At 26.6% G+C, this 144,179-nt stretch overlaps 4 protein-coding genes across 11 annotated transcripts; 2 read left to right on the top strand and 2 right to left on the bottom strand.

The window, feature by feature from the left end:
- Positions 1-15,618: 15,618 nt before the first annotated feature.
- On the bottom strand, positions 15,619-22,509 carry LOC135925567 (zinc finger MYM-type protein 1-like). 4 transcript variants are annotated; one of them, XM_065460959.1, is made up of 16 exons: positions 22,400-22,509; positions 22,273-22,357; positions 20,737-21,853; positions 20,436-20,693; positions 20,044-20,127; positions 19,855-19,938; positions 19,612-19,698; positions 19,419-19,502; positions 19,176-19,262; positions 18,980-19,066; positions 18,685-18,935; positions 17,523-18,623; positions 17,194-17,483; positions 17,000-17,150; positions 16,653-16,957; positions 15,619-16,610 (listed from the first exon to the last, which is right to left on the bottom strand). In XM_065460959.1, the coding sequence occupies exons 4-16, from the start codon at positions 20,691-20,693 to the stop codon at positions 16,246-16,248; spliced, it is 3,234 nt and encodes a 1,077-aa protein (XP_065317031.1). In that variant the 5' UTR covers positions 20,737-21,853; positions 22,273-22,357; positions 22,400-22,509; the 3' UTR covers positions 15,619-16,245. The 4 variants fall into 4 exon arrangements, with proteins under 4 accessions (XP_065317031.1, XP_065317032.1, XP_065317033.1 ...); XM_065460960.1 differs by having other exon boundaries at positions 20,737-20,821; XM_065460961.1 differs by lacking the exon at positions 20,737-21,853.
- Positions 22,510-27,218: 4,709 nt separating this feature from the next.
- Positions 27,219-39,358, top strand: LOC135923944 (GMP reductase 2-like). The gene is made up of 7 exons (XM_065458971.1): positions 27,219-27,326; positions 27,378-27,497; positions 27,537-27,620; positions 27,807-27,977; positions 28,016-28,204; positions 28,748-28,950; positions 39,011-39,358. Exons 1-7 carry the CDS (start codon positions 27,240-27,242, stop codon positions 39,249-39,251), a joined length of 1,095 nt encoding a protein of 364 aa, XP_065315043.1. The 5' UTR covers positions 27,219-27,239; the 3' UTR covers positions 39,252-39,358.
- A 99-nt stretch (positions 39,359-39,457) lies between these two features.
- LOC135923942 (piezo-type mechanosensitive ion channel component 2-like) lies at positions 39,458-115,202 on the bottom strand. 5 transcript variants are annotated; one of them, XM_065458965.1, is made up of 52 exons: positions 115,111-115,202; positions 106,459-106,576; positions 93,688-93,783; positions 86,827-86,946; positions 84,766-85,068; positions 81,548-81,874; positions 79,349-79,508; positions 78,645-78,795; positions 78,243-78,335; positions 76,793-76,956; positions 71,708-71,843; positions 70,051-70,317; positions 69,323-69,470; positions 68,987-69,159; positions 68,729-68,877; positions 68,200-68,343; positions 68,058-68,125; positions 66,193-66,353; positions 64,182-64,355; positions 64,015-64,098; positions 62,329-62,592; positions 61,923-62,124; positions 61,429-61,521; positions 60,312-60,630; positions 59,504-59,689; positions 59,040-59,097; positions 58,791-58,893; positions 58,529-58,691; positions 58,218-58,381; positions 57,790-57,822; positions 57,142-57,471; positions 54,023-54,162; positions 53,365-53,517; positions 52,545-52,758; positions 51,616-51,779; positions 51,406-51,488; positions 51,200-51,265; positions 50,681-50,936; positions 50,112-50,288; positions 49,792-49,939; positions 49,293-49,381; positions 47,596-47,819; positions 46,501-46,747; positions 45,981-46,126; positions 43,584-43,731; positions 43,237-43,422; positions 42,721-42,813; positions 42,462-42,631; positions 42,222-42,344; positions 41,752-41,831; positions 41,460-41,655; positions 39,458-40,273 (listed from the first exon to the last, which is right to left on the bottom strand). In XM_065458965.1, exons 2-52 carry the CDS (start codon positions 106,529-106,531, stop codon positions 40,021-40,023), a joined length of 8,262 nt encoding a protein of 2,753 aa, XP_065315037.1. In that variant the 5' UTR covers positions 106,532-106,576; positions 115,111-115,202; the 3' UTR covers positions 39,458-40,020. The 5 variants fall into 5 exon arrangements, with proteins under 5 accessions (XP_065315037.1, XP_065315036.1, XP_065315038.1 ...); XM_065458964.1 differs by lacking the exon at positions 115,111-115,202 and having other exon boundaries at positions 106,459-106,664; XM_065458966.1 differs by lacking the exons at positions 78,243-78,335; positions 115,111-115,202 and having other exon boundaries at positions 106,459-106,664.
- Positions 115,203-119,922: 4,720 nt separating this feature from the next.
- LOC135923472 (dihydroorotate dehydrogenase (quinone), mitochondrial-like) lies at positions 119,923-130,521 on the top strand. Its single transcript, XM_065458234.1, has 9 exons — positions 119,923-119,999; positions 120,045-120,251; positions 120,312-120,511; positions 126,349-126,452; positions 126,650-126,853; positions 128,099-128,202; positions 128,430-128,589; positions 129,379-129,538; positions 130,380-130,521. The coding sequence occupies exons 1-9, from the start codon at positions 119,985-119,987 to the stop codon at positions 130,429-130,431; spliced, it is 1,206 nt and encodes a 401-aa protein (XP_065314306.1). The 5' UTR covers positions 119,923-119,984; the 3' UTR covers positions 130,432-130,521.
- Positions 130,522-144,179: the final 13,658 nt, after the last annotated feature.

Below are 144,179 nucleotides of genomic sequence, written 5' to 3'. Positions count from 1 at the left end.
ATAATATTTAAACTCAAATTAAAAAAAGAAAAGATCTACCTAATATTCAAATTTAAAAAAAGAAAAGATCTACCTAATAGTGCCACCCCATTGCCAAATTCTAGCTATATCTAGGCAATCGCCACCAGGGGCATCGCTAGCCTTTACAATCTCAGGGGGCTCAACTAAAAAAAAATTGGGGCGAAGCCCCCATGGTTTCTTATTTGTGGGCTTTCGGTTTTATTAATATATACTTTTTTAAATTTGCTAACTCTGAACAATTATTCTGAATTTCATATTTTGTCATTTACTATATTATGCATACAAAATAAACTCGCATATAAATAATTAAACAATATAAGACATTTCTAAAAAAAATAATTTTTAATACAAAATCTATATTTTCGATTGCTGTTATAAAAAATTTTGCTTCTAAAAAATTATAAGTGATAAAAAAAAACATATGCATGCCTCAATTGATAATGGTTTTTAAAAACCACATAATATATAATTATTGGCAACTTATAATTACAAAAGGTCATGAAATAACTCCTATTTTAGACAAAGTTTTATAGAATAGACTAATAAGGAAAAATTTATAGGCTTAACCAAATCAACAATTCTTAAAAAAGAGAATATAAACGACCAATCCAAATCATAAAACTATATGATGGTTAGAGCTTCCACTTAGATGACATGATGGAAGCTAGATAAGTAATCGTGCAAATTATTGTGAGATATTAAATTTCCATAAGATTATCTTCCATTTTTAATGATATATAAACGATTACACAGTTGACCATTATTGCTTATCTAAAATATGCAATCATATGCTCTCAGCAGCTGTATTAATAACCTTAAATTACATAGCCACACACATAATATATGCTAGTTAATTTGCAGTCATATGACCAGGGTTTAACATTTGCTCAAAATTCAAAAATCTTCACAGATCGTTGCTCTTTTGAAGATCAAAAAATGCGAAGATTTTTTCGCTAAAAAAAATTTTGAGCTTGCTCAAAGAAGATTTTTGAGCAAAATAAAAAATATTTTTTGTAAAAAAATCTTCTAAAATTTTGAGAAAATATTTTGAGAATTTTATAATAAAATAAAATCTTTTGTAAGGAAATCTTTATTAAAATATTTTTGAAATTTTGATCTTAAAATTTTTTGGTAAATTCTTTAAAAATAAAATTTTTGATATATATTTTTTTTTATTTTATTATGTTAATGAAAATATTTTTTTTGAATAGGTTGTGAATGTGAGAATTGGTCATAATACCGACTGCATTTTTTTTAATATTTGGAATAAGTAATAATGATTATTTTAAAAATGTAATGTCATAATTTTAATGTTTTATATTTAATGTAAACTATAAAAGTGACAATTGTCATATTACTCATCTCAGAACCTTTAAAAATAATTATAATTAAAAAAGGCTAGTTGAGCATGTTTTGAGATGGTTTCAGTGATTGTAAAGCATATAAAGGTGACAATTGTCATAATACTTATTTCACATATGTTTTAATTGGAAATAGAGAAAAATGATTATTTCAACATGAATTAATATAATGTGTAAACTATAAAAGTGACAATTGTCATAATATTCATAACAGAACCTATAAAAATAATTTTATTTTTAGGTATTAAATAGGCGAGAAAAAATTTTTTGAGCATGTTTCGAGATGGTTTTAATGATTGTAAAAATTGTCACAATCGTTATTTTTGAACTTTTTTAAAGCAAGTAGATAAAAATTTATTAAATATAAAATTAAATGTGGATGTACCATAGAGCAGTGACAATTGTCATAATCGTTATTTTTGAACTTTTTTGAATTTTTTTGAAGCAACATAGTAAAATAATAAATTGTAAACATGTTAAATTGAAATTTAAATGTGGATGTACCATAGAAAAGTGACAATTGTCATAATCGTTATTTTTAATCTTTTTTGAATTTTTTTGAAGCAAAAGGGTAAAATTATATATTGTAAACATGTTATATAAAAATTTCAGTGAAGATGTACCATAGAAATGTGACAATTATCATAATTGTTATCTTTGAACTTTTTTGAATTTTTTTAAAGCAAATAGGTAAAAATATATATTGTAAACCTGTTAAATTAAAATTTCAGTGAATATGTACCATAGAAAAGTGACAATTGTCATAATCGTTATTTTTAATCTTTTTTGATTTTTTTTGAAGAAATTATATATTGTAAACTTATTAAATTAAAATTTCACTGAAGATCTACCATAGAAAAGTGAAAATTGTCTTAATTGTCATTTTTAATCCCTTTTAAATTTTTTTGAACTTACAGGGTAAAATAATAAATTGTAAACTTTTTAAATTTAAATGTGGATGTACTATAGATAAGTGACAATTGTCATAATGGCCATTTTTAATCTTTTTTGAATTTTTTTGAAGCAAAAGGGTAAAATAATAAATTATAAACATCATTAATTAAAATTTAAATGAGGATGTACCATAGAAATGTGACAATTGTCATAAACGTTTATTTTAATCTTTTTTGAATTTTTTTTAAGCAAAAGGGTAAAATTATATATTGTAAACATGTTAAATTAAAATTTCAGTGGAGATCTACCATAGAAGAGTGACAATTATCATTTTTAATTTTTTATTTAATTTTTTTGAACTTAAAGGGTAAAATAATAAATTGTACACATGTTAAATTAAAATTTCAGTGAATATGTACCATAGATAAGTGACATATCTAATTCTCAACTCCCTTTTGAAATTATTTTAATATATATATTTTGAAATTATCACATTACTCATAGTCATATCCATTATTTTTAAATTAGGTTAATATGATCTTGTTGGGAAACACTTAAACCTCTGGGCAGATGATAATAGTATCATATATGTTAAATTTTTAGAGCCAACCGGAACGGAGTTGAACTAGAAAGATGCATCAATATAAACATGATATTTTTGGGAACAACAAATTTAAAAATATTTTTTCTTTAATCTTTTAAATCAATTTTAGATCTTAGAAACTACTATTTGGATATATCTAGTAAAATACGCCCCCCTCTGATTATACTATTCATACAAAAAATCTAAATCAGTTATATATATGAATTTTTATTTATTAAAATTTCAATGTAAACAATAACTTTATAATGAAATAGGTTATATAAATAATTATTTAAAATATCACATTTTAACAATGTACGATTAAGCTTTATAATTAAAATATCATCAAGTATATCTTTGTCTAATCTTGTCCTTAGAGAGGTTACAGTTAGTGCCAATGCACTAAATGCTCTCTCAACTGAGACCTGGGTGCAAGGAGCAGCAAGAATTATTTGAGATAATTTAAATAATTCTGCATCTTGGTGTTTTCTTGAAACCCAATATTGCAAAATATCTTGTGAGGATGGCAATCTTTTGTTGTATAATAACGATTTTATTTTTAGCTTGATATCGCTATTACATAATTCATAAAATATAGGTCCCTTCTTGCAATCACGCTCAATGTAAAGGTCAAGTTTTGTTTTTTTATAATCACTAGTGGAAGGCATAACTAGAGTTGTATTTTCTTCATGAGGGTCAATAGCTTGCAATTGTTTCCAAGTTGCAAATATATGTTCCTAAAATAAAAAGATGTATATTATAAATTTATTAATTTACCCTGGCCAATATTTTATCTTCTTCCAAAGGATATTTTCCATTTTCATAATGGAATCTAGGATCCATATATATCGCACTACGAAATGCGTCATTTTGAAAAAGATAGCTTTCTCTAATGTTTAAACATTCCAACATACTTTTAGATAAATTATTATCCATTTCCTCCAGCTCCATTTTGCATTCTAGCCATGAAGCAAAAAAATCACCTATTACAATATTACTTTTTTGTAATTTCATTGTGAATTTGTATAATGGGAAAAGGACTGATGTACCTAATAGGATAATATCAGAAGAATCGATTAAAAAATGCTCCTTTAGAATATCTTTGAGATTTTTTTTATTTTGCATTATATATTAAAAAAAAATTTTGTAATTTTTAATTTTAACTTTCTTGTTTTTTCCTTTTATTTTTATTTTCACTTGTTTATTATATTTTGAAATAAAAAATCAGGAATTAATGTTATATAAAATAAAAAAAATGAATAAAATAATTGTTTTATTGAGGCCAAATAAAACCCCCATTTATAAATTTGGATGGGATACATTTATTTAATGTTTTTTTTATTTATATTTATAAAAAATCAAATGTTAAATGAAGATATAAAAAATGCATTTTCTTTTCTTTTCGTTTTTCCCATTGTCTCTCTCTCTCCTTCCTTTATTTATTTTTATTTAATGTTTTGCCTTATGAATTAAAGAAAATAAAAATCTCAAAAAAATGAAATTTGCTGGTGCCAGCGAGGCGGCACCAGATTGAAAAAAAGTATTATATAATTTTTTTTTATAAAATTGAATTCAAATTTTTTTTTAATTTTCATTGCTGTAATGGTACCCAAAACCGATACGTTTTCCCCCTTGAAGGAAGGAGTTTGACGGATGGCCTCTTATTCTGTTTATGGCTATTTATATTTTTTCCTGACTCCAATTGCTATATTTCTTTTGTGGTTTATGATAGGTATCAGAGTTTATTGTAGAAAAATTTATTTGATTGGGTTAAGAATTATTTGTTATACCAAATAAAACTGAATTTGAAATATTTTGAGAATAAGATGGTTCTTCCTGTGAGGAAAAATCTAAAAGATTATATATAATAAACAATATAATGTTAATTGGTACCAACATGTAGATGTAGAAAGATTTAAGAGACCTGGAGATAGTGACTATTTTACTAATTTTGTAATTTTTAATATCTTAAAAAATGGGAATTTTATTTCCTGGGAATTATATTCATAGATTCTTTTTAATGTTTACCTAATAGATTTTAAATAATAAACTAAAGTTAAAATTTTTTAGCCCGCTAATTGTTAAAATTTTGTAACCGATTCGCTCGCACTTTTTAAAATTATTAAGCTAGGCCGCCCATGGACGGGCTTCAGCTAAAAACCTGCTCGTTTCAGCAAATAAATTCTAAAATGATCATAATGATCAAGACAATTGTCATTTTTCTATGGTACATCCTCATTTAAATTTTAATTTAACATATTTACAATTAGTGTTGTTAAACGGCTCATTTTGAGCCGATTTTTTAAAACGGCTAACTCAATATTTTAGCCAGAAAAATTATGCCTAAACCTCGAGATTTCGTCAATATATGTCTAAACCTTTGTTCCTTCTATGAGCAAAATCTTCAGGTTTGCGTAATATTTTTCTGGATGGAATATTGAGTTAGCCGTCTTTAAAAATCGGCTCAAAACGAGCCGTTTAACAACACTATTTACAATATATAATTTTATATTTTTGCTTCAAAATAATTCAAAAAAGATTAAAAATAACGATTATGACAATTGTCACTTTTCTATGGTAGATCTCCACTGAAATTTTAATTTAACATGTTTACAATATATAGTTTTACCCTTTTGCTTAAAAAAAATTCAAAAAAGATTAAAATAAACGTTTATGACAATTGTCACATTTCTATAGTACATCCTCATTTAAATTTTAATTTTACATGTTTATAATTTATTATTTTACCCTTTTGCTTCAAAAAAATTCCAAAAAGATTAAAAATGGCCATTATGACAATTGTCACTTATCTATGGTACATCCACATTTAAATTTAACAAGTTTACAATTTATTATTTTACCCTGTAAGTTCAAAAAAATTTAAAAAAGATTAAAAATGACGATTAAGACAATTTTACTTTTCTATGGTAGATCTTCAGTGAAATTTTAATTTAATAAGTTTACAATATATAATTTCTTCAAAAAAAATCAAAAAAGATTAAAAATAACGATTATGACAATTGTCACTTTTCTATGGTACATCACTGAAATTTTAATTTAACAGGTTTACAATATATATTTTTACCTATTTGCTTATAAAAAAATTCAAAAAAGTTCAAAGATAACAATTATGATAATTGTCACATTTCTATGGTACATCTTCACTGAAATTTTTATTTAACATGTTTACAATATATAATTTTACCCTTTTGCTTCAAAAAAATTCAAAAAAGATTAAAAATAACGATTATGACAATTGTCACTTTTCTATGGTACATCCACATATAAATTTCAATTTAACATGTTTACAATTTATTATTTTACTCTGTTGCTTCAAAAAAATTCAAAAAAGTTCAAAAATAACGATTATGACAATTGTCACTGCTCTATGGTACATCCACATTTAATTTTATATTTAATAAATTTTTATCTACTTGCTTTAAAAAAGTTCAAAAATAACGATTGTGACAATTTTTACAATCATTAAAACCATCTCGAAACATGCTCAAAAAATTTTTTCTCGCCTATTTAATACCTAAAAATAAAATTATTTTTATAGGTTCTGTTATGAATATTATGACAATTGTCACTTTTATAGTTTACACATTATATTAATTCATGTTTGAAATAATCATTTTTCTCTATTTCCAATTAAAACATATGTGAAATAAGTATTATGACAATTGTCACCTTTATATGCTTTACAATCACTGAAACCATCTCAAAACATGCTCAACTAGCCTTTTTTAATTATAATTATTTTTAAAGGTTCTGAGATGAGTATTATGACAATTGTCACTTTTATAGTTTACATTCAATATAAAACATTAAAATTATGACATTACATTTTTAAAATAATCATTATTACTTATTCCAAATATTAAAAAAAATGCAGTCGGTATTATGACCAATTCTCACATTTACAACCTATTCAAAAAAAATATTTTCATTAACATAATAAAATAATATATATCAAAAATTTTATTTTTAAAGAATTTACCAAAAAATTTTAAGATCAAAATTTCAAAAATATTTTAATAAAGATTTCCTTACAAAAGATTTTATTTTATTATAAAATTCTCAAAATATTTTCTCAAAATTATAGAAGATTTTTTTACAAAAAATATTTTTTATTTTGCTCAAAAATCTTCTTTGAGCAAGCTCAAAATTTTTTTAGCTAAAAAATCTTCGCAAAAAATTGATCTTCAAAGATTTTTTCCTCAAAATTTTGGGCGAAAAAAATCTTCAAATTTTTATTTGAAGATTTTTGTAAAACCCTGCATATGACACTCACGATGTTAACTCATATCAGAATTTATTATGTTAGATAAATTAAAAATATCTAAAAATCTTTAGAAGAAATTATGCTGATATATTGAAGCCTTAAGTTATTTATTTTACACAGCAATTATGCCATATTAGAAATGAAACATTTTGTAACTAAAATAAAAACAAGAGTGATATAAAGCAAGATTTTATATATTATTGTCGCACCACCTCTAGTTGATATATTATTATAACTTAAAATAATAGTAGTTTTTAATAATATTTAAAAAAATGCTTGTATTAAAAATTTAACTCAAACTTGTTTTTCAAATAAAAAATAGCTTTTCTAAAAACACCTAAAAAAAGAGAAGAAAAGATAGCTAATTTATTACATTTATTGTGGGATGAATAATAAGATATTTAATTTTTAATAATATTTTTAAATATTAGATGGCGTTAAAGAATTGAACGTAATTTGATCAATGATATATATCATTGAAATTGATACTTATATTTATTATCAAAAGCATTTATTAGTAAAATTTATTAAAATATTAACTGTAATATATAATATAACTGTCAAATACGCTTGTAAAAGTGGTTAATTGGCAATTAATAAATTATTATATATATTTTATTAGGGTTATATAAGAATTTAAATAATATAAATTAAATAAGCTTCAACTGTTAATGCTAAATTAATATTTAGTGAGTGATATTGAAATTCTATTTATACAAAATTTGATTGCAAGCTGACATAGTGAAAATATAATTTATATGTATTAATATAATCTAAGTATTTATTTAATAAAAATTTAGATAGTCTCATTAATTTTTAAATTATAAAAATCTATATATTACTTAATAGAATTATAAAAGAAATCGTTCAGGGGGCAATAAAAACATTTATTTTTAAGTCTGCTAATATGATGTAATAGTTAAAACATTTTGACATAAAATTACTTTATTTTAAATTTATTTATTACAAAATATAACTAACTTACTATTAACCTAATAAATTCTATATACATACTTTTCAAAAGTAAATAACAATCAATGTAACTATTAGATTAATATTTTAAGTGAAAGAAATAATATAACTTTAGCTAAGGTAGAACCATTATTTACATTTATTTATTTCTATAATTCATTCACAATAAGTATCAGTTTTCATTGACATTTTATTCAGTATAATTTAACCATAAGGTGCAACTTAATTACAAATGGCGATATATAATTACACGTTAATGGATGGGTGTGTACATAATACATTAGGAAGTTAAACAACACCTATTATATTAATCGTAAATATATATATATATAATCATATCTAACTGGCAAATATAATATATAATATGATAAAATATTACAATAGATTACTTCTTTACTACATTTCCCCCTACGTTAATTGAGAGATGTCTATATCTCTTCAATCATTCGTTTCGGGGGCTTATGAATCCGCACTTGCCTTGGGGTCTCACCAATGATATATATAACATAGATTGGCGATTCATTCATTAAAAACGTCCTCACATTGCAATCAGCTGTAGCGCCATTTTGTAGCTTGAACGTTGATCAAATGCCTCATCATTATTATTATTATATATTTAAATTCTCTATATCAATACAAAATAAATTCTCACCTCAACTGATGATTTTAGCAAGTTCTTCAATTCTTTTTATTAGTAATCTAAAATATAAGACTCAAGATATACATATATAAAAAGCCACAATACCACCCCTCATTTCCAAGAATATTAGCTTTTATAGTTTTATCAAATTCACTTGATATTTCAATAAAAATCTTGTTACACACACATGTTGTTCATTAGAATCTTTTAATTAAAAATAATAAATATATTTTACATATATAATCTTTTTTGATTCCTGTCTTAATAATAAATATCATAGATGCACCTATATTTATTGTAGTAGCTGGTACTTTTATAATTTTATGTAATATAGTGGCTTTTAACTTAAAACAATAATCACTCATAAGTTTATGTAAAAAATAGACCTGTATAGATAAAATCTACAAATTTTGTTACTAATAAGAGAAATAGGTGCTGTTAATTTTTTTATTTTGTATTATTAATTTTATTATAAAGGAAGAACTAAAGATAACTCCAAAAGTATATACTATTAAGATTCGTAGTTGATCATTTGTTTTGTTTTGATTATTTCATCTTAATTATAAATGACAAATAAAAAAATATCTTTTATTTTTTTTCAATAAATACATAATGTAATAATATCATTTTTTGCTTGAGTATAAATTATATTATATAAATTATTTATTTAATAAAGAATATTTAATAAGTATATAATGATATAAATGTATAGGCCTTGAAAAGGAAAAGATATTGCAACAGTTCACTTTCATATTATTTTTGAGTACATTTTCGTCATTTTTGATTATATCATCACCTATAAAAAATTAATATAATTCATTAGCATAGATAATATATAAGATCATAATTTTTATAATATGCCTAATCTGGTCATTCCTTATACAATATAATTTTTAATATATATTTTTTCCGAGTCATGGCTTTCCTGCTCAATATATGGAATAATATTATCAGGATCCATACTAACGCCAAGCAATTTACCCATTTTTTTATTAACAGCACACCCGTCGCATACAATGGCTTTGCATATTACTCCAGTTTCATTTAAATTGAGCAATGCATCTATCACTAAATTAGCTAGGATATCTAAATTTATTTTTACAACTAGAAAATAGGCTATTGGCATTTTCCAGCTGCTATTAATACAGGTCGCCATAAGAAATAGGGCCTTTGTTGCTTCTGGACATGATTCATCTTCTTTTGTTGATTTTGTCCCATCACCTAAATCAACATAGCCATGATATTCTCCTTTGTGTTTTTCAAAATCTATTTGCGTTTTAGTAGAATATAAGAAAAATAATATATCATAAATGGAAACTTTTCAAAAAATTATCTTCGTAGACTAGTTTTGGCAATATTATATATGTATTAATATTTCATGCTGACAAATAATTGATATCCAAACTACAAAATGGCGCTACAGCTGATTGCAATGTGAGGACATTTTTATCATGCATTTAATGAATGAATCGCCAATCTATGTTATATATATCATTGGGTCTCACACTCTCTCTGATCGCTGTCAGCCATCACGCGCTTCGTCGTATCTGATATCAAACGGTCCCTTAGCTGGTCAGCAATTTTCGTATTACATGATCTGGGGTCTTGACTACATAGGAATATAATCCTTTTCTATCCTGAATCACCCCTTCTCTCCAACCCTTAGTGTTTTCATTCCTTACCCCCCTAACCCTGTCAAATTCCCTAAAATTGGAATGTGTATCACGTTCTTGATTTTGTTTATAATTGGCTTTATCAATCTCCTTTCCCACCTCTGGTCTAGCCCAGTCTAGATTAGTTCTTATTTGACGACCGAACATAATCTTCGCTGGTGACCTACACGTCGAACTATGTTCTCCCAGCTTATACGCTGCTACCGTCTGAGTCATCGCCTCTTACGGGTCATTAATTGATTCTCGACTGGCATAATACCTCCCTTTAAAGGTACGAATGGTTCGTTCCGCCTGCCCATTTGTCTTCGGGTGGTACAGCGTTGAGCGAATGTGGCAAATGTTGTTTTCTTCACAAAATCGCTTAAATTCTATTGAAATAAATTGAGTTCCGTTATCCGTTACAATGCTTTTTGGTACCCCAAAGGTAGCAAACCACTTCTTTAGTCTCGTTATCATCTCCTTCGCCGATGTGTTATTCATCAGATCTACCTCCGCCCATTTTGAGTATGAATCTACTCCCACTAGCCAATATAAAGAGTCAACCGGTCCCGCAAAATCTAAATGTATACGCTCTCATGGCTCTTTGGTACAATTCCATAAGTATCGTGGTAACTCCATTACTTTCGGTTGATTTTTCTGACATCCAACACACAGCTTTATATACCGTTCTATGTCCTCTTCGCATTTCGGCCACCAAAAATACAACATAGATTTCATCGCGTTCATTCCCGGATGTCCCCGACGTAGTGTTTCCAACACTGAATTCCTAAGTTTCGTAGGGATTATCAATCTACCACTTCGTTCAACTATTTCCCTGTCTACTGTTAATTCCTCTCGTTGGATGTGAAAGATTACTAGCTCCGGTTCTTCTTTCCGATTAAAGCCTCCCCACCTTTGCTCAATATGTTGTGCCACTCGCTTTAGTATTGGATCTTTAATTGAATTCTTGCGCAGGTTTCCCTTTGAGACCTGCATATCTTCTAAGTTTACGTTCCGAATCGCCTTGGTATCCCGGTGGTAGCTTAGATAAGGTGTCTGCTATAACATTCTCACTATCAGATCTATATTCCACGCTAAAGTCGTAAGAGGCCATCTTCCAGGCCCAACGTGTCAGACGATTGTTCGATATCTTTGGCAGATCCCTCTTTTCCCCGAACAACCGTTCCAAGAGTTTATGGTCTGTCCGAAGTATAAATTTTCGACCGTAGATAAAGTTGTGGAATTTTTCTATTCCAAATAACAATGCCCTCGCTTCTTTATCGATAAACGCATAATATTTCTCCGACTGTAACAACGTCCGAGACGCGAATGCTATGGATTTTTCCCCGTTTTGTGAAACCATATGAAGTAAAACAGCCCCCAGTCCTGTATCTGACGCGTCACACTCCATAATCAACGGTAATTTAGCATTATACGGCGTTAAGGTTTCTTCTGCTGATAACAATGTCTTAACTTTATCGAAAGCCTCCTGCTCTACATTAGTCCAACACCATGGTACTTTTACACTAGTCAATCGATGTAACACAGCTGCTTCACTATGAAGATTGGGAATGAACCGTTCATGATATGTGACAAGCCCAAGAAATGAACGTAACTGATGAACATTCTTGGGGTTAGGTGCGGTCTGGATTGCTTTTCTTTCTCTTCGCTTGTATGTACCCCATTTTGGTCGTTAACGATACCTAAAAACGAAACAGATTTCCGTAGAAATTGGACTTTTTCAAATTTAGCTTTGAGGCCTGCTTCTTGCAGCCTATCGGGTACTATTTTTAAATTAGCCAGATTTTCGGCGTCATTTTTGCCGGAGATAATTACACCGTCCAAATACAGTCCAGTCATCAAGCAATCTTTCAAAACATTGTCCATGTAACGCTGGAAAATAGTTGGTGCGCACGAAAGCCCAAACGGCATCCTTCGGTATCCAAAATATCCTTTATGTGTTGAGATGATCAAATATTCTTGGGACTCTTGCTCAACGGCCATTTGTAGATACGTGTCCTTTAAATCTATCACCGTAAAACGCCCCCCCCCCTGAATCTTAACCAATAAGTCATCCAGTGTAGGAATAACGTGATGATCATATAATAGATGGGCATTTAAACTCACCTTAAAATCTGCGCAAATACCAATCTCGCCATTGTTTTTCCTGACATTTACTGTTGGGGTTGCCCATGGCACCCTAGTTATAGAGGAATCGATGAGCTCCAATATCTCCGCAGCCACAAGGCGATCCAGTTCTAGTTCAATCGCTCTGTGTAACGGAAATGGCACTCGACGAGCTGGAAACGATTTTGGAACAGCCGTATCTTTTAATTGGAGTCGCACCGCGAAATTACGTATCAACCCCGGTTTGCCGTCAAAAACAGCTTTAAACTATTTAGCTAATGCCCCATTGAGTCATCCGTTAGTGACATCCTAGATCCGTGTGAGCATCGATTGTATTCGAACGGCCCATCGGGGCTTCGGCCCGCGGGGGCACCGATTGTATTCGAGCGGCCCATCGGGGCATCGTTGGTTTGGTGGAAACTTGATGTTATTGTTTTTCTATTCGTTTTGAGGACCTGTTGTATACTTACCTGACTCGGTAACTCAAACACAAATGCTAAAATCCATGGTAACCCAAACAGAGGTAGGTCATTTGACCAGGGATGCGAACCCGACAAAATTTTTGCCCGGGTTCGGTTCGGGTTCGGTTCAGGGAAATATTTTTGAACCCGGGTTTGGTTCGGGTTCGGTTCGTGTTCAAGAATTTTTGAGTTGATAAAAAAAATTCTATATTTAAATCATAATTAAAAACTAGACATAAATTTGATATAAAAAATAAATTTTTTATTTTATTTATAGGCAAATATAGTTAAAAATACAAAGCATATAGTCATGTATCAATTTTAAAAATTTTATTTAGACGTATTAGCATAATATCTTCCAAGAGTTGTTCACTCATCCTCGATCTATGTGGTGAAAGAATGAATTTCAAATGTGAATAAGATCTTTCAACGCTAACCTATGTTAAATGTATTTATATGTAAAAATATGAAAAATTAACTTGGGTTGCAGGAACAGCAAATAAGATTTTAGATAAAATATATAATTCAGGGTGTTCCAGCTTAGCAGACTCCCAAAAATGCAAAATATTTTCCTTCTTATCTAATCTTTTATAATCGCTAAATCCAGTAATTATTGTTCCAATACTTTTCTCAGCAATCGTTGGCCCTCTTTTAAGTATTTTCTCCTGCCTTTCTTTAAGTTGTATCAATTTCTCTAAATCATCTTCTTGTTCAATAACTTCATCGGAACTAATATCATCAGATAAAATCGGCGTTGTTAAGCTTTTAATTCGTCTCCATAAATTGACAAGATGTTTTTTCGCACAAATCTTATCATCATCACTAAGTAATACCTGTAATATTTAAGGATTTATATTGTTTATATTTAAATATTTCATAAAATAACAATTTTAATATAAATCTAAAATAATTAATTTACTAAGCTTTTAATTAACCCTGTATCTTGGGTCCAGGTATATGGCAGCTAAGAGAATTTCGTTCTTTATAAACCTTTCTTCTCTGTTCTTAAGACAAGAGTATAGTAATTGAGCAAAATGGTTTGGATTTTTTTCCAGTTCGATGCAGCATCTTAACCATGCTGCATAAAAATCTGTCAGCGTTAACTGTTCAGATTGGAATTGTTTGGTTGCGATTTTTAGCGGTTTTAAAATTTCAACAATCGTTATTATCTCTTTCCAATCTTCAGTCAATAAATAATCAGATTGCTCTGTAAAAAAATCTTCGATATTGGGTTTTAGTAAAATCAGCCTTTCTAACATATCATGGGTTGAATGCCATCTGTGGCAATCTAACACAGGCTTAGGGAGTTTCATATTTTTTAATAACTTTTGGTAAGTGGGATGTCTTAATTTTAAATTTAGGCTCCTAGCTTTTGCAATGGTTTCCACAATAGGTGATAATTTTATAGCATCTTGAAGTGCCAGCTGAAGTGTGTGAGCTGCACACCGTACACTATAAATCGGATAGGATATAATAGTTGATAAAAAAGTATTTTGTATATCATCAATATCATATTTATATACATTTACATCCATATTTTCCTCATCTGCTGATTCACTCCTTATATCATAATCAGTTTCAGGTTGCAGGAGCTTTATAGCTCTTAAAAAATTACAACCATTATCAAAAGTAATTGTGTATATTTGTTGAATATTAATTTTAAATTTTAGTAAAGTTTTTAATATATTCTTTTTTTATATATTCTCCTGTACATCTCTCTTTCAGCTCTACAATTCCAAGAGTCCTCAAATTTATAATGGACTTTGATATAAATTGAATATTTACACCAAGAATTGACCTATCTAGTCGTTGAACTGCATCAACTTTTAAACTTATTAATTTTCCTTCTACCTCTCTCGATATTTTGTCTCTAATTGATTGGGCTGTTTTATTAATAGTTCTGGATAAATTTTCTTTGTTTATAACTAAATTGAGCCCAGATAGGAGTGGATTTATAATTCTTTGAAATCCCGAATCTTCAATAATTGATAAAGGCCGGCCATTTACAGTAACAAGTTCTAGTATAGAACTCATCAAATCATTAGATGTTATATTTATACTTATATGCTTTTTTGGAAAAAAGGTTTCTATATTAATTTTAGGTTTTTTTGCCAATAACAATTCCTGATATTTGGTTTTTTCATTTAAATAATTTAAATATTCATTGTTGTGATTTCTTTCCAGGTGTCTTTCTAAATTTGACAAGTGATTACCAGACATTTTTACTTTGCAATATGAACATATTGATTTTTTTTCTATTGTATTAAGCAGCGTCTACATGGCAGAAAATTTGATGGAGGCAACCCCCATCCCAAATCTACCCCTACCCCCCTAAAAAAATTTCGCGGCCTTCGGCCGCGATATTTGCCTTAATCAAGAAAATCTTATATTAAGTCACTATTTATACCCTTACAAACATTCAGACCTGCTTTGGAAAAAAAAATTTACAAACTGATAACTATTGTTACTATCCGTTTTCAATTAACTTATATTTAAGTAGGTAGTGCAATCTTTTCATAATTTGATTGATAATCAATTTATTTTCATAAAAATTAATATAATAGTATTAAATGAGATAACATATTTACATTACTATAAAAAAATATCAAAAATTTAGTAAAAAAATATAAGATGAGTAATTTTAAAGAGGTATAGCTTGATTCTATAATTACTAATACCTTTATATTAAGTAAAAAAAACAAAATGAGTAATTTTAAAGAGGTATAGCTTGATTCTATAAATACTAATGCCTTTATATTAATTAAAAACATTCATATAGATATAACTATTATATAAAAAAAATTTTTATGTAAATATAACTTTTATATAAAATATTAGAATAAAGAATATAGTATATTTTGCACAAGAATTATAAAAACATTTATGTAAATATAACTATTATATAAAATATAAAATGAATAGAGTATATTTTGCACTGGAAATATAAATTTTTTTATGTAAATATAACTTTTATATAAAATATGAGAAAAAAATGAATATAGTTGCACTGGAATTATAAAAACATCTATGTAAATATAAGTTTTATATAAAATATTAAAATAAAATGAATATAATATATTTTGCACTGGAATTATAAAAACATTTATGTAAATATAACTATTATAAAATATTTAAATAAAATGAATATAGTATTATATTATGCACCGGACTAGAATGATATAAAAAACTATTAAATTAAATTTACATTATTAAAAAGGCGTATATAATTAGCTGTGAAAAAGATATAACTTATTTTATTAATAATTTAGTTAATCTTTTAGACGTAGATGCAAATCGCGTTATAATGTCGTCTATTTTAAATCTTTCAAAAACATCAATTTCGCTGGATATTAGAAGTAAATTTTCTAAAAAGGGGTCAGAAATTTTATTCCGCATTCTAGTTTTATTTATTTTGACTTTGCTCATCACTCTTTCGGCTGAACAAGAAGTAGTTGGTAGAGTCAATAAATATTTATATAATAAATATAAATTAGAATAAGAATTTAATTTATTTAAAAGACGATATGGTAGTATAAATGAATATTTTATCCATTTTTTTGTATTAATTATGTTATCGTTATTGATATCTTCCTCGGTTTCATCGTTTACAATACCTTTAATTATATATAATTTTAAATAAAATATCAATAAATTACTTTCATCAATATATAACCCATCATTCTTTTTTATTTTCAAAAGATCCTTGCAATAAATGATTGCTTGTGAATCCAAATATAAAGATCGAAAATCATTATATTCACGAGCAATATCTTGAGCATTTAATTGGTAAGTATGACAAATTTGAGATATTTGCCACCCTTCTATTCTATCATTGGCTATAATTCCAGCTGGTGTAAAAAGAGATATTTGAGATAAAAAATTTAAACAATCATAATTAAATCTTTCATTTAAATCATTAATGATTGTATCAAGCACAGGGAAAAATATTTCCCTTTTATATCTATAATGCTAAATAATAATTTTAAATCTTTTTTTATTCAACTTGTTTTTTTTTTGTTTAACATAATTATTGAATGCTGTTTGATCAAATTTGAATATTGATTTTATATTATGCAATTCCGTTGTAACATTATTCTTTTTCAAATAACTGTTAGATAAGGAATGCAATTTTAAAAAAATATTATCCCCATTAGCTACATTTTAAAATTATTTATAGAAATCGTAACTAATTTTAACCTCTTAGTCTTTGTAATTTATTTTTTGTGTGTTGTATTAATTTAGTTACCATAGCCAAATCATTACCAACTGCCTGCATTTCAATACAAGCCTCATGTGTGCATTTCAATATTTCTTTCAAAATAAATAGACTTAATATGAAATCTTCATCCTTAATTCTTGTTAATAATCCATCGGCAATAGAAGAGGTGCTTGGGTCATTAGAATCTTTTAATTCATTTAATGATGCTATAATATGTTCATAAACATCTAAAAAAATTTCTACAGCTTTATAAGATGATGACCAATTTCTAAAAAAAGATAAGTTACATTAAAAATATTATATTTACCTTGTTGTATTTTTTATTCTTTTAAGAGATTTTTTAGACTTTGTCATTTGATATTTAACAAACACTCCTTGACGTCTTACCCCATTCATGAAATTATATAACTCATCCAATATTCCCATTACCTTTTTCATTTCTATTTTGCATCCACAAACATGAGCAACTACTAAATTGAGCCTATGTGCATGGCACCAAATATATATGGCTTTTGGAGCCTCTTTCAATATTAAAGCCTGCATTCCTTTGTATACTCCTCTCATATTCCCTGCACCATCCATACTTTGCCCAACCATATAATCAAGAGGAAGACCAAGATCTTTGAACTTAGAAAAAACATGTTTCTTTATATTTTCCCCGGTGGTTTCTGATGTTGTAAAAACATGGATGATCCTTTCTACAGGATGTGGATGCGGATCATCTTCTATATATCTTACAAGTAAAGCAATGCATTCTTTTTTAGACACATCATATGTTCCATCTAATATGATGCTATAGGCACAATTCTCTTTAATTTTTTGAATAATACATTTTATTATTTTTATCTTAATGACTTCAATAATTTTTTTCACATGGCCATATGACAATAAATTTATATAAGGTCTTGAAATTTTATCTGATTTTTTTCTCCTCAATTTTTCGTTGTTATCAATGTATGCCCGTAAAGTTGGAACCGTTTTTGCCATTAATTTTATGAGGCACATAAAATTACCTTCATTCGAATTAGTGCCCCAAAAGGCTATGTTACATTTTATAAGGTATATAATGGCATCAATAATATTATGAACTATATTACGATTTTCCATTATTATATCAAGCCTATTTGATAGAAAATGATCTTGAATACGCTTATTTGCAAGCCAAGTCATGTTGGTGTATTCACAATCCTTATGAATAGAAGATGACTCATGTCTCTCTAAGTCACGCTTAAAATTTTTCCAATTATTTACTCCAAGTTGAGTCCAAAAAGTATTGGATTTAGGGCCACCAAACATAAGACAATAAAGACAAAAGACTTTGTCTAAAGTGGTGCTATAGGATAACCAATTTCTTGGTTTGAGGGAACCATCAATATTAACCTTTTTATAATAGGATATATTCATGCTCCTATTTAAAAGTAGAAATAATGGATGCGTAAAAATTAATAAAAATTAAATTTTTTAAAAACCTTTTGTGAGTAACAGGATATTGAAATATATTTGAACATGGCTGACATGGGCCTATGGAAATTATGAAATTAATCAAGATATTTGTCATTCTAAAGAATATGAAATGAAAAGGGTCATTAGGCTCCTTTTTTTTATATAATTGAATAATATTTGGGCCTTTAATGTTTGAAATATTTTGGCTTGCATTGGGATTGATAATTGGATGAAAAAAAGATATAATTGGGGAATTTTCAATAACTTTGTGTGTTTGCTAATTATTATTAAAGAGTGTATAGTTTTATTTAAATTAAATACCTCATCATTCAAAATCAGCAGATCACTGGAACTGGGCATTGTATGAGAAGATAATATAATTTGGGAATCTTCAGTAAAAGATTTGTGCTAATTATTAAATAAAGAATAATTAAAATTTGTTTATTCATGAAAATATCTGAATATCCTCATTTATTCCCTTCAAAATTATAAAAGAAATCTTATTTAAATTAAGTACCTCATTATTCAAAATCAGCAGATCACTGGAACTGGGCATTGTATGAGAAGATAATATAATTTGGGAATCTTCAATAAAAGATTCATGCTAATTATTAAATAAAGAGTGGTTAAAATTTGTTTACTTATGAAAATCTTAATTTTAATAAAAATTTTATTCTTAATTAAGATATAGAAAAGTGGAAAATATTTCATAATTTATTCACTTCAGAATTATCAAACAAATCTTATTTAAATTAAGTACCTCATCATTCAAAATCACCAGATCACTGGAACTGGGCATTGTATGAGATAATATAATTTGGGAATCTTCAGTAAAAGATTTGTGCTACTTATTAAATAAAGAATAATTAAAATTTGTTTATTCATGAAAATATCTGAATATCCTCATTTATTCCCTTCAAAATTATAAAAGAAATCTTATTTAAATTAAGTACCTCATTATTCAAAATCAGCAGATCACTGGAACTGGGCATTGTATGAGAAGATAATATAATTTGGGAATCTTCAATAAAAGATTCATGCTAATTATTAAATAAAGAGTGGTTAAAATTTGTTTACTTATGAAAATCTTAATTTTAATAAAAATTTTATTCTTAATTAAGATATAGAAAAGTGGAAAATATTTCATAATTTATTCACTTCAGAATTATCAAACAAATCTTATTTAAATTAAGTACCTCATCATTCAAAATCACCAGATCACTGGAACTGGGCATTGTATGAGATAATATAATTTGGGAATCTTCAGTAAAAGATTTGAGCTAATTATTAAATAAAGATTAATTAAAATTTGTTCATGAAAATATCTGAATATCCTCATTTATTCCCTTCAAAATTATAAAACAAATCTTATTTAAATTAAGTACCTCATTATTCAAAATCAGCAGATCACTGGAACTGGGCATTGTATGAGATAATATAATTTGGGAATCTTCAATAAAAGATTTGTGCTAATTATTAAATAAAGAGTAGTGAAAATTTTAGGCAAATGACTTATTTTATTCTTAATTATAATATATAAATTTTTTTTTAACAAAAGTTGAAATATTTAAATATTCTTATAATTTATTTCCTTCAAAATTGATAAAGGGCATAATAAAAATGTACCTATATATTAAAAATCTTATCTTTAATAAAAATTAAAAGTATTATGCTCAAATTATAGATGAAGAATTGGTTTCTACTAATTCACAAAATTTAAGGTTATTTTTACTTATATTTATTGTCATGAATTAAAATAATATATATAAAAAATTACTTTTTGGAAGTAAGATGTTATTGATTTTTTTTGTAACTTGGTTTCAACCCCATTTGTGATATTGAATGGAATATCTTTATTTAAGGATACCCAATTATTATCCTTTTTGATAGCTATCTTTGTAAATTTGATATCAGATAACTTGACATGAGGATGTTTATGTTTATAATGGTTATTTATTTTGTCACTTCTTATTTTAGAAGTTTTACAATTAATATAGTCACATTTGACTTTATATATTGTTTTGTTACTTGGCATCTAGAATAAAAATGAAATAAATATTTAGATAATATTTTTTTACTCACTGATGGCCATCAAGAATGATGGAGAATCATAATTTTATCCTTTATTTGACGGTGGATGGCTGAATCTTAAAATTCTCCTATCTTATGAGGTGTGATTCAGAAATTAAATTTATATTTGTTTAAATGAGGGTGTAATTTTAAAATTTTCCAGTGGTTTTACAAAATATATTAAAGAAATATATATTTAGATATTTTAATATATGTGCACAATAAATTTTTATTCATTTGTATTATATTTTTAATCTAAAAAATATATTAAAATCTTTTAAAATAAATTCTTATTCATTTGTATTTGTAATTTATAATCAAAAAAATATATTCTAGACCCTTATTGTTTTTAAATTAAAATTCATAAATATACACTCTATTAACATATTTTATAAAAATAATGAAAAATTTACTGATTCAATCATCATCATATAAAGGAAATTTATTATGCACCCATCATTGAATAAAGAAGAAAATTCTGATTACCAGTCATTCATAATGGACTATCAGCTATTAACTTATATTTTTGATAATGTTTTCTTAAAAGATTCCTATTATATTATATGTAAGCTTAATGCATGGTCACAAAAAATATAATATTTTTTGTTATTTATGCCAAAACAATCATGGATCAATATTTCCTCCATTATACACTTCACAATTGATTTCTTTATTTCTTAGTGTCCAACAATTTTTAGAAATGTATGATGCTTTGAAATCATAGTTTCTTTAAATTAACAATCCTAATAAATTTTGCAAATAATTGAAAACAGGCATATTTGTGATTTGCCCATTCATTTATCTTCAAATAAAGTCTGAGAAATGATATATTTTAATCATTGAAATTAGAGACCTTCACTGGCATTGATTTCTTCATCCAGCCTAGGTCATAAGTAAAAATAATTTTCAGGCCCAGTTCATGTTTAATGGAAATCCAAACCCAAACCACATCATAGGTTTCAAAGATTATTCCCAAGCCATATCCAAAAATTTAATTTATTGTTAACAAAAATAAACAATATTTCAGTATATGGAATCACTTTGTCAATTCATTTAATTGAAATCTTTTCTTAAATCAATAATCAAATGAGAGGAATAGATTATCTGTTCATTCTCCCAAGATTTCTATAAATATTTAGAAAAAAGGCCAAATATATTATGGAAAATTTGATGTTATATAAAATTTATCTAATAATGAAATAAAAAATTTATCAATTCTTTTAACAAATTTTTTATCACACAATGGTTTTCACCTCTCACTTATAATTTTGTATATAATTTACACTTACCTCAAAGAATCATTTATCATAAATAGAAATCAATTATGGGTCCAACCTGATTGCCTCACAAAAATGTGGTAATATTTACCCCATTGAAAATGATTATTTAAAAAATTATTAGCAAAAATAATTGCCATGGTTCAAAACCCAGATAACTTATTAAGTATACATATTAAGATTAAATAAAAATAGCTTCATTCTTTATTATATTTATTTATCTATCATCAAATTAAGGAAAATGCAATTATATGCTTAAAAAATTACCTTTTTAAAATCCAAAAATGTTTCTTTATATTGTTAATTGAGTAGGATTATCTTATCATAAAAGGGATTCTTTATTCAAAAGGTCCTTATTATAAAAAAATATATATTGATAATTTAAAATTGATACTGTGAAAATCTAAATCCCATTATGTAAATGAATTTTCTAAAAATTTAAAAAAATAAATATAGTGTATAATATTTATAAATTGACAGATATCTTTTCTTTAATTGACATTTTTCAGAAAATCAACGATAATCATATCGATTATTGGATTTAAAAATATCATAATACAAGTCAAAAATTACCCTCCAAAAATCAATACCTACCCCCCAAAAACAAATGCCTACCCCCCAAAAATCAATATCTACCCCCCAAAATTAATACCTACCCCCCAAAATGCCAATATTTTTTGGAGGCATTTGTCTCCTACCCCCCCGGCCATGTAGACACTGGTATTAAGGGTAAAATGCTTATCAAATATGACTTTATCTTTAATCTTAAATCTATAAAAAGAGAACAATTTTTTTAAATAGCAATGATTTCAGAATTAAAAAAGAGATATTTATAAATTTAATTTCATTTATAATATGCACTTCATTAATATCTTGTAAAAATTAAACTGAACCAAAAATAAATGATTAGCATATATAAATTTTAAAATCATTTTAATAAGTTCACAAAAACTGCCCTACATTTAACAATTTTTAAGTTAGATGTTTAGAATTTTTTAAATTAACAATATAATAATTTTTACTTTGATTTGTTAACCATTTTCTTCTAATTAATAATCTTTAAGAATAATAAGATAAAAATTTAAAAATAAATGGCGTAAATTAATTCAATTGTTTAAAATTTTTTAACACTCCAATAGGAATCGAGAATAAATTTAAAAATGGCATAAATGAATAAAGTTGTTTAACATTTATTAAGACTTCATTTAATTGGAAATTTGAAAATATAATATTTGTATTTACATATATTAATATATGATTTTAAATAATACACTGAACCCGATTGAACCCGGGTTCAAATAAAATTCTTGGGTTCGGTTCGGGGTTTGAAAATTTTATAAATGGGGTTCAGGTTCGGTTCGGGTTCAGAGTTTTTTTCTAAAAACCCGGGTTCACTTCTCCGAGGTTCGGGTTCGGTTCGAATCCCATTATAAAAACTGATAAATTGCGAATTTCCTTCCCCACTTGCACACGAACCATGGCTTCACCCATAAGATCCAAAGGCTTATCTCCATAGGCTGCTAATGGGTTTGTGGAGATGTTAGTGGTTTGCCAGTTTTCTCCCAAATATTCAATCCTATAATAGAAGCTTGTGCTTCTGTATCATAATCAAAAGTGACACTAAGTTCATTTATTTTGGCTGTGATCTTTGCCCTTTTATTTAATCCCCTTGTCCAGAGATTATTAATTGAATCACTTGAGTGAAAATATGGTTTCACTGAGTTTAAATTGCGATATACAGGCTTACTACGGCAACATGCTGCGAAATGTCCGGTTCTTTGGCACTTAAAAGATGTTTTGTCTTTAAATATCTTTCATGCCAGCCGGCACAATTCTTACATTTATTAACGTAAAACTTGTTATTAGGCTTCCTATATTTATTGTCTCTCTTAACACACTCTTGTGAATTAGGCATTTTATGTTTGCAATCTTGCGGTCTGACACTATTTATTAAGTCTTTCTTGATAGTCATTTCGTTTTGAGCATTTTCTGTTGCCGTGGCCATATCTAGCACAAACTGGAACGTCAGGGGCTTTTGTTCACATCCAATGTTAAAGGATATTTAGTCCTAAGTTCAACTTCGAGACCTGGTAGATCTATACCCGCAACTATTTGATCTCTTAACCGGCCGTCAACTTCTGACGGCGTAAAACAACACGCTTTCGCAGTTATTTTGATTCTATTAGCGAACTCTCCAATTGGTTCATTCTCATTCCTAATTAACCTTATGAAAATCTACTACCGAAAATTATTCTTCTCAAAAATATGTAGCGAGACACTCCTTATCTTATCAAATTTAGTCTTTAGAATGGTTTCAGAAAATAAATATTGTTTGAGAATGTCAATGCCCTCAGTGCCAAAACTCACCATGAACAGGTCCTTATTTTCTTGATCGGTCTGTGTCCAGTTCTTTAGTCTTAACGTTGCGTCCCAAAATTTGATATTTTTCTAACTTATCAATTATACTAGTATTTTTGGACTGAGGCATAATTTATAAAATTAATAACTATTTTCTTATTTGTTTTAATTAGAATATTCGAATCCTTGTCGTCGCCACTTTAGCGAAGGTAGAACCATGATTTATATTTATTTATTTCTATAATTCATTCACAATAAATATCAGTTTTCATTGACATTTTATTCAGTATATTTTAACCATAAGGTGCAACTTAATTACAAATAGCGATATATAATTACACGTTAATGGATGGGTGTGTACATAATACATTAGGAAGTTAAACAACACCTATTATATTAATCGTAAATATATATATATATATAATTATATCTAACTGGCAAATATAATATATAATATGATAAAATATTACAATAAATTACTTCTTTACTACAATAACAAGTCCGTAGGTTAATATAATTTAAAATATATTTCGAATGTATTAACAAGTTCAAAGGGATATTAAGGAGCCATTAAAAAAAAAATTTTGCTTCAGGAGGCTATTCAAATTTTTTCTTTAAAATTTCAGGGTGCTCAACTAAAATAAATTTATGGGGTGCGAAGCCCCCCATATTCCCCATTTGAAGGCCTACGGCCCGTTTTTGCCCGGCCTTCGGTTTATATTAATATATTATTACTTTTAAAAATTTACAAACTCGAATTATTCGGAATTTCATATTTTGTCATTTATTATATTATGCATACAAAATAAACTAGAATATAATAATTAAAACAATATAAGACATTTCTAAAAATATTATAATACAAAATCTATTTATTACAGTATAAAATATTTTCTATTGCTGATATAAATTTTGCGTCTAAAGAATTGCAAGTGATAAAAAAGGTTAATTAATTCATACATATACCTCAATTGATAATGGTTTTTAAAAACTAGATATTATAAAATTAGCAACTAACATTGACAAAAGGTCAAGAAACTAATATAACACTCTGTTACCATTTTTAGACAATGTTTTATAGAATGGACTAATAATTAAAAATTTATAGGCCTAACCAAATCAACAATTGTTGGAGAAGAGAATATAAATGACCAATCCAAATCATAAAACTATATAGTAGTTAGTGATTCCTCTTAAATGATATGATGGAAGCTAGATAAGTAATTGAGAAAAAAATTGTGAGATATTAAATTTCTAAAAGATTATCTTCCATTTTTAATGATATATAAACAACTACACAGTTGACCATTATTGCTTATAAAATATGCAAACATATGCTCTCAGCAGCTGTAATAATAATCTTAAATTACATAGCCACACAAATAATAGATGCTGATTAATTTGCAGTCATAGCCATGACAGCAACTATATTAACTTATATCAGAATTTATTATGCTAGATAAATTATAAAACAAAAATACTAAAAATCCTTAGAAGAAATCATGCAAATGTATAGAAACCTTAAGTTATTTACAAGGCAGGGATGCCATATTAGAAATGAAACATTTTGTAACTATAAAATAAAAACCAGAGTGATATGATATGATAAAAGAAATTAATTAAGATTTTATTATTGGCGCAGCACCTCTAGTTGGTATATTATATCTTAAAATAGTAGTAGTTTGTAAAAATATCAAAAATATACTAGTATTAAAAATTAAACTCAAAACTATTTTTCAAATAAGAAATAAATAGCTTTCCTAAAAACACATTAAAAAAGAAAAGAAAAGTTTTCTTATTTATTATATCCATTCTGGGATAAATAATAAGATGTTAAATTTTTAAAAATAATTAAAATAAATAGATAGCGTTAAATATTTAAATGCAATTTATTACTTATATTTATAATCAAAAGATTTATTAGTAAAATTTATTAAAATATTAATTGTAATATTTTATATAACTGTCAAATACGTCTGTAAAAGTGGTAGTTAACCTAATCTTTTATAACCAATTATATCTAATATAAGGATTATAAACTATATGTTTACTTACTTTTTATAAATAAATCTCTTATACTTATTTGGATTTGGTCCTTGAAAATTATTTTAAGAAGAGGTATGGTAATTATTTAAATATCATTAATATAGTTGATTAGTGATTTTGAACTCGGCTAATTACAAAATTAAATTTGTTAATTTTCAATTAATATTTATTTAATTAGGGTTATATAATAATTTAAATAATAAAAGTTAATAAAGCTCCAACTGTTAATGCTAAATTAATATTTAATGAGTGATATTAATATTCTATTTTAAACACAGAATTTGATTGCAAGCTGACATAATGAAAATATAATTTATATGTATAATCTAATCTAATAATTAAAATAGTATTCATTTAATAATAATTTAGATAGTTTTATTAATTTTTAAATAATAAAATTAAATCTATATATTACTCAATAGAATTATAAAAGAAATCGTTCAGGGGGCAATTAAAAAAATTTATTTTTAGTTCAAGGGGATATTAATGAGCCATTTAAAAAAAATTTTTTGCTTCAGGGGCTCGAGCCCTTTTGCGCCCTCTCCTAGCGACGCCACTGTTTGCAATTAACTTTTTGGTTTTAAAATGAAAATGATATACTCGAAATAATTTAAATTAAATTTGGGAATAACGTTAAATATTTTTAAAAATCTATGACGATCTGGTATAAAAAAATTTGGGGACTATTTATAAACCATCAATTTTTCTATACGTTCGGAAACTACCATATATGTTTCATTTTTTAAAATAAGTTTAATATTTGAACTATAGCCTGTCACTTGACAGGTGTATATCGATTTTAGAAAACTTGCACAGCTGAGAAAATTTCCATGCCTCGAATTGACAATGATATAAAATTGGACTATAAGGATGTTCTTATAAGACCTAAGAGAAGTACATTAAAGACTCGCATGGATGTAATTCTTAGTTTCTTTATTCATATATATATATTATTATTTTTTTGTTAGGTTGACTTAAAGAGAGAGTATTTTTTTAGAAATTCAAAGAGAAAGTACCTTGGAATACCAATAATGGCAGCAAATATGGATACTGTAGGAACTTTTGATATGGCCATAGCACTCTATAAAGTTTATTAACCATCATTTTTAACATTATATTAGAAATAGCATCAACTTTTTACTTGCATGCACAAATTTTATGATGCTGCTGATTGGGAAAAATTTGCTGAAGAAAATCCCGATATTTTAGAAGTTTGCAGTTATATATATATATATCTATAATTTTAAAAATCCAAATGTTTTAAAATCTTGATAAAGTTTTTTTTGCTTTGAATATATTACAAAGTTGTTCTTTCTATAAATTAATCACACTTACTATATTTAAAAGACACTTAAATAGTCAAATTATATTTTAGTATACATATATTATGAATTTAGAATGTTGCAGTAAGTTCAGGTATTCAAGATAATGATTGGCAAAACCTGAGCCAAATTATTAAAAAGGTTCCACTTATTAAATATATATGCTTGGATGTTGCAAATGGTTATTCTGAAAGTTTTGTCAATTTTGTCCGCAAAACTAGAGAGTCCTTTGATCAAACATTACTAGTAAATAAAAATATGTTAAAATAATTTTTTAAGTATAGGCAGGGAATGTTGTTACTGGTGAAATGGTGGAAGAATTAATTTTATCTGGTGCTGATATCATAAAGGTGGGAATTGGTCCTGGATCAGTTTGTACAACAAGAAGTAAAACTGGGGTTGGTTATCCTCAATTGAGTGCTGTAATTGAATGTGCAGATGCTGCTCATGGCTTAGGAGGACATATAGTTGCAGTATGAAATTATTGTATGCCATATTATTAATAGAAAGTTTTTTATGTACAAAAATTGAACTTATATGCTATAAATATTGAATTAACAACTATTAGAATCCTCTAATAACTTGAGCCTGGTCTGATCTTTGCCATAAATTTTATAATAATTTAGGCCAGGCTTAGGTTTCAATTTTTTTTAAAATACATATTAAATCACCTTATTTCTTTCCAGCTATAAGTCAATCAATTCTTATTTTCCATCTAATTTTATAAGAATATTTGATCATTCTATATTTTTATATGTGGTATTTTTCAAATAAAATCTTATAATTCAATTTTTTGTTCAAATATTAAATATTTTGCCCTATGGTGTTAAAAAATTTTTTTAACTGCCCTTCCAAAATTTTTGTCTGCCCCCTCCCCCCCCCCCAATGTGTTAAGCTAGAATCAGGCCTGGAATCTTATCATATTTAAATATATATTTACTATAATTATTTATAACTTTTATATCTATCATTCTTTTACAAACTGGCAACATTTTATTAATAAAATTCATATTAAGGATGGAGGTTGTACATGTCCTGGAGATGTAGTAAAAGCTTTTGGTGCTGGAGCCGATTTTGTGATGCTAGGTGGCATGCTAGCTGGTCATGATCAATCTGGAGGGGATAAAATTGAAAAAGATGGGAAAATTTATAAACAGTTTTATGGAATGTCATCATCAGTGGCTCAAAAAAAATTTTCTGGGAAGTTGTCAGAATATAGGTATATTCACTGCATATATTTTTAAGTCATTACCCATTTCAACATAATTAATTATACAATTTTCCATCTCCTAATTCATAAAACTATGATATAAAAGGAATGAGCAAAATGAATACATCTAATTTTTGATTTGGGCCCAATACATTGACACACGTATTTTTAAAAAGACATATATGGAAGAAATATGGAACTCAAAATATTTATTCTATAAAATGTTATGGAATAAATTTATTTTTTCAATTAAACCTTTCTTATTTTTTAAATTAAATTTATAATTGTGATATTCACATTGGCAAAAAAAAAGAAGGATAAGAGAAAAATTAATATTTTTCAGGTCACAGACTGTGTTTATATTTTATTGACCATCTTACTGTGAGCCTGACCCTTCAAGATTATAATCAATGGGGTTAGTAAACAAAACTTCGTTATTCAGTTTGCAGTCTATTCATATCTTTAATAGAACTTGATATAAAACTGAACGTGTAGGCAGTTTGGAATCCTGATTAAAAAGGGTTCTGGTTTTGAATATTTTTTTAAAAGCGTGTTCCTGTTTTTTTTTAATTTGACCTGATTCAAGAGTTTTAGATTCTGGTTCCAAACTCTCTTAAAGCTATCAAAAAATTAAAACAATATATAATAATCTCTTAAGTTAATAATTAAAACAATATATAAGTTAGCGTCAATGTGTTTTTTCAGGCAATGTGTTATTTTTACAACTGTAAATCATTTATAGAGCTCGTTTTAATAAATTTAAAAATCGGATTTTACCAGAAATATATTCTATCAATTGTATGAATTGTAGACAATTTTACTGTTAACCTTTGAGTCATTCATAAATTATATAAAAAATATATGGGAAATCGAATGAAAATTATATTAAGTTTAAAATTTTATCAAAAAATTGTCTGAAATTCATAGGGTAGGTATTCCAAACATGATTTTCCGGTAAAATCAGATTTTTAAATTTAAAAAACGTGCTCAAAAAAATTTAAAGTTTAAAAAATAACACATTGCCGGATTAAACACATTGACTTTAACATATATATATTACCTACACTTATGTTAGAACTAACTTTTTTAAATTTTATAAGAGGATTTCTTGAGTTAAAAGACTCACTATCAATTTTTTATATTATAATATCACCAACCAACAGTGTTGTATTGCGTAAAAATTTGACTGGGGGGGGGGGCTACATTTATTTAATACATTATTAAAAATATATATATATATATAAAGGGTTTTTTTAATTAATTTTTTATCAAGGTTGTAAACATGGTGATTTTGCTTAATCCAAACCCTGTTACTTTTTTGAAATTTTCTTACATATAAGATTTATGTAGACAAAATTATTTTAAGCTACACTGTCGAAAATTATTTAGCGAGTTCCTAAATGTTGGATATCAATTAAGATGTATTATCATATTTGTTGTATCTGTTTGTATTTGAGATTTATGGACTTGCCCATAATATGAATAAATTCTTTATTTATATTATAAAAAACAAATTTATTACCATCGATATCTAAAAATTAAAAAAAATTCTTTAAAGATTTTATTCGCTTGCTATAATTCTCTTTCCGTATTTTGATATATGGATCTGGAATCCATTCTGATATCGAAAATATTTATGAACATTAAATTAGACAAATTATTTACACTTAAACTCGTTCGATTATCTACCTTGAATAAATTCATAAGATGATTTTACACTCGGCAATATTGCGTGATAATGGATAATTTTTTAAATTTTTCATTAGGAATAATCAAAATATTGTTGAAACCCAGCAATCACTTTATATTTATTTAATTTGAATCTTTGTCAGATTCATTTTTTTCCTTCTCGTCAAATCGCGCTAGGTTCTAGCCAATTGTTTATGAACCAGAGATCTGCAAGGCCAGACCGTATTTTTTTAAATATACCCAAGCGGGCTTGGAATTTTTTTTAATCTCGGGCTGAACCTAAAAAATTTTTTAGAAAAATATTTGGGCCAGGCCATATATTTTAAAACCAAATATTTTAAATCGCCATTATTGGCTATAAAAATTATAAACAAATATAATATATTTTTAAAAAATCCAGGCTGGGCCCAAAAATTTATAAAAAAAATCCTGGCCGTGTTGTGCAAATGTTGCCTCTATAGGTATTTGTTATGAATAAAGAATATATTAGAAAGAATTTCTAAAATAAAAAAATATTTTTATTTAAGCTTATTCAAGTCATTTTACTCTAGTTTTTAAAGCTATCAATTAGACGGGACTATATGATGATTTCTAGAGGAATCATCTATTTTTAATCTTACTAGTTTTGGATTTTTTTTATTGGTATATTTTTAAATAAAAGTTTAATTTCTGAATCGAGCACTCACCTATAATGACATTTAAATATTATTGTCAACATGTTCATGATGATCTAATTTTTTTAAATATCAGTCAATCAATAAAAAATGATTCATTGACAAAGGGATACCAAAGAACTTGATAAAAAATATCGTGATTTATTATTTATATCTAGTGCTGTAGCGTCAAAAAAGTAAATCGTTACCTTAGAGGTAACGAGTAACTGCAACATTTTCCTTTTCCTTCTGTTTTATTTTAAAATTTTGTTGTTAAATTTTCAATCAAGATTCTTAATCTAATTAATATTGAATCAATCAATGTATATCAATTTTACATTTTCTTCAATTGAAGATGAGTAAAACCCACTTTGGCTTCAATATGAAACTTTTTTCTTACACTAATGAAGAAAACTAAGGGTACAATGTTTACATCTTGTAAATGTAAATTGTGTCCTAGCTCAAATATTTTAACCTTAATTGTGGAATGAATAAGCATCCAAACTGTGCAGCCATTTTTAAGGAAAAATGGGACATCTGATTATACTGGATATAACAAGATGGAACTTTTTCTATAACTCCGTGAAATTAATATATAGTTTTATTAAGGAGAATGGCCACAAATTTGACAAATCTTGTGATTAATCCATAGATAGAGATTTTTAGATAATGATAAATCGGTAATGGATTTTGTAAGCCATATATTAATGCAATTTTGCAAGACAAAGATAATGGATAAACAGTTGAAGTATTGTTCACAATTTATATTTTGATAATATTTTATTTCAATGAATATATATTATCAGCAATAATTCACTAGCTATTTAATCGGATCGGCCCACATAAAACTAGATGTCAGAGAAGGAAGGAAGTTTGAACAAATTTTTATGTGAGAAAAGATCTTGACAAAAAAGGGCAGACTTGATTCCTTTAAAAAACAACACATGCACAGATTATTTTCTAATAAAGATATTTTAAAAAATTGGATGAGGATCTAATGAAGATTCTTTTGAAGATGACCTAAGCTTTTTTCAAAATAAAGATTATTCTTTAATTTTTAATAAATTCCCCCAATTAAAATTTTTATTTATCCAATATAATACAACCTTCCCATCCTCTGCACCAGTTGAACGTGTGCTTAGCACACCGAAAGCTGTTTAGCGTAAGCCATATATTAATGCAATTTTGCAAGACAAAGATAATAGATAAACAGTTGTTGTTCACAATTTATATTTTGATAATATTTTATTTCAATGAATATATATTATCAGCAATAATTCACTAGCTATTTAATCGGATCGGCCCACATAAAACTAGATGTCAGAGAAAGAAGGAAGTTTGAACAAATTTTTATGTGAGAAAAGATCTTGACAAAAAAGGGCAGACTTGATTCCTTTAAAAAACAACACATGCACAGATTATTTTCTAATAAAGATATTTTAAAAAACTGGATGAGGATCTAATGAAGATTCTTTTGAAGATGACCTAAGCTTTTTTCAAAATAAAGATTATTCTTTAATTTTTAATAAATTCCCCCAATTAAAATTTTTATTTATCCAATATAATACAACCTTCCCATCCTCTGCACCAGTTGAACGTGTGCTTAGCACACCGAAAGCTGTTTAGCACTAAGCACTCTTGTTTATCTGAACAACATTTTAAAAATCAGTTGTTAAAAATAAATAAAAAATTATTATTTTTGTATTATTTTTTTTATAAATTATATATAAAAAATAATTATTATAAAACGATATCTTATATACTATTTTTGGCGTAATTTCATCAACTGAAGTTTCTAACCGACCCTCTTCGAATTTTGTTAAAATTTGTAGATGGTAGTATATACATTAACTAGTAAAAATATAAAATTTTAATTCTCAACTCGCTTACTTCATGAGATATGGCCATCTTTAGAAACGCGAAAATTCCAAATATATTTAATTTTAAATATCTCAAAATGTAATTAAGCTATAAAGACATAATTTAAATTTTATTAAATAGCTCTAGAATAGCCCTTTAATATGATATAAAATTTATTTTATTGAAAATAAGTTTATTACCAAAAACCAGAAATAGATAACCGGAAATGGCTATAAAATAAAAATTGTTTTTTTTTCTTTCAAATTTTTTTTACAGAATGGGCATTATATTTCTTAATGTTTGTACAAAATCCTAGATTGGGACGAGTACTGGGCCTATAGTTATTACACTTTAAATATAAGTAGTATGGCTTAAATCCGATATTATACCAAATATAGAGTATTAATTTTAAAAAAAGTGGGCAAAATTAAAATCCTAAAAAATCTGATTATTTTAAATATAATGCAAAACCCCTTAATTTGGAAGCATTATAAGGAATAAATAATAAGATTTTGTAAAAAGTAATAAAGTAACAACTATGATAAAAAAAAGTTAGCTCAATAATCTCTTCAGCCCACCTAATCGTCTCCCCAAAAAAATTTCTTCTTAAATTCGAGATTTTTGACCTAGCAACTCTGTGAATGAATGATGTAGTTTATTTTTCATTGCCGGATAATTAATTTTGTGATCGTCAGAAATATATTTTCATTTTAAAGATTATTTTAATCTACTTATAATTAATTATCAAACAAAATAATTATATGTAGCATAAAGTTATATTCAAAATTAATTCCAACAGCAACAGTCGTCATTTTTATTGATTAAGGTTACTTAGCCATTTTTCTTAGAAAATTAATAAACATCTTTTATTTCTTACCAAAAGAATTTAAATTTCTACAAAAGTTATTTCTATTCCAGTAAAGTGCTGTAACCCTTTTCGAATAAAATCTCATTCAGTACACTACGATCTTAGAGGTGTTATACATTGGGATTGGATGATACAAGTGAATTCTAGCTTATCAATTAATCAAAAAACTTGTAGTTTTTGCAGGAAGAAATTAAAAAAATATTCAACAAATCCCATCTTACCTTTTACTTCTACGATCCCTATCACATTACTTTCTATTTCTAACTTATCTTCTACCTCAACTATTAATGAACTGAACTTGATCAACTATGCAATAATTACTAATCTTATACAGATTTTAATACTTTAAATGAAACTTTTCCATTTAGGGGAGACACCTATTAAAAAGAAAAGGTTAAATGAAAAAAAATATCCTGTAAATAAATTTTTGAAAATTCAGGGAAAAATTAAAAAGCTTTTAAAATTAATCTAAAGGATCAAGCAAAAAAAAAATGAAGCCGAAATCATAAATCAACTGAAAGAAAAATTTGCTACGCAATGAAAAAATACAAATTTTAACAGTTTTACCAAAATCTTGAATTCTAGATAAAATTGAAAAATAATTTTCAACTACAAATTTTATGGCCCGGACAACTAAACAATTAGTTGAAGAAAAAAGTGTTCTGTCAAACCCAAATATCATAAAACCAAGTAGAATAATTCCGGATGACGTTGCAAATAAAGTAATAGAATTTTATAATTCTGATGAAAACAGGTATGATAATTTTTTATCAATGAAAGTTAATGGGAAAAGGAACCAAGTGTAAAAGATATTAGTTTTATGTAATATAAGCAAATTATTTACCAATTTTAAAGAAATAAACAGAAATATTAGGTTTCAGCAAGTTTTCTATCATGAGACCAAAAAACTGTAATTTAGCAGGCGGGTCTGGAACACATACAATGTGCACCTGTTTATTTCATCAAAATTTTAAATTAATTATAATTGGTGGTAAATTATATCAGTTAACTGCAAACCAGCTTAACTATTCATTTCCTTCCTTAAAAGATATAAACACTACATTGCACAAAGTCTATGCAATCCAGTCCAGCCTTGCTGTTACTTAAGGAAATGCCAAATGTGTCCCGGCACTTTGGACTTAAATAAGGATTACATTTATTGTTTAATAATAATGCCATAGATTATATAATATTTGAACAATGGTTGGCGGCAGACCGTACTACCCTCGAAACGTTGACTAAGTCCGCCAGTGAATTTGTGGAGTTTTTGATTGAAAAATTAAATATTTTAATTCCTCATGCTTTATTTCTTCGGAACAATCTTCATTTTTTGTCATTAAAATCGAATTTGAAGAATGGGGAATATTTATTAATATCCGATTTTGCAGAGAACTACGCTTTGTACTTCAATATCACGCTCAAGATTTCCATTGGACTAATAATCAGGCAACATTTCATCCATTTATGATTTATTACCGCGAAAGCGATATCATCAAACATGTAAGTTACATGGTTATATCAGATTGTCTAAAACAGATTACTTGTTCTTTTTATTTATTTCAAATAAAATTAATTCCTTTCTTGAAAGAAAGATTTGATAATATTTTTTTATTTTTCTGATGGAGCTGTTACCCAGTATAAAAACAAAAAAACTGTAAACCTCTACAACCATTTACAATGATTTTGGATTAAGGCAGAATGACATTTTTTGAACTGCAATTGGCAAAACTCCTTGTGATAGTTTAGGGGAAATTACTAAGAGGTCAGCAACGTTGAATATTTAAGAATGGAAACCAATCTCGAAAATAGATTTTTAACGGCCAAACGAATTCCCGGGACACAAAAATAGCATTTATTTATTCCAATGGAAGGAAAAATAAAGGTCAAATTTTATTCTAATTCATTAGATTATTTAATGTATGATATTATTTAATTAATGTTTATTACAATATTAATTTCCCAATGATATTTATGTAATATAAATAATTAGTTAAATAAAGTTAGATATTTTTAAAATTATTTTCTTTCTAAAATAAAGTAGCTAAACTTATGGGTTAAATATGACACAATGTCTACTAGTGATCTGCATAGGGCTTAATTTTTCTAACATGACCCTAAAGTTTTATAAAAAAATATATCCGACCCGATCTCAAACGAGTTTTCTTTTTATTTGTTTCGTAAATTACTATACATTTGGTATAATATAGGATTTAAGCCATACTACTTACATTTAAAGTGTAATAATTATGGGCCCAGTACTCGTCCCAATCTAGGATTTTACAAATATTAAGAAGTATAATGTCTATCTGTAAAAAAAATTTGAAAGAAAAAAAGAGCAATTTTTATTTTATAGCCATTTCCGGTTTTCTATTTCCTGTTTTTGGTAATAGACTTATTTTCTAAAATAAATTTTATATCATATTAAAGGGCTATTCTAGACCTATTTAATCAGATTTAAATTGTATTTTTAGCTTGATTACTTTTTGAGATATTTAAAATTAAATATATTGTATTTTGGAATTTTCGCGTTTCTAAAGATTGCCATTTTAGTTAGTGTATATAGTACCAACATACAAATTTTTTTAAAAATCGAGGGGATCGGGTTGAGAATCGACTTTTTTTTGGTTGATTTAATATGGAATACAATATATAGGTTAAAAAAAATTTTCTAAAATATTTATTTTTTAAGTAACGAGTAACCCGTCAATTTATTGAATAGCCAGTAACGCGCGTTCTTTTTTTTCACAAGGTAACGCGTTCCTTTTTTTCAGGCAATACGAGTAACGCGTTTCTTTTTTGAAGTAACGTTGCAGCACTACCTAAAACAAACCAAGATAGGGTGTCCTCGTTTAAATTTTTTTAGCTTATTCTATAAAGCAATTAACTATCCAAATTATGCCGACCTAGAACTTAAAATTATTAAAAAAATATCTTATCTTATAATATATTATTTTATTTATAAATTATATATAAAAAGATATCTTCTTAATATTATTATTTGCAAAATTTTATTTATAATATATATAGGGGAATAATTTTTTTTTTATTTAACATCTAATTTTTTACGTAATGAATAACCCGTTACTTTTTGAATAGCCAGTAACACGCTTTCCTTTTTTTAGTAAGGTAACGAAACATTAACGCGTTCCTTTTTTCAGACGTAACGTGTAACACGTTTATTTTTTGAAGGAACGTTTACAACACTATTTCTGAGTAGATTGATTAATCTTAAAAGGTAGCAACCTACCTGTTGAAAATTTAAAATTTAGATTTTATGAAAAGCGATTATTTCTTGCCAATAGAAATATTCGTAGTGCTGTCAAATCAACTCAATAATGATAATCGAAAAAATCGAACCTTGAGCAAGAGTATATTTTTTTTCATGATTGAGGTATCTTAAGTTTAAACTTCTATTAGGGGGAAAAGGATAGTTAACACTTAAAAATTCAGTTTAGCCTTTCTAGAGTCGATTCAAAACCTGCTAAAAATGGAGCCATTTATCATCACTACTTGGAATAGCAGAAGAGGCAAATATTTATAAAATTTCAATTGGGGGGGGGGGGGGGTATAAATTTTTTAAAGAAAGAGAATGTATCTTGCAATTTATTTGGCCTAATAAAATTTTAATTGTTTTTACATTTAGATTTTAATTTTTAATGGCTAATTAAAATTTAATAAATTTGGGGCAAAATTTCTTTATAATAACTTTCCTAGTGGAGTATACCCTGAGGCACCGGGAGATGCTCAGGAAAACACCTTACATTACAATTATATATTTTCAACCATAATTTTTGAGTATAACATAAGTTATTCAATATTTCATTTTTGTCGTTGTACTTCCAATTGGTTAAAGAATGAATGAAAGACGAAAATAAAATTTAGTTTTAATGGCATATAAAAAAATAACTCAAAATTTATCTTTTGATTCATTTTGTTAAAATATAAAAATCTACCATATTAAAGCGTTATTGTATTTATATTTTTACAAATTTTCAAAAAAAATTTATGTGTAAAACTGTTTTACTTTAAAAAAAATATTGGCCCTCTCAATTAATAGTTAACTCCCCTACTGGAAGTTCCTGGCTACGGGCCTGTTCGTTATTAAGTAAGTCGAGGATTATTAGATAGTGTTTTTTCATAATTTTATATTGAGGGGTGGGGCTTAAAATGTCTAGGTCCATTAAAATAAAGATAAGAATGATAACGACATGCATTATGCTTATGCACTAATTGAAATATTACTATATACCAATACAATTCATATTTTAATATTTAAAAAAAAAATTAATTTAATATACAAATATAATCAAATCGCACCATAAAAATTTTAAACGCCACTCCGCCTCCATAAAGAAAAAATGGTTTTTTAAATTTAACACTTGAAAAATTATTAAAAAATTGAGGGGGCTCAGCTCTCATTCAAAATTTTGAAAGGGGGCTAAAAATAAAAAAAACAATAGGAGGCTTAACCCCCCTCGTAATACGCCATTTCCAACCAACCTTGGTGTGTATACAAATTTAATAAAAATGAAAGGGATCTGAATCATGATCGATCGTGGTATGTTAATCGAGTCTCTTAATATATTTGAACTTCTATGCATATGGAATAAATTAACTAACATTTATGATATGAATTCACCTAAAATCCAAGATTTAGCATATCAGATCGATTTTGATGGGGACATAGGATTAGCCAGGATTTTGCTGTGAGGGGGGGGGGGACATTATTGGATGGATTTTTTCATAAATTTTATTGGAGGTAGGTACACTTATTATATTCTTTGGTTATGTTACATTTTTATAAAAATATATTTGGTTTTCACTTTCCTCTTTCAAATTATTGTTTATTTTAATATATTATTAATATGTTTGTTAGGGTGGAAGGGATATAAGGGAAAACCCTTCACCCATGGAAAAGTGGATCGGTGCTACCCTATATCTTTAAAAATCTTAATTTATTTGTTTATATATATAAGTTTATAATTATAAATCGGCACAGAGCATCTGAAGGCAAAACGGTCGAAATTCCTTATAAAGGTGATGTAAATAACACAGTGTTGGATATCTTAGGCGGAATGAGATCAGCTTGCACTTACATAGGCGCCGCCAAATTAAAAGAATTAAGTAGAAGGACAACTTTTATCCGAGTATCTCAACAAACGAATCCAATATATATGACACAAGAAATCGCCACTCCCCATTATTATTCCAATATATCTAAAAATTTAGGCAATTTATAAAGAAAAGCATGATACTTGATTATTTACTGATTAATGTATGATATTTTTGAAGTTTTTTAAAATAATTAAATGAAATTGCCCTAATAATTATTTTTCTAAATTTATTTATTCTTATGATGATGACATTACAAATATTTAATAAAAATAATTCATCAAAATACATGAGATTAGGGAAAAAACTATAATTGCTGGATGGGAAACATTTGGTTTACTCATAAAAAGGTAGAGTAATTCCGATTTGAAATTTATTAAATTGTTTGTTATATGAAAATCACAAATTCTTTTGAAAATTAAATGTAATCAATCCATAAATCAATTTATACAAAAAAAAATTAAATTTAAAATCTAAATTAAATAATACAAAAAAAATTGTATTTAAATATAGCATTAAAAATTTAAATCTAAAAATAAAATTAAAAAAAAGGCGCATTGGTTAAAAAAAATTAATATAATATTTAAAACCATTCAAACATAATTTTTCGTGATTTTGTGTTTTATAATAAATATAAATAATTGTGAAAGGACTTTTTGGATTAGCTAATTGTAATTAAAAAAATTAAATATAAAAAATTTATTTTTTAATAAGTATCTCCAGTCAACCAAAAGTACAAATATTCAGACGATGTAAGAATATTAAATACTAAAAATTTAATTTCATATTTGATAAAATCATGATCTTAAATCTATAAGGGAGTTCTACCCAAATTTATACTATAGCAATAGTAAAAGAATAATATATTTTAGCTGAAGCGATACTTTCAAAAAATAATTATCCATTTTTTTGCTTGGTCCATTTGATGAGCGTCTCTGGTGAGCGGTACAAAAATATAAGTTTTGCAAATAGTTCTTCTTCTAATTGAAATTCTCCGCTCTCTCTTACCAAATATATGTCTAAGCAAAGTTGTAATACCCTGTCAACGTCCGGTAATTCGTCGAACATTATGCGACCATACAAGCCACTCACAAAAGATCGCACCAACCGGCCTATTACTAGTACCAAGGAAACGTACAATCCTATAATACTATCATTTAAATATAAAATATAATTAATTTGACTTGACAAATTCATTTATTAAATGAGGGGTTACATTTAGCCATTCAAGCTTGGCTCGGGCCTACAAATTTTAAAATATTTTGGGCCAGGCTTGGACTTGAAAATAAAATAATACTTTTTGTTGTTTTATCAAAATGATAATTAGAATTAACTTGTTATACGGAAAAAGTAAATATTGATTTTATTTTTTTAAATGAATGATAGGCTCATTTCTTATTTATTTTTCCAAATGATGTTTGAATAAATAAATTCGAGATATTATTAGGGAAGTTTATATGATGAAACCAGCTAAGGAGAAAAGACATTAAAAATTATTTTAAATTGGCTAAAAAAAGAGGTTTGAGCAAATTTGAGATGCACCGATAAAAATTTTTTTATTCATTTTTTTAGGCTGATAATATCTGCACATGATCTAACTGCTTATCCATCCATAGATTTCGGTAATTTATATTCGGTGAATAACATTTAATTTCTTCGTTATTTGATCATATTTTAAATAGTACCTTTTTAAAAAAATACTTTATAAATTAATTGATTTTCTAAAATTATTCTAAATCTTATTTTTTTATTAAATGATACTAGGTAAAATAAATTTTTTATTAAAATAATATATTTTGTAATATTTTTACAATAAGCACTGATACTTATTGACTTTTTTTAATAAATTTTGAATTACTAAAGCATAAACAAAATTTTAAAAATAATTTTATTAACAATTAAAATCTAAAATAATTTAAAAAAATGTAACAAATGATGAAATGAAATAAAATTATGATTGAAATTTTTTTCTTTTTGATTAGGTCGGATTAGCTGTTTTTTAGAACTGCATCAGCTATGGAAAAGAAATAATTTATTCAGGGAAGTACAAAAGTGGTAATTTTTTAAAAATAAAAATGGTTTAAAAACTATTTTTTAACGATAGGTTATAAAAAAGACAAACATATAGAAAGTTAAATGGACTGATACCAAAAATTACCGAGTATCGCCCCGATATCAATCTTTGGCATCGGTGCATTGTTCTTTACATATACAAACTTGTTTTAAGCCCCCCCCCCCCCAATTTACCATTTCCTATTATAAACTGACTTAATCATCAGCTTCTGAGTAATCAGTCCTCATTTATATAAAAATAATTATATTATATATATACTTACCCGTATTGAGCGAAAAAGGTGAAAGTGCCAGGGAAAACGAGATCGGAGAAGGCAATGATAGTGAGACAACATGGAAGATAGTATTCTTCGTGAGGATTTTTGGGAGCTTCCTTAACTTCCCACCACTGAACCCTGGTCCCTTCGATCCTCTGAGTTTGTAATTTTATCGTTACATCTTTAAAACCCATAGGTCCTTCTAAAAATTTTAATATATTAGATATTTATAATGGTTTAAACATTGCTAATAGCAACAATGGAGTTATATAATAAAAAAAATTGATAACAAAAATACTTGGTATCAAAGGCCTAACATAGCTTGGTTTTTCTTTGGCTGGTACCCTAACGTATCGAGGGAAGACGTGCTCTATCAAGCTTATATTTCAATAAATTATGTTAAAAAAAAATATTTTGTAATATATCTCAAGTAATTTAATATGGTCATTCCAAAATTTGAAAACTAATGAAAATAAAGGAATAAGTTTCTCTATCAAAACATTTTTATTTTTCTTTTATTGAAAAAAAAATCTAAGAGTTTATCTAAATTCTTTGTCGATTCTTTTCTTTTCAAGTTTTGAGCAGCTTAAAAAAAAGAAATTTGATCTACTAACCTTATAAATATCATTAGTATTTTTTTTAATATTTGGAAAGAATTTTATATTTACATCATAATCCTAAACCTGATATATTTTTTAAATTTAAACAAACAATTTATATTTTCTAGTTTTATTTAATAATTTTTGATTGAACTATCAATGAATATACATAGGTTTAGTAGAGTTTCCATAAAGCATATCAGCCAACTCTTGTCTCATAGTAGATCCTGGTTCGACTTGAAACGCATTCTCATCTGAAATAATGGGCTCAACCATTTTGCTCTGGGCAACTCTACGATCAAAAAATGTATTAAATTAATGTTTCGTTCGATATCAATTAAGCCTAAAAAATAATTTAAGAAGTTATAGAATATCTTAATAAACGTTTAAAAAAAATAAGATTAAAAACCTGGTAAAAGACCACCTGACTCTAATTTGCAAGGTTGAATTACTCATCATGATTGCTTGTAGGGATTGGAGACTGGGAGGACTTATCGTCCAAATGTCGGTCGAATTTCCCATTAAATTTATTTCTATTACATTGCCTGCTTCATAATTCGATAAAAACACTTGAACGGCCTAAGTTAATGTATGTAATATCGAATAAATGTTCGGGCTGGGTTTAAAAATAAATAAAACCGACTTTACATTATATTCACAAAAATTACCTTATCTTTAATGTGCTGATTCATAAGCGATCGGTATTCAACTTCCGTAAAGGGTTTTATATACTGATTGCGTGCGCTCATCTTAAACAAAGGCTATAAATATGAGAATAAAATAACAGTTTATAAATAAATCATATTAACAGTCATTATAAACTATCGCTTAACGCATAAATAAGCGGTCATCGCTAAGGAGGGGCAACCGCGTGATCAGTTTCAGAATAAATTTAATGTGTTTAAAATATTTTCTACTATAACAAAACGCTTTTTTAAACGAGCGTAAAAACAAATGATAAATTTATAAGCACGCCTAAATTATAAGAGCTAAAACGGCGATAGCTAGGGAGGGGCAAACGCGTGAACAAACACTAAATTTAAAAATCCTAAAATTATTTAATTGAACAAAACGCTTCTTTAAGCGAGCATTAAATTGAACATATTATAAACTTAAAAGACGCCTAAATTATAAGTACTATTTAAGCCACACTGCTGCTTGGCAACAAACTAAATTAAAATTACCGCATATCCACCTATACTAATTTGTAGGGAGCAGTCGTAAGGTAAATTTTTCGTACCGACGGCGTTTGTGAGAGCGAATAGTACCAAAGGAAACCATATTATGAAAATGAGTATGAAAAGCATCCCTCCCCCCATCAAATATTTTATAAGAGGTTGTCTTTTAACTCCGCGAGGAGTAGGATAATCCTTAAAAAATATTTTTCATCAAGATTTAGGCAATGTTTTATAGTTATAATATACATTATTTAGATTCATATCGATTATAATTTAAAAATTAACATTATTCAATAAAATTTTCCCTCATGCAACAGGAATCACTATTAAAGAATACAATATATCATGCATACCAATTCAGCCCTGCGATAACATTTCAATATAAATACGGAAGCATATATATCTTCCAATTTAATCCAGTAAAACAATGTCAACGTGGTGTCAGTCCACATCCAATCCATGATTGTTCTCAATTCCCAGAGAAAAGGGATTGCCGAAAATCTAAAATGATTATATACAATATGAACAAATTTACAAACACCATATTCTTTCTTATGATTTAAGCTCTATTATCACTAGGGTGGCGAGCCGAAATTTCTTATCCTGACAAATTACTTTTTATTTAATTATTATCATGAGCACTAAAATTAATTTAAAACAACTTTTGCTAAATAAAATTTATTATATATATATAACTATATTAGAAATTTACCAATTTTATTAAATTATGAATAAAAAAATTTTCTTTAAATTTTGAAAGGCACAATGAGGTTTTTTAAAATAAAAGTAATCCCAACAACTAAAAAAAACACGCTCAACGAGTATAAGCTTGGATCATATATTTTCTGGCTAGAACTAAAAGTCTAAGAAGTTCTAATTTTCTTTTCAATAGAAAAATTATTTACAGCCTAAAGAAAATAAAAAGTAACATCCCAGAATATCATGTTTAGCCGTTAGATTTTTGAATACAATTTGCTTCAGAATAACTATATCTTTCTCGCATTCTACTATTTGTTCCATATCTTTATGCAATAATTCATTCGCATAAATGACTTAAAAATTGAAATGAAAACATTTTTCTTCAAGATATTTAACTTTTAAAACCTAGGGTCTAACAAAGTAGCGAATACCTTATAAAAATATGTAAATAATAATACTAATACCTAAAGAGCAGTTGTTGAATGATCTAATTTGTTTCCCGTATTTTGTATAAGAAAGATAGAATGATAATAATTGGACCTTTGTTGGTTACATTCAGACTTTTTGCATTTTTAACATGTGGTCATATTTAGTCTTAAAAGAATCAATATCACATTGATCAAATTGAAACGTAAAAATTTTCATCCTCCAGATTTATTATATCGAAAGTGGTGTCTATTTATTCTGCACACTTATATTTTCAGAATCAATTACTTTTCCTAAATTGGAGTTTTAGAGCAGGAATAATTTCCCTAATTCTTAGCAATCTTTCTATTTTACTTACTTTCTTTGTATCGCTCACTATGACAAGATTATGTAATATATGCTCCAAACATAGGTGGTATTTATATTTATTTAACCAGACATTACTCCTGCATCTGTGACCATTGAATTGATTGGGGTTTTTAAGATTTATAAAGAAAAAAATCTAAATACATATGATTTTAAATCATTTGTGAAGGTCAATTTTAAATATACACAATTTTCACCATAGAATATTTGTATTTTTAATTTATATGGAAAATCCATATAAATTAAGAGTAGTTTTAAAGTATATGGAAATGGAAGAATTGTTTGAAAGCTGGAATACATTTCCTAAATTTATTTTTAATAAAAAAATCGCCCTTAGTAAATGATTCAAAACGATAAATTTAAGAATCCCTTTTAACTTGTTGTTTGTTGATATTTTCAAATTTATGGAAATATTTTATAAACCAATTATTTTATTGAATAATAGTATTTCCATAAATTTTGATCTTAATATTTTTAATTATATTAATTTAATTTATAATTTTATGACATATAACATATAAGTAATTTATAAAAATGTAATAGTAAAAGCAAATATATAATTTTCTTATGCCGCAGAGCCGATAACTTCTAAATGGGCGTCATAGTATTGCCACAAAAGTTCGACAGCGACGGGGTTGCGATGCATAGGTCAATTTATTGCACATTAATATAACTATTATAGCATGCAACATTTAAATTATATTAAAAATGTACAAAAAAAACATAGTCAAATATGAATGAGATGTGATAAAAATGCATTAAGAAACCAAAAGTTCATACAAACGATATAAATTGATTTCGATATTAATGCAACATTTGAGACCGTGTGTTTTAAAATACGGATTTGCGTATCGATTATAAAAAGAAAATACTGTTTCAATTCGGCGCCAGCACTTAAGTACAAAGATACTAGCATAAATATCTTCCATGATGAGCCAAGAGTTAATGGACATTGTGGTGTCTGTCCACATCCAATCCATAATAGCTCTTAATTCCCACAAAAAGGGAACAAGAGTGAAACTTTATTCAAAAAATTTTTTTTAAGTAGCAATTGTTATAAAAAAATTTGCATTTAGGATTAAAAAATTTAAATATGTAAACACTTATTTAAATTTTAGATACTATCTCAAAATTCTATTAAAATAATTTATCCTTAATATATATTTTATAAATATTACATTCTAAATAAAAATTTGAATTGGTAAAAATAAATTTAATTTATATATTTATTTTTAAGGTAAAAAATAATAATAACATACCCTTTGAACAAAAAAAGATTTGGATAATTGTATTTTTTAGTTAAAAAGTTCCCTAGTATCCTGGTAGGATAACCGCTTCTTATTTGAAATGAAGACAGAAGGAAGTAGCAGCACTTAGAAAAATACCATAGTCTCGCGGGCGTATTCTATTATAATTAAAAAAATAATATTTATTCAGTTTTATATTATTTTCGTTAAGTCATTAAGGGTTCTATTATCTAACTCCACTTCTAATCTAAATTGAATTAGGACACAAACCCTCTGCTTTGGAACCCCCCCCCCTCTTCGTATCTTTAGATTCATAAAATGCAATTTTTTTTAAGGTCGCGGGGGTGAAATAAAATCGTAATCAGCATGATAATATTAAATGGTAGCAGATCTGAAATCTATTTTATTTATGCAAAGCTTTTCTAAGAACGCCTGAATCATTTTTCATTTCTAAATGTTAGGAGCAAGCAACAATGTAAATAAGGTTTATAATATTTTTTTTAAATATTATAAGCGATAATAATAATATAACCTTGTAAAATTCGCGCTCCGTAAGGCTGGGAATGATGAAAAACATCCATATGTGGATGAGTATCACGAGTATAAATTGAAAAATAAGTTTTCCGACAATGCACTTTCGCAAAAAGAGAGCCCTATCGACGATAATAAGAGCGAACTGGGCCACCAACATAATAAGAAAAGGGATGGGTATTTTGTTTTCAGTAATGTAACTTGCCACGTCACCCTCTTCAGGAACACCAGAACCAAAAGCGGAATATCTAATTTAAAGATTAATTAATTTGGTTTCTTTTTAAATATTTAATTTAAGATACGATTTACAAGTTTATAAGGTTAAAAAACTTATATGAAAAATTTAGAATAATATTAAGGAACCGTTCTAGCTGACATTTAATTACGTTCCAAAGTAATAATGTAAAAAAACTGATTTTTTTAAGGTTCAGCAAAGTATGCATTTCTTAATATCAGCTGAATGAAATATGATCAAAATTTCGTAGCTCCTCTTATGTTTGAAAGAGTAAAAAGCGGCGAAAATTTTTTTAGGTAAGACGGTCACTAATTTAAAAATTTTTTTTATCATTTATATATATTTTAGTAAAATATTATCATATAAATTGTGATTTTATAAATAATTGATTGAAAAGATTAACAAAATATGATGTTACCAATAAAACATATAATCATAAATAAATATTTAAATCGATAAAATTTCCATAGTAGTTATTATTACCTTCTACAAGACCTATTTAAAAACAATTGAATATTAATGAATACGAATAGTAAATTTTTCGTTTTGTAAAAAGAATAATTCGTTTATTAGAATCGAATTATTCGAATTTCTTTCTTTCTGATTGTGAGGGGCTTCTTTGTTGAAATAAATTTACTTTAAAAAAATGGCATGTATTATAAAAAAATCAATTACACATTTTAATTTCATCAATAATTTGATGATATGTTCTTTTGTTATTTTAAAATTAGATGCGCAATAAATAAAAATTCTACCAAAATATTTTAATATTCATTATTTTATAATATTTTTTTTTAAAAAAAAATTATTCGATTACAGTAATCAAAAGAATTTTGATATATTGTTACTGAAAAAAATTACCCAAACAAGACGATTATAAAGGTTATGAAGTCGCAAAGGAACATTGGGGCGTAAACATCAGCAGTGACTCTGAATTTCGGATGTAGTAATTTATCAAAAAAGTTCCAAAAAGTTTTGAAATAATGAGAAAATTCGCACGTCATTAAAAGTAATTGCTTTTTACTGCCTGGTTTGGATTTATTCAAGTCTGAAAGGGAGCTAGGTGAACTCAAAGCTAGATCAGTCTAAAATGAAATATAGTATTAATTAATAAGGTAGTAAGTATAAAAAAATCTTTATAGGTGTATAGCTATATAACTTAATATGGTGGTCAGATCTTAGATTATTACACCACTCCTTGCCAACCAAACACCTCCTTTTATCTGTCATATTAACCTTTCAGAAATTTACGGATATTAATTTTTTAACTCCGGTTAAAATTTAAAAAAAATAGATTTAAATAATATTAATCAGTTGAAAATTATTTTATTTACTTCATATGTTCAATATTGAAGCAATTTATTTATAGCCGAAATAAATAATAAAATTTACCTGGCTAAATTTCTTTTTTTAATTTTCATCATTTGTCTGGGAAATAAGTTATTTTAAATTATTTTGTATATAGTTTCAAAGGGAAATGAAAATATGATTTAGTAAATGATCCATTATATAATTTTCCAACTGATTAATCGATATACTATTAAAATTTATATAAAAAAAAATTTGCGGCCTCCTGGATTTGTATTTTTAAAAAAAATATTTTTAGGCCCGGATATTATTCTAAAATCTATTTGTCTTTTCATATTACCGCTCTGGTGTAAAGAAATATTCATCATTTTTATGGAAAAGAGCATTTTCAAATTATAAGTCGAGTAACTAAAAAATATATTTCAACCATGATTTATCGATACTTCCTCTTCTTACTAATATGCCACTTAAAATCAGCAGCCATTATGATTATCTCATTTGATTTAGACATTCATAACCCTTCTAATTATTGCCTAAATTTTTCTTTATCACTTTGTAAAGATCTTCATTATCCTATAATTTACCCTTAAAACTATTAATCACAAATTTTCTAAATTCCTCATCTGGTAAGATACCAACACTATTTCTATGATTTTCAGTCTGCTATTATAATACAATTTATACCCATTCCCTATCAACCTTAACTTTGGGTCTTTCCATTTTATTTCTTGTTCACAATTTAAGATCAACATTCCGAGTCAGCGCTGACATATTTAATGCCTAATTCGACCGAATAGCATGAACTATGTTTGGGAGACTCTATCTAATTTTTGTTTTGTAACTTATTTAGTGATCGATTTTTAAAGTAGGATGCCCTTCCTGACACCAACTTACCATTTACAGGCGGTGGAGAAAAAGGTTATTTAAATCCAGAATGCAGGAAAATTGTTTCCATTGTCACCATGCAAGGCGGGAATTTAGGGGAGCTTACAATATAATTATGGGCAGGTGCAAACGGGACCCAAATTAGACTATTATAGGGGCAGCCAAATTTTTGTTCTTGTTTTTTATTTAAATTTAATTTTTTTTTGCTAATTTGATTTCCTTCCTTTTTGTTGATTTTGATTGGATTTCTTTTTTTGTAATAATTTTAATTTTCTTAAGTAAATTTGGGTTTTTAGGGTTTCCATTTTCACCCCGGGCCGCTAAAAGTCTAAGCACGGCCCTTTATAAATACAAAAATATATTACTTTTTCAGGGGAGCTAATAGGTTCACTTTCTAAGGAATTAATTTGCGGAATTTTTTGATCGTCGAATTTTTCAGATTTTGGCGATAAATCTTATTTACAAAGTTATATTATAAATATAATGAAATATTTTTGTTTATAACTAAATATCCTGAAAACAATTAACAATAATTGTTAAATTACAAAAGCTCTAATTTAAATGATGAAACTAAGTCCTAAAATTAAATGTTAACAATATTTACTTTTTGAGTTGGAGATTAAATGTAGGACTTGGACAAAAAAAATTTATTTTGAATGCCCAGAAAAAGACAAAAATATTTAAAAAAACAATATATATTCAAAAACAAATTATTTTTATATTTCAAAAACAAAATTTTTTTTGAAATGCTAAAGGTGGTTGCTTTTGTATTATAAATAAATTTTGCTTTATACTAAAAGGTTCGGGTTCCCTAAATAATATTGAAAAGGATATTACATATCCAATAATTTATTAAGTTAAAACCTTTAATATTTGTAAAAACTTCCTTGTTAGTGGGAGTAATATTCGATTTTTCTTGCGATTTTACCAGACCATTACTACCCGGCGTGTCAACGTCATTTGTAAGACTATTACTAACGCTCTTTACATTGTCTTTCCATAATCCTAATGACTAATGTTAATCGAGAGTGATAAATTTGACGGAATAAAACAATAATATGATCCAAAATCATAGAAATCAGCGCCGCAGAATTACATTTAATTATTAAGAAATTAAAAATTTGAGGTGTTTAAATATAACTATGAAATTTTATTAAATCATTATACAGTATTTAAATATAAACCTTCAAAATGGAACGATGAAAAAATAGTATAAGTAAGAGCACTAGATCGTATACAGCGTAATATTCTTTCTTCTCAATTCCAAGGATACGAGGAGGCCAAAATGGATCTTTTACTATTTCCTTACCGACCCAAGGGAAGAATCCGAATTGAAACAGGTATTTTATTATCACGACGGCCTTGTTAGTGCATATTTTTTTTCCAGTTTTATTTATAAATATTTTCTTTAAGAAAAATCAAATATTAACCCTCTATCTAAACTTTTGGATTATAATTTTTAATAGATAAATACACAAAAGAAATATTCAAATTTTGATTAAAATTTTTTAGTCGAATTTAAAAATTGCAAAATATAGATATAACTGTAGCCGATATGTATAATTAATGAGTCAGCCCGCCCCGGAAACGTGTCTTAAAATCAATTTTTTGAAAAATAGGCCTGGTAAAATGATAAATTCCATAAATTCCGACTGAGAAATGATCTTTTTACCAGACACATTCCTATAAATAGGTACCTCTGCAAATCTCTATACATATTTATTATATATAAAAGAACACAAATATATCATACCTCAACGTAAGTTATAAGTGAAACCCAAAAGGTCTTAGAAGGCCTGGGAATAGACAGGGTTCCCCAAAGGAAAACCATGAGTGGCGGAGGCATAGCCAAGATTGACGCCGTTTGAAGCATATTCAGCACAACCAAAAAATAACACACGAGTTCCGACCGAGATATTAAAACGTAATAGAGCGCTGTTATGAATTTTATTATTAAAGATCTGTCGGGTTGTAGGGCTTCTAGGTCGTGGAGAGTGAATGTTTCGTAACTACCCATCGTTACCATTTTTTAAAAAAATTTCATTGAATACATAACAAAAAATTATATTTTTCTTTCTTTCTTAATCTCAGCAACTTTTTATCTTAAACATAAAATTCGAAATCAATTTTTAAAATATAATTATTAATTATCCAAGTGCATGATATTAATCTATCCTGGTTTACGTCCTCCAAACTCTTTTTGAATTAAGTATATTTTATAATTCATTTTAATCTTTGAATTTTTTTAAAAATTTAATAAGTAAGAACTAACGTTTTATACGGGGTTGCCCAGCCGTTTTCATCAATCATGTTGAGTTTTGAATTTTCTAGATTATTACTAAAACAAAATTAGTATGTTACAAAATATAGCAAAACGATTTTAAAAAAGCATGAACATATAAAAAAATTTAAAAATTAAAGAATAAATATCTTATTTTTGTGTAAAGAACGATGGTGATACTAAATTATTAACTATACTTCACTTCCATAGTTTTAGGCAAATTTGGGCGATCCATAGGAATCGCAACAGCTTGAACATCGGGAATATAAACTTTTTTCATCTAAATACATGCATAAGAAAATTATCTAGTAGGACTTAACGTATCCATTTTATTTATAATCATACTGGATTATTTAAATTTAGTTTAATTAGGGGGAATAGAATTTATAATAAAATTTAATTTATACCTTTTCTTCTTGTTTCCTCTGCCCCTTTTCTTGAGCTAAAATCTGAGCAATGTATCTGTAATCTCGGGATATTTTGTTCAATTGTTGCGTCGCACTTTCAAGTATGCCATAAAAGAATAAGAGCAAGAAATGAAGGAAGTATTTGATCTTCAAAAATATGATGTCTTGACAAAATAATATCGATAATAAAGAAAAAACAAAATACAGGGGAGTTTATGAAAGATTTGACATAAAGACACCGAACAGAAAATATCCTAATTTAAGTAAAATATTTAAAATGCTTAAGGAATTTCAAATCTTCGGGCAGCGTTAATCTAATTTTAAAATAAATTAATTGGGAATTTTTGTCAGATGTCTTTTTATTTTTTTGTTCGTAAACCATTGCGAAATGTGTTAACAAATTTGACAGCCGGAAGTGCGAACCAAAAAAAATCATTCAGCTTAAAACCATAAACAATTTCTTTCTTTCTTTTCGATCTAAGAAAAATCGGCTTATCCACTAAGTATGACCCCCTACTTCCTTTACAAAATTTGGATTCATTTTGAAGATGCCAATCAAAAAGGCGGTTTAATTGAGCTGAAAAATCGAAAACAACTTTTGACTAAGCTGCTATGGAATTGATATTTGAATGAGGTATTTTAATCTTTACTACATATAATCAAGAAAGGTTTAAAACTTCAATTAATTATTTTTTTTTAATTAAAAAAAACGTTTTCAAAAGCAATGATATAATTTTAAAAAGTATAAATCCCCGAATCATTTTATTTAAATATCGAATTTCATCAAAATAAAAAAATTAGCGCAAAATAATATAATTTAAAAGATTTTGGATTATAATTATATTATAATCATCATACATGATAATAAACTTTTAACTCCTATTATGAAAAGGGTATTCTAAAAAAATATATAAATCGTATTATATTACATAGCATATTCTTGGATGCATCGTCGTCATTATCATCTTCGCATTCGTCATTCCTGTCTGGGTCTATTTCTTTATCTTTCGAGGAAGGCTCTTCCGATTTGGAGACTTGATCTAAAATTAAAGATCCCGGTATTGGTTCACCACTAGTAGACTTCATTCTTCCGGATGTCGTAGGGGCTAACTGGATAATCGCAGAAGGTTGACTCCGAGGTTCCTACGATGAGAAATTTTATTATATTTTATGTACGCTTTCTTAAAATGGACATAACTGATAAGGATGCAAGAGGCAGTTCAAGACCAAAAAATAAATAATTTGTTCGTAAGGAGCTGTCCAAAACTAAAAAATTAATTTGTTATCAATAATATAAAGCCAAACCTTGAAGGTGACCTACAACCTATTTACCCTTACCCAGTGTCTTCCTGCCTATATTCTAATAAAAATGTTTAACACTGGAGGTTAAAGTTTTTTTTAGTGAAATAAAAAATGAACTCAACCTAAATGATTTTTTTTCCAAACAGTATTTTATTTTTTCCAATTTAAAAAAAAACATTTGTAATAAATAAATCGAAAGTATATATATTAAAAAATATAATACAAAAATCATCAAATGGGATTGTATCCTTATTTAGAAATATTATTAGACCTGCAGAACTAATGTAGGTTATTAAATTGCCTAATTCTCCTGATCGGTCGGAAAATATTAATATATAAAAAATAATTAAAATTTGGTTCTAAAATAAAAGATGTAAATGCATCTGTTAAGAAGCTTTTTCGACAAGTCCTGATTGCACACTAGACTATTAAATAAATAATGAATACCTGTTGAGATAGTAAAGATAAGCGATCCGTTTTAGTAGTTCTCCTGCATTTAGAATCTGATGACGAATCTTCGTATATGCTACCCTCGTGAGTAAGCTTTCCTTCCTGAACAGCACCTTTAATACCGCCTTTTGTCAGTGCCACGTTAAGCAACTTTTTTTTCGTATAAAAAATATTATCTCTATTGTTAAATTTTTGCTAAAATTACAATATTTAAATTAATTAGTAAGTTGGAATTATAAAGTGTATAGGAAAGTTATATTTCGGATCCTATTTCTCATGACTTTTATAAGTTCTTTATTGTTTCCTTCAAAATTTATAAAATTCAGTTCTCGCAAAGATTTTAAGAACATCGGTGAGTTATTAACCGATTCATTAAATCTGAACAGCTAATTCCATTTTCTATCCGGGGTTAGCTAAAATCATATTTTATTTACAAAAATAAAAAAATATCATATTTATTTGAATAAATCCCGATTTTTTATTATTTAAATTAAAATTTATAATAAATTAATTTTTTTAAAATTTGCCCTTGAACTTTGTGTCAGTTAGTAATCGGAAATTCATTTATTTTATATTACATTAAACATATGATCCCCTGTGAAATTTAAACCATTGTTTCATTAGTAATAATGAATTGATTAAAAGTATTTCAAACTTGCATAGGTCCGATACCCGTCGCTTCTTCATCCCCTTCAAGGGGTCTAGGTTCTGGGTATTCTAAGTCAGCTAATGCATCATCCGCATGTTCGTCGTCGGAAATGTCTTCGAACATGTAGTAATCACCGGATCGGATAGCTTATAAATTGTACGAATAAAAACTACTTTACTATCATTAAAATTAATATACAGTACAATTTAAAATTTAGTAAGCAAAATTTGATATGATAATGTTGATATTAAACCAATAAACATGCTAATAATCATTATAAAATATGCTTCAGACGTTAGTTTATATATAAAACTATCAGTGGCGCAGTGCTGGTGAGTGGCAAAAGAATGTCCAAGGCGGGTGTCAAAAATATTATGTATCGCATAACATATTTGAGCACGCCTAAATTAGAAAATAATATAAGCATGCAAATGATAAGAAATAACGACTCCACTGTAGTTTATATATAATACTTCTATAATTTACAATTATATGAGATTTTGAAAAAAATTCCCATAAAAAATATGGGTAGGATTAGACTAAAATATAAAGATATAAGAATATCGACTTTTTGAATAGTATTTATATCTGTATTCAATTTCGAATAAAATTTTCGAAAAATTTGCCAAACCTTCCACCACATATTAATTATGTTATATTCGATTACGAGAATTTTATATGAAAAATATTTGTCAGAATATTGATATTCAACTAATGCTAACATGAATATTTAAACATTAATAGTAAAAGTGTAATATAATATTAATAATTTTTTTAATTTTAAAATCTTTATAGTATAAACATACAATTTTGAATTAAAACTATATAAAACATTTAAAAACATATAAAAATAACAAATATAATTAAAATAGTGAACGAATATAAAAATTACAGAAGCTTAGCATTATTACAAGCAATTTGTATAAAGGCAATATATGTGTAATATTTTGGAATTGTTTGAAAATATATTTCCGAAAAATTAGAATTTTTAAATTTTAAAAACGTGCTAAATAAATGATTTAAAGTTGTAAAAAATTTGCTGAGCGCGATTTAAATTTAAAGATCTAATTATGCCAAGGAGTTATATAAAAATTTCAGACAATTTGAACATAACTTTTGAAATATTTTTACTTTATATACTAAAATTATACGAATGAAATAGCAATAGACGTATTATCTGTTTGCGAATATTGCCCTTAACATGTATATATTATAATTAGGCTTATTCAAAAATGAATTCGAATCGAATAGTGAATTATTCATATTCGATTCGTTGTATTCGTACGAATAATAAAGTCTACTAAATGTATTCGATTCGAATTATTCGAATAATTGAAATTAATTTTCTTAAATCATACTCAAATATATTGACAAATATTTGATTGCAAACAGAAAAAATTATTTTAATTCTGATAATAAAGAATATGAAATCAATAATCTGATGATAAAAAATATGTAATCAAGTTATAAACAAAATTAAAATGTATATTATTAATTTAATTCATTATTCTATGATAATTTTTTAAGGCAAAGAGTTTTTCTTATATTTTCTTCCTGACTTGCGATTTTTTGCCAACAAATCAGTTCCAACTAAGAAAAATCTTTCACAAGCAGTTAATGTTCCTTGTATAGATAGGCAATCCCTAGGTGTGAATGAAACCTATAATAATTATTAATAAGAGGGTATGTTGTTTTGCCTTTACATTTTATAATGCTCTTGAAATGATTGCAAGCAGCTTTTTCACCGTCTTTATTGATTTGATATTGATCCCATATAATTTATGAGGAAATTTTGTCAACTTCAAGATTAAGCATAACTATTTCATCAGAAGCATTCTCCTCTAACATAATTAGGCTACTAACATTATTGTATTATATTTTTATATACCTTTGGTTTGTGTAATTTTTTAATATAATTTATTATGAGATTCAAAAAATAAACTACTCGTGAGATTCGAAAAATACGGCAAGTAAAAATTTAAATATTGCTTTCTTTCACTTCAGAGATGTTTTAATTTGTGCTAGTCTTTTTATAAACACATTACCTATCATGGAAGGTCATCAAATAGAAATGACAAATGTTAGATTTATTAAAAGCAATATTAAATATTCCGAATAATTCGTTTTAATCGAATCGAATAAATAATTATTCGTATTCGTAATTTAGATTCGAATAATTCGAACCGAATATTCAATTTTTTTATGAATAGGCCTAATTATAACATACAATTGCTTAAAATATACTTTATCTACAAGCGATTAGGTTAAACAGAACCAATATCAAAGAAACGAAATATATATTATCAATTTAATACATATTTTTTTTGATAGATTATGTATTATTACTATATTTATATACGCGATAGTTTGACCAAAAAGAAACCGCAAATTGCCAAAAGAATTATAAAGTGAGCTATGTCGTAAGTTTTTTTGGCATAACGACTTATTAGAATCCTCAAATGAGAATTTAGAGTCAATTTTAAAAAATGTAATTCTACCGCAACATGTGTAGAGTAACTAAATTTCAGAAAATTTTAATGTAAACTTGAACTACTCTTAATTTATATATATCTCTGATTTTTCATTTCATATATATACAAAAAATACACAAAAATTTATGGCAAATTTCCCAAAAATTTATAGGATAGTTACTCTATACATGTTAAAATACATTTCCGGTAAGATAGGATTTTTTATAAATTGAAAATTGTCCTCTAAAATAATTTAAATTTTAAAGATTCCAAAAACGTGAGGATTCCGGATAAATTGTTATTCTAGAAAAAAGTGCGACATATACATAAATTCCAAAATTTTCATTTATCAAAAAAATTGCCAAGTATTATAAAGTAATGTCAAAATTACGAGTAAAAATATAAAATATCGATTCGTAATATTGGCAATTCTACTTAAAAGAAAAATGGAATATCTTTAAATAAGTTACAAACTTTATTTTTAAGAAGTTAGTTATAATAATCATTTAGATTTGTAATACAACATTCCTTCGGGGACATAAGGATTTATGATCAACAGGCAATGTATACATATAGTTCATAGTTTTCTATCTCATTTATCGTCACACATTCGATGAAGATCAAATTTGCATTCCACAATTCTAAAAATTATACATTCGTGTTTGGCGAGTAATTTTTTTGATTTAGGTCCATCTTTTCCCCACTTTCTTTTAACGCTTTTAGGTGGACTCAATGTTACCAGTTTCTTGCATTTTGGCCGACAAGGACCAATCAGAAGTGAATCACTGCTGTTTAAATTGACAGGCCTATCATCTTTTGTTTTTACGAATGAGCTGGACCCCAAAATGCCCAAATCAATACTTTTACTGGTCGAGGTCGTTCGATATGAACTCAAGTATCTCAAAGTGGTCTCGGTTTGCTGACATAACTTTTGATAAAATTTCATGTTGTGAATCACAATTTCTTTTTGCCCCTTGGTGGATGCTGAATCGCAAAATGTTTCGTTCCGGTGATTTTTAATATTTTTTTTTTCCCATAAGTTACTTTTAGTTTTATAAGATCGTTATAATTGTTCTATATTATAATTATAATTATAAAAATCTTTGTTATCAATTTATGCGTCCTTTTTATTTTTTTAAATTTGGATATTTTATATCGAAAACAGTAAAAATTATATTTTTTGTTTATTTAATTATACGCTTTTCCTAAAAGAAAATATAGCATTAAAATTGTAAAAAAATATTTAAAAAAGTGAGCCAAAAATAAAATTAGACAGTACAACATCATTATCGAAAATCGAACCTGCTTCGTGATAGGATTGTCTAAATGGTAGCCCTTCGACATAAAATATTATAACATTATATTTATGCTATTCAAATTAATGGTTTGATAAAAAATGAATTTTCTTTATGCAAAATCTTAACCTAATTTTTTATCGAAATTTAATCGATTAAATAGATGATTTAAAAAAAAGTAGAAAATATCAACCAAACTGTAATATCGTCGACTAAGTATTAAAGTATTCTATATCCACTTTTATAGTGAAATATTCCCCTATTCATTAATTCAATTCGTTAGCTTTAAATGTTAGTTGTCTTCCCATATAGAAAATACAACAGATATTTTTTAATGGTCATCTAATTTTTTTTTATAAAACAAAATTGTATTAAGCCGACGATATATACAGTATTTATCAGTTCACTCGTATTTAAATTTGTTTAGTATATTACCTTGAAAATGCGTGCTAGGTTCTTGAGTGATCCTTCTTGCTAATTTTTTATTTTGATGTTTAATTTGTTCCATTTTTTTCTTAATTTTTTCCATTACTAGCCTTTCCTTGTCATCTTGTTCGCTGACTTCCTTCCATTTAATTTGATTAACTAGTTCAGCACCTCTATTTAGGTTCAAAAAAAATTTACACGATTATTCTTTCTACAATATATAAATGAAATAAATATTGATATTTGTAATTATTCTTCAATTACAAACATAAATAGTATTCAAACAAATAGGGTATATTTTTTAAAAAAGGTGTTTATACCTAGAAGCTAACAATTGCTGGGCATATATTTCGGAAATTATGTGCTTAAAATAAAAACTGCCAAAAATCCTTTTCTGTAGGATAAGAAAAACGAAGCAAATTCCATCCCACAGAATTCCCGCTTGCTCTACTGGCACCGAACACTCAGCCGAGAGATTGAGCTCTAAATTTCAAAATAAATTTTATTATCCCTTTTCTTGAAATATAAAATTAAGATTTAATTGTTTTTTTAAATTAATTGAATAATTTATTTATTAATAACCTCGACTAGCCCCAAAACCGGCCTTCAAACAAGCTATACTTAGCAATTGCACTAACCAGCATAAATTGGCTTCTAAAGCAGACATGTAAACACAACCCAAAACCTAAAAATATTTTTTTTAAAATTAATTAATTATATAAAAATAGAGGTTTAATTTATTTTTTTTTTAAAAAAAGGCTGAATTAAATGTTATACGAAAACAAAAATTTTTTATTTTAATATTAAAAAAAATTTATAATAAATGCAAACTTGTAATATTGCTTTAATAAAGATAACGGCAAAGTTGTAAGCTATCAACACAGTCCAACTGTATAAAATTATAAACAAAATTTTAGGATAACAATTAATAATACCTAAACCTAACCTTTAATAGTCTAGTCTAATTAAAATTCCGATTTTATAAAAAGGTTAATTTTATAATGATCTGAAATTTTGATTAGCTTTTTTAGCTTATCATCTACAATTTTATACAAAATTATAATAATTCATTTGAAATAATATTCCGTATATTCCGTTTGAAGGTGATAGATTTTGTAGCTTGGCCCTTAAAAAATTGGCAGGGAGAAGGTGGGGGATATCAATTTTAATTTTTTAAAAAATATCTACGAAATTGCAGATTTACTATAGATCCCCCCCCCCGCCTCCTCGTTACGATAATGAACTTTGTTATTAATAAATAAAGACATTATAATATTTTGATTGAACATACTTACAATTTGTAAATGGTTTTCAGTGGCTTCAAGAATAACTCGTTCCCATACCACAAAAAGAAGAAAGATGCGATAAGGTAGCCCATGCAAAAAAGGCTGACCCGATTGGTGGCAGTTATTAGCATGATTGTTAGGGTAACCCAGTAGGAATACGAAAAAAAAGCGAATTTTAATTTGTCCAATAGAGTTCTTTATTTTGTTGGATTTCAAAAAAATAAAATATAAAATAAAAATGCTAAAGAAAAGAGACTAACTCTTTTAAATAGATTTTCAAATCACTCCAATCGTATTGCATTAAACAAGATCGCTACATCGGACATATTTTTTCATGTCCGACCAGATCCAAAAAATATAAAAATAATATGCGGTCAATCCGTTTTTTTATTTTCGAGATATGAACCCGATCTGAACTTTTATTTTACAAGCAGATCCGAATTTGGCCCGATGTGGAAAAAAAATTAAAGAAAAATATTGCACTAAGGAATAAATACGATTTTCAATGAAAGCGGAAAATAGCATTAGTAAAACAAAATTTTTAGATTTTTTCGAAAACAAGTTAATTATATATTCATGTCTAATATAAATATTATCATTCTTTTCCCGTCTTTATTTCTTTTTAGGAAAGTTGATTAAATATGCTAAAATCTCTTGTGTTAATTACTGGATTTAATTTCTTATTTGGTTGGAATACTTTAAATAGCGTTGGCAATAATCGTTTAGTTAAGAGATTTTTTTCCAATGTAAAAAACAAAATGCTAATATAGAATAATAGAAATAATAATAAATAGAAGTGAAAAAAATGTAAATATACGTTGTATGGGTAACGAAATCCGGTATAGGGTTTTGAATGCTGTAAAGGCTATCAAGTTTCCAAATCTCTTTATTGCTCCCTCCTTCAAATTCTGCGGGGGCTGTGTAATGCGCGCCATAATCAAAAGTCTTGCTTCGAGCTTTTTTAATTCTTGCTCCCAATGATCCCAATATACTTGCTTGACTTTTACTACCCGAACATTTGGCCTGAGACAAGGATATATCGGGTGGATTGAAAGGTTGTGGCGCTGATGGGTCGTGGAATTCTATCCTGAACACGCAGAGTTGACAAGTCGCGAAAAGGAGTTGGAAAAAATCGGCTTTGAATTATAAAGTAACGAATGTAATCGATCAATCAATAAATATAGATACTTAACCTTATTTGGTTAAAAGGTAAAATTCTAATCCAATCTATGGGCCATTCTGAACCCGTAATAAAATATAATTATAATAATTTTAACAAAACAATGTTATTTATAAATCGCGCTACATTAAAATTGATTTAATTTAAGATTCATGTATCTAATTTTCCTTTAAATAGATTTATTTCAGATGCTATAAGTAATATAATAAAAGCATTCAACTTATTATATTAAACATCCATCTTCCATTATTTACAATCATTGATAAATAAGCTAGCTTGGACTTTAAAAGGGTACTTTTTAATTTTGACAAATATTGGCCCATATAATAATTTTAATATATTTCGAGTATATTATATAAAAATAGGGCAGCTTAACAAAATTGCCTTCATGCCCATAATTAGGATGACCAAAACCTCGATTCAGTTCCTTTAAAAAAAAAGCGAAATCAAGAATTTATAAAAAAAAAAATTACCCAAATCTCTAAATTTAGGCAAAAGAGGGCCAAGCCGTTCTGCCATCTCTATGCCAAATCTCAAGGCTTAGATAATATTCTGTGCTAAAATTTTCATTGGCCGTTTTTTTACTACCCATAATCAAACATTCTCAGAATATTTGGTACCGAGGCTCTTAAACTCATCACAATTTTTGGTAAGAAGAAAACCACATAGATACAAAATTAAATATGAAAGATGTAAAATAATTTCAAAATTTACAAAATAACATTTTTAATAATAAAAAAAATAATAATTTTACTTGATATTTTATAACTAGAAGGAGGAACTAAGAAATCCGGCAAATAAAGCCAATCCCTGAGACCTCCTTTGATTGTATTTGTCCATGGGTATTCTTCAAAATGTTAAAAATAAAGAGTAAAAATGATAAAATTACAACTTTATAAATAGCACCAAATTTCTAGTGTTGTTAAACGACTCGTTTTGAGCCGATTTTTAAAAACGGCTAACTCAATATTTTATCCAGATTAATTTTGACTAAGCCTCTAGATTGCGCTAGTAGATGTCCAAACCTTTGTTCCTTCTACAAGCAAAATCTTCAGGCTTGCGTAATATAATTCTGAATAAAATATTGAGTTAGCCGTTTTTAAAATTCGGCTCAAAACGAGTCGTTTAACAACACTACAAATTTCTATTTATAATCTTTCTAATTTTTTGAGATAAATTGAGTTCGTACTCATTTACAATTATAATGATAAAAACAAAATTATTGTCAAATAATCTTGGTTTATTTACCCATGCATAACCCAGGTGGCATCCCAATCCTAGCCATATATTGTAAAGGAATGACAACCACCAGAAACATCACATAAATGGGCCATATTAAAGAGAGAGCTTTTCGAGAAGGGAATAATAAAATCCCAAGCCAAACGCTGTAAATGACGGACCAGGCATCCCACCTGAGTCCCACAGTAGCTATAATACTGATCAGTGTTATCTGTTTTTAATAATATTTGATTTTTTTAAAAAGACAAATATTCTTGTAAAAATAAGTAAACACCAAATGAAGTAATGGAGGCACTATATAATCAATTATCTGCTCAAATTTGATAACATTTATCTTGATAAATTATGAAATAACTTGGTAAAATTAATAAGGAAAAAATATTCACTATTTCTATTCTTAGTATATAATGATAACCTCAACTCCAAATTTATAGAAGCAGAAATTAGCGAGGTATTTGATCAAGTTAACGAGTCCAAAATCGGCCCGATCCCGTGTTATGCTTGGAAAGAGGTAGGAGCGTTTAGGTTGTGTGGGCGGAGGAACTAAGTGAGCAGATACGCGGCGGGTTTCATTGTCATAATGCGCAATACTCGGGCCTGTGGGGGCCATGCTAAATTTTCGCTGGCGCAATTTGACAACCTTCTGGAAGCACAACAAGAATAGGATGCCTAAGTAACCCTAGTATTTTATAAATGATATTTAAATTTCTTTATTCTGATGACATAAATGAGGTAGTGGCTCGTTTTAAAATTAAATGCACTACCTGACGTTTTCAAAATTTGTGAGTTAGGAGTGGATTCAAATTGATTAATTTCCTAATAAATAATTCGATAAAAACTAGATTTAAAAATATTAATTTTTGGCGACGTTAGAGCACTATCAATTTTGGCTTATTTTCGTAATTTTTATGATATATAAATATATATATATTATCTATGATAATGTCATATTTTATAATTCACAAGTTGTGCAACATTTTAAAATTTTATAAAACAATTATGATAAAGTATGCATAGAAAAAATGATCAATAAAATATTGGTATAATTTTTTATTCAGCTAAATTATTGTTTCTATGACTAAATTAGAGTTAAATAAAGATTGCTATTGTTGTGTATTAATTGTTTACTATATTATTTTTGAAAAATGTTTATTTTTATTATTTTAGATTATCTTGTGAATTCGCATACACAAAAATAATGGGATTTTATGATAAAATACAATAAAAGAAATATATTATTTGGCTAAATTACTATTAATATATATGTTAACTGTAATACAAAAATATCTGTTGAAAATACTACAAATATGAACTAAATATAATTTAAAGATTTATAGTAGTTTCTTTTGCTTTTATTTAATAAATTCTCATAAATAAAATTGAATTAGAATTAACTCTCAATTTTTTACTTATTTTATATTTGAAACTAGAGGTCTGCAATAGGCAGGTTTTTAACCAAAAAGTCAGCCCACAAGTTGTTTGGAAATGTTTTTAACCCACGTGCCCCCCCCTTACTTATAGTTTTCTTTAAAAAATTTACCAGCCCACTCGTACATTTATCTATAAATCTAGTCTAACACGCCCGCCCGCCTAATGTTTAAAAAATTATTTTCATGATTGGTTATTTATTTTGATATATTTTTAATTAAACATATATAATATGCAATATTATAAAATAAAACTATTATTTTTAATAAATTGAAATCGGTTCTGCTCATTTCGCCCGAAAAATTTTAAAAATCACCTGTCCACGCCCGCAGCACATTACAAATTTTTTTTAACCTGCCCGTCACCAGCCAAATGTTTAAAATATTTTAGAAAATCCGACCAAGTTCGTCCGAAGTATGGGTGGGCGGGCAAAAAATCAATTCAATACAGTGAATCTAAACTTTATAATCGTTTTCCCCAATTTCAACAATTTTGCAAGTGCGGCACTCTAATTCTAGACCGATAATATATATTTTTTAATAGTTTTTCGGAGGTTTAATTTTATTTTTATAAAAAGTGGAGAATAAAAATAAAAATATTTATATAAAATCACCCTAATGGCTCAAATATAAAGAAGGATCTAGTGAAAATTATATTTAAAAAATTGACAAACTTTTATATAAGAAGCGATGTCCGGTACTTTCATAAATCCCAACCATTCAGCGTTATCAACTGTGGTGTTGAGAGACGATATTCCCTACATATATTTTACAGTTATGTTGAATTAATATATTAAAATGAAACATGACATATAATCAAGGTTCTGTTTTTATAACTCACCGAACAATTCGTTCGAAAATATTCAACTTTAAAATAGTCGATTTGGTAAGTCATTTTAACGATAATCAAGCATCCGATCCAAATCGATGATATGTAAGATAACAGGGTCTGGAGTGGCGGCACCGCTAAGCCGATTACTATCGCCAATACAAAGGGAACGTTTATAGCTTTGGCCTTGATTTTTAAGAAAATAATTAAGAAAATGATTAAATTTTTATTTAATAAAGTTGCAATGTTTCTTACCGCATACATTTTTATAAAATAGGAAAAACATGACATTTTTTAAAACAAATGGGATCTATTCGTGATTCCCGGAAAAAGTGATCTCAAGCCCGGCCCTAAATTTTAAAAAAATTTGTCTGGCCCGGCCCGATCATGAACAAATTATTTTTATTTGTCTTGGAAAGCCCGATCTGAAATAAAAATTATTTGTCCGCCCGGACCTAGATTATTTTTAAAAAAAAATAGACTCAGCCCGAGCTGCAGATCTCTTCCCCTTACCCTGATTATATTTTTTGATAAAAAAATTATAAAATTGATTGATATTGGTCAGACCTTTAGAACATTACTTTTAAATTAATCTCCTTGTTATAAAGTAAAATTAGAAAATTTAGCCTACATAAATGCATATTTCCAAATTAAACACATAAAATCATAAAGTGAGCGATTATATAAATCGGAAAACATTTTCACAAATTTTATATATTGACAATAAAATTTCGGCATTTATTTTATTTAAATTTTTCAGATTTTATAATGTTGTCTCATTACAAAAAGGCCACCTTCAATTTCTTATCACGTATAATTTTTGAAATATTAAAACCTATTTTTAAGGTGATAGTATTTCAATTCCTTTGAGTATATTAAAGACTTAAATATTTATTTTCCTCCAGCCCTATCATAAAATGAAATAAATTACATATTATTCATAATCTACTTTTATGCTTAAATTAGCCTTAGCCAGCATCAGGCCTTGCCATGAACAGCATAGCATACATTTAGCTAATATCTAAACATTTCCTAAGTTATATTATATATGTATATGGTTTTTTATAAAAATGCACAGCAGCATCGCATTATCGTTAGTTAATTTTTTTTAGCGAAGAATGATATGTGTGGAAGAAATTAATAATTTTAAAACTTTTCTCTTTATCTAAAAATTTTAAAAAAATGATTAAAATTTGGCTATCTTTATGATGTCTTTATGTCCGGTGTCCTTTTGTTCAGGGATTTTTGTCCGGAAATACTTTAATCCAGGACATTTTTGACCGATTACCCCCTCAGAGTTAGAGATTTATGGATTCCAGTATTGCATGCATTATTACCCTGATTCTCCTTGGACGATAAAGACTGCAAGTTTAGAGTGAATATAGCAGTTTAATAGGTAAAATCGTTGTCCCTACATTTCTTATATAACTAGAAATAGGTGGTATCAAATTATACAGTATGATTTTTACATCCTCTGGACCATTCCTTTTAATATATTCTATAAGTTAAAATGCTAATTCCATTCGTAATGGCGACAAAAATGATTTAAGGATTTTTCCTGTTGATATACTTACTCGGTGATATTTTTCTGCAGGTACTGTGTACTGTGCGTTAAATAATAGATACATCCTTATAATATATTATTACAAAGGTAACTGTATTGACATTAATAACGTTGTAATGAATAATTAAGTTAATATTCATTTCTTGAAGTTTTTTTTTCATTTGGGTTTCATTTCCCTATTTAGTCTCAGTGTCACAGACAGCTTCATCATTCATAAGTGTTCTCTAATGCCACAGCTGTGTCTAAAAATAATTTTAATTTTAAAATATATGAAAATTGTTTTAGAAATACAATTTTAAAAATTCTATTCTTCTAATAGACGATGAAACATAAAAAACATTTTATTAACATCCATTGCAATCTTGAAATTTATTTTTTAATTTAAGTTTTAAATCGCATTAAGTTTTTCATATTTATTTTTCTATGGAAAACGTGACTTATGTGGAAAAGTATACTTACTTCGTTAACGCAAAGAAACATCAAAGCCATGGCTACTAATTTGAAGACATGTAGTTCGGCCATCTTCCACGCGTATTTGGATATAACATTGCAAACGTAACTTAGTCTTCGCGAGAACCAGTAAAAATAATACACAAAATCCTTCTCAGTCGAAGTTGCATCTTTTTATTTTTGAGAAATGTATTTATTTCTAAATTTTCAAAATATGCTCCATTTATTTTGAAATATACCCCCCATCCCCCTTTAATATTAAATAAGTGTATAAAAAATTAACATTATTATGGATGGGCTAGGTTAATAATGAAGTGGTTTATAAATATACCCGTTATCGAATTCTGGCCTATTTAACTAAAAAAAATTAAAAAATTTTTTTTACATGAGATGAGGTGAAAAATAATTATATAAGAGATAAATTAAAATGATGTGTCTCAAGAATTTATACAAATAAAGCCTATCATTTTCAACATATTTGTAACAAATTAAGTCGCATGTCTTTTTATACAAATTTTGATATATTTAAATTTTACGTAACATTCTTATAAAAAATAAACATAAAAAATTACAAGTTTAATAGCAATTGAAAGGCATTTTTGTGATTTGAATTGTGATAAAAATATTATTTATTTTTTTATTCTGCGTCGTAATTGATATGATTGATCGTTTCTATGTAATGTTATAATCTCCACGAAAATTAATATTAAGATGCTAACAGACTCATTCACTACAATTAGGACATATCCTTAGATTGTGAGATACGAGGTTAAAAATTTACCAAATAATTGAATTTTTATAAAAATACTTAAGTATTTATTTGAATTGGCAGGTAAATTGGGAATCATATTCCTTTTAGTAAATTAATTTAGTTGATATAGTATACAGTATTTAAAATTGTAATTAAATAAATCTCTTATGAAAATGAATGATAACAAAAAATCCTGTTTGACCATTGACGAGGAAAGTATAATTTTTATTTCTTAAAAATAAGATATAATTTTTATTTCTTAAAAATAAGGTATTATTTTTAAATTCAAATATTAGTTACACTTTTTATTTTAAAATATCTTACATTTTAGTCAAATCTATTTTTAATTGAAGCAAAAATTAGAGTAATTTTAGCTGAAAGGGGCATTGTTTAAATAGTGTAAGTGATAGGGTTCCTAAAAATTCCCATTTGGGTCGATTTTTAAAAACGGCCCGTTGATATTTTACCCAAAAAATATAACGTAAGCCTCGAGATTTGGCAAATAGAGGTCCCAAACCTTTCTGCCATCTCTGAGCAAAATCTCCAGGCTTATATAACATTATTTCGGTTAAAATCTTAATTGGGTCATTTTAAAAATTCGACCCGAATAATAGTTTTAACACTAGTAAGTGGTAAAAAAAAAACTGACAGAGTAATGTTAGAAATGGCGACATTAATTACCGTATATAGAACTGCTAAAAAAACTGTAAAATTAGATATTATATTTGAATGGTAAGGTTGAATATGGGGCAAAAGATAATATAGATGATATGCTGATCAACAGATAACTTACGAATCTTCAATGCTTTTTATATCGATAAACAAATTAAAGCATGATTGAACTTATTTCTAAAAAGTGAGAAGATAAAGATTAAAAAAATATTTTTTTAAAAATACGAATCCTTATCTACCGTCTGTTAGGTAAATCACTAAGTAGTTTATCACATTTCTTAACCTTAAACCGAGAGACGATTATAAGGATCCTATCGAATAATAATGAAAAATGGTGATGAAGACTATTATATATTCCAAATAACTCTATTAACAAAATATGCGCTTCGTCTTAACCCTCCAATGACCAATCGAAATATAAGTATAAGTCTAGTTATTTTAAACAACATACCAATTCTACGTTCGATAGCTTTCATTCTGGCTAATTCATTTTTAGTATCTTGTGGTGGCATAGTTGAACTAGAAACAAAAAAATATATAATTTATTTTTAATTGATTACTAATTTTATATGATCAAAGTTAAATTTATATACGGTTTATCCATATCGATCAGCTCTAAAAATGGTTTGTGGAAATAATGAACTTGCAATATTATGATAACGATAAAAGCCGTAGGGGTAAATAATCTAACGAATAATGTTTTCGTATCGTATTGCTCCAAGCCAAAGTCATTCAAACTTTAACGGTTGAAAAGAAGGTAATTATATTGGCGCATTATTTATTGCATAACTACAAATTAAATTACATTTACTAATACAAGTTTTGGATCTAATTAGGCTATTATTTATGCTTAGCATGCTCATGAAGTCGGAATTTAATATGAGCTTGCGTAAGGAATTAATTTATTCTTTTAAAAGGGGATTCTAAAAAGTTATAAGAAGCTAACGACCTTCTGAGCATGCCAAAAATTATTTATATAGAGTAAAGGTTATTTACATATAAATTATAAGAGCTAGTGACTGTTTTCCAACTAAATATGCTAACAACAAGTTTTTACTTATAAGATTTATCAAAAAGGGTAGAAATATATTAATTGTGTAAAAATATTTGCTTATTTTTTACATCTCATAAGATAAATGAGTTTTATTGTGCCAATATTCGGGAAAATTTTCGAATTGGTAGGTGTAGATTAGTATGAGAATCACCATGGAATAGCAAATCAGGAAAACCCAAAAGATGTACATAGTTAACCTCCATACTTTAAAAACCATCTTAATAAATATTGTAAAATGTCTTTATCAAAAAGTATTATATAGATAAAATTTATCTTAAAATGTTTATATTTTTTTTATATAGTTTATAAAAAAAGGTGTTAAAAACTTGAAACATGATAAGGAAGACGACAAAAAACATAGTGTATCCAATACGATATAAGACAACGGGTGCAGTAGCGATACCCATAAATAGGAGGAATCCGCAGCATATCAAAATCCAATATTTGATGCAAAGCCAATACATTAAATGACCTAATTTCGATGTTATACGTGTTCCATCTTGTATGTGATATAAAAAATCTATGTATAAATGTTCTAAACTATAGTATGGGTCGGTAGACCGGTTCAAACCGCTTTAGTTCTTGCGTATAACTCATCGTTTTGCCTAGACCGTTATAAAAGAATAATATAAATGACCTCAAAAACGCATTTTTTTTAAAACCTTGAGATAGAATGTCAGAGGGCTTAAGTGCTCCTGTTATGAGTTGTTGTTGCTGGCCATCTATGGATATGACTCTGACCAGGTTTTCTTTTTTTTTCTCAATCACAAATTGTCTCATTGTTATCCAAAACAAGCAAGTAAATACCGACTAAAAAAATGAAATATTTATTTTGTTTTAAATCGTTAAATATCCTATGCAAATTAAAAAGTATGCCATAATTCAAATTTAATGAATAAAAGTTTTCCGTTGCTTAAATTTAAAAAAAAAAAGGTTATGATTTGAGTGATAATAAATATCGCTTGTTGCAACCCTTTTTTAAAATATATATTAGCCCTAATCCCGTATCTCTCTAACCCTCAGCTAACTGCTCATGCTTAAGAAAAAAGGGTTCAAAAAAAATTAGCTTTGTCGGAAATCTAACTACCAAAACATGGGATAGTTCAGATAGAACGCTGTTAAAATATTTATAAAAAATGAGTATTTATGCATATGTCATCATGCGCTAACGATATGTAAAACCTAAAAATGGCCGTTTGATTATTATAGGGAACTTAATATTTAGTCAAAATTGAGTTTGAATCAAAATCTTATCCTTAAAGACCCACTCCACAAAAAAAAATTCAAAAGTTAATTTTAATTCAATTTTATGTAATAATATTATATTACTCTCCTGTAAAAAAAATGATTATAAAATAATAAATAAATTGTTAATATTTTTTTAAAAAACCTTTAAAGCCAGCTGTAAACAAGGATACTTGTATTTGATCAAACCGAATTGAGCGAGAGGAAAATTTTTGTAGCTGTCAGCTGGCAATTCATCATCTGTTAGCTTTAACCCGTAAATGAACTGAAGAAATAAGAGTATGATGGCATAAGCTACGAAAAAGGGAGAAGAGTAGAGACAGTAACTTCTAGAATTAGGGCTCATCCAAACTACGCAAGCCCAAAGGAGAAATACGAAAGTGAGCCAAGAATGGTACGTTATGGCCCATACCTGGTGTCCGTTGCATTGTTTACATTTTAAAAAAATAATCGTTAATTAAAAATAAAAACGTTAACAATGAGTCGAGACTTACAATCGGAATTTCCAGTCAATTTCGGCTTAAGTCTACCAGTGGCCCGGTGACAATTTTTTTTTAGCTATAGACCCGACAAGTAACCCGAATTTTAAAAAAAAGCTTGGAATAAATCTTAAGCTCAACATTTATTGTATTCTCTATTTTAATCTTATGCATGATATAATATCACCAATTACTTATAAATAATTCATATAAATGAGATAAAATATGACATTATTTGAATTTTATAAACATGTACAAAATTTTTATGCATTATCATATAGAATTCTATAATATTAGCTAGTAATTCGATGTTATTATATAACGGTAAATATTCATCTACTATCAGAGCTAAATATATAAAAAAAAATGCTTATATAGTCTAATCCAATGACATAACTTACGATTCATTTATTAAGGTGTATTTTGAAGGTCGTTGAATACAAATCAGCTGGTGATATGCTACTTTGGATTTCCGTATATTTTTTTAATATTATAAATAAAACTAAATTTTTATATAAAAAAAAGTTGTGATAAAATTTTAAATGAAAATGTTTAAGCATAGGAAACCAAAATAGCGTGCTACCAGCTCATTTGTATTGATACACTACACATTTTAAATTAATGATTCGCCAGTCTAGGTAATATTATTTGTCATGGGTCTAATTGCTATAATAAATAAAATAGTATAAATCTAATCGAATGTCCATAATATAATATAATAAATTATAAATGCATATTTTGCAGTACCAGGTATATTTAAATATATTCAGTGATAACTTTTGTAATTTAATTATGTTTATCTATTTAAATTCTATTTATTACAAAATAGGATGTGAAAATGAATAGTCAAATATTTCCCGTTTTTATTAAAACTTTTATTCACTTTTTAAATTCAATTCTATAATTGTGATATTCAATCAGGCAAAAAATGAAGAATAGGAAGGATATATAACATTTATATTTTTAGATTAACGCGCTAGCCTATATTTTATTGATAATGTACTAGCCCTGTAGAACTCTGGTCGAAGTTAAATTATCATTTTGGAAATTTTATTTAGTAGAGACGGGCATAGATCAATTTTATCCCGATTATTATTTATAGGTTTGGCCCGGTTCGGGTTTGGATTTTTTGAGCTTTACGTAAGTTTTTAAAATGGTTTATTTTTAGGCCCGGATTGTTGAAAGCACCTAAGAGTCCATAAATTTATTTGGAGAGGCCTGGTATAAAAAATCTCTTTTGTAATTACTGATCTGAATAAAACTTTAAAAAAATATATATATATTCTCTTTATTTTAACATTATAACGGAATTTAAATCTATACCATCATTAGAATCAAGGATATGACATATGTCTGACGTATGATAACGTTAATCATGGCAGCGAAAATGTAATATAGAGGCGAAATTTTAGACGTCCAATGTTTTCTTTTGCGTCTTGCAATGCTCGTCGTCTGGCCACTAAATTTTAGGCAACATATAATTTATAAAAATAATATAGAATAGAAAGTATAACAAAGATATAAAAATGACTATGAAATAGTATATAGTTGAATTAATATGAGCATGCTAAACTTTGCTTTATAATTTTTAAAAAAGAGCAGATTACGTTCATATGAGGTTTTAAGATTTATAGGAAGAGCAGACAATTGGACAATGCTGCTCATTCCGTTCTCCGCAATTTTTAACCACCAGAGTTCGTTAAAAAAAATGTAAGGCTTCATATCCACAAAATATAATTAGAAAGATAATTTTTTTTTATAAAACCGATATTTTTTGGATAATTTAAACCCAAAAAATCACATCTCAGTGTACAAAATTTTTAAAATTTAAAACAACTAGTATAATTAATACTGTTTCGTTGTCATTCATTTGTCATTTATGATATCTTTTTAAATATAAATAAGAAATTCTATATTTCTTTCTCTTTTACGAATTTCGATAGTTTGGAAACTTAAAAAACCACATTAAATATAGAATCCCGAAAAAAACTGTACAAAAAAAACCGCAAGGAAAAAAAATTCGGGAAGATAATTAGGAATAAAAAAAAAATTGTAGGAAAAAAATCTGCAAGAATAGGTCATCGGAGAATAAATCTGTATATATTTAAAAATAAAACTACTAAGTTTAATTAGGACTGAAAACAATAGCAATATTTTCTTGGCTTTCAATACCAATATTTTGTTGGTTGTTTATTGTATTGTGTTTAAAACTAATACCCCTCTGTACCAATACCAATAGCTAATAAATCAATCCAATAATAATAGAATATTGGTTTAAGGGGCAATACCAATATATTATTCAAAAATGAATAAAGGAATTATCTAGTAAATTTTTGGTTTTATTTCGTGAATAATGCTAATATTTCATTTCTAATTTACCAAAATTTTTTGACCACTGAATATATTGATGCAGTAATGATTGATTTAGAAGGATTAAATAAAATATTGATCACTTATTTATATTATTAGTTTGGCATCTGTGAATAGTAGGAAATACATTCATTTCAATTTTATGATATAGTAACTGAAATCAAAGAACAGGGAACCAAAATCGGAATAATATTGACTCTACAAACATTTTTAACCATTATAAAAATGGTGATGTATATTTTAAAAGCAATCAAGAGTATTTATAATAATAAAAAATAAAGATGTTAATTCTTTTTTAATTTGTATGGATAATAAAACCAAACCAATATAAATCAATACCAATAGAATGAAATACAGGGAAAATATTATTTAAACAAATACAATAGTTTTGTATTCGTTTTAAGTTAGCCCTAAAAGTAATATTTAAGGGTAAGAATTAATTTAATTGTATACATGTATTTATATATTTTGACATGAGCAGGGTTCGACCTAGAGCAGTCATTGAAGAATTTTAAAAAAATGTTTGGCTCGGCAATTACAAGTATTTGCCGGGCCCGTATAAAAAATATGCACAAGCTTCCAGACTTGGCAAGTAATAATTTTCCATAAAGGGAAAATCATAAATTTGCATTATTCAAGCTATAAAATTGCGAAATTCCGGACCGGTTTAGAAAAATATTTTGCATAAATGGCCCGATTCGTTTTCAGGCCCAGCTGCTAGCCGAACTTTAGGGCGAGTCAAACCGTGCAGATTTCTAATGTTTATTTTCTTCACCGACATGACAATTCGTCGAAATTATTTGTAATCAGGGTTGGGCAGTAACGCGAATACTTGTATTTAAAATACTAAATACAATTACTTTTTTGTTGTGTATAGTATTTATCTGAATATTTTAGAAAGTATTTGTATTTTAAATACTAAAAAATAAAAAGTAATTTGTATTACTACGATTTTCCGACGAATACAAATACTTTTTCATTTTTTATTATATTATAATTCCATATTTACATATTTTTTTTAAATTTATTTTTTATAATACATAATAATTATATTAAAAATCATCATGATATAAAAATCTATAATATAGCATTTAAGAAAAAAATTAAAATGACATTTTAAAAAAAAAATTAATTAAAAAACAACATGGGAGGGAAGGGGGGGGGTAAAAAAAGGACTCTTATTGAGACCCGAGGAAACCAATATAGCTGCCTCGGAATACAGGATTTGAGTTAATTGTAACATTTTAAAAGCGGATCCATAATCACCATTAATTTGAGAAATTTCTTTTACCTAAAATATTAAAAAAATGATAGCCTAAGGACTAATTGATAGAAATAACTTTTGGGATAAAGTGAAAATCAGAAAAGTCGTAATACTTTCTAATTTTTGACCTTTCAGCTGTAATAATCGGATCAAGTTATGGTTAGAGGAAAAAAAGGTGTTTTCCTCCAAACCAAGAAATGTTTGTGAATTCATCTGGTCTTTTCCCATCCGACAGGGATAAGTGGAAGGGTTCCAGAAGGTTAGGATAGTTGGCAAACATTAATTTATTCGAGATTATAGAATTAATAGCCCTAAGTCGACTGAACCGGCCTTTAGAATATAAATAGTTTAGACCATGTCTGTTTATAAATATTAAATTTATAACCAAGTTAGCAAAAAAATTATCCAAATCAAAAGACCGAAAACAAGTTTTTTGAAGATGAGGAAGATATCATTAATGAGTTTCTATATTATAAGCTATTATGTTTTAAGATATTTTTACCGGAATTCTGTGACAAATCAACATATTCTAAATGTAATTTGACAATTTTGAATGGAAATTATTTCAATATATCATCAAAAATAAAAAATATAGTGATAGTCTACTCCACTAAAAATAAAACCAAAATCATAAATGGAACCATTTCACCCTCCATCAATTTATCATGCTTGGTAAAATGGTAATATCAATTATATTTGAAATTATTATATAATTTATGTGATATGCAACTGCTGTGACAATCAATATATTATTTATGTTTGTATATTACTGCAGATATTCGATAATTTTAGAAAATGATTAATAATAAAAATATTATTTAGGATGTGTCCAAAACATCAAAAAATTAAATTAACAAACTATCGATTAATGAAATAAAGAAGCTATTTTATATATAAAAACATGTCCAAAATATAATTCTTGAAAATTTTATAAATTTCAAAATATTTAGCATACGATTTTCTTCCAATTTTAAAATTTATGAAAGTTTTGTAACTTTTCGATTTTTTTAAAAGTAAAAAAAAATTGATAGTAGTAATAAAAAATCGACTTTCAAAAAAGTAAACGTATTTATTTATGTAAAAAGTTTTCATCAAAGTATTTGTATTTAAATACTTTTTTGAATTTTTTTTAGGTATTTAGTATTTAAAAATACATTTTTAAAAAAATATTGGTATTTATATTCGAATATATTTTTTCTGAAAATTTGCAAACCCTTGTTGTAATTCCCTTTGACAAAATTATAACATTTTTTTTTACCTTCCAAATATTATTATTTATTTTGATTGCTTTATCTTAATTCTAGTGAAACTCTAATTATCATTTTATCTTGAGAAAAGACGCGAAAGCATCATTTTCCATTTTATTAAGTATATTTTTTTAATGATCCGGCAGCCAGAATTCCTAGCCCTGTTTTATTTATTAAATTTGAAAGCCCGGACGAAACCCAACCGTTTAAGTCGGGCTTTGTAACAACTTGTTCGGCTCTACAGTGACAAATTCTCTACCCCCTTAATCCATCTGAGATAGTGGATATACATGAACAATACTTGATCCCCTTAGAACTACTTTCCCTTTCTCTATTTATATCAAATCGCCTATCGCTCAATTCTGCGATCTCTTCATTCATAATTCCCCATGATGGTCTTCTTTCAGCAGCAATAGAAAGATGGAATCTCCTAACCCCAGACGGTTATACATTTCCTACCGAAATCTCTAACAAATCTATCATCGACCCCCTAATAATACAAAATAGTCTTAACTCTACAGAAATCAGCGATATACAACTATTACAAAACAACGACAAATACGGCGGGCATGAATGGCTCGAAGCACTTCCAAACCAAACCTTAGATAATCTCTTAACCAATGACCAACTGGGAGTTACTATAGGCTTTAGACTAGGATGCTCGCTTACACATTCACACTCTTGCCACCAATGCAGCCTACCCGTTCAACCTAACGCCAGACACGGTCTAAACTGCACCCGCAGCCAAGGACGCCATCTCCGGCATAAAGCAATTAATAAAATCATACATAACGCTTTTAATAAGGCTAAAATACCCAACATCCTTGAACCTACCAACCTCTTATTACAAGACGGCCTTCGACCCGACGGCTTAACCTGCACCCCCTGGTCCAATGGGAAATCCCTTATTTGGGATACAACCTGCGTATCATCTTTTACTTCATCAATTAACACAAACCCTCTTACTTGTGGGGAAAATAAAAAAATTAATAAATACTCAAAATTAAATAACTATATTTCAGCCAATAGTCATTTCAACTAACGACAACTTTTCACAGTCTACATATATTTTTTTAAAAACTTTATCTCGAAAATTTTTTAGCATAACAAACGAAAACCGTGAATCTTTATTTCTTAAACAAAAACTTCAATTAGAAATTTTTAAACACAATTATACCTGCTTTTTAGGTACATTTTCATTATAAAATTAAGCTTTTTTTAGAGCTTTCGATACTTTTTTTAATATATATTTTTATTTAGTCATTTTATAAATTTTTACATATTTTTATATAGTTGTTTTAATATATTAGTGTTTTATCATTTCTTTTTAAAATTATATCAATATTTTACGAATTTGAATAAACAGAATTTAAAAAAAAAAAATATAGATTTCTAGACCTCAAAATAAAAATTTATTTTTTAAAAATTTTTATTCCTATAGATTTTTTTTCCCCCATAGTTTTTTTTTTAAGATTTTTTTTTTGAATAGTTTTTTAAATACCGATTTTTAATAATAAAATTTTGAACCTAATTGATACACTCTTTGTATCGATTTGACTTTCTGATCGTATATTTTTTGTAGCTAAGGTATCGGCTGAGCGAGGTTTCCCATCTAATTGAGTCGTCGTTGATAAGACCTTTGGAAGGTTTTGCGAACTGGCTAAGGCCTGACTAGATTTTTCGGTCAATAACTTTATGTATAGTAATAATGATTTTGTTAAAAATAGGCAATAGCGTAAATGGACTGGGTGGGCATTAACTATATAGTATTAAAGAATTAACAATTTTTTTTAATGAAATTAAAATAAAGATTTGTTTTTTTTGAATAAATTATATAAATTGTATAATTGCACCATTTTAGGGAGCTTGTATTCCCTCGCCCTTTTTTAAAAAAATATAGATTTTAATTTTCATATATTAAGTATGTGAGAAGATATGAAATGTTGTAAAAAAAATTTTTAACCAAATTTTTATTTATAGGAGGGGGGAAAATGCATTTTAAAAATATCGTTTATTAAATATTTTGAAATAAAATTTTATAGTAAAATGATGTATATAGAAATTCAAAAAAGTAAATCTTTTAAAAAATTGAAGATTCTAATTTAAGGGAGGGTGGGACAGAGATTCCGTTTACTGGCTTAATGATTGTAATAATATACATTTTTATAGTAAAAATTTACTAACATTGATGCAATTATTTATTATTAAGATCAAATTATATTATATGTATTTTAATTAAAATGCTATGTTTCTAAAATTGCATTTTCAAGTTTTTTTTATTGAAATGCTATGTTTTTATATCTGTTATGTCTTATAATTTTTCCTATTTTTTGTAATGTTCTGCCATGTAATGAATTATAATGACAATGTTGATTAGCCAGTTAATATAATTTATCTTATCTTTTATTTTAATATCCCTTTTTTAAACTACGATAATTTTTTTTTTCTACAGTCCTGGCAACTCGCACAAACATTTTACGGGCCATGTCAGACAAGGGCAAAAGATTTAATTCTTATAAAAAATATTGGAGGGCCGGTTTGAGCGGTGCCGCAACTTTCAAATCATATCTATTTAATCGATAAATAGATTTATGATTGTAGATCCTTTTTCATTTCAAGATATGTCAATCGTTCAAAGATTACTGAGATATTGTTCAACGATATTCGAAGAAAATTAAATTAAGGCCGGCATAAAATGTCGAGGATCAAACTGAAAAACTTTTTTTATCATCACAGGCCAGTCTGGGCTGGGTTGATCTCTATATATAATATTGTAAGTATTAAATATCTAATTAAAATTATTTTTACATTATCACTAATAACATAGCATAGCAAGCATTATTTTAAATAACCATTTTTATAGCATTTAAATCAAAAACTTAAAAACACAGCAATATTTAATATAAAACAATTAATATTTTTTATTGAAAAAACATAGCAAAAGCATTTAAATAGCTCCCTTTATTTTTTAGATTACTTTAGCTGTTTCTGTAATGGGAGTAGATTTTCTTTGAGATTGATCTCTGAGGTAAGTAGATAATCCCTGATTTTTTGATTCTAAATGCCTCATCTTTCATTATTAGAAAACATATAAATTAGTTATGTTTGAACTTTGGAGTGACTTTATAAAATAGGCTAAATCTTAAGGTGTGTGCCGAAAAAAATCGAAAAGCCTTGAGTCGCGTATTGATATTTCAAAATTCCCATACGGTTGATTGACTCATTATTTTAGACTAAAATCTCGATTCTGAGATTATAGTCTTTGATTAAAAACTCGGTTTCGCATTTTTTCCGAGTCAAAGGCTTAAAAGAGACGATTATAAATACTAAAGTGAATTAAAAAACATATTTATATTACAAATAAGTTTATAGAAATTACCGAGTAGCTAATTTTGATATTTATGCAGAGCAACCAATAGAGTGTCATGAGAAAAGCTGGATTTAGGTAAACGTCCCAACCGACAGGAAATAAATTCATTTCGTAAGGTGCTTCACAGTTGGTTTGAACTATGGCTGTCAATCCTAACAATCTAAAAATAAAATATATTCATTCCTTATGTATTTTTTATATATACTATCAGATCTTTCATGAAAAGAATTGATCAACTAGTCTAAAAGGGTGGCCATTAACATTTAATCTATTTTACCATAAATACCACTTGAACTAGCTTAATATATTATAACTTTTTTCCATTTTAAAAAGTATTGTAAACAATCATTCATGTTGCATTTTCTCACTCCAAGAATATTTTTAAATTCCACCTTCATCATTCCAATATAGCTAGCTAACCATTCATTACCTTAGGGCCTCAAATACTCCTTCGCCCACAACATCTCTTGCTAAAAAAAATTTCGCTATCTCAGTGCAAATCCTAAAAGAATATTTACACTTCAATAACTATCAAATAAAATTAAGATACCACTCTGTAATTACTAAAAAAAATATAATAGACATAGAAAATAACTTACTACTACTAGTTAGTCGCAAGCTTACATAATATATTATTTAATAATTATTATTTTTTTAAAAAATAATTAAATTAAAAAATAATTAAATTAAATTAATTATTATTTAGAGAAAACCTCGCAACCAGTTCCTCAGGTGGAAACAATATTTGTAAATTTTGAAATTGATACAAATACAGTGCTAATATATGGATAGCCACGTAAAAAAGCAAAAAAAATCGTAAACTCATCAGACAATTGAATGTGTGGTTGGTAGTTTTGTCGCTAACAGAACCATCTAAAAAATACAATTATTTTTTTAAGAGTTATCATTATAAAATACTAGGGCTATGCAACAAACAAAATAAATAACAATTATTTTGAATAATGCAAAACCAAAAAAAAAACTAACATTCAAAATTTAAAAAATACTTTAAAAATCGAGAAAAAATAGACAAAAAAGGAGTTCTTTTTTGCAGGCCTATGAAAATTTTAGTTTATATAAATAAATGCTTTTTATAAATTAGGCTGCGGCATATCTCGTCCTAATTTTTTATCTAAATTCTGAATTCTATGCATAAAAACAGCCAGCACACCCTTTGGGTTTTTTATATATAGGTATTGATACAAAGTCCTTTAAATAAGCTTAAACGTGTCAGATATTTAGAATTAAAAAATAAGACAAGCTAGTACGTTGTCTTAAGATTTTTATCAAAGAGTTTTTATACTAAGGCCTAAATGATCTCATTTCTTTTAGAAATTTGAATAGCATTTTTTTTAGGAATTTAGAATAGCATTTTTTTTAGGAATTCAGAATAGCATTCATTTCTTTTCCGAATAAAAAAATGAGACTTTTCAGAATTAAGAAAATATACTTTTTATAAGCGATTCGAGGATGAATAATTTGGTCTTTTTATCTTAATAAATAATAGATTGTTAAAATACAAAAATGTGGTATCTGTATCTAGATACATTTTTTTGTAAATAGTATCTGTATCTTGATACTATTTCAAAGTGTATCTCATTTTTAGACACTTTCTATATATATTTTAAAATAATTTTATTTACGTTTTTTATATTAAAAATAATGACATTTGAATTTGAATCAAATTCATAGAATATTATGTCCGAATTTATTTCATTATAAAAACTAATCAGGCAAATTTTATTTTACGCAATGGATATTAAGCAATGAACGACAAAATTTTTGAGAATGTTTTATATTTATTTAACAATTATTACTTGTAATTATATTTTTATATGTATTCTTAAAATGTAACAAATATTATTATATATATTTTTTTGAACTTATCAATTCTTTATTCAAATAAAATATTTGCATCTTGGATGAAAATATGACAGAAACATTCTATATTATAAAAGCTTACATTGTATTTAAAAAAAGGATGACTAAAAATACATTTCTAAAAAATTAGCTAAAAGAGGTGACTACAAAAAAAAAGAGTTAAAAAAAAAACTAAATAAATCATTCTTAAAAAAAAGTTTGAGGTCATCCAAGGGAGGAGTAGATGCTTAGGAAGTTATCTCGACAAATTTCTAAGGAGATCTTCTGTCATAGATAAAACCTCGTTGGGACCTCCGGTGTCTACATTTATTTCTTTTCCGAGGCTTTTGATTAATTGGAGCCTCGTCCCCAAAGATTCCCAGGGTGTTGGTAACTATGGATATAAAATATTATTTTGAAGATCCGTACATTTCTTTTTTTTAAGTTTCGGAGTAAGCCAAGGCAAAGTGTGAATTGTTTGATTTCACTGAGTAATCAATATAAGACCCAGGATAAGGGAAAACCATTAGAAGGTATCAAAGGTATACCATCAGGTCTTTTAGAACTGTATGTTGATTGTAGTAAATTAGTAGATAATAAGGTCAACTACTCAATACACTGCAAATATTTTCATAAGCGCTAGCCCGTAAGAAGAGGAATCAAAACCCGTTTTTTTTTAAATTTTAGGAACCGAAAACAACCTTTTTGAAAATAGTCAGAACCGGAAACCTTCCTCGTCCAAGTTTCAAACTCAGTATCTATCATATCAAATCAATTAATTTAATATTACATTCTAAATTATTTTATATATTTTCATTCTAAAGAGAAACGCTATTCAGAATTTAAAAAAAATAAATCTATGCTAGTCCTTCAGGGCCAGCCCAACAGTTCGACTCGCGGTAACATCAGCATCTATAAAGTATAGGCTGAGCCCCGAAAAATATTAATGTTATATTTTCTACCTATTCTTTCTTATTTTGTTGGATTTAAATATCACAATTATAGGCTTAGTTTTTAAAAATAATATATATCATTTTCTTTTATTCTCTCACGTAAGGAAGGCGATTTTTGATCTTGGCAAAATTGCGTGGTTCTAAAGAGGAATCGTTTGCAGCAAGCCCAGGCAGTAGCGCTCCCGATAAATATGAGGAAATAAAGGGCGCTAGGCAATGTCGGATAAATGACACCGCATCCGGCTAAGGCGGCGAATAAGCTGGCTTCACAAAGGGAGGCTATGAAGGGTGTCTTAGGTGACCCCGTTCCAGATTTAGATGGGCCACCGCCAGAGCCAAACAGGTTGAGACCACTCTCAACTACCAAATTCATGATGGAGGACCTGTGACCTTCGGCAGGTAGCGGATTGGTATTGTAGCCAGTTTCTATTAAAAAATAGCATAATATGAAGATGAGTATAAAAATTTGTTATAAGAAAGGAAGAATAATGGAATCCTTGTATTCTTTGTAGATATTAAGATAAATAAAACACCCACGAGACTTTCTTTTATGATGTGTTTTACAATCTCGAAAAATTTTTTTTAAATTTAATCAGGGTTCATTATTTTGAAATTAATTTTTTCCAATTTATCATTTGTTAAAATAATTTTAAAAAAATCTCAACTCATCATTTTCTCAATGTCATTTTTTTATTATCAATATTTATAATTGGATTTGGATATAATTTAACTCAATCTCAAATATAATAAAAATGACTACTTAAAGAAAGAAAATAAATCTCAAAAATAATGAATTCGAAAAAAACATAAAAAACTACAATTAAACAAAAATTTTATATAAAAAAAAATTAATCTTTAAATTAAATTTACTCTCCTCCTTTTTTTTTATTATCCCTAGCCATCTCATATAGACTAATCAGAGCCCACATTAGGTCTTAGCCCAGGGCATCCAAAGACTCGATGCTTGGCTCTAAATGTATTAAATATGGGGAGAAATGGAGCATGACTATTTTTTTTAAAAATTAGGGCAGTCCGGACTTTTTAGGGCTGGTTTTGAATCTAATTACAAATACACTACAAACTTGATCAAGTTTACTCTTAGTAAGAAATTCACCATCAGACGCATAGCTAGCTAGCAAATATTTTTGATAAATAAAAAAGGTTTTCACGAATTGTGAATTGCAAAGTATTCTATTTCAAGTAGGTTATATTCATTTATAAATTTTAGCAAAAATTTAAAATTTAATTAAATATTTCTTCTTTGTGTACAATATTTTATCCTGCGAAAAAATTAAAGTACATTTTCTGATCATTTTTTAAACCTTATATGCTGCTGTATAAGTATTGAATTTTCATTTATGAACGATATTTTGATTAATTTATAAATTAATATAATAGCAAGAATATTTTTTGACAATAATGTATTCGCTCTTAAATATTTTGTATTTTCCAATATTTTATTTTTTGTGTTGGAAGTTGTAATTTTTAAAATATGATTGGGTATAATATAATAAATTTTATACGATAATTAGTTTTATAAATTTTTAATGTTTATAAAAAAATCATTCCAATATTAAAAAAAAATTATAGACCCCTCCCCCTATATAAATTCCAGGTCATCCACTGTTCCACATTTCGCGTGGATAGGAGATCTAATAATGACAAATATATTTTATATATGGTATAAGGTAAGCAGGCATTTAAAAAATTAGGAGTTTTAAAATAGTAAATTAAGTATAGTATAAACAGTGAAAATTTTGGGGGTTGTAATTCACCACATATTTTTTTTAAAATGACTCCAATATTATGGGGGAAAATGAATTTATTTAAAGATCCCCTATTATTTTACCTTTTAATTCCAAATACACACACTTTTTAAATTTTAGAACGAGATTTTTGTTTAAAATTCTATTTTTTTAATGATTTCATATATAATTTCAAATGCCTAAAGATCCAGCCATGAACCGGCCTGTTGACCCGGAGAGGGCCGTAAAATGGTACCTTAAATATTAGGATCGAGCCTAAAATTACTATAGATTTTATGAGAGATTATTTTCAAAATTATATTAATATTTTCATATTATATGTTTTTTCCCAAGGGACCCGAAATAAAGGTATTTTTGCGTTCCTGCACCGTTTCGTTCCAGCCAAAAAAATATATTCCGTTTTTCGTGTCATGTTTTGGAAAGCGTTCCTAAAAATATCTAATTTTATTTTTACTTTATTAAATATTATATTAATCTTTAAAGTATTAATGATTAAGACATTTTCTAAATGATTATCATTTACATTTGCGCGATGGTGTTGATATAAATTTGAGTATCAAAAAACACCTCTCAACACTAACTTGGTAACAATATTATCCGTTAATTTTATTATACAATATTATTGGAAGAGATAGAAGGAAAATCCCCCATCTCACGAGCGATTCTACAGAATATTTCTATACTCGCCAGAACACTGGTTTAGAAATTAGCCGTTTAAATTTTTTATCAATTCACAGCCACATGTACCCTATTATCTATCATTAATATGTGGAAATTTTATTAGTATTTCATTTTAATCATTTTTTAGATATATATTTTCTTTTTTTTTGTTTTAACATTATATAAAATACATATATATTATATGTTCTTATAAATTTAAAAATATTACCATTTGAATATGAATCAAAATCATGTTTAAAATAAAAATAAGAAATTTTTTTTAATAATCTTGATTATTCTTAAAATCAATCCTATAATAAAAATACCAAATAATGGGTAATATTATTGTTATTTGAAGCAGCAAATTGAAATAAAATAAAAAAAGAATATTTAAGAATGAGCTTTGTATATAATTAAGCAATAAATTAAAGTTTTCATTATTTTAGGAACGTTCTAAAACTGTTTCGGGAACGTTCCCGTGTTCACCCCTCCAATTCCTTTCAAGCTTTATAATTCTGCAAGTCCGTTCCCTGAACGTGTCGGGAACGTTCGGCTATATCTCCCTGCTTTTTTCATATTTTATGTTTATAAATTTAATTATATATATTATATCTATATATAGTTTTACAAAAATTTGCCATTTTTATATTTTTTATTATTTCTTACAACTGTATAAACATTAAAATATTTGTGTATTTTAATTTATTTATTTTTGGTGGAAACAATTTTCAAATCCTTCTTTAAAGAAATCCCTGAATCCGTGTCTGCAAATATACCACATAATTTGTATAATATAGTCAGAATGATATTAAAAAATATAAAGACCTTGAATGGCAAGATCTAAATGAGTGTAAAAAATAAGATAAATTAGAATATAATGGTGAAAATAACCCTCAATATCCTCGAGTACTAGCTTTTTGCTTTCGGAGATAGTTGGCAATGGGGCAATAAGTGATTTGGATTCATGGATTGCGGGTGAAGAAGGCGGTGTTTGCGCAATTTTTGATTTAGCGGCTGCAAGAGCAAATTTATCGCTGTCATCATAAGGTTTCATTTTGTGGCACAAAATGAGGACGAGGGTACTCACCAACATAACCATAAGGTCGGGGGCGATTAAGCGAGTTATTTGCAAAGGGGAAGCTTGATGTAACTTCTGGTAACCTAGCTCCCTTACGACCCTTTCTATAAAAGTACCTATATGATAATAATATATTTGTAATTAAATTACCAAAAAAAAATTATTCTATCCCACACATATATAAAAAATAAACAAAAAACGTTTAATATTAAAATTGTGGTCAAATATTGTATAATTAAAAAGTGTATTGATACTTCTTATTTAATATCAAAACGGTCTGGCCCGTCGTGGAGATTTTTCGTGGTAATATTTATAGCCCAACCATTATAAATTTTTGTGGAAAAAAATTATAAATCCGGGCCAGCCCATTTTGCACAAGTTACCTGATTATTAATTGGCTCAGCTTGCAGGCCCTGATTTCGGGCCGATCTATAGTTTATATCTGTAAAAAGATATTTAAGTTTTTTTCTACGATTGGATTTTGAATATTTAGAAATTGTTATAAATGCAGTTAATCTATTAAAAAAGATTTTTTGGTTTTGGGTGGAAAAAAAAGATTTATAAAAAAACTCGATAAAATTATATATTTTGTTTTGGAGACATTTAATAAACTATTTTATTAAAAAACATTTTTTTTATAAAAGATCGTGCAAGCACTCCACCTTATTCCAAAAATATAACAAATTTAGAGGTGATCGTATTTTAATTTTCTATCGGTGAGGAGTAGGGGTCTAAAAAATTTTAACTTTTAGCCGTAAGAGCAAAATTTGACCTTCCCAAATTTTTTACCCTAAAATGGGACTTTATTTTAAAATACTAGGTGATTTACTTTTATGTCCCCGAGGGATTTCTACAACCGGGAGTATGACTCATGATATTCCTTGAAATTAGTGGGGGGGGGATATTATGAAGATTATAGTGAAGTAATAATGAAGACATTATTGTCATCTGAATATAAATGAAAGGGAGCGGTTTTGAATTGAATTTTTTTTGCTAATTTCGATTTGGTATCAGGTCAAATTTTAGAGGGGGGGGTAGGTGGTAAAATTTTTGAGAAGTGATAAATCATCGTTAACTGAGGAAGGAGGGGGAGGGGGGGGGGTAATAATTATGAATAAAGTGAAGTATTTGTTGAAAATTTTCCTTAAGCGAAAAATGTGAAACCTTGTTGCGTATTCTGCCTAAAAGAATAAAAACGATAAAACCAAGCATTAGATCTGAATGGAGATTAATGGAGTTCATTTTGATTCGAATACTACTATTTTAATATATAATCATATAATTGATCCATATTAATAGAAGTTATCTTTGGAGTATTTTTTAGTCCGGTGTTCTAATAATATTTAGAGTAGTATATCAATCAGATGCGCATCCAGAATTCTTAACTATTACAACATCAAGGTTCTTCAAAAAAATAATTTTTTTATATTTAAGCTTGTATATTTTAAAATTATATAAATTTATCAAGTTTTATTTTATAAAATGACTATTTTCAGACCTGGGGTAGGATTTATATGCTTATTATACATAATCCATCTAAAGTTAATTTTCTAAAATCGTTTTTTCCTGAGCTAAATTTAGTCATCTATCAAACAACTCATAATTCGAATAATAAAAAAAAGAAAAAAATATTATCAGAGCCAATCTTATTCCTATCATCCCAAATAATTTTTAATCCATTCTAAAATATATTTAATTTTTAAAAGCTATTAGCTGATTATGGTTTATGATACGAGCATGACAGGTTAATTTTATCTAAAAAATATATAATTATGATTGCAATTTTATAAATTATTTAATAAAATTAAATAATAGATAAAACCAATTTTATATATATTATTTCATATTGAGTATAAAATATAAGATTAATTTACAATTGGATAGCATGTGTCCGTAAGGCGGCATAGCTAGGAGAGATACGTGGAATATCAGATGTCCCAAACAAGCTAAAGCACTGAATACTATGATGAACTTTAAATATCTTCCTGTAGGCCCTATAAAATTTAAGATCAACATATAAAAATAATTATTTAATTCGTTAACATTTTATAGTTGTATCACTAGGGAGCAGACATTTAAAGCTTTGAAAATGACTTTAAAATCGAAGAGAATTGTAAATTATAAGAATAGAAAAAGAGGGAAAACCATATGGAGATGGGTATAAAGAAACTTGTACCGAACTTATTCTTAATTTTTTCAAAGAGGTCATGTCTAAAAAATTTAATCTGACCGTTGTCCAATTTGAAGCGGAAGAGAGATCAGTGCAAGACTCTTGTGAAGAGACATGGGAATATTTGGTCAAAGGGAACAATATGTCCAGTAATTTATTTAAAATTATTTAAGTATATGTCACAAATTTAAACAGATTGAATTATAATATACACCATCGATAAAAATAATTTCCCATACGTCAACTCATAATTTTATTAAAAAATATATTTTTATACGCTAAAATAACAATGCATTTTAGTAACCTAAATTTTTAATAATTAGTTTAAGTAGAGTAAATAATAAATCAATCAAAGCCTAAATTGTATTAGAATGTGCTGGTTTTATATCACAAATTAACGATTAAAATTTTTTATCATCCTTTAGTCGTTGATGAGGGCTCATAAGCAGGGTTGCCATGTCTCCCCCCATCAGTGGGAGTCTCCCACAATTTTTTAGTTTGCCCACATACATCTCACTCCCACAATTAGAAATCTCCCACAATATTGTAATTTCTCCCACAATTTTTTTTTTAGCATTTTAATGTTTTTTATATATAAATAATAATTTTGAGAGACAGTATTTGATTATTTTTATATTTTTAAAATAAATTTTAAATATTTATTCGAAAAATATGTCTAGTTCTTTTATTTTATTTTTCCGCTCTAAAATATATTTTTTATAAAATTCTCCAATTCTCCACTCGACATGTTCAAAATTTTTGTGTTAGAAAGAATAGAAGTTAGAACAGTATGTATAATTATTATAAATATATTTTAAATTACTTAATATATTTTATAACGTTATCTAGAATTGCAGTGCTCCACTCGACATTTTTCTATAAAACTATTGAAATTTTTTTCATCCGATAGTGAAAAATCTAACGATATAGCTAACGACATAATGGTAAATATAGCTGATTTAGGGTTATCAATGAGTTGCATGTCAGCTTTCTGCGCTGATAATGCCTCTGTTAATTTTGGCAAAAATCAAAGTGTATTTACCGAATTGAGGCAGCACAATAATGAATTAATACCAATTGGCTGTATATGCCATATACTGCATAATTCTTGCAAGAAGGCAATGAATGTACTATCTGTAGATATCGAAGTAATTGTGATGAAATGTTTTAACGAATTTAGTTCATCAACTAAAAGAGTCACTGAATTAAAAGAATTGGTGGAGTGGTCTGATTTGGAATGGTGTGAGTTGTTGCGATATGTACCTATCAGGTGGTTATCATTAATACCTGCCATCGAGAGAATTTTAAAATTTTACGAACCCTTAAAGAAATACTTCTTAAATAAAGATTTTAAAAGCTGTCCTAAAATTTTGAAAAATTTTTTCGAGGATGAAATGTCAGAAGCATATTTAGGATTAGTTTCACATGTAGGAAATCTACTTCATGTAGTTAATATTCTGCTGCAATCAGAAGATTCTTTATTGATAAAGATTCACAAAATCATGCTACAGCTCTATTCATCTCTACGGTTAAAAATAGATAATAAATTTTATGGCGCTATTGCTAAAAATATTATATTAAAATGTTCAAATAATACTCTAATTAATACATTTTTAAATAAAGCAGATATTTTTATTAAGACAATTTTAGAATATTTACAATCAAAATTTGATTTTAATAACTCTATTTACAAATGTTTAAATATTATGACCTTGGAACAAAAACCATCATTTGATGGTTTATGTAATTTAATAAATATATTAAAATTACCGATAGACATTGAAGCCTTGTTTGAAGAGATTGTAATTTTTTCCATTTTTTATGATTCGCCAGAATACTTAAAGTTAGATGGTCTAAAAGCAGAGGAGAAATGGGTGGAATTTTTTCGTAATAACGATAAATCCCCATGCTTGGAAAAAATTTGCGAGTATGTTTTCTCCTTACCTAATTCTAATGTCTCATCGGAGCGCATTTTTAGCCTGATGAGGACTGCCTGGAGAAAGGAGAGAAATCGAATTGCTTTAACAACATTAGAGGCCGAGTTAATGGTTAAACAAAATTATAAAATGTCATGCCAGGAATTTTATAAATATTTTAATAACGACGGTAAACGTTTAGTTCCATCATTTAAATCTCAAATAAAATATAATTAACTATAACTATTTGACTTTCTATATTTTATAAAATCTTATTTATACATTTGCAGAAAATCAAATAAATTTATTTTTTACATTGTAAAATTAATATTTTGAATATTTTGGCAAATCATAAAAATAAAGTAGCATTACAATCTCCTCAAACATGACATCATATTAAATCTTATTAATAATTATCCGATAATAGTAATAATATTCTTACTTTGGTATTTCTGCAGCATAATTTAGTGAACCTTTATTAAATTATATTCTTCTGATTGCAACTGCATATTAACAGCATATAGTAGATTTCCTATATGTAAAATTCCTAAATATACTTCTGCCATTTATTTTTGAAAATTATTTTCAAAATATTAGGACAGCTTTTATAATCTATTTATTTTTTAAAGGTTTGTAAAATTTTAAAATTCTACGATGGCGCGTATTAGGAGGAACCTGTCAACCAACATTATGCTGACTCAATTCTATAAATACACTCTGGTTTTTGCCAAATTCACCTGAGGAATTATCAGATGAGAAAGCTGCCATGCAATTCATTGGTAATGCCAAATCTGCCATATTTACCATTATGTATGGTTAGCTATGTCTTTGGATATTTCATATCTGGAGAAAATTTTTTTAATAGTTTTATTGAAATGACATTAATTTTGTTGAAATAGGGGAGGATCAAGGGAAATGTTTTGATATCTCCTTATTTGATGCATCTATTAGAATTGCATATGTTTTCACATCTTTCAAATCGTCAAGAATTGACCTTCTGGATTTATATCCTAAAACAATGATGATAGCCTTGCTCATTTGTGTTCTACAAAGTATACTTTTCATTTATATTATTCGTTAAATATTATGGGGAAATATTCTACCAACATTGTGATGTTAGCTCTCTGAATGTTGTACCGAATGATAGGTATTTACCAGTTCCGCAACTGTAGTTGCATCTGTATTATTTCTTATTTTTGAAGAATATTTTTGTTTTGCAATAGATGTTGATATACTGCCATGTACTGATTTATGCTTTGAAGATTTTTGATGCCTCAAAATATCATATTCCATTCCCCCATTGTATTAACTAAATACTGTAGAACAACTTCCCCGCACTGATTATAATTATTTTTTACATTGTAAATTTAAAATTGTTTGTTTTTTTATAAAATATTATTTATACATTAGCATAAAATATATTTTTTACATTGTAAAATTACAATTTTTTATAAAATTATATCTTTGTTTACATTCTTTTGTATTTAAAAAAGATCGTTGGTTATTATTTTTAACAAAATTAATATATTATAATAAATCAATATGTTATTTTAATAATAAAGATAGTATTTAAGAAATTTTGTGTCGTACGATAATTACCTATTTTGAAAAATAGTTGCGTATTATATTTTGGAAAATAGTTACCTATTTTATTTTGAAAAAGAGTTGGATATTTCATTTTGAAAAATAGTTGGCTATTTTATATTGAAAAATAGTTGGCTATTTTATTTTGAAAAATTGTTGGCTATTTTATTTTGAAAAATAGTTGGCTATTTTATTTTGAAAAATAGTTGGCTATTTTATTTTGAAAAATAATTAGCCTATTTTATTTTGAAAAATAATTACCTATTTTATTTTGGAAAATAGATTTGATTTTATATTTATAAAAAATAATAAGCGGATAACTAAGTCAATTCTAAATCCCGGCCGGCCCGCAAAAATTTTTTTTTTAATCAATTTTCATATTTCTCCCACAATTTTTATATTACTCCCACAAAATACCGAATTTCTCCCACAATTTGAAAATTTTGACCTGGCAACCCTGCTCATAAGACTGAAACATGTAGTGCCATTTATATCAATAAAATATAACTTTTTATACAATATTAAAAAAAATTACGATTTTTAAGTGTTTTTTTATCATTAATAAAAGGATATTTTATTATTAATATCTAATATTCTTTATATATTCTTATTTGTGGTCTTCTCTTATGTACCTTGTTATCATGTCTAACCTACAGAGGGATCACTAGACTACTAATTTTTGCTCAAATTTTTTTTATATTACGATATATAAATTTTTTCTCATATTTTGCTCGTAATCTTTTTATAATAAATTATTTGAAGATTGCATCCAAAACTTGTTTCAAATCTTTAAGCTTTAAGGAGACCTAATGCTATAGTTCAAAAGATTTCAAAAAATACCATATTTTATTTTCTATTGGCATCTTTTATATTTTAAAGTTTTCGAATTAAATTTTTAATTTTTTGAAAGCAGCCTAAACATATATGGATCTAAAAGTTAAACTGCAATATTCAAATATAAAAATATAGACTGAAAAAATGCTAAATTCGGAACAGTTTCTATTTTATTTTTGCAGTTAAAATAAGCTCATTGCATCTACAAGGCATAGGAGCATATTCATGAATAGAATTGATACAAATATTATTAATAAAAATAATTAAATAATCATAGCCTATTCACTTCCTGGCCAATCGCTGACATACATGTTTCTATATGTTTTATTGCGATCTTGTGCATGTACAGAAATTAAACGGTATATGGTCAACTTTATATTTGTAAACAAATATGTTTAAATTGTAATGTATGATAAAAGGTGTAATTATAATAGAACCTAAAAAACAATAGATGATAAAATACAATAACCGCTTTTAATTTATTACATATTTTTTTTGTAATTCATTTCTCATTAAAAATAAGAAATTTGTAAAAGATTTGTTCAAATGAAGGAGAACAAACAATATCATCCACTTAAAAAGGATATTTAATATCATTTTTTTTAAAGTAAAATATTTCGTTTCACCAAAAAGTAAAGAAAAAGAATAATCAAATTAATTTTGATAGTGATAAAATCAAAGCTTCAACAACAAATAATATCAATGAAATATCGCCATCTAATTTTTGTAGATGCTGTTAAAACACAAAATCTTTTTAAAAATAATTTCAAATTGTAATAATATGTATATAATATTCCTTTAGCCCTATACAAATTTTCTAAATAGGATATTATTACCAGAAATGTATTATTTACGGGCTCCATTGTTCTCAGGTGAAAACCCCATCTTGTAGAACTTAAGGCATCTATATATTAATTTTCAGTCGTGGTGAATAACAGATTTTGAAAACAACTGTGTATATTTTGAACATTAAAAAAGTGGCCTAATTTACTTACCAAATTTAGTTTATCGCATTGGCATTCCTTCAATTGAATTTTGTTACAAAATTTTAAGAGTATTACAATTAGTTAGTGATTTCGCATAGGTCAAAGTTTTAACTGGACTGTTCTTTTTAGTATATCGGATGAAAATACAAATTTGCTGATATAAACTGATATCAGATTGGTTAATTTGTGAGGTAAAATTTCAAAATTACATTCCCAAATGTGGCTATCATTAAATCTTGTGATTTTGGTGATAAATAATGAGCATTGACAAGTGGCTGATATGTCATTAAAATAAGATGTATAATCTCTTTTTTTAACATAAAAACATTTTACAATAATCACTTTTTTAGTTATAACTAGATATATCCGATATAATAAAGGATTCTATTATATATCAATTGAAAAAATATGATAAATTACGTTTAGAATAGGAATTACTCAGAGGATTTTGCTTTGCAATTGCAATAGGACCTGCTTACAATTTATATTATTTATTTGATCATTTTTGTATATAATCTAAAAATAATATTAATTTAAAATTTTTACAAATTAAAACTTGTTTTCGTATGTTAAATAATATGTTTTCAAACTCGGCTCACAAAATTATTTTTTAAATTTTTACGCAATTAAATTGTTTATTGGGTAATGCTAAAAATCTTAAAATTAAGTTTTGTATTTTCTAAAAATTTGAAGGGGTTTGCCCCCAATAGCAGTCCTCTCCTATTAATGCCACTGTCAATCTATCCTTTTTCAGCTTGAAAAAATAGAAATTTACTCAGCTACTTGAGATTTTAGACACATTTTCTTTAATATTCACAGCCTCTATAAGGGTCCATACAAAATCCGGTTCGTTATGTCACAGTCTTTCCTACCCTTAAACTTTTAATCAAAATCAATAATGACCATAATTGTCTTAAAAAAATGAATTTTTATTCAACATTTAATTTATCTTATAAATATTGTAGAGCCTTGCACAGATACCTGACTACGAATTTGACAAAATAATTATTTTATTTTCCTAATGATTTTATAAGATATTTCAGATTGGATCGGACTTGGATTTTTAAAAAAAGTCTTGGATCAGATCGGTCGGACAAAAAATATTTTTCTGGGATCGAATTGGACCTTTTTTTAAATATTGCTTGAAATGAATTAATTAATATAATAACGAATTAATGAGAGTGCATAGCAATATTTTGGCAGGTGGTATATATTTAATATGAAAAAAAATTATAAAAATTTTACCCAACATTGACTTTGATGTAGGGGTTGGAAGAAGCGGAGCAATAAGCAAACATATCAAATAGACTAAAGAGAGTACATTGATTCTTATAATTGCACCTTAATGGATAAATGTAAATAAAATATTTTTGATCTGGTCATTTCCTTTAAATTGTAATAATTTCTCTTCAATTTGCATTACTGATCTGCAGAGGTCAAACTTGTAAGCAAGGTTATTAATTTAAATTCCGTTTCATTTTCAAACGCGGCCGGATTTTTTTAAAAATATTTTTGCTGACTCCGGTTTATTATTTTAAACAAGGCCCGGATTTTAAAAATTTTGAACCAGACAGGGTTTTTAAAAATTTATTATTTTAAATTATTTCGGTTGAAATGTAAATTGTTACAGAGAGGAATTCGAAAATATAACGGTTATTAAAGTTAGTGATCTGCATCGGGCCTAATTTTTCAAGCCCAGCCCGGCCCAAAATTTTTTTAAAAAAGTTTTGCCGGCCCGGCCCGAACTCGAATTTTTTTTTAAAAAAATTTACCGGCCCGATTCGGCCCGAATTTATTTAAATAGAGAAATTAATTTTCATAATTACTCAAAATAAAAGACATATGTTATATGTCGTTTAGTTTCAATAAATAAAATCAAATATTTTTATTTTACATAAAAAATATCAATATAAAATTGATAAATTTAGATATATTTAAAAAAAATTTCCAAGGTCCGACCCGACCCGGCCCGAACCCGATTATTTTAAATAAAATGGCCGGACCCCGGGTACGGACCGGGCCTAACTTTGCCTAATTAAAGTAACATATTACTTTATATTTTAATTATTTTTTATATTATTGTTTAATGGAAAGCCTTAAAAAATTTCCAAACATTAAAACTATCTTCATTCATTTTTTTCACCTACTGAACGGGTTATATAATATTTTTTCTTAGTAATGGTTAGGTATTTAAAAGATGAAAAGTAATGGTGTTACCTTTGTTGAAAAGTGAGATAATGGCATTATATTTTTTTAAAAGTAAGGTAATGGCGTTACTATTTTTACAGAGTAGCGCTAAATATAACGACGTTACTTTTTTGAATAACATTGACAGCTCTAGTACAAAATGATTAGTCGATATAATTTTTTTTTAATTTTTTTAAAGTGGTGTTCGGGTTTTAAAACAAAAAATAGACAGGCTGAGTTCGTAAATTTATAAACTTGGTTGGGTTTTTAAAATTATCCCATTTTACGGAATGCCCGTGGCGTGTATGTGGCCCGAATTTCTAGCCTGCAGATATCTGATGGTATTTATTCAAATCAAATGGTGTTATTTGTATTATATGTATATGGTATAATGCTTGGTTTAGTATCAAATTTTCTATTTTAATGTAAATATTTATTTAGTAAATATATCAGAGATATACCGTACCGCGATACTGTCCATTTTTATCCACCGATACCCTATAATAATTAACCCTCATAAATTAAAAAAAATTGGCCTACAATCAGCCACAAATTGATAAGAAAGTACATATTTCTAAACAGTTAAGAAAAAAATTATTTTTTCCTATTTATTTTTACTTTTAAAATTTTGTTGCGGAATTAATTTTATTATGAGGAATGATTAATATTATATTAAAATAAATTACGACGCATTAATAATGAAAGCCATTTTTATGGCTTAAATTAAAAATCAAAGAATATCTTTGTGAAAATGGAAACTGGGAAGAATTTATATTTATCTTTTTCTATTCGTTAATTTTTATATAAAAAAATTAGCATCGATGGTATCGGAACCTCTTTATTACACATAAACTTTAGTAATGTATACTCTTAAAAAATATTTTAAGCACAAAATTTAAAACAATCGGGAGTGAGCAAAATACTCAAATAAATGTCTTTCGTTACTAGATTCAGTTATTTTCAAAATTTCATTCAAAATAAATGAAGTTTGTAACTTAAATTATGTAATTCTTATCAAATGATTTTGTTACGGGTCCCGTGCCAACCCCATGAAGATACTAACTAATATAGAAAGCATCATAAAAATCGTTTTTTTTTTAAATAGAAAAATATATTAAATTTTAATGCTAACACCTTTGAAATAATAGTAATGGCATAAATAAATTCTCTGATAATATTGCATTGGGTTATCAAAAAGGCTACGATAACATTTTAAGGAAATCATAATATATCTATCAAAAAAAATATTTTAGTTTATCTAGGATTTCTAGGAGGGTGAGTGGGGGAGAGGGAGTTAAGAAATCATTTATAAATAAATAAAAATTGCATATAGAAAGAGAAGGGCATGTCATTTTAGATAACTTAAAAAGTTTAATCTAAATTATTTTATTTGTTTTTTTCAGAAAAATTGCAAATAATAACCCCTTGCTTTTCCATCCCTTCCCTAAATAAACATATGATCAAAATTAGAGCAGGACATAATTTTGCATAAATAAATTTAATAGGTATAAAAATTAACATTTAGTATTGTATACTATTAATCATCATATTAAAATTTTTTATTGCATTAATCTACAACCGTTTTTAAAAAAGGCATGTTGTTGGTAATGCCAATTATAAATAGGGTTGGCATGATATCAAATTAATTAAAATTGTAATTTAAGTATATATGATTTTTCTTTGAATAAAAATCATGATTATAAATTCACTCTTTTGTTTGTATTTTAATCATTAGTTGTTTTTTTTTAAATAAAAACATTTTAGTGGGCATAAATTATCTATAAAAATAATTAATATTGTTCAAATTAAATGTTTAAATGTCTACTTTATATTTGTCGATTCTAAGATTAATTCAGCTGCAGTTTATAAATATTAATTTAATTAAAATAATCTAACAGTTAACAAATAGTATTATTTTAATTATATAATCAAAATGTTTATCATAGATGGGGAAATATTAAATATTGTTAACATTATGATAAAATATTTTTCTGTCAATTCACGATAGCTAATTTAATTTAAGTTTACTATAAAAATTTGATCTAAATCAAAAAAATAGCAATTTAATAAAATAAATCATGTCAACCCTATAATAAATATCTAATTTTTTATTAGTATAAAATATACTATTTCATAAAAGTTAGATAGAATGTTTATGGCACTAGCACTTTTGCTTTAATCTTAACACTACAATGATTTTAATAAGTTGTAAAAATTTCAAAGCAATATAAAAATTCGAATGAGTTATACAATTTTAAAATGAAGCTAATTTTACCTCACCTTATACCAAATCACAATTTTTTATACCTCCTCGAGTGTTTAAATTTAAACATATTTATAGTAATAACGTGTTTATTTAAAAAAAGGTATTGATTTTAAATAATCAAATAAGATAATATAACAGGTAAATGAGTATACAAATAGTATATTTAAGGTTTATAAAGCGACTTAATGGAGAGTTTGCGTGGTTATGCAAAACGCAAAGAATGCATTTCAAATAGGCAAATTGATCATAATTTATAAACATTAATAAAAGCGCAAACTGGTTTGCTTTTTTAAAAAATGCTCAATTAGGTCGCACTATTATATTTAAATCCGTGTCCTATAATAAAATATGATTTAAAAATTAAAACAAATTTTAAAATTAAAAAGAAATGATTCATCCCTTTTTACCTATCAGGATAAAAAGTGAAAAATCGAGAATTAAAAGCTCGTACAGGCCCGAACAAACGTAATGAAAATATCGCATTTGTGTGGTGAATATAGAGGGTCTGCTCAAAAACCGATCACGCTTTCTAGAGAAAGCTGCAGTGTCAGAATTCATAAAAGATGAGTGATCGAAGTGGGCAGGAATGGTTACCCTTCTTTTGGTCCTCTGCCTCAATACTGGGTCAGCGATGGCGTGTGGGCTATCGTTATCTAATAGATCATTTTCCCGTATTTCCTGATGATTTAACATGTTGTGATCGTTTAATACAAATGTGTTGTACGTTTTGCTTGCAGTGGGTAATTTCCCATTTTCTTTGGAGCCCGACTCCAGTTTATCGTCAGGGGATAGAGTTGGTTGAAATATACGCGATAGCAGGGATTTCCGTTTTGCATTGACCGAAGAATTGTTAAGCCTCTTTTTGTATATCGTGTCTTCCTCCGCATCCGAATCGGCGAACTTTGACTGCAAGCTAACAGGAGCAAGACTTTTGAACCGGTGTTTAAGCTTAGATTTATTAGGAGTTTTTATGAGGTATTCGGTTGATAAGGACAAAGGATTTAGTTGGGGACTGGTGGTGGAAGAAGCGCTAGAAAGATAAGGTGTGTTCATATTATTTGTTTTATTGTCCTGAATAAATTTTGCTTCGCCTGACACGCCATTATTAGATTGAATATCTTCTACACGGTTAGAAGGAATTTTGAGATCTTTCATTTCTTGGTCCATAATTAATTATATTTTTTTAGACTGTTTGAGAAAACAAGTGGGATATCAAAATGTGTCATTGTTAGCGACGATTATTCATTCAGAATAATGTGTTGAAGGTGTTATATTTTTTTTATTGCTAATTTATTTTAAAAGAATAATATAATTCCTCATTGTGTTGATTAATGATCACCACAAACAGTTTGGTATAAATGGAATTATTCTCAAGCATGCATTTTAAATAATGTTTATTTTTATATTTAAAATTTAATCATTTTTGTGGGTGCATTTTTATATATTTAAAAAAATAAAATATACAGATAATAATTTTTTTCCCCCCAAAAAACAATATTGATTTATTTATAGTTTTATTTTTATCAATAATTTCTTTCTTGAAATTATCAATATTAGCAAATATTCCAATCCATTTTTTTTCAATATTTTTTTTAATTTGTAATAAAACGATTTGAAACAAATATAATAGTTTAGAAATAAATTTATTTTTAACTGTTGTACTCTTATAAATTTAAAATAATTTGAAAATGCAAAAATATATAAAGGTATACAATTTCAAATATTTTAATCAATATACTTTTTTTGAAAATATATAAATAATTTAAATGGTAAATATATACTAAATTTGGCAATTTGTTTTATATTATAGATAAATATTTGTATTTTACTATACATATATAATATAATTGAATTCATATTCAATGCAGCCAAATTAAGCATTACTAACTCTTGAAAGCCAAGGGTGGGGGAGGGGGAGGCTTCCCAAAAATTATAGGAAATAAAAGTGCCAATTTCCCAAGCAATGTCTAAAGAAACCAAATTATAACAGACCAGAACAAAAAAGTATAATCGAGTTTTATTAAGCGAAAAAACTATACTTATTTTGATTTCGTGTAAAATAACCTCTAAATCTTTTGGCTACTTTATCATTTAAATCTCCTAAATGTCGATAATGATAATAAATGATTTAAATCGATAAAAATGGGTATTTTAAAAAGCAAAAAAATATATAAATGGGGTGACGGGAGTTAATTAGATAATAACTTAGTGTGTCGTAAATAAAATGATACGCGAATGTATTGAATTTAAAATTTACTAAATGGCAAAAATCAATTCCATTCCTGGAATTTAAGGAATATATTTGTGAGATAATTAAAATTTTATATCAGTCGAAAAAACAGACGTTATTAATTATAAGTGGAGTTTGTGCATGTTTAAAAATAGATAATTTCATTTAAATGAATGCTATTAAAAATTAAATTTTCACCGAATTTTTTTTTATTCTAGTAGTTCTTATCATGAACACGTTTTAGCCTTTCCCCAGCAATCCTTCCTCTATATTATATATCAATAGCAACCTTTAGTAATAAAATTAAATCAGAATGCATTTAAATTTTAATAAATATCGCAATTGCGTCGCTACTAGCTGGTGACCTATAAATCAGTCCAAAATGAAACATGATAAAATAAGGGCGGGACTAATAAATAAATAAAAAATCGTGTCGGGAAAATGGATGGCTCTAGCCCTGGAATTTGCCAAAAAATATTTTCTATTTTCGAATATATGCCATTAAAATTAAAACCAAATTTTAACTTTTTTTTTATCGATTTATTATTTCCCTATAATTCATTTCATAATCAAAAAAAATAGTTATTGATTCTTAATGAGACCCTGTAGCTTCATTATTATATTTTTATTTATATCGATAAAAAAATAATAAAGTTTTTAAAAAAAAGAGTACGTTTATTTTATATAGTATTTAATTTTTTTAAAAACTGCCTTATAATTCTTCTAATAATTCTGTGCTTCGAAAATTCTAAAGGGCTTTCCTTTTTTTAAATGGCAGGACAAATATGGCATTGGGAATTCATGGTAAATTTTTATTATTATAAATTCTTAATAAGTAAAATAATGGTAACAGTTTGAAGTTGATATACAAGTATCTTAAGCCGCTTATAAAAACGCAATCGATTTTAATGAGTTTTAAGTATAATAGCATTTCGTTCTAACCATATTAAGACCCTAGATTTTATGAGACATTTTATATATTTTTTAAGGCAACCCTTGAGTCAAGCATTTTGGTTTGACAATGAGATCTAATAGTATAATCAGCAAAAATAACAAATGCATAAATTATTATAAAATTTCCAACGAAGTATAAAAATAATCTTTCCTCACTATCAAGGGAATCATAATTTTTTTTAAAATTGGGCAGCAGAATTTCTAAAAACAATGGTGTCGCCATGGCAAACTTTGGCAAAAATTAGTTAAAGTAAAGGTTGCAGCTGTTTGGCCCGAACCGTGGAAAATTTCAAAAAGGTTTTTTTTTAGCCCAGTCCGTAAAATATTTTCTACAAGTTGTCCGGTGCGGTCCGTAATAAAATGAAAGAAATACAAATAAATATAAATTAAACATTTTAGCTTGCCAAGGATGTAAAAACTTTCTGCATAAATTGTCCAACTATGTGGGCTTGACATCTACCCGCGCCGATTAAGTTAGAGATATGAAGTTCCAAAATATATGAGTGTAGTGATGCAAAATGGCGCCATTTGAGCCCATTTTTAAAAACGGCTAACTTATTATTTTAGCAAGAAAAAATATTGCATAAGCTTCGAGATTTAGCTAATAGATGTCCAACCTTTGTGCCACCGGAAAATTTTCAGGCATGCGTAATATTTTCACGGATAAAATACGGTAAGCCGTTTTTAAAAATAGGCTCAATTAAAGCCATTTTGCATCAATGAGTACATGCCAAAATAAATAAACTAAAATTTAATTCACTTTTATTAGTTTATTTTGGATAGCATATATCAATTTATCAAAAAATATAAAAAAATGTTAAAATCCTTATTAAAATCTAATTGAATTAAAATCAGAAATGATATTATAAACTCTAGAAAAAAAAGTTTAACATCAACTTAACCTTGATTGTCATATTTTTTCTGTGGGCAAGAAAGCTGTAAACAATTATTATTGCATTTTTCTAATCAAGGTAAAAAAGAAGAAAGTAAGCAATTATTAATTTTAAAAGAATAACCTGTGGTTTGTTTATACTTGGCTTTTCAAACTTTAATATAAACAGATAGCATTTTACATATGAAAAGTGGGGAAACCGATATAAATTCAAATATCTTAGAATTGGTGATTATATCATTAACTATGAATGCCATTAGAAAGAGATATATTTGATTTTTTTTAATGTGCACATGGCAGTGTTGTTAAAAGTTACTTTAAAAGTAACGCGTTATCGCTACCGCTATTTTACAAAAAAGTAGCGTGATATAGCTACCACTAGTGTTTTCCTATTTACATAAATAAATTATATCGCTAAAATTTCAAATATATATATATATATAATTTTATTTTTTATTTATATCTCACTGCAAATCACGGCCCTGCGTATCCGGGCCGGATCTATTTTTAAAAATTAATTTCGGGCTGGGTAAATCGGGTCGAGTTTTAATTTTTAAATATGATATCATTATATTTTGTCAAATAAATTGATATATTTTAAAATTCTTGCAATAAACAAGGCGTTAATATTTTTTATTTGTAGAATATTTGTTTTACAATCAAAAATAAAATTGAATATTTCTATATTTATAAATTCGGGCCGATCGGGCGGACAAATAATTTTTATTTCGGGTCGGACTTTTCAGGACAAATAAATTTTTTAGTTCAAATCGAATCGGGAAGGACAAATTTTTTTATAAAAAATTTGGACCGGGCCAAGCTTGAAAAATTAGGCCCAATGCAGATCACTAATTTTATATATTATTATCCTCAAAAGCGACGATCAGAAATTATAAGCTATGACTAAATAATGGTTCAACACTAGCACGCAATGCAGTATTAAATTTAATATAATATTATTTATATAAGAAAAATCATCAAAAATATTCATTTGAGTATTTTTAGATTTAAGAAAATATTTCTAGGATCTTCAATGTATATTATTATTTATTTCCTGGCGATCAGTCTAAAATTATAATAGTAATGGTTAGAATAAAAATTATGTAAGATATAAATGTATGGATATGTTTGTCAACTGGCCAGGCTACCATCCTTTAACTTTTATCTATTGTCCAATTTCTTTCAAAATTGGTTAAAATGTGAAAACATTGAAATAAGTGTTTTTAGCATGTTTTGATAAAAATTAGAAATATATAGATAAAGTTAATTTTAAACATGTTTAACACAGATAATAATTTATAAAATATTATCAAATAGATAAGTTGATAAAATGAAATGTTAATACTAAATTATTTATTGTAATTTTTAATTTATAATATAATTCTTGTATATATCGCCAGTTCAGTTGAAACATACCATGTTTGGACTGGACAAGAAAATCAACTTTGACATAAATAATCTAGCTCAAAGACTATTATAAATGCAGCTTTGATTCATATTTTATTTCAAAGATTTAGGATTGAACTGCATATTAATATTAAATATGTTGAAATTTTAAATGTTTTGGCGTTGAATTTACTAGTCTTGTTTGAACTTCCGGAACCTCTTACAATGAAATTTATACCTTGGGTTAATTTTTTTATAAGGATTAATATATTTTGCGAATTCAGGAAAAGAAAATTCCATATTATCATTATTTTCCATGGAAATTAATTTGTCGATATGATCGATACTCTTCAATATAAATCTCTATCGTCGACATTTTAAATTATTTTGAAAACTAGATTAAAAATGCAGATTTATAATATAAATTTCAAAATTAAATTAAATAAATTGATTTTGGTAATAATTAAAATAAATTATAACAATTTTGTGGGCATTTATTATATAAAATTAAAACCTTCGCTATTTTCTAAATTAGTAGCGAGCTACAGCTATTGCTATTTATGTTTAGCGCGTTACTTTAACAACACTGGTACATGGATGCAACTTAAAACTTGAATTTAAATGAAATAAGATGGATAATGTGAATTAAGCATCATCGTATCAGTCAAAATTTTCGAACAGAAGAAAGGATAAATTGAGGCCTGTTTGTTTTCGATAAAAGAATCGGTTGAAGGTTTATAAATTTCGATATAATTTCTTTTACAATAGCTTTTTTTCATTCGCAAATCAGTCACTAGAGAAGCTGGTCAATAATATTAAAATTACAGGCTATTCTATTTATTAGAGTAAAGATTAAAGAAGTATAAAAAAATTCGCCATTTTTCCCTAATCCAGGCAAAATTCAATCCAATAAGTATGATTGCATAAATAGTTAGGGAGGAGCAAAAGCGTACTCAACACGTCTACAATTCTTTAAAGAAGGTTTAAGATAATTGTAAATATAAAAATTATTCATCCAGAGATGATTAACATTTATCTTAAATCATAGTTATCTATGTTCTAAGGACTATCTAGTGAGTTAAGTGATAAAATTTATTGGGCAATGCTATAGATAGAGTTTGGAACCAGGACCAGAGCCGGCACAAATCTAGGAACTAGAATTACAATCTGGAACCCTCTTTTAATTCCGTAATCTAACAAAAATGTTAAACCGTATCAAATTGGAGAACCGGGATCAGAACCTACTTTTCAAAATTTTGGAAACCAGAACTGGAACCATTCTTTAAAAAAATATTTAGAACCGGAATGATAAATTCAATCAGTTATTGAAAATTTTCTACCATTATAATAGAAGTTTAAAACATTATATGGGTTGTTAAATAAACTTTATAATTTTATAAAAAACAAATCTTAATCAATATAATCAGCTGACAGCTGTGCATATTTATGTATATTATTTTTTTTCCACCTGGCTTTTTGACCTTTATATTCTAAAAGTATATTTGATATGAAAAAGGTGAGTACATAAAATATTATGTTATACTTATTATGAATAAAATTTTAGATGCTTTTATTTTTAATATAACAATTCTACCTAACATTTTTTTATTTAGAAACCAGCACTTCAGATATTATGTTTTTTTTTAAATTGGTTAAAGGTATCTAGTTAATATACTTATATATTTTTGGTTCTAAGATTTCAATTTATTTTGGTCGTTCAAAAATAATTATGATTCCTTTCAGCCTGTAATAGATATATTTACGATTCCACTTGATCGTTGTATACACAAAAAGTTATTTTAAGGTTCTGAGTAAGGTCAGGTTATGAATCTGTTGCATATAAAAAGCATCCTAACCAAGTTTTTTAAAATATTACTATATATTATGTATTAACGCTTCTGCTATTATTAAAGGGAGTCAAATGCCCTCAATGTCTTTTATGCAAAGGACTCTCTAATTTCATCACAATAACACATATATTGTAATTCTTGGCGATTAAATTCTTGAGTTCTTATCTTAACTCTAGCTGCTTAATAATTGAAGTGCTCCACTTACGTTTTAATTTAAATAAGAAAATAGAAATCATTGCAATAAGTAAATGAACAAACAGGGCCCCAGAGGTATACCAAAACCACTTTTTTCGCCGATACCGATAATAACGAAATTTGACTCCATATTTATTATAGTGCGAAGCCTTGGGTTTTTCAAGCTATCACATTAAAAAGTTTTAGAAAACTGGAGTTCTAGCTGATTATTTTTTTTCAATAAACTATTAACATTTTTCGGGCCTATTTTGCAGATCACAAAGATAAATTATTAAATAACGATCTGAAAAAAAATAATTTAATATAATTTGGTTGGGTAGTATCGGTAAAAATGAAAAGTATTGGAAGATAGGGATACCTGTTCTCGATACTGATACTCAGTATTAGTATTGGCATCGGTTTATTTTTGATTTATGTTTTTGACATTTCAAAAAAGCAGATAAAGTAAAAAAAGTTCCAAATACACATTAAAATAATTCTCTACTTATTTTGAACATTTTTAATTTTTTAATCCTAAAATATATTTTTAAAAGTATAAAAATATTAACATAACTATTTGTATTTAAGTGAAAATATTAACAAAAAAATATATAAATAAATGTTACATTAATGCTTAGATATTTTAATTATTTTTTCTAGGCATTATTTATTCACATTTGGCATATATAATAAAAATTGTGCGTAAGGCCTGTGCGCTGATTTTTTAAAAACAGACGACAGTGGTTTAAAAACAATATCGGCGTTTATCGGCTCACTGATTTTGCCATCACTTGCAAATTTGGAGACAGCATCTGCTTCGGCGTACAAATTTTTATAGAAATTTGCAACATAAAAAAAATTAATTTAATAGGGGTTAGTTAGATTTGGACAAATGGTAGTTTTTTGACATCCTGTGAAAAAATTTGTTCACTTGATGTAGTATTGCAGGTCAAAAAGTGGGAGCATCATTCCCGATAATATATGGCATTCTTTTAATTTATCGTCCAATGTTCATTTGATAAGGAATGCTTTCGCGCTAATACTGTTATCTAATCAGTAGAACTCAAGGCTTGCTTATTCTTTTTTCGGTTTCTTTTCTATAATATTGTGTCCAATAATTAAATGTCAAATTAAGAATTATATTGGCGTCAAGTTTATAGAAAGGGATTTGAAATTATCCAAAACCTTGGATCGAGCAATAAGCTTTAAGAATCGTTATAAAATATTAGACCTATTAATATGCCATGTAACAATTTATGTAATATAATTTAATTTTAGATCCTTTTATTTTCTTTAAAATGCTCAATTTATGTAATATAATTTAATTTTAGATCTTTTTATTTTCTTTAAAATGCTAATAAAATAAAAAGGGAAATAAAGACATTGAGGGCCGGGGATCAGATATTCAAATTAAATTTATTTGTATAAAAATTAATCCTAAAATAAAACACTCGTATAAAGAGCATATAAATTGGTTCATTATAAATAAATACCCTATTAAAATTTATATTGGGTTTGGGACTTGATAAATTTCAAAGTTTTGTAAATATGACTAAAATAAAAAATGATATTCTTACTATATCACCGTTCCCCTCTCCTCCAAAATAAGAATCAATAGTTATCATAAAAAATTTAAAAAATAATAAGCACAAGTTGAAAGTTTTTTAAAATAATTACTATAATGCATATAACAATATAACACTAACATAATACATAGAAAATCCCCTCTCTTGATAAAATTCTGGCTGTGCCTAAATAAGTATGTTAAATGTTAAGCGCAATAATTTTTATGATTTTGATTTGAATAAAATTTAGTAAGTAAAATTTCCAAAGGTAAATATTTCATACCTTAGTGACCGATATGTCGATCTGGTCATTTTTTTGTTCTTACTCAAATCAACTAGAAATCAATTCTACAAAACCGTTTTCATTTAGCATTCATCCGTAAATGGTCGGTCACTTGTTAGATTTTATCGTATTTACATATTTACATTCATTATTATATAATATATTAAAAAGAATTTATGAATGATTTTATCAATACTAAATTTTATTTATTTTTTTAAAAATAATTTACCTCCGATCAGAGCCCATGGAATTAGGATCCAAAAAATAAAACCGCAAATCAACTTTCTACTGACTACCGCCATCTTCTGGAGCAGTTATAATGGGCAGTTGATGTCGTTCATGGTACTCTTAGAAAGATATACAAAGAGAAAAATGATTAACTGCCATTATTATTTTATATGTTTTGGAAGAAAAAAAAAGTATAAAAGACAAGACTAATTTTCTTAAAAAAAATTTTTGGATGAATATAATTTTTTTTAAATAATGGTGTTTAATTATTTATTAGGTTTGAAAATGAGTGAAGATAAAAAAGAAAATAGGTTTTAATGTGCATAATGGTTTAAGATAAAAATTTCGTAATGTGGAAAAATGAGGCATTTACACGCAATGCAATAAAGATGTTTGGCATATGCATACAATAATAAGATCTGTTTTTGAATAAAAATTATTAAAAGAGCTAATTGGTTGAGTTTCCTAGATTTTAAGCCTTATTAAAAAGATTAATATGGCGAATAGTATAATGGCTTTAAATCTTCGCATTAATACGTTTTACCAATTTAAAAAAAAAAAATTAAATAAAAATAACTTACTCAGTTCAGATGACATGTGTTTTAAATTGATTTTTTGCAAAAGATTTCTTAATCCCTTATATAACTTCTTAAATTCTTGATTTTCTTTAAATCAAAAACTTTTTATTTTTTTAATACTTCCAAATTCAAGTGTTTTCTTCCAGAATTCACATCCTGTAAGACTATATTTTCTATCTGAGCAAAATTCTTGAGGCAACGAAAAATTAAAATTGATGTTTTAGAAATTATTTACCAAAACGTTATAGCATTTTAAATGATATCAAGATAAAAATCGCGTGTTGTAAAATATCATATCCAAAAATTTAGCTATTTAGAACGTTTACACATTATAAATTATAATATCTGCTTACTAGTGTTATTAATTCCGAATAATTTACATATTTTAAAGTAGATGTATACCAGAGACCTGCAGAGTTACCATTTGTACGGCCCGGCCCAGATTTTTTTTTAAAAAATTTTTTGGCTCAACCCGGCCCGGATAATATATTTTATTTATTTTTGATTTTTACAGCTCATAATGGCGATTTCAAATATTGGGTTTTAAAATATATGTCCCGGCCCGGATATCTTTTTTTAAAAAAATTCAGGTTCGGCCCGGGTAAATTTAAAAAAACTTGGCCGGGCCTGCAGATCTCTGATGTATACAGTGTCGTATCTAGGATTCAAGAAGTTGATGCTTGAAAAAGTTAAGCTATTTAGTATATTTTTCGACACTCAAAATTAACACCCACTGCTGCACAGAATGGGAACGAAGCAGGAACGTAAAGTCACGGGTCCTGGGTTAAAAAAATTTCATTTATTTAATATTCATTATCAGCAGATAGAGGAATTATTAATTGCCTTCCAAAAATTAAAAATATGGTAATTAATTTTAGTCTTTTAATTAATATTGACCAAAAATCATATGGGATATATATTGGAAAAAATAATATTTAAATCAAAATGAACACCGTTAACGTTCGAGACAAGATGATCGCCATTCCCGCTCTAATACGAGGTTAAGTTGCCTCTAAAACTAATGAGGGACTGGACTCTTTTAGGCCAAGTTTGGTTCTGCACCTTTATTTTAGTAAATTTCTTACCGTATTTATTAAATCCATTTTATTTTAGATCTATATTTGCTAATCGGTTCGACGCAGGCCATTTCAGTAGAGCCAAACAGTTGTTAGGTAAAATTTTGGTCGATTTTGATGTATGACATGACTGTAGAAAAAAAATCCCTTTTCGGAAACCGTAAATTCAATTAGCTTTCTCGATAAATAATTTGATATAATTCCTTCGATAAGGCATGCTACTTAAAACTTTTCCTGTCATACAAATAAATAACACTTCGAGTAATCAAACTCATATCTGCTTTCATCGGTGAAAATTATCTTCCACATTTATTTAAATTGATTCCAGAATTGATGTTCTTTCGCCAATTTGAATCTTTTTTGCTATTGCTGGCATATCAACAAAGGCTTTTTTTGTCATAAAATGTGAGAATTAGATAAAGATTTTTTTAAGATATTAAATGTACCTTATAAAATGAAAAAGCCATGAAATAATCTTATAATTGCAAATAAAAATTTCAATATATTCCATTCAGATATAATACCACTTCATCAAATTTTTTTAAATCTAATCTCGTTGAGTTGTAATTTTGCTACCCCCTTTTCGCTGAGAACTGTTAGTTTAAATATTTTTGAACAGAATTGGGCAGGTCTTTAAAGAAAAGAATCTACTTCCTAATTTAAAAGTAACGCCGGTTTTACTTTTGGGGTGCAATAAAATATAAAATTATAATAATTATAATCTCAAATATACGTCATTGCGCATATAAACAATAAATTTTTTCTTAAAAAAGTTTAATATAACAGGAGTATTGCATAAACAAAATTATTATCTTTCAAAAATAACGCTGGGTGTTATAAAAATGATTATATAACATGCTAATATTGGTCAAAATTTAGAAACGTCTCCTTTAGCTTAATGCCAAGTCGAAGCCTTGCCTGCAGTGCAAAGTTACTTCATTTTCCAAAATACTTTAATTTTACCATTTAGTTCGATGACTGTCTTTAGTCTGATGTGCCTCAATTCTTTTTAGGCATTTTTAATCAGGACTAGATGTTGGTCACTCTAGAATATTTATATATGGTTTTTTTTAAAAAAAAATTGTATCTTTTGAAGGTAGTGTCAAATTATCATCATTAATTATACCTTTGGTGATTTGTGTCTTGACATATTTTGAAATTTAATGTCCTTTCAACGAAAGTAAAATTACTTGCACTATTTGCATTGATACAACCCCCTAACCATGTTGGGAATTTATCTATTATGCTACAATTCTTATCCTATCATTAAAATAAAAAGTATACACAGTTAATGTATAAAAATTATAATTACTTTATAAAATTTATAATCTAAAAAATGAATCATTCTGTCGAAATAGATAATCCTTTTTGTCATTTCTCTCAACTTTAGAGTCAAATATACATGATTTAATAGGTGATTTTTTGAGATTATTCGCTGCACTACGTTTATCATCGTATATGGCCACCTTTGAACATCCTTTGGCCAATGCGAATAGAATTTATGGGATTACTTAATATATTAAAATTATCTTTGATCGTTTCCATACTTATGTGGAATTTTTCGGCTAAGGGGGAATTATTCATTTATTTTTCACATAAATAAAAATTTTCTTTTGGATAATTAGATTAATTAAGATTCTACGAGGCATTTGAAATTAAAATTCAAAAACAATTGTAAAAAATTAACGTTTACCTTTATTTTTTTCATGTTCAAGAGCAGACGATCATTTTTTCACTCTACTAGTTATGACCATAAAACAATGACTAAAACATGAAATTCAAAACGGTATAATTTTTTAATTAAAATAGTTTCTATAAATTGCCAGAAATTATTGATCCAAAATAGATTTAAGTAACCATTGGAACTTGAAACTAACCTTAAATTACTATATTAAAATCATTTGAGTCGAAATAGAGCTACATACAAAATTTTGAGTGCAAAGATAGGTAAAAGGGACAAAATGTAAAGGCGTTATTTTTAAATTTAGATAGCAGATAGATACCGATTGTATAAAAGAATGTATCTTTTTATAAAAATATATTTCTTTTGCACAACACGTCATAAAGTCGATGAGGAATTCAAGATATTCCGTGGTTCACAAAAAATCCCTATCATCGCTTTCCCGATCTGCTATAAAGGAATTATGTGTTACCCGAAAATAAGAGTGGAAATAAAGAGATGTATAAACCAACCAACAGAAGATAAATTCCAAATAAATAATATTATATTCTGTTGTTTATTCTAATGGAACTATCTTAAAACTATTCAAATTGTTAAGAAATTTTTTCAAATTATCAAAAACTCTAAAACAATAGAAATACATAATATTTCGACCACTTTAATAAAATATGTATATATCATTAATAATAATAATATAATAAATACACAAACCAAAAGAGAAATCATTATAAAAAAAATAATTTAATCAAAACAATCAACAGTAGAAATTACACAAATATTACGATATACCAAGTATAATGTGTCCAAGGGGAAATCCAATTGTTAAACAGTGAAATATAAATAAACATACTTTATTCAACCCTATAAGATAAGATGATTTTAATTCAATGATTATTATAATTGACTTAAAAAAATCAAAAAATTGAATAAAGTTAGTATGCCAAAATATAAAATATTAATTTAAATATAAAACAACGAATACAATGCAAGAATCCATAGAAAAAAAGAGGTTATAAGTAAATATTGAATTTTTAAACAAAAGTATAAAATATTCTCTATCTTTTGTCAAGAAAATTTAAAAGATTCTTTTAAAAATAAATAGATACAAGTATTTTATTAAAAATTGTAAAAAGATACAATGTACAAGGTACAAAAAGGATCTTGTAATTTAGTAGGGATGTGCCGATCCACAAATTTTTCGCCGATTCAAATCGATATTCGATTCGTACATATCCGATATTTATATTGATTTTTATTTACCATCTATCTTTGTATCAATGTCATAAATATATCAATATTTTCTACTTTAAAAAAAGCCAACTATCTTTTACGAATGATTAAGTGTATCTTATATTTTTCATAAGTTAATATTCTTATTTAAAGTATTTGCAAAGTTTATGAGTGAATGTAGATTTTTAAAAAGGACCAAATCAAAATTTTAACCAAAATATTATTGCCTATTATGCCTCAAAATTTCGCCAATAGAACTCCAAACCTTTCTGATATCTGTGGGAAAATTCAATAAGCATGGGTAATTTAAATTTCAAGTTAATCGTTTATAAAATTGGCTAAATCGAGCCGTTTAATAACATTAATTGAATGAGACTCGCTAGATGTTTTAAAATCCTTCTTTTTTGCAGATAATATTTAAAAAATAGTGTCATTTTTTTTAAACATTACATCAAATTAATCGTTTATTAATTCCTTTCATTAATTTATTATGAAGTTATTTATAAAATAAAAAAATTATATGAATATTTAATTATAAAGTAACTAAAAACAATTAAAAATATCGGATCGAGATCTGATATTTTCTGAAAACGCTAAATATCAGTTCCGATCCGATATTATATATCGGCACAGTCCTTTAATTTAGATACAAATATTCGTGGTACTGCCCAACTCTTTTTAAATCTTATGATATAACTAATAAAATCATCAATGCTTGACAAATTTTAGTTTCAAAGACCCTTCTTTATGAAATTTAAGGTTTGGATTCTTATATTCAAAGGAGTTGGATGACCGCGCATTATGAAATTAAAATGTAAATTTAAAAAAAATTTTAAACACAAAGTGTTTACGATAATAGTACATGAAAACAATAGATACAAACCTTTAGCTTATCTGAAATATTCATAAATTTAATTAATGGCGATCAATTTGTTCACGATGTCAAACTGGCATTCATCATGATTTGTATAGTATTTACTAAAATCTAAGTATCTTATAGGACATTTTGGTCTCTATTAGATTTATAATTAAGAATTTATCACATTATTCTCTATATATGAATGTATATTTAAAAATAAATTTTATTGTGATCTAATTTGATTTAGGGTATATAATATATTTAATTACCGTGGTGCACAAATATAACTATATATTTATAGTTTTAATTTTTTTTATAAGGACTACCAAAAACTCAATTTCTTAAACCCTATGATTCTATGCCCTAAATAATAACGAGTGAGCAAAGGTTTTGCTATTTGTTATTGGAATTAAAAATTATGTATTAAAGTTTTTTTTATAGATATAAGATTAGAATGATGCACATGGACATGTCCGGTATAAAAACAATCTCTTTGGGCTTAGTCAAGCAAAATTGATTTTAAAATTATCACAAGCCGATTAGGACCTCAGAAATAATTCAAACTATTTTGTTTTCCTAATGATTTCATAAATCTTTTTTTTGATTAAAAAAAATTAACATTTTGTAATTAATTAATATACCGGGCATATTAATCTTCAAAAAAATCGGATTGCAATAAAAGAATTCATTCAAGTTGTGCCAGGAGTGCACAATGGATTCGTGTTCTTAAAGGTTATTTGTTAGGATTAAATCATTTTTAATCACTGATTAGTTGATCGATTTTCTCCGCGTTTTTTTTATAAACTAATCCAAGTATTATAAAAGATCTTTCATCTCAAAAAAACTGAATGTTACAACTTTTACGAATTATAAAAAAAAACACAGAACATTCAAATTATATAATGAATGCAAAAATGAGCTCAATTATTAAAATATAATTTAATATTTGCTAATGATGGGTTGAATTAACTAGAGTTGGCATTGAAATTAAATTATATTTTTGTTAATAATCAATACCAAGGTAATCACAGCAGTTTAATCCATGCGAGCAACATTCGATATTTTGACTTCTAGAAATTTTGCAAGTTTGGGCCTTATGACAGGGGGATTATTCTGTTGGATTGGGATGACGAAATTAACTCACCAAATCAGTGTACGGAATCCCCCCCCAGACAATAAAATGTTAGAAAAAATCAAAAAAAATTTGTCATTTTCTTAATGAATTTTAATTTTTTTAAACTATCTATTTTTTATTAAATTTCAACTACAGATTTTAAAATTTAAAAAAGTTTTTAAATTTATATGATGGCCATTTTATTGAAAAACATCTTATTTTTTATTTGATAATTCTGAAATGGCTAAAGAAAATTGAATGTTTTTAGGTCTTTTATATAAATATAGGATTGTGGTATAATTTCTTAAAAGCTCATCTACACCTTGGAATTTTTTTCAATTTCAAAAATTAAATATCATGAAAAATTGATTGTGGTCGTTTTTTGTTGAAGAGTGGTACCTACTTTAAAAAATGAAAATTATTTGAAATTGATACAAATTCAATTAGTAAGCAGAATTTTAATTTTTTAATGCATAAGCATTTTGAAATATCTAAATTTTTGGAATATATTTCAAAACTAGATTTTTTGTTTTTTTAACATTAAAATTCTGAGGTATTACCTCAAACAAAAACAAACATTAACTTCATATTTTTATTATATTTATTAATATTGTTAATTTGTATAGCTATTTGTTTATACAATAAAAAAAATAGCAAACAATATTTATAAGATGGGTATATGATTTAATTCACTAAAAACTAGTTTTACTAACTTTGCTCTAAGCAATTTCTAATTTGAAATGAACACTAAATGATGAAAGAAATAAATATTCTTTCCACTGACTTGATCTAAATTGTTTTATTATTTTACACATTAGATTTCCCAGTGCTAACCACCATTTATTATGTTAGTTTATTATTATTTCATCTAAAATACTTTTAATAAATGGATCAGATCTAGCCTATAATTTTACTAAGATATATAAGTTATTGACATTGCTATTTTGGTCACAAAAGTTGTTGAATTTTCAAAATATTTAAGGTTTAGACAATAATAAATGTACCAGTGAAGTATTATAATGTTAATATATTCTAAGGATGGTGGGCAACAGAAAATCATATAATAAAGAAGCTAATTTAGATATAATTTAATCTTTCTTTTAAGTCTGTTACATAAATAACTAAATATTTTAAATTACTACCTATGCTTATTCTATTTGTGTAATATTTCGTTATAATCAATCATTTATCCCCAGAATCAATAAAAAAAAGTCTCCTTTTATTAGTTAAATTTTTTTTTATCATATATAATTTTAAAAAACTAGCCTCTAATAGAGACAGGAAATTTTCTAAATTTTTTGATCTTAGGGCTATATCAAAAAATTCCAATCTCATAATCAAGATTAAAATGATGGGAATAATAATATTAAATAAAATTAATTTTAAATTTGATTTATGAAATTCTCACAACTAAAATACAGTAATAACTTATTAGATTTGTTTAAAAATAGATATATGCTAATATATAATATAATTGACTTTTTATTTGATAATTCACCCTTTATTTGACAAAATATTAAATTATATTTGTGAGGATTGTCAAATCTCTTTTTACAAATTTTATATAATACAATATTAGTATATATAGAAAATTTTTATTAAAAATCTTAGGATCAAGTAATGAACCTGACAAATACTGAAAAAACAGGAAACTTGGCCACCAGGTAGCGGTTGAAATTTTCAATCCACTCTTTAGAAAATAACTATTTAATTCACATTTAATATTTTTTTATACATTTAAGGCTTACTTTATGAATATAGTTTATTTTTTATTTTGTATGTGTAATTATTTTTTATAAATCTTTTTACAGATAAAGTCTTTAAACTTATTATTTTTAATCCACTTTATTTATATTAAAAATTATTTTATCTCTTTCATTTAAAAAAATTTCGCAATTTATTCATTTTTCTTTTATTATTTCTAACATTTAAATCGAATATTTTAATTTAAACCTAAAGGATATAATGTAATAATTTATAACTTTAAAGATGTAAAAATATATTATAATGTGAATAAATTAATTTTCTAATGCTTGAAAATATTAATATATAAATTTCGGATTTTATGAATTATATATGATTGAATATAGTTAACATTATGCGATACAATCTTACTGATTTCATCATATTGATGCTGATATTAAAAATTTCGCAAATGATATTGGAATTAAAATTTGAAAATTTGAAATAATATCATTAAGATAAGGATAGTCAAATAAGTCTTAGGCACAAATTACTTTTGCTCCTACAATCATACATATCTTTAAACATTTATGTGTTAAATTAGTACTATATTTATTTATTAATAATATTTTTTATATCTAATGACAGGATATATATATATGTTGAAAATTAATAGCATAAAATATTGTTTAGCTAAATTTAGGAATAATATTATACGATATGTCGACATAAATTTATAAATATTAATATATTCAATTTGATATTCACATTGGCTTAAGCAGCGGGGGAGGGGACAAATCCCCGCCCCCAAGTAATGAAGATGCCGGATAAATTTTTCAAAAATATTAATGTTTATATTAATTTATATTTGTTAATATTTATTCCTATCTCATATTAAATATATATTTAATTATATTTATTTATCAATTATTAATGCTATTACTGAAATATCACAATGGCCTGAAAAAAATATTTCCCCAGAAGCAAGAAAATTATTGGATTCAATACTTATTTCAATTTTTTTTTCTCATTCGAATATATTATTTAATTATACAACTATTTTATGTAATACTTTTCAAAAACATGGCATTAACATGATTAAGAATATGAGAATAGCGGAGAGCATTTTATTAGAACTCAAGTAAATTAGGGCTAATGTTGATGAAGAATTTCAATTTTATATGTTATTGTTGAGTCAAAAGGAGAGCCCGGATATTTTTAAATAAATTATATTTATTTTTGATTTTTGTAGCTAATTTCAAAAATTTGGTTTTAAAATATAATTTTTTTTAAAAAAAATCAGGCTCGGCCCGGGTGTTTTATTTAAAAAAAATTTTGGGCCCTGCCTGGGAGTATTTAAAAAATTAAAATACGGTCTAGCCCGGGAACCGGGCCTACAGATCTTTGAAAACATACCTAAGAATTACAACTTCTGAAAGTGGATTGAATGGTTTGGTTCTTTCAATTATTTATAGGCATTTGACGCCAAGCAAGGATGAGTAATTGAAAAATTAGCTCAATCCCAACGAAGATTAGTTTTCATATTGTGAATATAATACAAAATACAATTATTCCTAAGAAACTTTTTGTGTATTAATATTTATATCTCCAACATTAAAATTTTTTACTTTATATATAAATTTTAAAGGCTTAAAAAATTTAAATTTCTATTTTGGGTCATTTAAGTGATTCATATGGTGGCTATATTCACTTTATATTTTTTAATTCATATTTATTTTATAGTTTTTTATGTGCCGGTGTAACGTGATATTTTAACTTAAATTTAAATTAACTTCCTTTAGTAATACTGACATTTATGATTGACGTTAAAATAAAATAACATTATAAAATTTAGTGTGATATTTTAACTTAATTTAAATTAACTCCCTTTAGTAATACTGACATTTATGATTGACGATATAATAATATTTTATTAAAATATCATTATATAATTTAGTAATACTGACATTTATGACCGACATGTAATGTTATAAGTTTCTATTATTTAGTAATACTGACATTTATGACTGACATGATATGTTAAAAGTTTCTATTATTTAGTAATACTGACATTTATGACTGACATGATATGTTAAAAGTTTATATTATTTAGTAATACTGACATTTATGACTGACACATAATGTTAAAAATTTCTAATATTTGATAATATTGACATTAATAACTGACATGTAATGTTAAAAAGTTTCTATTATTTAGTAATACTGACATTTATGACTTTATATTGCAATATTAACACTTATGACTGACAGGTGATGCTTAAAGCCTATATGTTTAGCATATTGACTCTTATGAGTGATAAATAATTAAAAATTTTTAATATTTAAATTTATGAGATAGATAATATTTTAATTTCTGATATACCTATAAATAATTTAGCGTCGAAAACGTCATAACTTAATTTTAAAAAAGTTTGATTGAAATCTATATACACATGGTAGGTTAATTTATTCATATTTAAACATAAATTACATATCATTCATCAAATGACTCAATATCGTACTTTTTATAAAAATATCTAATAATAAAAAATATAAAAAGCTATATAATATAAATTAGCAATTGAATGACTTAACTCATCAAAAAGATGACTAACTATTGTTTTTTTATAAAAAAAACTATTAATAAAATTATAAAATGCAATAAATATATTGTATTAATTCCAATGATATAATTCGCTATTGAATAACATTTAAGAAAAAGATGAAGTATTAAAAAAAATATAAAATGCAATAAATATAATTTAAATTTGCAATTGAATAGATTCCAACTTATAAACAGGATGTCAAACTATTGTACTTTTTATAAAAATAACTATTAATAAAAATATAGAGTACAATGACATTTAACAAAAAGATACTTACCAATTATCATCTTTCAACTAAATTGGAATTAATATAAAATGCAATAAATATAATTTAAATTTGCAATTGAATAGATTCCAACTTATAAACAGGATGTCAAACTATTGTACTTTTTATAAAAATAACTATTAATAAAAATATGAGTACAATAACATTTAACAAAAAGAAACTTACTGATTATCATCTTTCAACTAAATTGCAATAAATATAATGGAATAAAAATATTAGAATAGATAATCACATTGATAAAATTCTAACAAAATGATTGTTATTTACATGGGCGAATAATAAGCCCACTTATATTGGGTATAGATTAATATATTTGTCTGCAACAATGTGGCCATAAATATTTCTACCTCTGTTGCCCAGACACCGTTTCCCATAACATTTCTGTTAGCTAGGTATTCCTCTACAGGATATCCTATAAATTTTCCCATTTCCAATTTGAAATCTTCGCTCCTCATAAAAAGAATGCATTCCTCCCTAAGGTAATTATAATTTTCCTGGCTATTTGATATCTCTTGACTTATACACCTATAAACATGGTAAATAATTTAAATATTATATATAGATTCTAACCTAAAAAAACAGTTCCCATCACCCACAATATGATCGTTTGTAAAAATCTCTTTTAATATACAACATTTTATCTTGGGATAACATAAAATTACTTTGAAATTGAACCGTTTAGAGTGATATACCTTCCAGTTCCTTGTTGTGAGCAGAAAAATTTACCAATTTTCTTTGGTATTATTGCTTCCACAATAATTTGGTCATCTAAATTTGATAATTAAGTAATAACATATTTTTAAAAAATATTACTACCCTGATCTTGTACACCTATATATCCTTCCTCTCTCACTATACTTAATAGCTATTATTGTATCTTCACCAAAAGTATCTGTATCCAAAAAAATATATTAAATAATTTTATATATTATACCCTTTCTCTTGACGCGTTTTATTTTAGTATCCTCCTTTCTAAATTTCAACCCTAGAATTTAAGATTTATCAAAAATATAATTTTTCCAATTTTTAAAAAATAAAACTTTCTCCTGAAACTTTTATTCCACAGGACATTTCTTCAAATAGTGCTTCTTCTAATGAAAATATAATAATTAAAAATATATTTTCCTTTTTCCCAAATGCATTTGTTTACCTTCTCCTTCTCCAACTATAGTTTTAACAAGCCTACAAACTTAATTATTTGTTCAATATTATTTTAATTTAAGCAATATTTTAAAACAATATTCTATTAATTCAAAGAGAATTTTAAATTGAGTATTGTATCCTAGCTTATAAGAGCAATATTTACTACCTGATTATGTTAAAGTACATTTTAAAAGTGTTGCAAGCTTTTTGGGTGATATCAGGCTAAATTTAAGCAATATTTTAAAACAATATTCTATTAATTGAAAGAGAATTTTAAATTGAGTAGTAAATATACCTTTCAACTAGTTTATCATATGTCTTGTTGATTCCAAAGTGACCTGATAATGACATTTCTGTGAGATTTGTCTCACATCCTCCATGGAATGATTCTAAAAGTTTTTGTTTTTCGCTATAGAGTTAGATAACTTGAGCATTATGTAGGTTATGGTATAATTTGTCATTCTCTAAGAAAAACTTGGCACATTTGACTCTAAGGTTTCTTTTTAAGCCATGATCGCCGACATAGGAGTTTGGGTAGGTTTTGCATTTTAGGTAATTATAAATCCATTGATAACATCGAGATTCACTATTTAATATTTTTATATTAAAATAATAAAATATTTTACTTTTTACGTGAACAAGTTACTTTTTATAAAGGATGTCTAATTTCACCAAGTAGATAAAAAAAATTAAAATTCGATTCAAAATTTAAATTCGAAAATCTAATTTACAAGAATTTCAGCAATATTAAAAAAAATTGCATGATCATATAACTCTCCCTATCAATTTACATTGTAATTAATATATTTGTTACTAATTAACTCCCTCCTTAACACTATTTATCAAAGGGGTGTTTATCTATCATAGTTATTACTTAACTCAGAGGTATGTGATAATGGGAGTTAATTAATCACGCTACACCGGGTCTGAACCATGGGTCTGTGCTCGGGGTAAAAATTTAAAAATATTTATTTTATTTATTGCTTTTTATGTAAAAAATTATTTTTTACGATCCCGATCCTTAATTTAATAAGGATCAAAAATCCGGGATAATTGACAAATTTAGGATCAAATCCAGGATCGGCGATCTTTTGATTCGATCCTTTAATAACTCTGGGCCCTATATATATTTAAGTTTCAAAATCCTTATTTTTTTCATATCATAAGAATACCTGTCATGCATGCAACAGATAAGCTGTTAAATAGGACAAAACATATGACAAATTTTTAAACATCTGATTTTAAAATTTTTTACTATATTTCCTTGTGGCATGCCTCCTTTTAAAGTATAGCTAAATTGTTTATATATATGCCTATTTAATAAATAACAGAAATTTAAAACGATTTCCTACGTCTTATCTGGAGCAGGTATTGTATTCTGCGGGGTTTGTCTTTATAAAGGAAATGAAAATTTTTACAAAAAAATTATCATGCCAGTTATTTTCAATTTAGAACCAGAAACAGCTCACGCTCTTAGTATAAATTTATTAAAATGGAATATATATCCTAGAATGACGATTACTAAATCGGATATGTTGGTTAATTATTCATTGTTGATATATTTTATTAAAGTATGTTCCAATATGATACTTGCATAGAAAGTACAATATTTAGGACTTGATCTTGCTAATCCAATAGGCTTAGCAGCAGGCTGTGATAAAAATGGGTTAGTTATGAAGCCATTTTATCAAACTGGATTTAGTTTTATTGAAGTAGGATCTGTTACACCATTGCCTCAAATTGGTAATCCTAAACCTCGAATATATAGACTCATACCAGATACTGCAATAATTAATAGGTAATTTTATTCATTTTTAAAATATTTAACATTAATTATGTGTTTAATTCTAAGTGGGAATGGAAGCATTTATTAATAATTATGCCTACAAATGTAGTGTTAAGCTTTTCTATAAATTACCTTTTATTTCAATTGTTGGAATATTTTAAGATAAAACAGAGTTGCAAACTATTTTGATTTTTCTTAAGCATAAAATATAAAGCTTATCAATAAGCATAATAACATTTGAAGTGCATAGCAAAATAAAAATATTTAATTTTGCAAGCACTATAATTGTGGTTGGGAAAATTTTCAAAAATGTGTGTTCAAATACAAATACACTTTAAATAAATATAAATATTAAATACCCACAAAAAAATTTTGAAAAATATTTAATTACAAATACTTTGACTAATACTTTTTGCAAGTTGATTTTTATAGTAACACTGATAATTCTTATTATTAACCATTTTATAAAATCTTAATATACAAACATAAATTAAAAAAATCATATTTATTGCAGCAGTAGCATATATAAGTTATATTATAATTGCAAATTTCACCAATAATTAAATATTGCACATTTAAATGAATTATTGTATGCACAAAATTAATATTATAAATAACATAATATTTAGTAAAATAAAGCAAATAAATTATATTTAAAATTGAAAAAAAGAAGATATTATATATTTATTTTTAATATGATAGTTCATTATTTTTTAATATAATAAGTTTTTTAAACAAAATATTTAATCTATATTTATTTCGCCTATTAATCAAATCAAAATTAAATAAACTCTAACAGAACATAAGATGATGACATATACTTATATTTTAAAAAAATATTTTTTATAATCTTAAAATTATTTAATCCATTAATCAAATTAGCAAAGCTAAATAATCTGTTTACCAGAGCAGAAGATGTTTAAATATAATTATATTCAAATAATTATTTTTTATAGTTTTAAAATTATTTTGCACATTATATCTAAGTGCTCATCTTTAAAATAATTTTAACTTTTGTTGATTTTGGTAACATGAATTGATTAGGTTACACAATTTGGTTTCTTAATGTTGGTAGTTTTGGTTTGTTAATTTTGGTAGTATGGATTGATATGTATGTTGCAAAAGGCTTATATTTATAAACAAATTGACATGTGATACCTTTCACCTATCTCTAAATGTACTCCTACTTGATTAAATTTTTATATTATCATTGTACAGCTAATGTTATCATTATCTCATAAAACACCCAAAACTGACAACTTCTTAGACACTTCTTAGCCTAGAAAAAGGGTTAGCAATCAACAATATAACCAAAAGTTTTCTTACAAACAAAATTTCTATGCAACATACTAATCAATCCAAAATAAATAAACCAAATTGTTCAACCCAATCAATTCATACTTTCAAAATAAACATACCAAATTGTTCAACTCAATCAAATCATACAAAATCAGCAAACCAAAAAATAGTGCAACCCTAATCAATTCATTCTACCAAAATCAACATACCAAATTGCCAATTAATTCATACTACCAAGATCAGCAATTGTGCACATATTAATCAATTCCTACTATAATCATCAAACCATATTGTGCAACCCAATCATTCCATACTACCAGAATCAACAAACCAAATAGATATTCCTGCACAACATACCAATCAATAAAACCTATATGATCAAGCATTTATAATACCAAAGACAATAAATGTACATAAAATTTTTTTTCTTTCTAAAATGAGTATGACTAACAGTTGCAATGCTTATAGAAATATAGTCTTGCCTTAGGTATTTATTTTTATGAACATGGGCCCAGATTAAATTATGTATTAACTCAGGTAAACTCCCTTCAAATGAAATTTTATACAACAATATTGTTAAAATTGAAAAAACCCTTATTATAACTATATTTATCCTGATTTTTATGAATATTTTTAAATTGCCACCAACTTTGGTGAACCTATCTTTTAAATCTAGGATATTAATTTCTACTTTTTAAACAACACTTATTAAGGAAGTAAATTCAAATTTAATAAGTATTGTTATTTACATTTATCAAATTTTCAAAACCATAAAAATCATCTTCTTATACAAAAGAAAATAGAATAGCCTGCTTCATGGTTTCGTTTTCTTTTTGAATTATGTGGGCTTCACCCAGAAGCATTAGTTGCAAATATTTCTTTTTCTCACCACATGCTATCCATTTATTTTAAAATAAAGGTGTAAAAGAGTTGCCAAAAAGGCCCTCTTATACTCAATATCACATTCAAATATTGGGCCAAAGTGTTTATTCATCCCATTACCAATTAAAACAAAAATTAATAGAAATTTGCAGGACACACTCAAAAAAAGTGAACAAATCGATAGGTATCATTAAGTCTTTTACAAAGTCAGCTATGATACTCTTAAAACAGAAAAGGATGTTAGAGCAAAAAATCTAAATAGCTCAGTCTACCCAGAATTAAGAATAAAATTTAAGACAAGCATTGACAGAGCCTACTTTTATTTTAATTATATACTCTAATTAGGTTTCTAAATCATAAAAATTTATAATTAAAATATTAAATGATCTGGAAAATTTTAAAAGGTCAGCAATTCATAATAAAAATTCAAGATTAAAAAAACTCACAGGTAAAGTGAGATATTTATAATAGAACACATTTTTATAAATAATTAATTATATTATTCAAAATGAGAGAATGTATTTGCTAAAATAATTATGCATTAAAAAAAATCACAGGTAAAGTGAGATATTTATAATAAAACACATTTTTATAAATAAATATATTATTCAAAATGAGAGAATGTATTTGCTAAAATAATTATGCATTAAAAATTTAAATATCCATGATCACGTGTCAAATATTATCTACTACCTCCATATGAAAAAGTTGTTTATTCCATAAATCAGCAGAACTATGCTTGGCTCTGACATAAAACCTTTTATCAGGAAATTATAGGAATTGTAAACATAATAGCTTGATAAAAATATTATAAATTTATTAGCTTAATAAAAATAAACTCAATAGAACTGGTGGAATCTATATTTTTGTCCATATCAATCAGATGAGATATTAACTTTTTCGCTAACTCAGGTCAAAAATTTAATATTTAAATTAATAAATCATTGTTTTACAATTAAAATTCAATTTATAAAAGTATATAGAAAAGTTTTTTTTTGTATTCGTATGAAATCAAAAAGCTCGTTATAAATACTAAATACCTTTTAAAATATTCAAATAAATACTAATAAAAGGATTTATACCTAATATTTATATTCGCGTTACTGCCCAACCTTGACTATAATAATGAAAATTTCATAGTTATATATTTCAGAGACCTGCAGATGTACCAATTTAACGGGGGTGTGTTAACAAATTTTTTAGGCCTGATCCAGACAAAATTTTTTTTATGGCCTAGGTTTATAGAAAAAAGTTTTTTAGAGATTAACAAATATACCTAGTTGCCATTTCACGGTATGTTTTTCAGGTAATGTGAGATCATTTATAACTTTTAAAACTATATTTATTCTAAAATGAAAAATGAAAATTATTTTCATTTAATACCAAAAAAAGTAGGGAAATAATTAGGTGGTATAAAATTATTTTATTTTTTTTGCAATATAGATAAATTTATTTATAATATAATACTATAAAGTTTTGACATTAAATTTAAAAAAATGCATATGCAAAACTTATACTCATGATTAAAAAATTTCTTTCATAAATTATCGTAATAAAATAGAAATATATCTACCTTTTTAAGTTTAGATTACTTCTTTCTTCAAGAATCAGTTGACAAAAAATTCCACTCGTATAGTTTGTCCTAGAAGCAGGAATTCAAAACCGTTTTTGCCAGCTTCAAAACTGGAAATTGGCTGTGATCAGGGTTGGGTAAATCTTCAAAAAATGTATTCAAATATAAATACAAATATACTTCAAAAAAAAAGTATCTGAATTTAAATACATTTTCATAAAAAATATTTAAATTCAATTACTTTGACAAATACTTTTTGCAAGTCAACTTTTTTAGCACCCACACTAGAGGTCTGCAATAAGGGTTTTAGCCAACAAGCCCACCCACTCATTATTTTGAATATTTTAATACGCCAACTCATGGTATGCCAAATGTTTTAAAATTATTTTAATGGCTGGTTTGGCTATTTATTTATTTCAACGTTTTTTAAATTAAACTTATCAAATATTAAAATGATTTTAATAAAGTCTGTTCTACTCATTTGGCCTTAAAAATATACATAATTCATCCGCCTATCGCCCATCCATTGTGTTATTAATATTATTAACTACACTTGCCTAATGTTTAAAATATTCGAAAATATTCTAAATAACATATTTATTATTGCAAGTAGCATATCACTTATATTATGCAATAGAAAATTTAATTAATATCACAGAGTTACAGAATATAGAATAAATTGCTGGAGAATGAAAGGTTCATTTTTTATTTTGGCTTTTAGATGATTTCGCTATATTATTGATTTTTGATGATATTTGGAAAAAATTGACAAATTACACTTGGAAGATGGTGGCCACAAAATTTCTGCAAAAACATCTTATAAACATAAGAGCGTGATAGAATAGAAACTATTTTTCAAAAAACTTATATTTTGCTTTCGTTAATATACTCATTTTAAAAATATAATAGAATTTAAAATGGAAGATGATAGTTCTTCCCCTAACTCAAGTCATAAATTTAATATTTAAATAATTTAAATGTGGATTTATAAATTTATAATTCAATTTATAATTTAATAACAAGTATTTGTATTCTTCTGAAAGTCGTAAAATCGTAATAAATACAAATTTATTTTTATTTTTTAGTATTTAAAATACAAATATTGGCATTGCTGCCCAACCCTGGTTGTGATAAGCCGACCACTACTGTAACAGATCATCCACCTTATATGTTTTTTTATTTTATAGTTAAATATTTATGATATTCATTTAGAATTACCATAATCCCATTTGTTGTAAAAAAAGTGAGTTTCATTTACCACACTTTCCATTGGTATTTCCCTGATATAGTCCATTTTATAAGTTTTTGTCATTTTTCTCTTTTCCTGGCAACATGCGTAATTGTCTGAATTTACAGATAAAGAGAGAGATTTTATTTTTCTATTATATTTGTATTATACGCGATTTAAAATAATTGTTTCAGCCCGAGTTTTATAATTTGTGGCCGAGTTCGGGTTATAAAAGGAAAAAACTGCCGGCTCAGATATCTAAAAAAAATTTTTAGGCTCGGGCCGTGTTTATTTTAAAAAATTTACGATCCATTCCATATATCTGGGCCTGGCTTTGGTCTGAGCCTGTAGGTCTGATATATTTACATGGTCTAGCTTGTAATATCTTTTGTGCTGCTAAAAAGGATTACATTATTCTAAGTTTTTTAAAAAAATGGCCAAATTTTGGGCTGGCTCATAAGAATATTTTAGACAAGTTGCCTGGCCCAGCAAATTTTATTTTAGCTTCTGGTCAAGCTTTACCTTGATATATATTAAGAGAACAGAAAATTTGAACAACTAAAAATATTAAAATAAGGAAATATAAACTTTTCCTTGTATTTCCTTGATTTAAATACTATTGTGATGCTTTATTCTTAATTCAGTGGAATATATTTTTAGTTGGATTATTATTTAATTTATGTTTAATTTATTTCCTTTATAATGAATAAATACTTTCATGAAAAAGTAAAACAATCTTATTTCTTTTAATTAAAAATTATTGTTATCTCAATCACATATTAAAATTAATTATATTTTATTTAAAAGAATGGATTTTTTATTTTTAACATTTAATTTTCATCAATATTTTTTAATACATTTTTCAAGATTAGGTTTTAACAATGAAGGATTTGATGTTGTGTATAAAAGAGTCAAAGCTTTTAGGGATCACATGATTCAGCATTTCGATGATTATGGAGACCATAAATTAGGTGTGTCCGTATAATTACTTTTCAAGTCAATCATTAGTGTATTTGGGATTTTGATTTGGATAGGGGAGTCAAAAAAAATGAATCACATAATATTTTAATTAAAATCCCATTTATAAATTCTAAGTGTAGGGTCCCTTATATCTCCTAAATATGCCAATTAAGCCAATCATTAATATATTTCTTAATTTCTTTTATAGGGGTAAATTTAGGCAAAAATAAAGCTTCTACAAGTTTGTATCAAGATTACATAGCCGGTATTCGTAAATTTCATTCCGTTACAGATTACTTAGTAATAAATATATCAAGTCCTAATACCCCAGGATTGAGAGATATCCAAAGAGAAGGTTTTCTGGAACCATTACTATTTGAAATTAACAAAACCAAAAACGAAATAATTAAAAGTAAGATATTTATAAATAAAATTTGTTTTTTTATATTTATTTTAAATTAAATCTAATATTTGAGTTTCACTTATTTAATATATAGAACCTTTATCATTTTTGCACTCTTTTTAAATATTATTTTCTAATAAAAAACATTAGATCAAGTTTATTAATATTAGTAATAAAGAAATACATAATTATCATTTTAATTTTATTCGATATTTTTTATTGTTCATTTTAATTGGAGGTGGGCGCGGGCCTTGAAATTACGCGTTAAACAATGGGTCACGGCATGAGTGAATGAATTTTTAATTTCTAGCCACATGATCGGCCTACCAAATTACTGGACTAGATTGGACATAGTTAATCATGGATATTTTAAATTTTATATGATTATAAATTTACAATTTGATAATTATAAAAATTATAACATATATTTTCTAATTTACTTTTTTTAGAAAAAGGGATAATATTTCAAACGATTTCATATTTTATTAACATTTCTTTACTATCCTAATCATTTACACTTAGGTTAGATATCAATCAAAATTAAATACCTTAATAACTTATTTGTTTAAATTTATCTTATAAATGAGTCTCGGATATTTATTTAATTAAATTTATTAATCATCTTCTAAATTATTATTTGCTTTGCCAAAGGAAAAATTTGGATCCTCTTAATTTTTTAATAAATATATTTAGTATTTAAATGTGTCATAAAACTACAATGCAGCCCAGGAAGACAATTTTATAAGAATTGAATTACTAAAGCCCTTTTATAAAATTACATTAATACACACCAATAACCACATAAACTAATCTATTCTCTTTAAAAGTCTTACAGCTTTTACAAATATTTATTACAAAAAGCAGCATTATCATAATATGCTAGATTTTTACTGATTAGCTTTATTAGCACACTAATGCTATTCTATCATGTAAATATTTTTTATATTAATAGTCATTTTTTCCAGAAAAGAGAAATTTCTCTGTTTAAATATCAATGACAACTTTGAATTCAATGATTAATGGGGCCTTGCATCATAGATAGCTCGGTTGAAGCAAATTATCGCATATATTCGTTTGTCATGCCATTGATCAAATATAATATATGTACTTTAAAAAAATAAATTTGTGGAATATGAAATTGGTGGGCCATTGATCATTTATGACGCATAACATTGAAGATTCTCTATAAGATTAAACTAATTATTATTAAAAAAAATTAATTTTGAATTCTTAAAGTTTACTTATCAAATTTAGATCAGAGAAATGAAAAATTTCCTCTAATATTCCTCAAAATATCTCCCGACATGAATGATTCAGAAAATGACCACGTAGCTCAAACAGTTTTGAAATGGAACAAAGTGAGTTATATTTTATAAAAAAAAACATCTTTATATAATATTTATTTAAATTAAATATGCTTATGATTTTAGTAATAAATAAATCTAATAAAATCTTTTGTCCATATTATTAATAAATTAGATAGATTGATGAATGAACTTGTTAATTCTAATATTAAAGATACTTGTCATTTATTATTTTTTTAAAGTATGTTACACCAGAAAAATTTACAAAAACATGTTTTAAGCATTGCATTGATGGTTTAATAATAGCAAATACAACTGTTAGTAGACCAAGCGAATTGAACAGTGCTCCTGAGCTCATTAATCAAGCAGGTGGCTTGAGTGGAAAACCGTTATTTGATACGTCTACAAACTTAATCAAACAATTTTATCGAAAGACACAAGGTTTTAACAAATTATTAATTAAATTATTATTTAATGTTTCTTAATTAAATAATTTATTCATATTATTTAATGTGAAATGAAATTTATATATTATTCAGGGATCTGCATAGCCCAGCCAGTTTCTGCTCGTTAAGATTTTTTGCACAAGTTACCCTACCCGTTATTTAAATGTTTGTTTGCCCGATAAGTTTTTTACTAATTTCCCAGGCCTGAACCGTTACCCTCTTACGAATTTTCTGGCCAGCACATTTTTAATATTTATATCTATTTTTTTTAATGTCAATTAACACCTTATACTCTATATGGCTGTCTATTTCTAGAACAACAGTTTAATAAATCAACGGTAATTGGATCATATCACAATTAAGTTGTTTAATTTTTTGTGAATTTAGTATTTTAGTTAGACATCTCTTAAAGTATAAATATTAACTTATATATATCAAAATTTTAATTTCCGGGTTGGCCTATTAAAACTTTACAAAAAATCAGATTTTTTTTTTTATATATGAATTGTTCAGCCCGACCCCATTTCTTTTTTATTCACAAAGTTACCTGACCCAGCACGGTAAATTTTTGCATGGCCAGACTTCTAGATGGGTATGTTTGAATTGTTTTACCCGGTACGTTTATTTTTTGTAAAATTGCCGATCCAACCCGATAACTTTTTGACCGGCCCAAGCCGTTTAAAAATTTTAAAAAATTTGCCCGGATTTTGGAGGACCGGGCTTTGCAGATCTCTAGATTATATACTTGTTGCAATATCCGGAATCGATAATAATACATTATTAGGAAAAATAATGATAATTGGAGTGGGTGGAGTTAGTAACGGTCAAGATGCCTATGATAAAATAAGATCTGGAGCCAGCTTAATACAATTGTATACCGCACTCTTGTACCAGGGTCCACCTGTAATACCTAAAATTTTGAGAGAACTCGAAGCCTTATTAAAGTTATTATGATTTGAATATTACATATTTCTTGAATATCATAGAAATTTTTAAAAACGGTAATTACTTTTTCAAAAAAACTAATATTCGTAGTCAATAAATTTACTTACTATAAAATAGATTATATAATATCGAAAATGATATATTTTAAAACATATTTAGTTCTATCTAGATGCAGATACATAACCTAAAATGTATTTAGATACAAATATATACTTCCCAAGATAAATTAAGATACATTTTTTAATAATCATCTAAGGTGCGTTTAATGTTCGAAATTGATTTTTTTGGTAAAACTTAAATTCAAGCTTTTATTACTGAGCTGGAAGATTAATATTACACTTCTGAATAGCACCTTTATATATGGATAATCTTTAGATATAAAAAAATCACTACACTAATTATAATAATCATTCAAAGTTTGATGGGTGCATATCTTCTTATTCAATTTTTTCCTCTCATTTGTTACAATTCAAAACTTTGTCATCGACTAATTGCAGTGTCAAGTATTTTCTTTGCATTTGAAATTAAGTCCAATCAAGTTTGAAAAATTTACCGATCCTCTATTGATTGTTTCTAATATTTCTTCATCAGTATTACTAATATTAATCAACCAAAAATTTATAATAAAAAAACAAAAATGTGAATGTTATATAAATAGATACAACGTAAAATGTTGCGAGTTAAGATGCAGTTACAATATTTTTGTATCTAGTTACTTTAATAAGTCTGATGAATATGATAGAAAGAATCATTACATTAGATAGGTTACGTTAAATCAATATAGTATCTTTGCACATGTTTAAAAAAATATTTTTATATCGAATATAAATATTTATGCAGGAGAGATGGATATACTCATGTGTCTCAGGCCGTTGGAACTGATGTTAAATGACAATAACTCTGTAGAAATCTTCCTTATAAAACTTGGATTTATGATATTCATATATGATTTAATTATAAATGTTGAATAGATTTAACCGAAATATAGAATAAAACTAATTTTTTAAATACTTTAATAAAATGAATTATTATCATTAACTCTTTTTTAAAATTAAATAACAAGAATTTGTAAAGGATATATTCACGTATATTAAGGCTTTTTTAATGTCAAACAAAAAAGATGGTTTTAAAATTATATTTAGGGTGGACTCTCGGACCTCGACAAAATTTTCAAATTAATTTTTTCCCTAGCGCTTATAATCTTCTCGCTATCCTTGAAAAAATCTATTTTTTCCTCAATTTTATATTTTCCATTATTATTTTGATCTAAAATATTGGTTCTAATTGTATGGAACTCGGATCTTGAACCAAATAGTTGAATTGGTCGGACAAAACAGATTTAAATTTTTTCCTCGAATTGGGATAGATCTGAAAAATAGGTCCAATGCAGGACTATTACCCCCTTATTTCTATTAACTCGAGTGTATACAGGAAAATCCTAATTTATTCTAATCCTAATTTATTCTGAACTTTTCCTTGTTTTCCTGAGCCAAATAATATAACTCTTAGATAACTTATCCTTCTAAATATTCAGTATGCTTATTCGGCTTATATAGGCTATTTGAAGATAATTTGGTCCTGTGAGTAGTCTTAGAAAGGACAGGACCGATCTTGATATTAATTTGCTTTACTATCCAATTAATAATTTTTTGTTTATGTTATTTTTATAGAGGAGTTATTTTATTTTTGTGAATTTTTATTTTGCAATATGAAAATCATAAGTTTATCAGAGAAACTTTTACTTATAGTCCCAATAAACAAATAAATTAGATAAAAACGAAAATATTTTAAAAATAAAACCTGTCATGGATCGGTCTTTTATTTAGGACCACATTTTGTAAAGGTGGTCCGGATCATAGACTCCGTGACCTTCACTATTTGTAAATACTTTTTATATTTTAGTAAGGTAAATAAAGTTAGCTTTAAAGTAACATTAGTTCTTTTTCTGGGGATATAGTACTGTTGTATGCAAATATATATTTAGATGAGCCCTTCTTAATTGGGTGGTATTCAAATTTATATAGATGAACTTTCATTGATTTTGTTGTATTCAAATAAATATAATTATTTTAAAATGTCTATGAATATGAATATTTTAGATTATAGTTGAAAAAGAAACATATAATTTTTCATTACTTAATTTTGTTATGAATTTTTACGAAATTATAATTTTTGGAATATTAAAAGTGGAATAAAATAAAAAGATTTGAAATAAAAGAAAATCATTCTTGAAGATAAAAAAAGAAAAAGGATATTAGAATTAATCTGGTTACGATCTAAGACTAGTGATTATACTGAGGGTAACATCAGTAAGATTACCAAATTCAATAAATTATATATATTGCATTATGTTCAGTCTCTCCCACTAGCCTCAGCAATATATATCAATCCCAAATTGGTACAGTGGTGCCTTATAGTGATTGATCCAGGCTTTAGAAGATCAAAGGTCAGTCTAATTATACATTAGAACTAGGTAAAAAAAAAATAAAATAAAAAATAAATATATATAAATTTTTTGATAATTTCGGTTTTCTTATTGATGTTATATAAAATTTGGATTATTGTATTGGTTTTATTCGTATGTTTATATTCATTTAATTGTTTAAGATTAATTAAAATTATTTTAATCAAGTGGTTATTGAGTACACGTTAATGTATATTACGCAAATAAATTTATTAAGTTTAATACTTGAAAATATAAGTATAATTATATTTTTGTTGCTAATTTTAAGTTTCACGTTAGGTTAAGAAATACGACTTGCGTTAAGATAAGATAGAGAGTAAAGAGTTAGAAAATATTAAGAATATATTAAGAGAGGAAGATAAGAAAAGAAATATAAACAACTTCATACGAACGGATAATTACAGACAGATCATTTGCTATAGTTGTGGTCAGCCGGGCCACATGTCGCGCCAATGTGAGATAACGAAGAATCTAAGATGCGCGAGGTGTGGCAAGAATGGCCACGTGGCTATAAGTTGCAGAGTAAACAATTCAATTGTAAGGTGCAATAGTTGTGCCCAAGAAGGACACACAAGAAAATTGCAATAAATGACTAAGAGAGAGATATTTTAATTTTAATGATAAATTTTGTAATGATAATAATTTTTCTAATGTTGATAATTTTAATTCAGGTAAGAATAAATATTTTAATTTTAATGATAAATTTTGTAATGATAATAATTTTTCTAATGTTGATAATTTTAATTCAGGTAAGAATAAATATTTTAATTATAATGATAAATTTTGTAATGATAATAATTTTTCTAATGTTGATAATTTTAATTCAGGTAAGAATAAATATTTTAATGTTAATGATAAATTTGGTAATAATAATATTTATTCTAATGTTGATAATTTTATTTCAGATAATAATAAATATTTTAATGTTAATGATAAATTTTGTAATGATAATAATTTTTCTAATGTTGATAATTTTAATTCAGGTAAGAATAAATATTTTAATTATAATGATAAATTTTGTAATGATAATAATTTTTCTAATGTTGATAATTTTAATTTAGGTAGGAATAATTATTTTAATGATAAATTTTGTAATGATAATAATTTTTCTAATGTTGATAATTTTAGTTCAAGTAAGAATAAGTATTTTAATGTTAATGATAAATCCGGTGATGATAATGAGTGTTTTACATTGGCGTACGCAGCGGGGGGGGACAGGGGGACAAATCCCCCCCCCCACACACAAAGCCAAAAAATGCAGATGCCGGATATATTTTTCAAAAATATTATTGTTTATATTAATTTATATTTGTTAATATTTATTCGTATCTCATATTAAATATATATTATTAAGTTATTTTATCAATTAATTTCGATTTCAAGTTTTCCGGCGTAATATTTACTTATTATTTTCAAATTTTTAGTGGCGTAATATTTATCTACCATTTTCAAATTTCTAGTCAAATAATAATTATTTCTGAAACTTCTGGTCCAACAGGGAAAAAGAAGTTGCAACCTTGTCCAACGAGATAGAGCCTCTTCCATCAAGCACGCTATTAAGGAGTTAGAAGAGCCAATTATTTGCTATTACTGAAATATTACAATGGCCTGAAAGAAATATTTCCTCAGAAGCAAGAAAATTATTGGATTCAATGCTTATTTCAAATTTTATTTCTCATTAGAATGTATTATTTAATTATACAATTATTTTAAGTATTACTTCTCAAAAACATGACATTGACTTGATTAAGAAGATGAGAATAGCAGAGAGCATTTTATCAGAACTCAAGAGTTTCATATTTTATTGTTGAGTCGAAATCAGAGCTATACGTGTTTAATATTTGTCTCCCTCGACTTGTAGCAAGGCAAGCTCATCGTTAAAACATTAATATAGGATAAGTAGAAGAGTATATATGCAGATACATTTATAACCCAAATAAATGAATTTTTAATATATCATGCAGCACTTACATCTGCAAATATTACTTCCACAAAAGCCTTACCAACCTTTTTCAGATGGTGATAGAAAAAAAAAATATTTGTTAGATTTTTATTATGAAGATGTTAAAGTATCTTATGATGCCTTACTAGCTGAATAACTATGTTTATAAGATAAACTATAGTTGATATAGACCCAAAAAATGCTATGGATGCTCTGCATTATTTCAAACACATTTTAGATTAAATTCCCAATGTATTAAAAGGGTTTATAAACTCTTCCCATTAGTAAACTAATGAGAGAACACTCTCTTTTTTAAGAATAACAGGCCTCCAGAAGTACTATTTGCAGGGCACGGCCCGGATTTTTTTTAAAGATTTTTTACGCTATTTTTAAAATTTTTTTTAGGCCGCTCGGCTTTTTTTTTAAATTTACAGGCTTGGCCCGGCTTTTTTTAAAAAAAAATTTTCAGGCCCGGCCTGGATTTTTAAAAAATAAATTATATTTATTTTTTATTTTTATAGCTAATAATAACGATTTCAAGGCTTGGTTGTTTTTTTAAAAAAATTTAGGTCCGGCCCGGGTGTTTTTTAAAAAAAATTTTGGGCCCGGCCTTGGTATAATTAAAAAAATTAAAATATTGTCCGGCCCAGGAGCCGGGCCTGCAGGTCTCTGAAAAACATACCAAGAAGTACAACATGTGAAAGTAGATTGAAAGGTTTGGATTTTTTGAATATTCATAGGCATTTGACAACAAGCAAGGATGAGATAATTGAAAAATTAGCTCAATTCCAACGAAGATTGGATTTTACATTGTAAATATATAACATACAAAATACAATTATTCCTAAGAAACTTTTTGTGTAAAGGCTCAAAAAATTCAAATTTCTATTTTGGGTCATTTAAGTGATTCTTTACATATAATTGTTTTATAATTCACATTAATTTAAAATTGTGTATTAGGAATAGTTATTAGTCATAATAAATTTATGCTTGATATTTTTAAAAATCAATAATATTTTTCAAAAAAATTTATTATCCCCCCCCCCCCCCCCAGACCAAATTCCTGCGTACGCGCCTGGTGTTTTAATGTTGATAATTTGAATAATAATAATAAAAGTATAGGTAAAGAGAGAAATATAAAGATAGAAAGTAGGAATTTTGAAATATATAGAATAAAAGGTTCAACTGGTGTAGATGTACGAAAAATTAAATTAGAGGATTTTTTAATGAAAAATAAATGTCCGAGAGTCAAGATAAAGGCTGAAGAAGCAGAGATATGTTTTTTATTGGATACAGGAGAGGAGATTAGTCTAATGAGTGTAAAAGATTTTAATAAATATTTTCCAAAAGAAAAATTCATTGCAAAGAAAATAAAGGTTAGACAATTAGACGGTAGCATGGTTAAAATTCTAGGTTTTTATGTGATAAAATTGTTAGCTATAAATAAAGAAGTAAAGTTATGGATTACTACACTAAATATAGAGCCTATTTTAGGTTGGAATGACATTGAAAAGATAGGTCTCCTCACTTCTTATTATCTCATTCGTTATTTTGTTTTTCTCACGGACATTTTCAAACAAAGACCACCAAAAGACTGATTTACCTTGTTTAAGAGTTAAACAGGATATAGTTCTCGATAAACTCAAAAATCGAACACCAGAATTTTTAATTAGATATACAAGTAACTTAGAAGAAAATAAGAGATATAAAGACAATAGAGGTAAATACAGTCGAAGATAAAGAACAAGGAATTAATAAAATTGTTGAACTGAATGTGGTTGAGGACAATTTTAACAAAGAAATAAAGATTATTTTGAATAGATATAAAGAAGTCTTTAAAGAAGAATTAGGGACTCTTAGAGATTTTGAAGTAGATATACGATTAGAACAAGATTATCGACCTAAATATTGCAGCACAAGAAGATTGCCGTTTTCGTGGATAGAAGATATAAATAAGGAATTAGACAAATGGTTAAAAGAAGGAATTATAAAACCAATAGTTCATAGTGTATGGGCAACACCGTTAGTTCCCATAAGAAAACCAGATAACAGTTTAAGACTGTGTATAGACTATAGAGTATCAGTTAACCCGTGGGTAATAAACGAAAGATATCCATTACCTAGAATAGAACAATTGCTTGCTTATTTAAGAGGAGCAACAATTTTTTCAAAAATAGATTTTTCGAATGCTTACTTTCAAATAAAGGTAAGTGAGAGAACAAGTAAGATATTAACGATTACTACGCATAGAGGATTATTTGCTTTTTGTCATTTACCATTTGGTTTGAAAGTATCAACTCCAATATTTCAAAGAACTATGGCGGCATTATTTCAAGGAATAAAGGGAATAATGTATTATTTAGACGATGTTTTGATATCTGGTAGAACAGAAGAAGAACACAATGCTAGGTTAGTTAAAGTGTTAGATATTATATTAGAAAATGGTTTAAAAGCTAATATTAATAAAAGTGTTTTTGGAACAAGAAAAATAAAGTATTTAGGATATATTATAAAGGGAGATGAAATTACTCCAATTGCAAAGAATATAGATAAGATAATGAATATGAGAGCCCCAGATAATAAAACTGAAGTACAGGCGTTTTTGGGAGCAACGAATTATTATCATCGGTTTGTTAAAAATTTTGCAGAAATCGCCTCACCGTTGTATGATTTATTAAAGAAAAATAAAAAGTTTGAATGGGGAGAAACAGGAAAATAGTTTCCAAACATTGAAGATAAAGATGGTAGAGAAACCGATTTTAAATTGTTTTAATGAGAAATTAGAGATTATATTAGCGGTTGATGCATCTAATGAAGGTATAGGAGGAGTTTTATTACAGATGACCGATAAGGTTGAGAAACCGATTTTATTTTTATCGAGACGGTTTAGTAGCATTGAGAAAAATTACTCCACGATCGAGAGAGAGGCTCTGGCTGTGAAATTCGGGCTAGAGAAGTGCAAAGAATATCTTATTGGAAGAAGGTTTATTTTATATACGGATCATAAGCCGTTGGTAGATTTATTCAAGAAAGAAAATAAAGAACTTATGATGTCACCAAGACTACAGAGATGGTTAATTTTAGTTGGTAATTTCAATTTTGAGATAAGATTCAGAGCAGGTAAACAAAATTGTTTACCAGATATATTATCGAGATTGTTTAAAAAAGACAGTGCAAACAAGGATACAGTAATCAATAGTTTAGAATATATAGAAGAGGAGGAAAAATTAAATAGTAAAGTTATAAGAGCTTTGAAGATAGATACAAGAGAAGAACCGATAACGTTTGAAAGAATAGAGGAGATATCCAAAAAAGATGAAGAATTAATAAGAATTAGAACTTGTTTGAAAGGAGAGGCAGAATGGAAAGGTGTAGACAAAGCTTTTAAAAATATAAGGAATGAATTAAATATAGAAAACAATTGTTTATTGAGAGGATATCGATTAGTGATACCGATTAAGTTAAGAAAAGATACATTAGCCGTATTACATTCAGGACATCAAGGCATAGAAAGAATGAAGAATAAAGCAAGAGAATATATTTGGTGGCCCAAGATGAATAGTGAAATTGAAGAATTAGCTAGAAGCTGCGAGACATGTAACATGTGGGCTAATGTACCACCAAAGAATAAAGCAGACAAATGGCCAGAAACGGACATTCCATGTAAAAGAATACATGTAGATTTTTTAGAATATGAAAAAAGAAGATATTTTATTATGGTAGATGCTGGATCGAAATGGATAGATTGTTAACAGGTTTCAGGTTTAACGACGAAGATAGCGTTGACTAAAATAAAAAAATTTGCAGGTAAATATGGATTAATGGAAACTTTAGTTTCGGATGGAGGCCCAGCATTTAAAGGTAGAGTTTTTAAGCAATTTTGTGATAGGTGGAATATTAAACATTTAGTATCGCCACCACATTACCCGAGAAGTAATGGTCAAGTCGAGAGAATGGTAGCTATTGTTAAAAGCTGGCTAAAAAAAGAAAAATATGGAGAGGGAAATGGTGGTTGTTATTATTAGCATATAACAATACTAAAACAAGCAAAGGAAATTCACCATCAGAAATGTTTTTAGGTAGAAAAACAAGAACGGAATTAGATTTTTTGAAAGAAAGAATAAAGCAAAAGGAGGATACATATGATGATAAATTTAAAGTTGGAAGTCTAGTATGGATTCTACTGTTTGAGGGTCCAGTTAAATGAAGGAAGGGTATGATAAGTAAGAATATAGGTTAATAAAAAGTTGAAGTAGAGATTGAAGGGCAAGAAGGCACTTTTACTAGACACCTAAAAAAAGTAAGACTGGGAAGCCTAGGGCAAGTAAAAGATATGGGAGACAATTAAAAGAAATAAATTGATGATAGACATTATTATGAGAAACATATTGATGATATACTTAATTATGAGAATCAATTGTTAAAGAGATAAATTGAGGATTGACATAATTATGAGAATCATATTGATGATAGACAAAATGATGAGAATCATAATTTACCAGGGGATACAATTAAAAGAAATAAATTGATGATAGACATTATTATGAGAATCATATTGATGATATACTTAATTATGAGAATCAATTGTTAAAGAGATAAATTGAGGATAGACATAATTATGAGAATCATATTGATGATAGACAAAATGATGAGAATCATAATTTACTAGGGGATACAATTAAAAGAAGATAAATTGATGATAGACCTAATTTGATAATCATATTGTTAGATAAAAGAAAATTGATGATAGACATAATTAGTAGAATCATAATTTCAAGAGATCAATGAGGAGAATAATCATTCTCGAGGAAATAAATTTAATGATAGACCTAATTATGAGGGTTTAAACGGTGAAGAAATTATCAGGTGAATAGTAGATTATTAGAAGATTTGGAAAGATATATATTTTTATAGTAATTTTATAGATGGCATATATGTCAGAGTAGGAAACAAGATTATCAAGATGGAAATCAGGGAAGCAGATGGATCGGCCGAATCAAACAGATGATTCAAAGCAGCAAGGGTAGAAGCGCAACAAAGATACGGAGAGTTACTGCAGGAAACACCCAGAAGACAAAGGATAGAACGAGTGGAGCCATATTGGGTTCGGAAGAATCAATTAGCATGTTGGGCATGCGGGGGAATGCATAAAATAAAGTTTTGTCCGACGACAACAACGTCCTCAATGAACGGTTCAGAGTTGGAAGTGCGAGTAGGTGGGGCACTAACGAAGGAAGCCTTGGAAAGCTAATCTTAAAGGGTGGAGGTGTTGTATGCAAATATATATTTAGATGAGCCCTTCTTAATTGGGTGGTATTCAAATTTATATAGATGAACTTTCATTGATTTTGTTGTATGCAAATAAATATAATTATTTTAAAATGTCTATGAATATGAATATTTTTGATTATAGTTGAAAAAGAAACATATAATTTTTCATTACTTAATTTTGTTATGAATTTTTACGAAATTATAATTTTTGGAATATTAAAAGTGGAATAAAATAAAAAGATTTGAAATAAAAGAAAATCATTCTTGAAGATAAAAAAAGAAAAAGGATATTAGAATTAATCTGGTTACGATCTAAGACTAGTGATTATACTGAGGGTAACATCAGTAAGATTACCAAATTCAATAAATTATATATATTGCATTATGTTCAGTCTCTCCCACTAGTCTCAGCAATATATATCAATCCCATATTGATACAAGTACTATTTTGCACAAAAATCAGTTGTATAATAAAAATCGCGGGAAAAGCGTTTTTCGGAAAACGAGCTGAAAATCGTTTTGTTTGGTTAAATAAAAAATTGGTTGTATTATTATGTACAATAATCTGTATGCTTCTGAAGAAAAGCCTTTTCAAGCTATTGGGTTATTTCAGTAAGAACATTTATTATAAGCTCCTCTAACTCGATAAAGGCGTTAGTTTTATGGTAACTTCAGATAAAATTCTGTTTATTATATTTTGTCTCTTTTAGATGCTAGATATTTTGCCTAGTGTAAATAAGAAATTTTTATCAAAATAAATAAATTTATAACTAAGAAATTTGATATCATTGGTAGAGAACATGAATCAGAAATTGCCTGAGCAGTATAATGCACATATAGCCATTGGACATTTCCTTATTTATAAAGGCCTGGAGTCCATTTAATTTCCCACTAATTGCAGGCTCCATAATACTCTTTCAAGATGATTAGGAATCGGATTTTCATTTATAATTGGTAAAAAAAGTCCCTATATCCATTCCTTAGATAAATTTTAAATCTTAAATAGAATATTAATTTTGAAATATTTTACCTTAGTTTTGCCGTGAATAAGTTTAAAGGATTTGATGGGAAATTTTAAAAGAGTATATATAAATATTATGCTAAAATTTGAAATCGAAATTAATACATAGAATAAATTAGTAGCATATTTATTTCAGCTGTGAATGTGATAAATAGATGTGAATGGAATTACAAATGCGATAAGAGGTAGGAATGATTATATCATATAAATTAATAATCATAAAGTAATATTTTACCAGCATCTGAATTCTTTGGGTTGGGGGAAAATTTGCTACCTCCATACACCCCCACACCCCAAGAATACGCGCCTGACCCTTATGATTTTATAGCAGAGTGTACAAGCAACGCTTGTAGCTGTTATTTTGGACTGGATATTGACAATTTAGATTTATCTTCCAATATGAAATTTTATTAGAAGATCAATGATCGGATATCATTAGAATTCAAGAAAAAGTTAAGGATTCAGAATCACTCATTATATTTTGCCAAAAATAATATAAAATAATCAATGATTGTACTAATAGTTTTAAATTTAAAAAAAATATGAATTGATGAAATAATTGCAATTTTGCTTTTTTCATAAAAAATTTATTAAATTTGAGGAAAGGAATTGTAAATTTAATTATAATTTCTAATCATAGGCTTGAAAAATATATTTAATTATAATTACTAAATATTTTTTAAAATGGAATTAATTACAATTAGGGGAAACCGACATAATTGAAGTGGTATAATTTATGAAATGTTTAAGTAGTTTTATTCTTTACATATGTATCTCTACGATAAAAATTAATATTTAAGAAAAAAATTTTATAGTTTTTTATTAATATAATAAAAATTTAAGAATTATGAAAAACACCCAGCTTATCCTTTCGCTTTACGTGTCATATCGCTTCTTTATTTTTAGATTCTACGTTAAATAAATGAAAATAAATTGTCATATGATTTACCAGGTTCATCTATATTATATATATTAGTGATCTGCATCGAGCCTAATTTTTCAAGCCCGGCCCGTACCCGAAATAATTTTTGAAAAAATTGACCCTCGACCCGAATTTATTTAAATATAGAAATTAATTTTTATAATTACTCAAAATAAACGATATGTTATATGGGGTCTAGTTTCTATAAATAAAATAAAATATTTTATTGGACTCGACCCGGCCCGAATTTTCTTAAAAAATATCAGGCCCGACCCAGCTCCAACCCGTTTTTTAAAAAAGTTTGGGCCGGGCCTGACCTACTCTTGCAGATCTCTAATATATATCACCCGAAAGAACTTATCACTTAAAACTCATATAATTTACAAAAAATAAGTCAATCATATATATTGCAATTCATGACCCTAGTGTCTTATAAATTTAGTTGGATTTTTTTATTCAAAATATTCCCTGCCTAAAAATGTCTAATACTTATCTCGTCAAAACTTCCCAGATCTTCACAATTAATTAAAATTTAATTTGAATATAATAACTTACCATAAATATTGTCAACATTTTTATACATGATAAAATTGAGTTTATTTTATCTAGAATTTATATTTAGTCTGAGTAATAAAAGAAGTTATTAGTAAAATTATAATTAAAAAATTTTGACGTGTTAAAATTTAAATTTTCTTATGAGCAATTTTGTGTGAAATATTTTAGACTTACTTAAGCATCTTATTAAAATACATATTTGGCTTAATTGGTATAACACTATCCCCGGTCTCCCTTCTAATTACAAAAGAATTATATATGTAATACTGCCTAACTTTAGTTCTAGTACAGGTTTAAATTTTATGGAAAAATAAAACTTTAAAATTAATTTTTCTAAATTTGGGAGAATTTGGGAGGAGAGTGAATGAGCTATACCCTGGGAAGAGCCAGCAGGAGCTGTTGCGGGATCAAAATATTAATCATTTTTGCATCTAAAATTATATCTAAAAATATGTAATAATTAAAAATAATAATTAAGAATATTATAAATTTTAACATTTGTGTGCTCGTTTCGCCCTTGAAATGTCCCAAACTCACACTCATTGGTCACCGATTGATTTGTAAAAGTGGGGTTTTCTATTATATAAGATAGTTTTGACCTTTATTTAATAATTATTTCTGAAAAATTATAGTCATCAAAAGTTAATTTTTTAGGTATAAATCAATAAAATGTTTTTAGCCCTATATGCTTTATATAACTATTTTTGTTATAAAAATTAGTCATTAACTTTATAAAAAAAGCTATGTCTTGCTATAAAATTAAGTTTGAAAAATCCCCGGACTCTGTACTGCTATGAAGATAATAATTTAGGTTTGACAAAAATCATTATAATATACTATATTTTAAAAATTAATATTAAAATGTACATGTCGTTAGTGGGGCTTTGTTTGGCATATTCAATAAAATAGCCAATTTTTGAAACATAAATCTTAGAATGCGTTTTTAATTTTGAAACTCCTGATTTTATAAGGGAATAGTATGCCAGCATGTAAAAGTATAAAGTATTTGCTCCTGAATTTTCTGAAAATTTTTCCGTTAATCATTTTATAAATGAAAATTCTACGATAATTGATAGAAATTAAGTGTATTTCAATAAAAAATTCATAAATTACAGTGTTCTTCAAAAATAAAAAACCCTGTTTTATAAATGATATATGTTATAAAAATTAGATAAAAAAAAACATAGGGCAATGAAGCTTTAATAAAGCCCTATATACGATATATAGTTAAAAATGGATAAGTTATTAAAAGAGGAATTTTTTGCATTCCATTTTCTTTATAGTTAAGTGCAAATGACCCTGCCTCATTTTGGAAAGTATATGTTGTGAGATACTTTAAAGCTGAAAAGGAAGGTTCATAAGAACAAAAGTTAAAGGAATAAGTGATTGATATTCTAAAGGGTACTTTTTAAGAGATTTTTCTCCATTTAGTTTGTATTACGTTTTGCAATGCAGGCGTAAGGCGAAGGAAATTATTATAATCATAAAAATAATTTATCATGCCACGAAGAAATAAAATTATATATTTTTCTAAATGTGTGCTAATTTTTGAAAAACAAGGTGCTATGCTATTTTTCAATAGAGGGTGCTGCGGGACCTTTAAAGCATAAAGCATTACGCTTCTAGCGAACGCTTAAAATACACAAGATAGTAGGCAAAATCAAGTTTTCAAAGAAAGTGCGCTATAAATGATTTAAATTTTATTAGTTTGCTAAAAACCTGAGTCAGGCCATTTTCAGGCAGAACATTTTTTCAAAGAGGTTTTCTAGGCATGTTTCTAACTAATTTTTTATTTATTGCCAAACTAAGGTTAATATTTGGCTAAATTAATATTTTTTCTTAATATAAATTGCCATTATTTAATAGTTCATAAAAATCAATCGTTTTTTTATTAACGATTAAGTGGCATCTATTGTGAGGAACCTTTTTTAAAATATGCTATGCAAAAAAATTAATTTGACAAATTATCATCCTTTGATTGGAAATAAATAAAAAATTAGCTGGAAACATATCTAGAAAATAGCTTAGCTCTTACGAGTTACGACACATTTAAATTTTAGGAGACCTAGTGCTTGAGCCATCTGATTATATTATTACTTTCAAATAAGCCTGCTTATAGTCATAGATGGTAAGGAGAGGGGGGGGGGTAGGGGGTTATGAAAATATTATTTTTTATTAAAATTGTTACCGAAATGAAGAATAAATATATTTCGATCAAATTTTCTAATTGCCTGATTGATTTATTAACCCGCTATTTTATAACATAAAATCGGTATCAATTGCAGCAAATTTTAAGGATATCATTTTAAACCTAAAATGCTATAATACTCAAAGAAATTCTATGGAAGCTTTATATATAGGCCATTTTCATTTCCTGATATAATAAAATTATTATCACTTATATTTTAGCCAAAAATATTACGCAATTATGGAAATTTTTGTTCATAGATGGCAGAAAGGCCTAT

This window comes from Gordionus sp. m RMFG-2023, chromosome 2, assembly GCF_954871325.1.
Source record: "Gordionus sp. m RMFG-2023 chromosome 2, tfGorSpeb1-WG-v2, whole genome shotgun sequence".
Lineage (NCBI taxonomy): Eukaryota > Metazoa > Nematomorpha > Gordioida > Chordodea > Parachordodidae > Gordionus > Gordionus sp. m RMFG-2023.
Note: the sequence above shows the minus strand (reverse complement) of the source record. Positions and strands in the feature narration are given on the sequence as shown.

Excerpts from the sequence above, each read along its gene's own strand:
- LOC135925567 (XM_065460959.1), bottom strand. The coding sequence starts at position 20,693 with ATGCCAAGTAACAAAACAATATATAAAGTCAAATGTGACTATATTAAT. Across the intron at positions 19,067-19,175 it reads TGCTGATTTTGAATAATGAG|CACAAATCTTTTACTGAAGA; the intron begins GTACTTAATTTA and ends TTTAATAATTAG. Across the intron at positions 17,484-17,522 it reads AGAATAAAAAATACAACAAG|AAATTGGTCATCATCTTATA; the intron begins GTAAATATAATA and ends ATCTTTTTTTAG.
- LOC135923944 (XM_065458971.1), top strand. The coding sequence starts at position 27,240 with ATGCCTCGAATTGACAATGATATAAAATTGGACTATAAGGATGTTCTT. Across the intron at positions 27,498-27,536 it reads TGGCCATAGCACTCTATAAA|CATCAACTTTTTACTTGCAT; the intron begins GTTTATTAACCA and ends TATTAGAAATAG. Across the intron at positions 28,205-28,747 it reads TAGGAGGACATATAGTTGCA|GATGGAGGTTGTACATGTCC; the intron begins GTATGAAATTAT and ends ATTCATATTAAG.
- LOC135923472 (XM_065458234.1), top strand. Across the intron at positions 120,252-120,311 it reads TTACTAAATCGGATATGTTG|AAAGTACAATATTTAGGACT; the intron begins GTTAATTATTCA and ends ATACTTGCATAG. Across the intron at positions 120,512-126,348 it reads GATACTGCAATAATTAATAG|ATTAGGTTTTAACAATGAAG; the intron begins GTAATTTTATTC and ends ACATTTTTCAAG.
- LOC135923942 (XM_065458965.1), bottom strand. The coding sequence starts at position 106,531 with ATGGCGGTAGTCAGTAGAAAGTTGATTTGCGGTTTTATTTTTTGGATC. Across the intron at positions 58,692-58,790 it reads CGGTTTTGGGGCTAGTCGAG|AGCTCAATCTCTCGGCTGAG; the intron begins GTTATTAATAAA and ends TTTGAAATTTAG. Across the intron at positions 46,127-46,500 it reads CGGAGCGCGAATTTTACAAG|AATACGCCCGCGAGACTATG; the intron begins GTTATATTATTA and ends TAATTATAATAG.